Below are 144,179 nucleotides of genomic sequence, written 5' to 3'. Positions count from 1 at the left end.
GATAGGGCAGTGCATCATCTCCATTTTACTGATAGGGAAACTGAGGCACAGAGGGATCATGACTTGCCCGTGGTCACCCAGCGGCTCATCAGCAGAAATAGGAATCCAACCCAGGCCTCATGACTTCCAGTTATATGGCTTAAAGAAAAGGCCATCCTTCTACCCCCTTTCTTGGAGCCCTCCGGCCCCTTATTTAAAAACATGCTGATTTGAAGTAGGACGCTCATTGCTCTGACCAAGGTGCTGAAACCAGAAGCTGGCTTGATCATTAAACACTCCTGCACATTGGAAACTTTGATGTCAGGAGGAGCCTCGCTACAGCTATTAGGAATCACAGTTTCAAATGCACTTTAAAACATCACAGCACTTCATCATTTTGCTTCGGCTGGTTAGCATATTGCCAGGAAACAGACAGGGATTCAGCGAGACAAGCAAATAAGCACCGGTCAATTCCAAGAAGACTAGAAGTTTTCTCTGAAAATTTCCTACGGCTGCTGCCACAAATGCAGCACGATCAGTGGGAGCAAAGATGGGAGCCCTAGATCAGCGACTGGCGGCCAGCAGTGCTTTAACCACCCTGTCATCTGGAGCTTCTCTGAGCACCGTTACATGCCAGGGAGAGAGCGCCCTGTCTACAATAGCACTCCCAGAGCTGCACTAGTGGGGCTTCATTGTGTCTCTCTAAGGAAAAGAATGTCTAGTGTTGGTACAATCAATATGCCTTAGCCCGGCTGTAGTTAATTCCCACTAGTGTGTCTTAAGCCTGGCCCCCCGGGAACAGAGGGTCAGTCTCCGGACCGAGGGCACATCGTTTGTGAGAAGGTTCGTTGTCCTGTCCCAGAGCCTGACCCAAAGTGCACTGAAGTCAATGCAAAGGCTCCCCCAAGCTCCAGTGCTCTGGCTCAGACCCTTCTAACCAGCCCCTGCCACACATGGCCAAACCTCTGTGACTGATGTGGCAGTGGGCATTATCCCTGCTAAACCCGGAGCGTCACTCCGCAGGCAATGGCAGTATTTACCGGAAAGCTGCTCTCCTCAGTGCTACCATCTCCTAGTTTATCCTGTGAGCAAAGAGCTAGTCTCTATTTCCTGCCTGCCAGGAGAGGCCAGCCTGGGAAATCCCTGTGATCTGTGAAGCATTTTAGACCTTTGATTTCACAGCCCCCGTTTATTTTATGAGGCCTGGACTCCACAGGACACACTCATGTCATTGATACCAGTGACTTACTGTCATTGTTATTCAGTATTTGTCTGAGGGCAGCACCTGGAACGTCCAGCCAGGGCCCCATTGTACTAGGCCTGGTACACACATAATGAAAGTATCCGAGGGGTAGCCGTGTTAGTCTGACGCTTAGGCATGCATCTGACGAAGTGGGTATTCACCCACGAAAGCTTATGCTCCAATACATCTGTTAGTCTTTAAGGTGCCACAGGACTCTTTGTTGCTTTTTACATAATGAAAGAGGATCCCTGCCCCCAAAGAGCTTACAATCTACTAAGGACTGGCAAACCCTCGAAAGGTTTGGCTGGCTCATGGTCAGATTCTGTTCACAGTTGCACCAGTAAGAATCTGGAGAAACCCAGTTGGCTACAGCAGAGTCCCTCCAGCGTGACAGTGGTGGAAATGAGATCAGAATCTTGAGCTCAGTTTGAATGATGCTTTGAGGTGTCACTGTGCAATATCCGATTCCCTGGGCTTGGAATCACAGGAGAACCAGCCTAGTTGTGAGATTTCCAGCAGTACTAACAGGATTGAAATGCGGTGAGAATAGCCTTTCTGCTGGTATTTTAGCCTTCTTCCTCTCATCCCACTTGATACCCAGCAGGGCAAGGATACCTGAAAATTAAGCCTAACTTTTGTGAACCTTCCAAAAGTTCCTCTCCATGTTCATTCTGCATTTCAAGCAAAGGCTCCTGTTGCTTCTTTTCCCATCCACACTGACCCGCTTTATCATGGGATGTGCATAATCCCAACTGAGGTGTAACTCTGCACACAGATATCCACATACACAGCCAACCATCCCTGGGTCAGATTCTGAGCCAACTGACCCTGGTGCAAATCCAGAGCCGCTCCCCTTCGTTGTAGCCAGTGATGTTACTCTGGACTAACACCACTGTCAGTCCGATCAGAATTTGGCCCAAAGAGACTTGTGCATGTGTACTTGTGTGTAGGGTTACGCCTCGCTGTGATGGGGTGTATACCCCACTCCAGGTCTGAAAGGGTGAAAGGGAGCTGGAGGTAGGGTGGCCAGATGTCCCGATTTTATAGGGACAGTCCCAATATTTGGGGGTTTTTCTTATATAGGCTCCTATTACCCCCCACCCCCTGTCCCGATTTTTCACACTTGCTATCTGGTCAGCCTAGCTGGAGGGCTTAATTGTGTACCTCGTTGCATCTGGAGGGTGGGCCTGGCCCTGTTAGAGATGGGTGCTTACTATATAGAGAGGAACCCCAGACTAGAAGGAGGGCTTCAGGGAGAGGGTGAAAGAACTCTGCATGTAGCAAGGCCAGTAGGCAGACTCCTGCAGGGCCAAGGAAGGGCTTCAGGGCACTGGAGGGGCAGGAAGCCCGGGGGAGAGTTGGCCTTGAGATCTCCCCTGAGTAGAGAACTCTGGCCAGGGACCAGGAGAGACAGGGAGAAGCCACTGGAATGGAGCAGTCCCTGGTGCAGGATCTGGCCTGCCAGGGAGAGAGCCCTGGGAACAGGGCCATCGTTAGGCATACGCAGCATACACGGCTGCGTAGGGCACTCAAAAATGTGGGGCACCACCGGGACAGCAGGTAAGAGTGGGTTGGCTCCCGCACACCCAGCGTGCGCTGCAGTCTCCTTAGGCAGGGGCCGTATTCACAGAGCCAAATGTAGCAGCGCCGCGCATTCTGCATGAGGGAGAGGTATGGGGGTCTTTGCGGGGAACTGTGACTCTCCGCCGCCATGAGGCGGGCCGGGCGGCTCGTTATCCTTTGCTGCCTCGTCTCTCCCCCACCCCGGGCTGCGAGCCTGGACTGCCGCAGCGTCTGCTGCGTACGAAGCTTGGTGTGTGTCAGCATGGGGGGGTGGGGTGACTGTGCCCCAAGTCGGGCATAGGGGCACCAATTTAATAATACTGTGTAGGGCCCCATAAATCCTAAGGACGGCTCTGCCTGGGAAGTGTTCAGCTGAGGAACAGAGCAGGGGGAAAGTAAGTGGGACCAAAGGTCAAGCTGAGGAGGGTCGAAGTGGGTTTAAGTTTATATTTTCACTGGGGGTTTGTTGGGGGACTCAAAGGGGAGCCCCGTGAATGCCTGGCCTGAAAGGAGGGTGAAATCTGGGGAGAATGCAGACCCCAAAGGGCTCAGGAAAGGGCTGTGGAGAAATCTGCTGACAGGCTGAGGTAGGAGGAAGCAGGCGGGCTGCTCACTCCAGGATCCCTGGGCTGGAGCCCCGAGCAGAGAGGAGTGCCTGGATCTCCCTGCTGGCCCCCAGAAGATCTAGTGTGCAGGTCCCGGAGAGCAGGGGACTGTTGTTTGTTGAACTTCTGTTTCCCCTGGCACAGAATGGGGGCACTACATGGGACCTGGCCAGAGGGCTGAGTCACGTAAAGAGGCAGATCTCCCAGGGCCACAGCTGCTGTCGCAAGGGGCTCCAGATGTGGGACAGCCAGCCATGCCCTGCTTTGCCATGACGGGGCGCCAGCGGTGAGCCCACCCGTCTACACTCACTTATTCAGAATTAGAATTAACTCTGGTCGAGCAAGTCAGAGTGAAGTGGTCCCTCCATGCGCCAAAGAGGAGCGTGAATCATGAAGCTTTCCCATGGTCATTAAATATCCCCGTTAATCCACAGGTCCTGGCCTAATTCTATTATGGATAATTCCGTTCTGCCTCCCTAAATGCCCCTGGACACTTCACACTGATATTCTGCATTACACAGCACTTTACTCAACAGATGCCTTACTCTTCCGTGGAACAGTTGCAATGTTCCTCCTCAGAGACGGTTGCATTTCTGTGGTAGTGAATTAATGCATTTAAAGGGACAGATTTTGCTCTCAGTTACCCTGGCACAAGCCCACTGAGCTCAATGGGATTTAGCACTACAACTGAGAGCAGAATTGCGCACAAATTGCTTTGGGATCCTTTTGAGGGATATGAAATCCTTTTTATTACCTTTGTGGCCCATTATAGTCACTTCAGAGGAGCGTGAGCATTTGCTGGCTATCTGTTAGCCATTTAGTTACATAGCTCTTGCTATTATGTAAATATTTAACTACAACGGAGGAGAGTAAATCAGTGTAAAGTGATCCTGTTCCGTTCCACTGGGAACAGTAAATCACACGCTGTCCAGACTGCTGGACTACCCTGGCAGAGCCGATAGAGGGGAAACCAGTGGTGGCAAACCTCTCGTGTTAGGATCTGGGCTGATCCCCTGCTAACTGCATTGCCTGGTCGGTACCATTAGGCAAGATGTTTAGCTGGAAAGCTCCTGCCAGGGTATCTCAGACATCCGCGGAGGGTGGGTAGCAGTGATGGGGTCTACCACCGATCCATGACCCCTCCCAGACAGCTCGGCCAGGCAGGCAAAAGCTTTTTGGGCTAGATCTACAGGGTACCTGGCCAGAGCAGGTACACGCCCCAGAGAACAGAAGCCGTTTGGGTCTCAGTAAATTACAACACCCAGCTGCCATCTAGGCAAAGGAGGAAGAGGAAAGGAGTGGCTAGTGGTGGGTGGACTCTGTTCTCATTCATTTGCTGGTATGGGCAAGTCGTTACGAATAATAATGCCTATTGCTTACATAGCATGTCTCCTCGGTAGATCTCAAGGTGTTTCACACTCTTCGTTTAACCCTGTGAGGTAGGGAAGTGTTATTATTTCATTTCTACAGATGGGGAACTGAGGCACAGAGAAGCTAAGTGACTTCCAAAGGTCACACAGGGCATCCGTGGCAGAGCAGGGAATCCAACCCAGGTCCCCACCTCCTAGGCCAGTTCCCTAACCGTGGATAATCGTTCCCCTCTGGGGCAGCATATGCCAATATATTGTGAGGCAGTACCACTGTGGGGCCCATGGTTATGGTTATGTGGAAGGTGGGTAGCAGTGGTGGGGTCTACCACAGATCCAGGAACCCTCTGAGACAGCTCAGTTTACATGGTTGTGTAAATGTCATGGGTCTGTTTACTGCACCTTTCATTTTCTAGGAATCTTGCCATTTTGTGCTGCATGTTACAGAGAGAGGCACATGCTATGCTCTCTTTCTCATGGGGACTTGACATTTGTTCTGTCTTCTTTTGATATGTCCCTTAACCTACAGTAAATTGACAGTCTGTCCAACTGAAGGTAAATGACTGCTCTTTGGTTATCGAAAACAACAATAATAAATCCATGGGTCATATGTATCCTGAAACCAGAGCCACATGCAGTGGGTGAATAGAAATCAGGGACTTCAGCTCCAAAAACTCAGGTCTCTGTGAGCTGAGTGAAGGGGACTCTCCATATGGTGGCCTTGTCAGTAGTATTAGGGCTTCCAGTGCATCCTCTTTGGAGACCTCCAGACAATAGATGGTGAGATAATCAAAACCACTTCAGCAGGCGTGGCTCCTTCCCCGAGGGGGCACATAGCACCAGACGGTGTGTTTCAGGAGAAAACTCCCATTTTCCAGGAGCTCTCAGATGATCGGCTAGAGCTGCCTCAACAGGTGTTCTCAGGAATTCTCTGTCCTCCTCAGATCCACTCCAGAACCCCTTGCGTTGATATCCCTGGCATCGCCTCATCTCAAAGCACTTCAGAAGGAGGACCACGAGAATCAGTGCAATGGTTTGTAGGGCTTGGCTGGCGTCAGAGAGACACAGGGGCTAGAGAGGAGTGCGCTTTAGCAGAACTCCAGAGACTGGGAACCAAAGCAGGCTTGCCACTCCTCTCGTACTCCAGACAATAGCATGCCACTCCCTTTGCTGGTCACTATTTCCAGGCCCTGAGGGGTTCACACAATGCCACCAGGCCTGGAACCTTGTCTCTGTTCCCCACAGGCTCAGGGATACATCCTTAGGAGCAGAGGGAAAAGCAGAAGATGCCCTGAAGGATGAGATGGGCCTGTCTAGCATGCTGTTCTCCTTATTTTGCGGGCCAAATTATCTTGGGAGAGCCACTTGGAGAGCCCATGTGCTTGCTTAGCTTCTAAGACGACTGCCATTGGACAGGGTTGGAGGGCGAAGCCTAGATGCCTTTAAACACGTAGCTTCACTGCAAGGAAATACAAATGCAGAATGGCTCTATTAATAGAAGGGCATCAACTCCCTCCTTTGCTCTGATTGATCTGTTCCTTGTAATTAACGTCAGCCTGTACAGCCTCACCTGGTGCTGCCCACAGCTGATGTTAATCTTGCCTTCGCCAGGGTTGATTGCTCTCTCCCTCCACTCCTCCATTCATTTTCCACTTGGCCCATGTGCCGGTACTAGTTGAGTGAGTGACTGCAAGCCCCAGTGGATACAAACAAGCCCATGTAGCATCAAGTTTCAATCTCTTCTGCCTCCCACATGGCCTCCCCTGGCTAAAGTCAAAGAAATGCTGAAGAATCCAAGTAAATGAGCCTATCAATGTTTCTGACCAACTTTAAAGTGTGCTCACTGGTGCCAAAAAAAAAAAAATGTTTCTCTGCAGAATCAACCCTACAGGGTGAGTTTTATTGAAGGCCATTTCTTTGTAACTTGCTGCTCCTCAAGATCCTTGTTTTCAGGGGCCACACTGAGCCAGATTCTCCAAAATAGCTGCCTACGGTGCACACACAAAATATATGCCTGTACGTCAACAGCATGTGTAACCATGTGTGCAAACGGGTGTCTGTGCCTGCCAGCCTCCATCACAACACAGCCCAGTTGTAGACTGCTGCACAAGGCAACCGCCATCGCCCCGTCTCCTGTAGAGACCCAACCCCCTTCTCCAGTGATGCCACAACTTCCTGGAGTTCTTCCTTGTTGAGGGGAATCTAAGCCAGGTGGCCAGGATCAGCTGCCGAACGCTGTGATCCCATGACTCACCGACGGATGAGTTGTGCCACAATTGTTTGCTAGTAGCGGTGCCCAGGCAATTGATTCAAGGGCCAAACTTGCCTGTGCGCTGACCACCATCTTGGCCAAGGCCAGAGATTGAACTGGGGATGTCTAGAGCTATAGCTTGAGCTAAAGAGCCAGGCTGAGAGTTGTAACAGACCCACCTCCTCTGTGGTTCGGGCACACACGGATCCCGTGCAATGGAAAACCAGGCAACTGCTTCCCAGCTGGAATTCTAAATATCTGGGACTGCAATATAGCCCCTTGTCCAACAAATAATCCCATGCATACCGAACAGGAAACTGATACACCCTGCCCCCAATAGCCCAGGAGAAGAGGGAGGGAGGGAGGGTGGGATTTTGCAGTGATGTGGAGGACCAGAGTGGGAAGAGGCCAACATTAACGTTGAACATTGTTTGCAGAAATGATTTGACCAGGTCTCTTCTCCCTGGTGAAGACCATGGGAGCTGAGGGAGCCCATCCTGCTAGGGGAAGGATTCAGCACCTGGCTTAGGACAGTATCAGACCCCAGCTCTTTCCAGGAGCGTGTAGTCTAAACAAGATGAAACCAGCCTTGCCTTGGCCAGTGCTTGGGTCCAGCTGCAACGGCTGACCTGTTTGCAAAGAGGTGGTGCAGAGGGACAGTGCCCCCGTGCCCCCGGGAGCGATATTTATTTATTCACCTCCTATTTATTTTATCTCTAAGCTGCCACGGATCCCTTTGGAAACGGCTGTTCATTTCAGCCCAGCCGCACTCCGCAGCTTGTGGCAGGCTGGGCTGCTTTGCTCCGCTGGCTGCGTTGTGCTTGCCAGCTCGCGTTGAGCAATAACAGGAGGTCACACATGGTGTCAGAACACAAATAAATAAATAAATGCCCCTGGCACGGTGGATAGAAAAAGGCATTGTGTTCATGGCGATGAATTCAGACCAACTGAGGGTAGGATTAATGAAATCCGTGGCTGGCACTCTCTGCAGCCTGGCGGAGGCTACAATGAACAAAGCAAATGGACTGGCCACTGGCCCGCCGGATCGGCAAACCCTGCTTGTCCAAGGCAGCTGGAAGCCCATTGCCTTGCCCTGCGGGCTCCTCTGTGGGGAGGGGAATTACAGTGCCTACTTGAGCTCTTTCCTCCAAGGGATACCAGGGAACGAACAACCGAGGCAACCAATGCCAGTCCGCGGAGGTAGCGATGGAAGGGCCAGGAGCGGTGAGGGGAGTTTCCTAATTATTTTCCTTTCACTCTGTTGATTGCTTTGCCCCTCTTGTGATCCACCTCCAATCCAACAGTTCCCTCTCACTCCTGCAGCCGAGTCCCCCGCCGTCACCGAAGCCAACTCATCTCCTGAGTAACAGCATCCTCTCAATCCGCTGTGGGCTCCTGCCTCTGTTCTCTCAGCCCTCACCTCATGGCCACTGTTCCCCATGCTTTCGCCTTGGGAGCTTTCCTTGTCAGTGCTGAGCAAAGGAAACCGTCACGTGACCCTCTTGGTACGCCTCGCTGTCTAGTGCCCAATCTCTCTTGTCTTTCCAAGACCCTGAACACCAGAGCCTCTCTCTGATCTACCCAGAGTCTTCAGCAGCGGCTTCTTAGGCATTGTTGGCTTTTGGCTCCCCTGCAGTACAGATGACCATCTCCAGGTGTTTCCTGGCCTGCTCCTCACATCTGACAATGGTAGAACTGGCTGGAAACTGGTTTCTTTTGCAGTGGAAAATATTGGCTTTTTGTTGAAAAACCAAATTCCTTTCAGTTTTTGAGCCCTGAAAATCAAACCTTTTCACCTGAAAACTGCTGAAAACAAACCAAAAAAAAAAATGTTTATCCGTTTTCTGATGCAAAAATCAAAAAATGTCAAGTATACCAGACCCTGTCCGCAAATTTTCGTTTAATTGAAAATTCAATTTTCTGTCAAAAATAGTTGCAACAGAACATTGTCGACCAACACCATCTTTTCTCATCCTATGGTTTCTCAGAGCAGCTTTCAATACTGTTGATTCCTCACCTTCTGAGCACCTCAGGTAGAAGTTGGTCCTTTCCTGGCATGATCCTACCTCTCTAATCCCACTTTTATTTCCACTGAAGGCTTCGCATATTTTCCTTTAATCCTTTCTGATATGCAATGCCTCCAGCCCCTAACCTTGGTCCTTTATTAGCCTTTCTCTGCTTTCTATTTTCCAACCAGCTCTCCTCTCTGAGACATCTCATTGCTTCCGCCTTGGACATCTTTTCTATATATAACACAGTCAAGCCACATTTACCCAACCCTCTGTCTGGTTCCTCTATGTACTATCTACTTGTCTACCATGACACATCCACCTCTAGTCTATGCCAAATTTCTTGCTATCAAATGCACCATAAAATAAAGCCCAACTTCTTGGAAAGTCCTTCCTGTCTCCCGTATGTAACCCTACATTATCCTTCTTAATGCCAACTAGATCCAGCAATGGAACCCAGAAATTCCAGCTCGCTAGCTTCCTGCTCGAACCATTTCAAAACACTCCATAACGTGCCATTCATTTCTGGTGGTTTCTGTATTAACCCCGGCTGCGTGTTCCTTCCCTTTCAAAAGGATGATTTGATCCCTACTGTTGTTTAAAATATAACTACGTGCACCAAGCCAGTCACAAGCTGGGGGGTTTAATCCTGCAATATAAACAACTGAGATCAAAAAACCCTAATGAATTCCTCTCCTCTAAGATGTTTAAATGGGGATTCTTTCATGTTTAATGTTTAATATGACTGGATAGAATTGGTTATCTCCTGTTACAGTGTATTAACACCGATGATAGAAGCTAACTGCTCAGATGTATCCTAATTGGCCCCATGATGGTAAATGTTCCCAGCCAGTAGTCCCACTGCTGGAAAGAAGCCACTCTTCTTGAACTGATTTTAAGAGGGCCATTAGCTAAACATTAAGTTAAAGTTTGAAATGAGGCTTTGGCCAAGTGCTGATCTCTTACTGAAACAGTAACCCCTTGGTTGACTGGCATCCCAGTGGTAGGGTCTGGTCCTTTTATTTCTATGGACATATGAACATGAGAAAGATTGCAGGATCAGATTCTGAGTGACAGGACTGGAAAAAATGTCTTCATAACAGACGATAGCCTTTACAGCTAGACCTTTTAATCCGGCCCTTGAGCTCCCGCCGGGGCGCAGAGTCAGGAGCTTGCCCCGCTCCAGCACTCCAGCCGAGGAGTGAGGTCGGGGGCTTGCCCCACTCCGCATGTGCCATGGCTCTATGCGGCTACCGGAAGCAGTGGCGTGTCCTCCCTCTGGGTCCTACACGTAGGGGCAGCCAGGGGACTTGGCACACTGACCCCACCCCAAGCACCAGCTCTGAAGCTCCCATTGGCTGGGAACTGTGGCCAATGGGAGCTGCAGAGGCGGTGACTGCAGATGAGGCAGCGCGCAGAGCCAACTGTCGGGCGCCGCACCTCCCTGTAGGAGCCAGAGGGTGGATATGCCGCTGCTTCCGGGGGCTGTGGGGACAGCACCTGTGTATGGGGCAGCACGCAGAGCCGTCTGGCTGCACCTCTGCGTAGGAGCCGGAGGGGGGACATGGAACTGCTTGAGGTAAGCACCACCCGGAACCTGCATCCCTGACTGCCTCCCATGCCCCAACCCCCCCCAGCCCTGATCCCTCTCCTGCCCTCTGAACCTCTTGATCCCAGCCCAGAGCCCCCTCCTGCACCCCAAATCCCTCACCCTCAGCCCCACCCCAGAGCCTGCACCCCCAGCTGGAGCCCTCACCCCCTCCTGCACCCCAAACCTCAATTCCGTGAGCATTCATGGCCTGCCACACAATTTCCATACCCAGATGTGGCTCTCAGGCCAAAAGGTTTGTCCACCCCTGCTTTACACCCTTTTTATTGTACCTTTATCAATCATAGTGTTATAGAAACATTGGGCTGGAAGGGGCCTCGAAAGTAAATCTAGTCCAGCCCCCTGCCCTGCAGCAGGACCAAGTACGTCTATCCCCATCCTGACAGGTTTGTCTAACCTGTTCTTAAAAACCTCCAATGACGGGGATTCCACAACCTCCCTGGGGAGCCTTTCCAGAGCTTAACTGCCCTGAGAGTTAGAAAGTTCTTCCTAATGTCTAACCTACATCTCCCTTGCTGCAGATTAAATCCATTACTTCTATTCCAACCTTCAGTGGACACGGAGACCAATTAATCAGAGTCGTCTTTAGAACAGCCCTCAACATATTTGAAGACGGTTATCAGGCCCCCCCTCAATCTTGCCTTCTCAAAACTAAACATGCTCAGTCTTTTTAACCTTTTCTCGTAGGTCTGGGTTTCTAAACCACTTATCGTTTTTGTTGCTCTCCTCTGGATTCTCTCCAGTTCGTCTCTTAAAGTGTGGTGCCCAGAACTGGACATAGTACTCCAACGGAGGCCTCACCAGTGATGAGTACACGGAACAATGACTTCCTGTGTCTTAGATGTGACACTCTTCTCAATGCACCCCAGAATGATATTAGTCTTTTAACACATTGTTGGTTCATATTCAATTTGTGATCCACTATATCCCCTAGATCATTTTCTGCAGTACTACTGCCTAGCTAGTAATTCCGCATTTTGGTTTGTGCACTTGATTTTTCCTTCCTAAGTGTAGTACTTTGCACTTGTATTTAATGAATTTCATCTTGTTGAATTTAGGCCAGTTCTCCAATTATGCCAGGTCATTTTGAATTCTAATCTTGTTGAACCCCTCCCACTTTGGCATCCTATGGAAATTGGTTCTATCAAAAAAATTTCAACCAACTGTTCTCAGCCTTTAATGGATAGAGAGGGGTAATGTGTTCCCAAGGGAGATACCCTTCCACTGAGAATGCCCTGCCTCCTACCCCAAAGAGACATGATCCACCTGCCTGTAAGTGAAAGTGACACAGATGTCTTAGTGAAGCTTATCACTCAGGATGGGACACAGAGAAGGGGAATGTCTGTTAAATAACCAGTTTTCAAGCGATGTGGGGCTTTTGCCTACACTACATTGAAGGATGTAGACAGGGTGTTGATGCTGACTAATTATTTGTTGGTGTTCCGTTGTTCCTCCGTAACCATCCCCTGTCCATGAGAAACACTGATCATCAGCTCCAGAGGATCCATCTGTCTTGTGCAAATACACTAACCAAGATAGAACAAATGCTCTGGCCATGGGGTCGCCACACCCTTTTGAAGAAGAAGGAGGAGGCTGTGATAGGTGCAGATAAGACCAGCAAACTCAGGGCCAGGGGCTTTTGTTTTCTTTGCTGTGATCCTGAAGAGAGGCGTATGCCCGAGGCTGCACAGAACGTTCCCACTGAACAATGTCAGCCACACGCCAAACTGGAGGAGGGCCAGCCCGCTGCCACCTCACTGCATTCAGACTTGGAAGGCAGCAGGAATGCACAAAGACCGGACCTAGGTTATCGCAGTCTTCCCAGTGAAGGCCAAAGCAGCTATTTGTCATCATTAAGTTAATGCACTATTCTTATTTCTGTGCACCCTTGAAAGTCAAGAAACTCTTACTGAGGAATTAAAATGAGGGAAAGAACAACCTGAATCCCTGAGGCCAGCTAACTTGATGGACGGCCGTCATCCGTGACATGTCTCCAGTGTGCCCTTCATGAACACAGCACTGTCCGCTGCCTGAACTGCAGTAAAGGTTCCATTTGCAAACTACCGTGGAGACAAATGGTTTGGATCACATGGTGTTTGTCAATTGCCTTCTGCTAAAAAACAAAGCCAGCGTAAATTCATCACGTAGCTGTAAGGTGCATAGTAACCTTCCAAATGCTACACCCAGCTTCTGAGCACGCTCACGCCCTGACCCAGTAAAGCACGCTAGCAGATGCTTAACTTTACGCACGAGAGTTGTCCCAGTGGGTGCCTATCGTTATTTCTTTCTTAGTGGGTTGATTTTTCAGGCCCCGCTCCTGCATTCTTAACACCCCCTCAACTCCCATCAGAGTCACTGCAGGGAGTGCCCAAGAAAAGCAGGATTGAATCTGGAGTGAAGCTCTCCCCAGGCTGCTGTCCCCAAGTTTTCCTACAAGAGGTTTAATTTCTGCAAACTTTCCATAAAGGAAACTGACTGGACTTGACGAGATCAAGTGCTGGAGATAATGACGTGCTAGGACCTCTCCATTCCGGCAGACCCTAAAACAACACAGACTTGGGACTAGGGTGACCAGATGTCCTGATTTTATAGGGACAGTCCCGATTTTATAGGGACAGTCCCGATTTTTGGGTCTTTTTCTTATATAGGCTCCTATTACCCCCCACCCCCGTCCCGATTTTTCACACTTGCTGTCTGGTCACCCTACTTGGGACCTCCAGCCTCAGCGTGCCGAAGCCATGCCACTGCACAAGGTGACGAGAAATGAAAATACCAGGGTTAATGGGAAACCAAGAGAAAGTCAAACAGAACAGGTGAGGGGCACTTGTGGAGACTCACTCATTAACTTTGCCATCTCAGATTTGATCATTTACAGTAATAGGCTTTGATTAGCTGCTTCCATGTTGACATTAGGCCGGGGTGAATGGTTCAGAGAATATCAGAGACCTTTGAATTGTCTTCATTCAGACCAGCTGAGCTGAACTCAATCAGGGCGGCTAGGGATGGGTGAGCTGATTCAGAAAAGAAATCAGAGTTATTCTCTGTCGGGGACCAGGGTGTGGGTGGTCAGGCCTAGTGATCGGAGCTGGAGTCAGCAGCCAGGACCAGCGCTGGGGGTCAGAGCTGGAGTGAAGAACCAGGAGTCAGAGCCAAGAGTCGTGGCAGGAGTCAGGAACCGAGCAGGGGATCAGGACTGGAGCAGGGCAGGAGGAAGGCCGGGAACAGGGCAGACACAATCACAGCTGCAGGTGTACGCGTTGAGCGGCCGCTTGCCTGGTGTTGCTGCTGGGCTTAAGAGCAGGCAGGGGGTCTGGTCCATCTGGTTGTTCAGTTGTAGGTCGACGTGCTGGTCCCAGGCTCGTCTGCAAGCCCTGAGTCCTGCCAGTCTCACACACCACTGCCCCAACCCATGCTTTAGGTGTTCAGTCAACATCCATGTTTCATTAGCTTCACTTCCTCGCTCAGCGGCACGCCCTCGTGGAAACCCAGCAAGTTCCATTACGATCCATCACCTGCTTTCTAAGGTTTCTAGAGCCCTCTGCTGGTTTCATTTGAAGAACCAGTGGCTCCCAAGACCAGTCTTGCCAGGGAGAGAGCGACCAATAGAACCGCTGCTCCACTGGGGTGAGTAGGAAGCAGTGACCATTATCAACAGGAAGTTCCAGGAGGGCTCCTAGGTTCCATGAACAGGGGCACCTGAATATCTGCTATTATGGAGTCTCTGGATTGACAAGAGGCAGGAAGTCCAAGAGTTCTTACAAAGAACCCTGTCTCGGGTTGTTCCGCAGTCCAGATTTTTGGCTCCAAGGGGTTTGGATAGGTCGGAGGAGAATCCAGACCTTTGCATGCTTATCCTGCCTGAATATGAGGCTTGGCTCAGCTAAAGGTCTGAACCCCAGCTGGTGTAAATCCTTTGAAGTCTAGGGAGTTGACTTATGGGGAGGGGGGAATTCCAACACAGGCAGGGGCATGCAAGAAGGCTGCAGAGGGTATGTTTGCATGATGATGGTGGCCCAGCAAAACCTTTCTCCTTGGGAGTCTGTCTGTCCCCAGAAGGGCCAGCCCTTTCCTTCCACCCTTACTCCAGGGATCGTCACCGCACCACATGAGCATGGCACAACATGAACACCTTCAGGTTTGTGTTGCATTCACCTCGCTTTGAGCAGGGCAGCTGGACTCCCCATCAATGGGACATCACGTGATGCTCCTCCTTTTCTGACATCTCCCAGTGTGACGGCGGTAAGCAAAGAAAAGCACAGGAAATGCACTCGCCCCATGTCAAAAAAGAGGATAAGGGAGCTGTTCAGGTTAGCCAAAATAAAAGAAAAGATTTAATTATTTGGTGAACTGCTAACTCATGGAACTCACAGCCAAAAGAAACCATCAGCAATTTAGAGGAGACAGTGTGGTCAGGAGATAGGGCATTGGCTCAGAGCCAGGAAAGGTGTGTTCAATTCCAAGCTCTGCCACTAAATTTCCATTTGCCCTTGGGCAAGTCATTTCTCCCCTGTTGCCCCTTCCACTGGCAGTTTGGACTGTAAGCTCTTTGGGGCTGTCTCCTCCTATGCGTTTGTGCAGCACCTGGCACCGTGGCACCCAGTCCTGGTTGCAGTTTCTAGGCACTGCTCTAATATGCACAATAAAGGTGACTTTTTCTGAGATCTAAAAAATAGAGTTAATGCCCCTCCCCCCATCTTTCAGGACCCCTTCACTTCCCAATTCCGCTGGGATTGGACGAGTCAGAAAGAACCATGGGGCAGGGTTGAAATTTCAGGAGGAAGTTTGCAGATCAAAGAAGTTCAGATAATTTGGATAGGAGTCAGCTAAAAAGATTCATGGCCTAATTTTCACCTGGTCCCCATTATTGCAATCTGTGATGTGCACAGAGACCCCACTTCCATGTCAGCGTGCAGACGAGAAATAGGATGAATAATTCTGCTCTTATGCCAGTTTTACACTGGTGTAGCACCACTGAATTCAGCGAAGTTACCCCCGAAATACCCTGATGTTATGTGGGAGAAAGACTGTGCGAGAGTTATAAAAAAGGAAGTGCCAGAAGTGATAGTACTGCAAGTACCAGAACAATGTCCTGGCTTCTCAAAACACACCGGAACAGCAGCCTGGCACCACTCGAGCCATGGAGGAAACTCAGACCCAGAGACCTGGGGCACTAGACGTGGGTAACTGCAAGGGTACTAATGGCAGTTGGGTGGAAGTTTGGCTCCCAAATTTTGGGGGAGCTTATTCAAACCAAATTGCCAAAACTTGGGCGGGGCGGGTTGCCTGTCACTAAACTGCTGACCTGGCCATTGTAATTGGGCGGAAATGGATTATACTGCATCTCTTTGGAACAAAAGTACAACCCAGCCGTGAAAGGATCTTTACAGGAAAATTGGTCTTACACCGTCTCCTGGCTTTACTTCTGCATGCTGCGCCCATATGCCACTAGCACCCCTCGAGATATGTGGCTCTGCTTTTTCTTCTTTGAAACAAGAAGCTCTGGCGCTAAAGCTGTGACAAAACCAAACACCCTAAGGCCAGGTCTACACTACCGCGGTAGTTCGACGGCTGGCAATCGAACTTCCGGGTTCGATTTATCGCGTCTGGTCTGGACGCGATAATTCGAACCAGGAAGTGCTCGCTGTCGACTGCGGTACTCCACCTCAGCGAGAGGAGTACCGCGGAGTCGACGGGGGAGCCTGCCTGCCGCGTGTGGACCGCGTCTGAACCGCGGTAAATTCGAACTAAGGTATGTCGACTTCAGCTACGTTATTCACGTAGCTGAAGTTGCGTACCTTAGATCGAATTGGGGTGTTAGTGTAGACCAGGCCTAAGGTACGTGCTTTCAAAATACACCGAGCTGAGAGCTTGGTTTGGAAAACCTCATTTCTCATTGCCATCTTCTGGCCAAAAGCATGAACTGAATATCCTCCCTCATCCAAGGGACAATGTAGGAGCAGAGAGAGGAGAGAGATACTGGAGCAGAAGCGTGACATCTGATTGGCTGGAGTCCTCCTCTGGTGATGATGGCAGGAGACTGGGGGTCAGGAGCTCTAAGTTCTCTGTCTATTAGAGTCAGTCAAAAACTTCCAAAAGGGGGGGGGGCTTGAGAAATTTTACATTTGTTTTTCTTCTGGCGTGTTTGAAACAGAACCAATTTTGCTTATTCAACATTTTTTGCATTTCCCGTTTCCCCGCCCCCCACATTTGTATCAGAAACATGATTAAAATGGTTATCAAAGCTTTTTTCATTTACCACCCCCCCCTAAAAATAAACCCCCCCCCCCCCCCCAAAAAAGCACCACTTGGTGTCTGTCTCATACCGCAACAGCATCTTCATGCAAACCTCAAGGGAGATAAAGGGATACAGCTGAGCTAAGACCATATTCCATGCACGACCCTTGTGTCCAGGCATCATGAACTCCTGAGCCTTACCCAAAGCAGGAGGCTAGGGATGTATGGAGTGCACTTGCTGAGACATGAGAGGGAGCAGCCACCCCCGTTTTTTAAATGCCCGTTTGTGACGGTAGCAGTGTAGGAAGGTGTGGCCCGACAAGCACTGCCATGCCACGTGCCTCAACTCTGACCTCTAGGAGCCAGAGGGTAATTCAATCTCCACGGCCCCATTCCATCTTTGGCCTCGTCCGGGCAAAGTTTGGTCTTCTGTGCTCCAGGTAAAAGAGACTGCCATTGCGTCTTTCTCCTCTGCAGTGGATTCCTGGCCATGTACAGAAAGAACATCGGCCCAGAGTTGGCTTTCTTGACTTCCCAGGATTTTTTTTTGTACATGATTGTAGCAACTAAATCACTGAAACCTTCCCGTCGACTTGGATCAGGCCTTAAAGGTTTCTCCTGGCTCTCCCTCCAGGTTCAATGAAGTATTTAAAGTATCACATTCTGTTGGGGGGAGACTTTGTGTAATATTTGCCTAGGTCTTACTCAGATGCACCTGCTCAGCCACTGTGATTCACATGTACAATGGAGGAACCTGTTTAGTATTTACATATTTCACACCTATTTAAATCCTTCTTAATTTGGGCAATTTTTGGCCAGTTCCCAAGCTCTGCTCCCTTTATCCTTTAGTTAAACAAGCTGGCGGGTTTAGTTAGGAAAGTTAAAACAAGTACTGAATGCTATTAGAGGTCTAAGTGAAGAGGAATAAAAGGGAATCGAATTAAAGGAGGAAAAAGATAAGTATCATCTTGATAATAAAGGCCATTTTAGCTACCCAGGAGTTAGCATGCAAGGTGGCCCCCACGCTGCAGGCCTGGTGCAAGAGCTGGGGACAATTCCAGTATCTGAGCCCCTGGGAGTGCAGCGGCTGTTCCTCTCAGGCTGCCCCTAGTGGAACACATCACCGAAATCGGGTAGGGAGGAGGTAGCGTCACGTCTTCCTATCCCTGCACCCTGCTCTGCACAGCTGGGTAACTGCAAATGGGGTGCACACTGCACCAACCGAAGAGATGAAGCACCTAATCCATTTCCTCAGGCTCTGGGGAGCTCAGACCGGGGTTCAACAGACAGAGCACGCCCTTCTAAACAGCACAGACCATATGCATACAGGGTTATACTCATTCAGACAGAGCCTCAGCCCCTCATCAGGAACTTCCCTGCCAAGCAAAGCAAAGCACATTCTGCTTCACTAAAGCAGAAGCCAGCTCCATTGCAGTGCGTGGACTCTTCTTCACCTGTTACCCAGAGGGAATGGTGCTTTTTGCCATTTTCACCAGGTGGGCTGTTCATTTCCTGGTTCTTTCAGTGAATCGTGAGAATCAAATTGGGGTTCTTTCTCCCTCTGGTTTGAAATAGTTTCAACCCTTAAGTTTGTTTAAAACCAGGGTTACAAAGACTTTTACCCTGAAGGGTTTTTTCTGAGACTTGGGGCCTAGTTGAGTGATCTCCAGTTGTTCCTGCCTGTTCTATAAACAGCCAAGTTACAGAGTCAATCCATGCTGGGCTCTTTTCTTTTTAGTTTCGATACAGCGGTGACTCTAAGCACCTTTGTATTCACACCCTCCACACTAGTGTAATACTCTCGGTACAAAATATGCCTTGTGAGGTATCATTTAAAAACGAAGAACTCGTTGATCATTAATATTCTTGTGCGATGTACGTGCAGGGCGGGTATGAAGAGTTAGGATTATGTGCTGGGATTACAGCTGAAATGTGTGAACCAGGTTTGTCAGGAGGAGTTATTAAGGTCTATCATAAACAGAGGAATGGGTGTTGACCCCAATTTACATATAAGCAGTAAACGGGACCATTAAGACACCAGGGGAGGAGATGGGGGATCCCCAGTCAGTGTTTTTCACCCCACTCCCTGCCCTGCCCCAGCAGCAGCCTCCCTCATCTTGATCCAAGGCAGAATGGCTCTCCCCTCTGTGAGTCCCTTTACAGACTCCTGCTGGGGTCACCTGCTTCTTTTGTTGGTAATTTTCTGCTGCTCTCACTCCCACCTCCCTTCAGACAAGATGAGGAAATTTTGTCTCCCAGCTAGAGCAAACCCATTGTCCCAAGGTGTTCTACTTCGATCCTTGAGTGCTGATTACTCGCCGTTGTCTCTGGCCCGGCAGAGACACGGCAAAGCCCTGCTAGCTCATGGGGGATCCACACACATATAAGCTTTCCATGACACAGTAATTTCATAAAACCATCCGCAAGTCAGGAGTGGTACAGACAGAACCAATTCATCACACCAAAATCCAAGCCATCTTTGGGCTCTCCCAGGCCTGCCCAAAAGACCTGGTTTTGCACTGGAATTGGAGTTGAATAATTTGCCCCAAATGGAGATATCCTATCTCCTAGAACTGGAAGGGACCTTGGAAGGTCATCGAGTCCAGCCCCCTGCCTTCACTAGCAGGACCAAGTACTGATTTTGCCCCAGATCCCTAAGTGGCTCCCTCAAGGATTGAACTCACAACCCTGGGTTTAGTAGGCCAATACTCAAACCACTGAGCTATCCCTCCCCCCACAGTAGAACCTCAGAGTTACGAACACCTTGGGAATGAAGGTTGTTCGGAACTCTGAAATGTTCGTCACTCGGAACAAAACATTATGGTTGTTCTTTCCAAAGTTTTCTGCTGAACATTGACTTAAATAATACAAGTTTGAAACTTTACTATGCAGAAGAAAAATGCTGCTTTTAACTGTCTTAAATGAAACAAGCACAGAAACAGTTTCCTTAGCTTGTCAAATCTTTATTTTTTAAACTTTCCCTTTATTTTTTAGTAGTTTACATTTAACACAGGACTGTACTAGATGTGGGGTGTGTGTGTGTGTGTGTGTGTGTGTGTGTGTGTGTGTGTGTGTGTGTGTGTGTGTGTGTGTTCTGCTTCTGCTGCAGCTGCCTGACTGTGTACTTCTGGTTCCAAATGGGGTGTCTGGCTGACCGGTCAGTTCGTAAGTCTGAGGTTCTACTGTACGTGAAAACTTTGCAGAGCAAATCCTGTGACTGCCTTGTGCCTCCTCGGCCTCTAGCAGCAGAACAACTGCTGTTACACTGTGCAAGGCGGGGGAAGGATTTGGGGAGATCACAAAGGGCGTCTACAACTCCAAGAGCGGCCCAGAGCCTGCCTCCATTGGTGTAACCCACTGGTGAGTGTATTACAGGACACCCTCCGGGCCGCTCTACAGAGGATAGGCGCTGTTTCAGCCTGCAGCGGCAGAGTCTCGGTACAGCTACAGAGCCTTGCTCAAGCTGTAGCAGGGCAGCTCCCACTTTTAGCTCTGGACAGCCCCAGCTGACTCTGCAGCCAAGAGGGCGGCATCATCTTGGGGTTTCCTGAGAGTTGTTGGCTTGGGATGGTTTGGAGGTGGAGCCGACAGGGCTACACAGCAGGGTCTAGTGCTGTGTGAATCCTCCAGACCCAGCTCCAAAGAGGGTAAGGAATAAGGAACCCAGCCAGCCAGCTGGAATAGGTCACCTTGGGACAGCCCACCTCTACTCTCCATACACCCTAGGTTGCATGTTCCCTCTGTTCTGGCACCTGAGTTATTTAGAGTGGGCACTGGTAGGATTTTTATATTTTATATAATAGCTGATCCTGCAAACACTCAGGTGCACAGTGCCACTGGCTGCAATAGGACAACTCGTGTGAATGAGGGTTTGCAGAGTAATTTACTGTGGTTTTATAAACAACTTCTATTCTATTGCAAAGTCAAACAGAGATCTGATGGCACGTATGTAAATATACCAGGGAGTCCCTTTCATATCCTGCTAGCTAGATCACTATGTAAATAGCACAGGGTGCTGTCCAGCACTGCATCACTCCAAAAGCCAATCATTAACACTCCTTTCCACCTGTGTTCAATTCAGATGAGGTCAGGACACTTTTCATGTACTGGGACTCAAGGTACAATTCACCCGTTCTGAGCCCGGATGCCAGGGTCACACAGAGATCGGTACATTTTCAGTGAGACCGGTCATGTTATCAAAGCTAAAGAAGCCTCCCAAAAGCCTGCCTGCCAATTTGAAAGTTTAGAGAGAAATTGTGTAAAAAGTAGGTGGAAAGTGAAAACAGAAATTATTTCTTCTAAAGGCAATAAACAGGTGTCGTCAGGTTAGGTCTGAGCTGAAAATAAAAGCAAGTCAGAAACTGGCAGAGTACTTTGGGCAGGAATTAATTTCCTGCCCTAAAGGGTTGTGCTCTGTTCAACAGCTGCTGTCTTCCAGCTCAGGGGTGGCTGCATTTTAGTGCTAGGTGAAGCGATCTCTCTCACGCGTGTAATAATAATGGATAATAATAGCAGAATATTAGTTGCATTCTGGTCAGACCTGTAGGATCAGGACCTCTTCGTGCTAAGTACAGTACTGTACAAACACTGCCCAAAAACTGGGTCCTGCCCCAAGGAACTTAGAATCAGCTGTTTGTTTGTAAAGCATTTGGGGCTCCTTTAGGGGTGAAGCAGAGAAGAAACCAGTTGACTTAGGCTGGCTACTGTTTTGTGGCTTGGGATACGTTTCCCCTCAGAATAAGCCCCAGCACAGAACGGTGGCAATCTTGAGAGTCCCTGACATAGCCCAGGCTCTGGGTGTTGCCTCAGTCCAGGGCCACCTCTCTACCTACCTCCAAGAGGGGCGCAGGTGGGGTCCATTTGATCTAGTTTCTCAAGTGCTTTGCAAACATAAAGTGCTCTGTTCGTCCTATGTGCCATCATCAGCATTAATCCTTGCTGATGGATTTTCCCCTGATTTTCCTGCTGGGGATTTCTTCAGTCTCACCAACATGCTCCCATAGCACCGGAGTGAAACACGTAGATTCCAAAAACCTATCAAGCAGTGTGACCTGTAACCATTATTAATGATCTCTGCCTATCCAGGGACAAAGAGCTAGATTTAAAAATAATAATAAAGGGGGGGGAGGGAAACAGGTTCCTCCAGACTTTCTGAACTAATGAATAGATCTAAATATTTTCAATAAGCAGGTTGTGTACTTACTGTGTGTTAAACAACTCTCAGGGCATTCAGGGAAGCAATTAAAGGTATTTATTCCCAGGGCAGCCGTGCCTTTTCGCTGCCAAAGTACCTCACCCACCTTTATACACTATAACTGTAGAATTCTCTCTCTCTCTCTCTGCTTCAGACTCTCTGAAGTTAGCACTGCTTTTAGACTACTGTGGGCTGTTAATTCTGATTCCCATTCCTTTCCCCCTCGCGAAATGTATTGCACTGACAGATCAGGGGCCTGATTATTCTTATTCGTTATATTGCGGTAGCACCGAGGAGTCGGACCAGGACCCTGTTGCAATAGATGTGGCACAGGCCCAGAACAAAAAGACGGTCCCTGCCCCAAAGGCTTATAGTCTTGTAACATCGCATAAGCAGGGTAACTGCCATCAGCCGACTGGAGGACTTCTCCAGGGTGTACAGTCAGACCACTTTCCCTGCCAAAAGGGACCTCCCTTTGCAGGAAGTGATGTCCAATGACATTAGAGGTGTGTCTTTGATACCCAGGCCTATGCCCAGGTTCAGACCCCATGTTCAGCTAACTAGATGACTCAGAAGACAATGCAGGACGATTCCGTGATTGCCATGGTAGATGAAAGCTCCCCAGCTCATGTACTGGAGCCATCTTCTGTCTGGGAGTTCAGCACTCTTCGGAGAATGGATCTTGAGACTCGAGTGCCATGCTTTGCATCAGCTCCATTAGCTCCAGGAAGGAACCTTGGGGTGATCAGGAGACCTGAGAATTCCCATGTCCTCATACAACACGTAGATGCATTCACCCGACAGGGTGGGGCCTCTTCTGCGTGTCTGGCTGCAGCAAATAAAAAGCTCCTATTTCTTCTGTGAGCCTACCCCAACGCTCAGTGAAGCCAATCGAAAGTCCTCCCCTCCCCACGTAGACATTAAAGATGCAATAGCATGTTCCATAAAAGTAAGAGTTTGTCCCAGTGTCCTTGACCAAACATTTCCACTTGCTCATGTGCATACGGTGTTGCCTTCTTGCTGGGTTTCAGTGTCGCTGCATGCATACCGTTTGTGAAGAACTGTGATTCTTTGGAAGGAAAGGCACTATTACTTTATTAAATATTAATTATTATTATGATTACTACTAATAATAGCATGGAGCTCTCTGATCCCTCTGTTGACAAGAAGAGGAAAAGACAGCTGTGCTCAGTTTTGTTTCCATGGTATTTACCCATAATTCCAGCTGTCATGTTAGTTGGTTTGGGTTGGATTTTGTTTATGTTTTAAGTGTAAAATGTAATAATAAATAATTATCCAGACGGTGCTCAAGAAAGGGCATCGAAATTGTGTCAAATATAGTCTGGGCGAGAGGTCACCCTGAGTGAGCAAGAACTGGACTTTGGTTGGGTGGGGAAGCTGGGGCTCTGAGAAAGAAGAGAAGGGGGAACTGGTTTCCTCGGGGAGGGTGTTGATTCCAAACAAGGACTGTGTTCAATGGTTCTTCGTGGTGTTCAGCTCCCGAGCTGAAGCTTCTGCAGCTTGAGGAAGGAATCTACATGAATGGACCAGTGGCATGCAGGAGATTTCACTGAGAGCCGCCCAGTAGAGGTGAGTGATCCCATAATGCCCTTGGCTATCACTGACTACCTGGACAGGTGAGTGGGGTTTATGGTGAGACAGATTCTGGATCTCCAGCAGCTCGACACTTACCGAGACTTGTGTGCATGTGTGTGGATGTGGATGACCAAACTCCTGGTATGTTGAAAAATCATCTGGGCAGGTGACCCAGGGAAGTTTTAGTTTATTTCCCAGAGCCTGACTTAGGAGTATGGGTCCAGGAGGGGGCGTGAGCCAGTGTTTGGTTTATGTTTTTCAAGGACTCCTAGACATTTTGAACCTGCCCTCGGTGCTGCCGCTGACACCTGGCAGAAGAGTTATTCTTGTATGTTTATGGGACGAGGATGATTCATCGGCTTTTTGAAAGCCACAGGGGACCATTATGATCAGCTAGCCTGACCGCCTTTAATCATGTCAGGACCCCGTTGTGCTAGGGTGACAGCCCCTGCTCTGGGGCACTTAGTTTAAAAGACATCATAAGTGAATAAGACAAAGAAATGACCCAGGGGAGGAGAGGCAAGAGGACAGGAGTGACAAAGGAGATGTCTTTGTGTCTTTCATTTATGTATAGTAGTGTCCAGACCCAGAAGCCCCAATCAGGACCAAAGCCCCATTGTGCCAGGTACTGTACATGCACAAAGCAAAGGACCCTCCCGCCCCAGAGTTTACAATCTAGTTTGAGACACGGTGCGGCTCATGATGGTGGTGGGACTGCGGTGGAGAGGGGAAGTGATGCTGTCAGTAAGAGGGGCCCATGAGGCATAGAATAACCTTTCAGAAACGACTCTATTTTTATTCATTGCCTTACATTTAGGCCAGGCTATTTTTATCTCCAGCTTCGTGGGTGTCTGTCTCAGTGCACGGCAGCCCACTTGGTAATTTTTAACTTCTGGCTCTAATTGAGCTCTTATGGAAGCTGATAAATTAGGACTGGAATCAGCCCGAGACAATGCAATTGTCATGTACTCTCTGCCCTCTCCAATGAGTCACAACTCTCCAACTGCTTACAAAATCTGCCGCTGAATGGGCTCTCCCACTGCTGGCCAGTTCCCAGTTACCTGAGTCCATTGGAATGTGCCGCCCCTCGGCTTTATACACATATCCCATCCCCTAGTATAGGAACTGCCAGATTGGATCAGAGGTCCATCTAGCCAAATGTCCTGCCTCTGACAGTGGCCAGCACTAGATACTTCAGAGAAAGGTGAAAAAAGCCCACAATAGCAGTTGTGGGGCAATCTGACCCCCACATTAGGTCTGCCCTCTGCTCTCTAATATTTAGAGATCGGCTTAAGCTATAAAGCATGAGCTTTAGTATCCCTGATTTTTTTGTTATCATTAGTTATGGGCTCAAGGGCTTCCTGTGGCAGTGAGTTCCACAGTCTAATCACTCATTGTGTGGAAAAGTGTTTCCTTGTATTGCTTTTGAATTTGCAACCTTTTAATGTCATTGAATGCCCTTTGTTCTTGTGGTGTTATCCTCTGCTTCCTTCCCCTGAGGAAGTGGACAATGTGCAGAAAGAATAGCAAATATGGCAGGCGACCAGCTTGGCTTAACAGTGAAGTCTTCGGTGAGCTTAAACTCAAAAAGGAAGCTTACAAGAAGTGGAAATTTGGACAGATGACTAGGGAGGAGTATAAAAATGTTGCTCGAGCATGCAGGGGTGTAATCAGGAAGGCCAAGGCACAATTGGAGTTGCAGCTAGCAAGGGATGTGAAGGGTAACAAGAAGGGTTTCTACAGGTATGTTAGCAACAAGAAGGTCAGGGAAAGTGTGGGACCCTTACTGAATGGGGGAGGCAACCTAGTGACAGAGGATGTGGAAAAAGCTGAAGTACTCAATGCTTTTTTTGCCTCAGTCTTCACAGACAAGGTCAGCTCCCAGACTGCTCAGGGCCGGCTCCAGGCACCAGCTTACCAAGCAGGTGCTTGGGGCGGCCCCTTCGGAGAGGGGCGGCACGTCCAGCTGTTCGGCGGCAATTCGGCGGACGGTCCTTCACTCCCGCTCAGAGCGAAGGACCTTCTGCCAAATTGCCACCGCAGATCGCGATCGCGGCTTTTTTTGTTTTGTTTTGTTTTTTGTTTGGCTGCTTCGGGCGGCCAAAACCCTGGAGCTGGCCCTGAGACTGCTGCACTGGCAGCACAGTATGGGCAGGAGGTGAGCAACCCTCAGTGGTAAAAGAACAGGTTAAGGACTATTTAGAAAAGCTGGACATGCACAAGTCCATGGGTCCAGATCTAATGCATCCAAGGGTGCTGAGGGAGTTGGCTGATGTGATTGCAGAGCCACTGGCCATTATCTTTGAAAACTCGTGGTGATCGGGGGAGATCCCGGACGATTGGAAAAAGGCAAATATAGTGCCCATCTTTAAAAAAGGGAAGAAAGAGAACCTGGGGAACTACAGACTGGTCAGCCTCACTTCAATCCCCTGCAAAATCATGGAGCAGGTCCTCAAGGAAACCATTTTGAAGCACTTGGAGGAGAGGAAGGTGATCAGGAACAGTCAACATGGAGTCACCAAGGGCAAGTCATGCCTGACCAACCTGATTGCCTTCGATGATGAGATAACTGGCTCTGTGGATATGGGGAAAGCAGTGGATGTGATATATCTTGACTTTAGTAAAGCTTTTGATATGGTCTCCCACAGTATTCTTGACACCAAGTTAAAGAAGTATGGATTGGACTATAAGGTGGATAGAAAGCTGGCTAGATTGTCGGCCTCAATGGGTAGTGATCAATGGCTCCATGTCTAGTTGGCAGCCAGTATCAAGCAGAGTGCCCCAGGGGTCAGTCCTGGGGCTGGTTTTGTTCAACATCTTTATTAATGATCTGGATGATGGGATGAATTGCTCCCTCAGCAAGTTTGCAGATGACACTAAGCTGGGGAGAGAGGTAGATATGCTGGAGGGTAGGGATAGGGTCCAAAGTGACCTAGACAAATTGGAGGATTGGGCCAAAAGAAATCTGATGAGGTTCAACAAGGACAAGTGCAGAGTCCTGCACTTAGGACGGAAGAATCCCATGTACCGCTAAGGCCCAGATCAGTCATAAATGTAAGGCTCTGACACTGTTCTGGGTTAAAAGACACTTGAGTAGCTCGGATGTAGCTACAGAAATGCTCTCTGCAACTTTCAAGAAAGCCACATCTCCTCCATGCTCAAAGCAGGGCTTCAGTGGGACTTGAGGGGTGCTTAGCCCTTGTGTAGGCTCTCCACACGGGGTGAATTTCCCCCCGTCTGAAGAAGGCTGGCAGAATTGGGCCCTCTTCAATCCTCACACAAGCTAAACTCCATTTGTTCAGGTTATCATGATTTTGCCCGGGGGAGGAGGGGGTCCGCCTAAGCTTTAGTCACTGTGCTCCGCAGAGGTGGGGGCGTTCTCCAATTCCTGAAGATTTAGAAGTGGGCCAGCAAAAACCAGCAAAAATGAACTTAGCTTAGCACAAGGTTGAACACTCTGGGTCTGTCTACACAGCATTTTGGAGTGAGTCTCCCAGCGTGGGTTGGCAGACTTGGGTTAGAGGAGCTCATGCTAGAGAGCTAAAGTCTGTTGCGTGGGTGGTGTGGCTTGGGCTGTGAAGCCTAGGGAGGGGATGGACTTCGGCGTCCAAACCCGCGACTTTAAAGCTCTGTCTACACAGCTGGTGCAAGCCCCACTCACCCAAGTCTGTCAAGCCAAGCTGGGAGGCTCACTCCAAAATGCTGTGTAGACAGACCCCAAGCGTCCAAACCTTCTGATCAATTCCTTTATTTCAGGTACCTCTGAGAACCTGAATGAGCAGGGCACAGACCCAACGAGCATCTCTGTGGCCGGACTGAAGCCGTTCGCTTAGCGATAGAGAGCTGGTGATTCGCAACTGCAAAGCTTTGGACAAATACATGACTGAAGTTACTTCAGCCTTTAACTGTGCAAATGCTGCTGAATTGTCTCCAATGAGTGGGGCCCCAGGCTGGCATTTGCTCAGCTTCTGCATTATTTTCAAACGTAGGCATAAAGCACTTAACGAATCGGAGCGAAACACAAGCAGGAGTGGGTCGATAGCTATTGACAATAGACTTAGTGTTCTCTTGTATATGATAGCTCTGTTTATCCAAAAGAATACATGTATTACAATGGCAATTCACCTATCCGTAGGCAGATTCATCAGCACGGTAACGAGTTTGACAGGCATAGGCACCTGCGACTGAACAAAGAGAAACGAGAAAAACAAAATTACCAAGGAAGTTCAGTCCTGCCCATTTATTTGAGCTGCTCCACCTCCTCGCTGCGCTGCAGACTTCCTCAGCAAACAAGAGACACAAAAGCCACGCTGGGTCAGCCATCCTCCCTTGAGGCAGTAAGACTAGTCTCAGTTGCACAGGTCAGAGACTGAGGCTTGGGCTACACTACCCACGGCTGTCGGTGTAACTACATCACTCGGGTGTGGAGAATCCACATGCCTGAGCCCCGCAGTTATCCTGGCCTAGCTCCCGATGGAGACAGCGCTATGGGATGGAAGGGCTTCTCCCGTTGCTGCCTCTCGGGGAAGCAGAGTATCTATGCCGATAGGAGAAGCCCTCCCGTCAGCGTAGGAAGCAGCTTCGCTAAGCACCGCTGCAGCACTTGACGTGTACACAAGCCCTCAGCCTGCTGGCCTGCCTTTGCCCGGGCCGCGAGGGGGTTATTCCTGCTTTGGCAACAGGGCTGGAATCCAGAGAAGTAAAACTCAGCGGACTGACCGCTGAACTGCAAGGCTGAGGGACATTTTTTAAGTGACCCTGATTCTTCTGACTGACACCAGTGTAACTGCCGTGGAGAGATTCCGGCTGGCACTGGAGCAAGATGGAGCAAACTCACGCCACAAACTGGCAACAGCACCTCTCTCGCTCCCTCTCACCTGGCCCCCCTCAGTAGTACGTGAGAGTCTCACAAGCATTGATGTATTTATCCTCCCACGCCCCAGGGCAGTAAGGCCTTAGTGGGAATCCTGGGAGGTGGGCGAGCGCAAGCCCACCCATGTCTAAAGGCCCCTCCTCCAGCCTTGCGGGAGGGACCACTGGACCCAAGAACCAACCGAATATGGGGGACAACTAATGAATAACAGGGTCAGGAGTGAAGGCCACAGGTTCAAAACTAGGGATCCAGCGGGGGACACTGAGCAGAGAACCCCGGACAGCCAAGTTGTGTGGCCAAGTAACAGTTGTTTCAACTAGAAGTGCAACATTGTTAAAAATTGATTTGTTCCATAAACTGCTTTCTCCTGATCATTGGAATAAATATTAATCGGATCAATTTTTAAATCCTCGAAGCAGCCTAGGGAGCCAGCGCACGCCGCCCAGAGGAACTCTGCCTGGAGCCGTGAGACCAGGGTGGAGTGGAGATAGGCCCCAGAGTCACAGAGCACCCCCTTGTCCAGCATCCTCCTCCTGGCGTTGAAGATGGCCACTTTGGCCAGGGCCAGGAGGAGGTTGACGAGGAGGTGTCGCGACTTCATGGGGCCCCAGGGCAGAAAGGCAGCGCTGTTATCCCCAGCTCACAGACACCACTCTGAGGAATGGAGAGACTAAGGGTGCGACTCCCGCCTTGCTCTCTGATGGAGCACCCCACACGCAGCCAGAAAGGGCCATTAGCCCCGTGGCCGGCTGCACCTGGAAGAGTCAGGGCTGATGACTTCTAACTAATGATGAAGCTCAGCCGGGCAGGGGCAGGCTGAGCTGAGACAAAACCAGGAAGGGGTGAGCAAGAAGGGGCTGCTGGAAGGAACACCGCAGTCACTCCCTAGAGAGGAGGGGAACGGGTGAGAGGCAAGGAGGCAGGAGTATACCCTGGGATCCTGCCTGGGAATAGGGACTCTAGCAAGAATCCAAGAGGGTGAAGTAGCCACAGGGAACAGAGGAGGTTCCGGTGGTCACTCGCCCAGGGATGGGCCAGAAGGCAGAGAAAGTGAAGTAGGAAAGAGCCCAGGGAAACAGCGACTGGGCATTGCTTAGATTGTAGTGGCTGGACGTAGGGTCCCTGGGCTGGAACCTGGAGTGGATGGCAGGCCCAGGTTGCCCTATTAGCCACTGGGGAAGTGGCGGAATCTGGGCAGAGCCTGAGAGACGTCATCCCGTGGGACTTTAATACCCCAGATGGGGAAAACTACAGTGACCTGGCAGAGGCCCAAGCCATGAAGGGGGAGCACCCTGAGTTATGAAGAGGGGACAACCTGACTCCAACGCGAGAGAAAGACCAAGCAACTGAAGGAGCAGGCATCAGACTGGTCAGGAACTGGCCCAGGCACGGCCACAAGGAGGTGCCCCACCGGTGAGTAGAATACCCTGTGACAGGGCACTACAGAAAACTTGAAAATAGCTGGAGCCTGGAGCAGATTTCAAATGGTAACATGGTAGGGTCAGGAAGGGCTGGATCCTGGCCGCACTGAAGTCAGTAGATGCTTTGCCTTTGGCATTTTTAGGACCAATGTGTGAGCCACATTCAAGTCAGTGACCTGGAGATCACTCACTGAGGATCCACATTGCAACTATACTGGGGCTGCTGCTTTCATGCTAAACTCTCTTTGGTTCATTGCACCTTCCAAAGCCTTACCTCCTTTGGTCAGTTTTGTCCAGCTTCTGCAACCTGGCTGATGTGTAGATGTGAGCGCGCTGGGGCAGGGACGGTCTTCATAACTAGATTGTACAGCGCCTAGCACAGTGGGGCACTGATCTTTGATTGGGATTACTGGGTGCTACCATTCATCAGCAGCATCGGGCAAGATGAACATGACTGACCAGTCCTTATTTTTCCTATGCTTAGCCACGTGGTGGTGATTAACATTCTTTTGTAAGAAGGTAACTCAGACTGTGCCATATGTCCTTTTGATCCAGCCATGTGTGTTATACCCGCAGTGTGACATTGCACTCCATAATGTTTTATGGAAATATGCTTATAAGTGTAAATATGATATAACTGGAATATGCTTTATGCAAAAGGTCTCTTGTAAGGTATCATTACAAAGCTTATGATCTACTGAGTGTGTTCATCCCATTTGTTTGCATGTATTATTTCTATGTCTGGATTTAGGAGAATAAGATATAAACTTGTATTACTGATGTAAACATATTAAATGGAAGCCATTAAGAGTGCTTCAGAATCAATGAACTGCGAATGGGTTTGTTTACTTGCAAGCCCTCCTGTGTGCGTGTAGACCAGCCCGTGGGTAATGAAGAATGGAGACAGGACATGTGAACATGTCACCTGATACTGGAATCCATCTTAAATCTGGTACTTTTCCATTTAGAAGGAGGGGTGGGGACCCAGAGAAACAAAGGATTCCCGCCTTGTACCAAAGCTATAAAAGGGGGTGGAGCAGGACAAAGAGGGTTCCCGTCATGAGAAAGCCCCTGCTTTTCACCTAAGATGCTTGCTGGAACTAACAAAGACTGTACCAGGGAAAAGGATGGGGCCCAGACTAGGAAGGAGTCTAGTCTGTGAAAGAAGCTTATTGGAACATCTCTGAGGGTGAGATTTACCTGTATTCAGTTTCTTAATGTATTAGGCTTAGACTTGCGTGTTGTTGTTTTTTATTTTGCTTGGTAACTTACTTTGTTCTGTCCGTTATTTCTTGGAACCACTTAAATCCTACTTTTTATACTTAATAAAATCACTTTTGTTTATTGATAAACCCAGAGTAAGTGATTAATACCTGGGGGAGCAAACAGCTGTGCATATCTATCAGTGTTATAGAGGGCGGACAAATTACGAGTTTACCCTATATAAGCTTTATACAGAGTAAAATGGATTTATTTGGGGTTTGGATTCCATTGGGAACTGGGTGTCTGGGTGCTGGAGATAGGTGACCCGCTGAGCAGTTTTTGGTTAAAGTCTGCAGCTTTGGGGGCATGGACCAGACTTGGGTCTGTGTTGCAGCAGGCTAACGTGTCTGGCTCAACAAGGCAGGGTTCTGGAGTCCCAAGCTGGCAAGGAAAACGGGCTCAGGGGTAATCTCGGCACATCAGGTGACAGTCCCAAGGGGGTCTCTGTGACCAAACCCATCACACGGGGTTCTCAACCTTTTTCTCTCTGAGGCCCCCCCCAACATGCTATAAAAACACCACAGCCCACCTGTGCCACAACAACTGTTTATCTGCATATCAAAGCCAGGGCCGGCATTAGGAAGTAGCAAGCAGGTAAATTGCTCTGGACCCCACCCCACAGGGGCCCCCGTGAAGCTAAATTGCTCAGGCTTTGGCTTCAGCCCCATATGATGGGGCTTCTGCTTTCTGCCCTGGGCCCCAGTGAGTCTAATGCCAGCCCTGCATGGTGGGCCCCTTGAAATCTGCTTGCGGCCCCCTAGGGGGCCTCAGACCCCTGGTTAAGAACCGCCGTTTTATACCATATAAAGCTGGTTTCTACACAACGCTGCTCCGGGGAAGAGGGGACGACAACTTACTTTAAAAATATTTTGGAACTGGAAAAAAATAATTGCCACGGTTGGGTAACGGAGCATGAATTTTCCGATGTTTGCTTTTTCTGTGCTAGAAATCATTCCAACAGAGTGAAGGGTTTGTTTGCAAGTTCATCCCACCTGTTGTGATAATGCTGTTTCGCTCTCATGCTGCTTTATGAACTGGCTTGTTTGCCAAGTATAGAATTTATCAGGTCCCATTATTTCCTCTTAGATGTAGCAGGATATGGATGGACAGGGGCAGGAGCTCTGGAACAGTGGGGGCCATGGCCCCACCACTTTTAAAAGTGAGAGAGCTCTGCCCTCCCACTTTTTACTAGCCATAAGGGCAAGTGATGGGGGAGGAGGCAGAGAAGAGTGAGTGGGGGCAGGGCCTGGGGGGAAGAGGTGGCGCAAGGGCGGAGCCTCAGGGGAATGGGCGGGGCAGGGCCTCGGAGAGAGGGGCATCGCGGGGAGGGCAGGGCCACAGTTCGGGCACCAGTGGCCCCTCCATTTTTAGGAAGCTTCCACCACTCCTGCCCACGCGACTCTTAGACCAACCCAGCTCCGGCTCCTGGCCTGGCCGGGGCGCAGGGCCTCGGAGCCGCAGCCTGGCCATGGTCAGAGCCACCCGGGCAGCTGTTGGGAGCCATGGACCCTCCACCTGGCCTGAGTGGGGGACCTGGGGACACAGGCTGGGGGCTGCTCTCAGGCCCCCGTACCCCAGGCAGGTGGAGGGTCCATGGCTTCCCACAGCTGCCCGGGCTCCCTGGCTGGGCTCCAGCTGTCGACCTGGCTGGGAGGCAGGGCCTTGGGTTGAAGAGGAGGGGCAGGGGGCTGGACCTGTGGTGAAAATTGGACGGACCAGACCTGGCTACTTTCAAAAAGTGGGAGGGCCATGCCCCGTGGCTCCCCTGTTCCGGGCACCCCTGCACACAGGCAGCTATAGGGAGCTGCAGAACCTCTACCTGACCTGGGCAGGGGGCCCCGGGGGCAGGGACATGGGCTGAGAGCAGATCCTGGCCCCCTCCCATCCCGGGCAGGTGGAGGGGCCTGGGCTCCCCAACCCAGTTCCAGTTTCTGGCTTGGCTGGGGGGGGTGGGGGGCTTCGGGGGGGAAGAGGAGGGGCAGAGCCATCGGGCGGGGCAGGGCCCCCTAGTCCCTCACTTTTGGGAAGGCTTCATTGCCCCAGCAATGCATCTAACCCTGCTCAGAGCATGATGCCGCAGTTGAAATACCCAAGGCCTGTCTACGCGCTCAGCTTCCCCGAGTTTGCTGGTGGGCACTGGCGTTTGTGAGTCCCAAATTTAACTCTGCATTTGCAGCCAAGATGGGAACTCCGTACAGATTGCACAGACACAAGTGAGCTCCCTGCTGGGAGCCAAAAGAACACTATCATCTAAGTCTTCTGTGTGCTTTGCTGTGTCTTAAAATAACACACTGAAGGGTTTAGGACTTACTCATGATTTGGATAAGAAAAGAACCCATTAAAAGGTATCAGTGCGCCTTTGTCTGCCTGATCTGGGCTGTCATCAGAACAGCTGATGGTTATCTGCTCTCAAATGCATCCACACCTTTGAAGCGATAATAAAGCTTTGTTTCCTGCCAGACACTCTGGAATGCCTCTACCAGCTGGGGCAGAGAGGGGAATTTATGCCTGGGGTGTCCCAGTTCTTCCCTTTGCAGTGAGCTGTGGTAGCTCTACTGCCCCGAGGCTGAGATTTGGGAAGCCTAGGACTTGTCTACACTTACATTTTATAGCACTCAACCTTGCTGCGCTCAGGGGGGTGACGCTCGGAGCCTGTCCACACTAGCGCTTTAAAGCGCTCAAACTTGCTGCGCTCGGGGGGTGATTTTTCACCCCCCTGAGCCAGCAAGGTAGAGCGCTATAAAATGTAAGTGTAGACCAGGGGTAGGCAACCTATGGCACGCGTGCCGAATGCGACACACAAGTGGATTTTCAGTGGCACTCACAGTGCCCGGGTCCTGGCCACCGGTCCGGAGGGCTCTGCATTTTAATTTAATTTTAAATGAAGCTTCTTAAACATTTTAAAAACCTTATTTATTTTACATACAACAGTAGTTTAGTTCTATATTATAGACTTATAAAAAGAGACCTTCTAAAAACGTTAAAATGTATGACTGGCACGTGAAACCTTACATTAGAGTGAATAAATGAAGACTCGGCACACCACTTCTGAAAGGTTGCCGACCCCTGGTGTAGACAAACCCCTACTCTTGCATCTCTACTATTATTATTTATAATTAGGGGGCCCAGCTGAGACTGGGGCTCTGTCTACATAATATCAAACAGTCCCTGCCCCCAAAGAGCTTGAAATCGAAATTGGCATGAAAGACAGGGTGGAAGGATGGAAGGATTAGTAATAGCCACTGTGCCACAGATGGCAATTTCCTGCAATATCTTTGGAAAGTCGTATTGAATTAAGTTTAAGTAACTCTGGAGCCCATTGTCTTAAATACATAAGAACATAAGAACGGCCATACTGGGTCAGACCAAAGGTCCATCAAGCCCAGTATCCTGTCCTCCAACAGTGGCCAATGCCAGGTGCCCCAGAGGGAATGAACAGACAGGTTATCATCAAGTGATCCCTCCCCTGTCACCCAGTCCCAGCTTCTGGCAAACAGAGGCTAGGGACACCATTCCTGCCCATCCCGGCTAATAGCCATTGATGGACCTATCCTCCGTGAATTTATCTAGCTCCCTTTTGAACCCCGTTATAGTATTGGCCTTCACAACACCCTCTGGCAAGGAGTTCCACAGGTTGATAGTGCGTTGCGTGAAAAAATACTTTCTTGTGTTTGTTTTTAACCTGCTACCTATTAATTTCATTTGGTGGCCCCTTGTTCTTGTATTATGAGAAGGAGGAAACAACACTTCCTTATTTACTTTCTCTATACCACTCATGATTTTATAGACCTTTATCATATCCCCCCTTAGTCGCCTCTTTTCCAAGCTGAAAAGTCCCAGTCTTATTAATCTCTCCTCACATTGAAGCCGTTCTGCACGCAGTATTCAAGATGTGGGCGTACCATGGATTTATATAAAGGCAATATGATATTTTCTGTCTTCTTATCTATCCCTTTCTTAATGATTCACAACATTCTGTTCGCTTTTTTGACTGCCGCTGCACATTGAATGGATGTTTTCAGAGAACTTTCCACAATGACTCCAAGATCTCTTTCTTGAATGGTAACAGCTAATTTAGACCCCCATCATTTTATATGTATAGTTGGGATTATGTTTTCCAATGTGCATTACTTGACATTTATCAACATTGAATTTCATCTGCCATTTTGTTGCCCAGTCACCCAGTTTTGAGAGATCCCTTTGTAGCTCTTCGCAGTCTGCCTGGGGCTTAACTATCTTAAGTAGTTTTGTATCATCTGCAAATTTTGCCACCTCACTGTTTACCCCTTTTTCCAGATCATTTATGAATATGTTAAATAGGACTGGGCCCAGTACAGACCCCTGGGGGACACCACTATTTACCTCTCTCCATTCTGAAAACTGACCATTTATTCCTACCCTTTGTTTCCTATCTTTTAACCAGTTACCAATCCATGAGAGAACCTTCCCTCTTATCCCATGACAGCTTACTTTACTTAAAAGCCTTTGGTGAGGGACCTTGTCAATGACTTTCTGAAAATCTAAGTACACTATATCCACTGGATCCCCTTATCCACATGCTTGTTGACCCCCTCAAAGAATTCTAGTAGATTGGTGAGGCATGATTTCCTTTTACAAAAACCATGTTGACACTTCCCCAACAAATTATGTTAATCTATGTGTCTGACAATTTTGTTCTTTACTATAGTTTCAATCAGTTTGCCCTGCACTGAAATCAAGCTTACCGGCCTGTAATTGCTGGGATCACCTGTGGAGCCCTTTTTAAAAATTGGCATTACATTAGCTATCCTCCAGTCATTTGGTACAGAAGCTGATTTAAATGATCGGTTACAGAGTACAGTTAGTATTTCTGCAATTTCACATTTGAGTTCCTTCAGAACTCTTGGGTGAATACCATCTGGTCCTGGTGACTTACTACTGTTTAGTTTATCAATTTGTTCCAAAGCCTCCTCTAATGACACCTCAATCTGGGACAGTTCCTCAGATTTGTCACCTAAAAAGAATGGCTCAGGTTTGGGAATCTCCCTCACATCCTTAACCGTGAAGACTGATGCAAAGAATTAATTTAGTGTCTCCGCAATGGCCTTATCGTCCTTGAGTGCTCCTTTAGCATCTCGATTGTCCAGTGGCCCCACTGGTTGTTTAGCAGGCTTCCTGCTTCCAATGTACTTAAAACAATTTTTTGCTATTACTTTTTTGAGTCTTTGGCTAGCTGTTCTTCAAATTCTTTTTTGGCCTTCCTAATTATAGTTTTACACTTCATTTGCTAGCGTTTATGCACCTTTCTTTTTTCCTCACTAGTATTTAACTTCCACTTTTTAAAGGATGCCTTTTTGTCTCTCCCTGCTTCTTGTGGAACTGTGTCAAAAGCCTTGCTGAAGTCCAGGTATATTATGTCCATCGCATTCCCCTATCCACCAAATCAGTTACCCTGTCAAAGAAGGAGATCAAGCTGGTTTGGCAGGATTTGTTCTTAGTAAATCCATGCTGGCTGCTAGTGATCACCCCTTCATCCTCCAGGTATTTGCAAACTGAATGTTTCATACATTGCTCTTGCAGCTTCCCAGGTACTGAGCTCAGGCTGACTGGTCTATAGGTCCACGATTCCTCCTTTTTCCCCTTTTTACAGATGGGCACTAAGTTAGCCCTTCTCTAGTCTTCCCAAGCAAGAATAAATGTGTTTACTTGGAAAGGGCTGTGCACAGAGGCGGATTATGGTTTTGTGGGGCCCTGGGCCAGAGCAAACGGGGCCCCCTTCCCAGCCCTAACACCTGCAGCCCCCCCCCACACACACACACACTCCTGCCAGGGAAATGGGATTGGGGCGCGGGGGCTTGCCCCGCTCCGCCCCCCATGGCGCTCCTACTGGAGAGCAGGTTTGGGGTACAGGGGCTTGCCCTGCTCCACTGCTGGGCGGATGGAGCAGGGCAAGGCCCCAAACCCCAACCCCACTCCCCAGCAGGAGCTCCTGGTGGGCGGAGCGGGATGGGGCATGGGGCGCCCATTTTTATGAGACCCCCCCAATTGGCAAGGGCCCCTGGGCACGGGCCCAGGGGCTAATCCGCCACTGGCTGTGCAGTAACTTATAACTGCTGGCAATGACACTGTTCCTAACTTTTGAAGAGAAAGCAAAGCACAGACCTGTTTAGGTTGTCTGCCTTGCTGGAAAAACGCTGGTGGTGAAGGCCACTCTTGCTGAGTGATTATATGAACATAACAGCCATACTGGGAAAGATCAATGGACCATCTAGCCCAGTATTCTGTCTTTCAACAGTGGCCGGTGCCAGATGTTTCAGAGAATATGAACAGAACATGGCATTTTTGAGTGATCCATCCCCTGTAAGCCAGTCCCAGCCTTTGGCAGTAAGAGGTTTAGGGACACCCAGAACATGAAGTTGCGCCCCTGACCATCTTGGCTAATAGCCATTGATGGACCTATCCTCCATGAACGTATTTCATTCTTTTTTGAACCCTGTTATAGTCTTGGCCTTCACAACATCCCCTGGCAAGGAGTTCCACAGGTTGACTCTGCATTATGTGAAGTAGTACTTCCTTATGTTTGTTTTAAACTGGCTGCCTATTAATTTCATTGGGTGACTCCCAAGTTTTTGTGTTATGTGAAGGGGTAAATAACACTTCCTCGTTCACTTTCTCAACCCCATTCCGGATTTTCTAGACCTCTGTCATATCCCCCATCTCAGCCATCTCTTTTCTAAGCTGGAAGTCTTTCCATTAGCTGCAGTATGTATCAGACCCTAAACGCCACAGTCTGGTCCAACAACCCTATGTAGATTGTGGGGAAATAATACCCCCATGTAACCACACCAATGGAAAAGATCAGAACTGGACATGGCATGAATCAAAAATCCTGCAGAGAAGATCACTGGAACCTTGCAGCCAGATTGACACGATTCTTCCCACTGACTATGTTTCTTTTACTCAAACGAAATGGCCCATTGCAGTTACCACCCCAAGGGGGCCTTGTTCATCCCACATGTGGACACTGTTCCTCCTACATCACCTGCGCCCCATGTCTCCTCTCACGGTCTTCTTTTCTTTCCCACCCTAAGGAAACAGTCTCAGTTGATTTTACTTGATTAATTTGTCACCAGCGCTAGTAACTTAAAGCAAAGCGATGTAGATTTAGGCTAAGGTTTGGGGTCACTGCACACAGATTTGGCTTCCCCGGTGTAATGGTAAAGAACACTTAATCCTCCTTTTGACATTTCAGGCTCAGTCATCTTGCACCTTGTGTGTCGCCGTAAAGCTATAATTACTGTACCTGAGGCAGATCTGACAAGTGAAGGAGAGGATTTAATTACAGTAACCTGGCATGGCTGTGGGAGGCGAGGGGCGTAGGCGGTGCTGAACAGACATGCGGGTCTGCATTCGCGTGTTGTTCAGCTGGTCGCCAGGCCACAGGTTAAATGAAGACGAAAGCTCCCCTGTCATGGGAAGTCATGGAATGCCTTGTGCTGAATTACAGCTCTGAGGGGACGCTGGGTCACCAACTCCATGTGCTGTCACGGCAAGGGGCTCAGAGGGTATACTGTCCACTGGAAAAGGTGACATTGGAAAGAAGAGAAATACAGCGTGGCTGGAACACAGCGACAATGGCCTGGTTTGGTAACTCTGCAGTTTACTGACAGCAGAGAAGAGAAAACAGGCCTTGTGCTTTTAGAAGCCTTTGTGGCGCTCTGCAAACAAATGCGGGGACAAAAATCTCCAATGACCAAGAGCTGGAACAGATCCTTGTATTTAACACAAAAGGCTTCATGTGACTGTGCTATAGTGTGGCCTAGTGGCTCGTATGATGGATTAGGACTCAGAAAACCTCAATTTAATTCCCGACTCTGCTGCTGGGTGACCTTAGGCAGGTCCTGTCACTGCTCTGTGCCTCAATTTTCCCCCTCTGTAAAATGGGGCTGATGATACTGACCTCCTTTGTAAAGTATTTTGAGATTAACTCATGAAAAGAGCTAGGCATTATTCTAATGTCATCCAGGGCAATTAGAGCCTGATCCTACTGTTAGTGAAATGACTTGTTTGATTGCAATGTGAGCTTCAAAGGAAGGTCTGAAAGCTAGAAGCCTCTGGTAATTGGCTGAGCCTTAATCAGTGGGCGGGGCATTCACCCAGGCCAGGGCTTTATAAAGCAGCGCACAAGCGACCAGGGAGCTTTTGCGACCAGGGGCTGCTAACAGGGAGTTTCGCAAGGGAGTTTGGAAGGGGAGTGGGAAGGGAGTGGGGGTCCCTTTATTCCCCTTAAAACCTATAAACCAAACTACATTCAAAACCTCTTGCTTAAACAACCCTTTCATTAACTAGGAGACAATGCAGGCAGAAGCCCAGCTGCAGAGTGGGGGTTATCCAGTTTATTGCACTGAGTGTAGCATGTATGATTACCTGCCCTGTGGGCGGGTGGCTTATGTGTGCATTCGGTGCAAGGAGCTCCTGGCCCTCAGAGACCATGTACGGACTTTGGAGGCCAGGGTGGTGGAACTGGAGGAGCTAAGGGAGGCAGAGAGGTATGTTGATGAGGCTTTCCGGGACACTGTAGAACTGTTCCACCTCCGGTCAGACAGCCCCTGCGCTGTTGAGGAGGATGAAAGGCCCAGAGAAGCAGAGCAGTCAACGGGAGCAGAGAGAAACCTTCCCATAGTTGGGACCCTCCTTCCAGACGGTGCTGAGGTTGCCTCTCGCACTGAGGTTACCTCTCCGGGGGAGGGAGCTCCAGTCACTAGGAAAAGGCAGGTGTTAGTAATGGGTGATTCGATCATTAGAAACGTAGATAGCTGGGTTTGTGATGACCGGGAGAACCGTATGGTGACTTGCCTGCCTGGTGCGAAGGTTGCGGATCTCTCGAGGCATCTAGACAGACTTATGTGTAGTGCTGGGGAGGAGCCGGTGGTCATGGTACATGTAGGTACCAATGACATAGGGAAGGGTAGGAGAGACGTCCTGGAGGCCAAATTTAGGCTGCTAGGGAAGAGACTGAAATCCAGGACCTCTATGGTGGCATTCTCAGAAATGCTCCCAGTTCCACGCGCAGGGCCAGGTAGGCAGGCAGAGCTTCAGAGTCGCAATGCGTGGATGAGACGATGGTGTAGAGAGGAGGGGTTTACATTCATTAGGAACTGGGGAAACTTTTGGGGTGCGGGGAGCCTATACAGGAGAGATGGGCTCCACCTAAACCAAAGTGGAACCAGACTGCTGGCACTAAACATTAAAAAGGTTGCAGAGCAGTTTTTAAACTAGGAGATGGGGGAAAGCCGACTGCTGCAGAGGAGCATGTGGATCAGACAGAGACTTCTCTTAGAGGACAGTCTAATGATAGAGAATCTCCAGGTTATAGTCAGGAGCAGAGGATGGAAGAGGATAAAGTAGGGGCCAGATCAGATGATAAACATTCACATAAAAAAGAATCTGACACATCAGAAATGGGCAGACAAATAAACAGTGACAAGTTTTTAAAGTGCTTGTACACAAATGCTAGAAGTCTAAATAATAAGATGGGTGAACTAGAGTGCTTTGTGTTAAAGGAGGATATTGATATAATAGGCATCACAGAAACCTGGTGGACTGAGAGCAATCAATGGGACACAATCATTCCGGGGTACAAAATATATCGGAAGGACAGAACAGATCGTGCAGGGGAGGGAGTGGCACTATATGTGAAAGAAAACGTAGAATCAAATGAAGTAAAAATCTTAAGTGAATCCACATGTTCCATTGAATCTCTATGGATAGAAATTTCATGCTCTAATAAGGATATAACATTAGGAATCTATTATAGACCACCTGACCAGGACAGTGATAGTGATGATGAAATGCTAAGGGAAATTAGAGAGGCTATCAAAATTAAGAACCCAATAATAGTGGGGGATTTCAATTATCCCCATATTGACTGGGAACATTTCACTTCAGGATGAAATGCAGAGATAAAATTTCTCGATACTTTAAATGACTGTTCCATGGAGCAGCTGGTACGGGAACCCACAAGGGGAGAGGCAACTCTAGATTTAGTCCTGACTGGAGCGCAGGAGCTGGTCCAAGAGGTAACTATAACAAGACCGCTTGGAAATAGTGACCATAATACAATAGCATTCAACATCCCTGTGGTGGGAAGAACATCTCAACAGCCCAACACTGTGGCATTTAATTTCAAAAGGGGGAACTATGCAAACATGAGGGGGTTAGTTAAACAGAAGTTAAAAAGTACAGTGACTAAAGTGAAATCCCTGCAAGCTGCATGGGCGCTTTTTAAAGACACCATAATAGAGGCCCAACTTCAATGTATACCCCAAATTAAGAAACACAGTAAAAGAACTAAAAAAGAGCCACCGTGGCTTAACAACCATGTAAAAGAAGCAGTGAGAGATAAAAAGATTTCCTTTAAAAAGTGGAAGTCAAATCCTAGTGAGGCAAATAGAAAGGAGCATAAACGCTGCCAAATTAAGTGCAAGAATGTAATAAGAAAAGCCAAAGAGGAGTTTGAAGAACAGCTAGCCAAAAACTCCAAAGGTAATAACAAAATGTTTTTTAAGTACATCAGAAGCAGGAAGCCTGCTAAACAACCAGTGGGGCCCCTTGATGATTGAGATACAAAAGGAGCGCTTAAAGACGATAAAGTCATTGCGGAGAAACTAAATGGATTCTTTGCTTCAGTCTTCACGGCTGAGGATGTTAGGGAGATTCCCAAACCTGAGCCGGCTTTTGTAGGTGACAAATCTGAGGAACTGTCACAGATTGAAGTGTCACGAGAGGAGGTTTTGGAATTAATTGATAAACTTAACATTAACAAGTCACCGGGACCAGATGGCATTCACCCAAGAGTTCTGAAAGAACTCAAATGTGAAGTTGCGGAACTATTAACTAAGGTTTGTAACCTGTCCTTTAAATCAGCTTCTGTACCCAATGACTGGAAGTTAGCTAATGTAACGCCAATATTTAAAAAGGGCTCTAGAGGTGATCCCGGCAATTACAGACCGGTAAGTCTAACGTAGGTACCAGGCAAATTAGTCGAAACAATAGTTAAGAATAAAATTGTCAGACACATAGAAAAACATAAACTGTTGAGCAATAGTCAACATGGTTTCTGTAAAGGGAAATCGTGTCTTACTAATCTATTAGAGTTCTTTGAAAGGGTCAACAAACATTTGACAAGGGGGATCCAGTGGACATAGTGTACTTAGATTTCCAGAAAGCCTTTGACAAGGTCCCTCACCAAAGGCTCTTACGTAAATTAAGCTGTCATGGGATAAGAGGGAAGGTCCTTTCATGGATTGAGAACTGGTTAAAAGACCGGGAACAAAGGGTAGGAATTAATGGTAAATTCTCAGAATGGAGAGGGGTAACTAGTGGTGTTCCACAAGGGTCAGTCCTCGGACCAATCCTATTCAACTTATTTATAAATGATCTGGAGAAAGGGGTAAACAGTGAGGTGGCAAAGTTTGCAGATGATACTAAACTGCTCAAGATAGTTAAGACCAAAGCAGACTGTGACGAACTTCAAAAAGATCTCACAAAACTAAGTGATTGGGCAACAAAATGGCAAATGAAATTTAATGTGGATAAATGTAAAGTAATGCACATTGGAAAAAATAACCCCAACTATACATACAATATGATGGGGGCTAATTTAGCTACAACAAGTCAGGAAAAAGATCTTGGAGTCATCGTGGATAGTTCTCTGAAGATGTCCACGCAGTGTGCAGAGGCGGTCAAAAAAGCAAACAGGATGTTAGGGATCATTAAAAAGGGGATAGAGAATAAGACTGAGAATATATTATTGCCCTTATATAAATCGATGGTACGCCCACATCTCGAATACTGCGTTCAGATGTGGTCTCCTCGTCTCAAAAAAGATATACTGGCACTAGAAAAGGTTCAGAAAAGGGCAACTAAAATGATTAGAAAAACAACAAGGAGTCTGGTGGCACCTTAAAGACTAAAAAATTTATTTGGTCTTATTTATTTAGTCTTTAAGGTGCCACCAGACTCCTTGTTGTTTTTGTAGATACAGACTAACACGGCTACCCCCTGATAAAATGATTAGGGGTTTGGAACGGGTCCCATATGAGGAGAGATTAAAGAGGCTAGGACTCTTCAGCTTGGAAAAGAGGAGACTAAGGGGGGATATGATAGAGGTATATAAAATCATGAGTGATGTGGAGAAAGTGGATAAGGAAAAGTTATTTACTTAGTCCCATAATACAAGAACTAGGGGTCACCAAATGAAATTAATGGGCAGCAGGTTTAAAACAAATAAAAGGAAGTTCTTCTTCACACAGCGCACAGTCAACCTGTGGAACTCCTTACCTGAGGAGGTTGTGAAGGCTAGGACTATAACAGCGTTTAAAAGAGAACTGGATAAATTCATGGTGGTTAAGTCCATTAATGGCTATTAGCCAGGATGGGTAAGGAATGGTGTCCCTAGCCTCTGTTTGTCAGAGGGTGGAGATGGATGGCAGGAGAGAGATCACTTGATCATTACCTGTTAGGTCCACTCCCTCTGGGGCACCTGGCATTGGCCAATGTCGGCAGACAGGATACTGGGCTAGATGGACCTTTGGTCTGACCCAGTACAGCCGTTCTTATGTTCTGATTATGTAATGCAAATGGCATGGTTCCACTGGGATGTAGGGTGGCTGGATATCAGGAACTGGTGGCAATGGGTGGGGAGGAGGGCCCCTGAATGTCTGGTTTTAGGTACAATGGCCATTTATTCCTTGAAAGCCTGCAAAGCCATGAATGCTAACAGGCTGCTGCAGCAAAGCAAGCTTTGCTCAAAAGTTGGTCATAGAATCAGGAAAACGAATCTTTTTTCACTCAACCCCCCAACACCCCCCCGGAAAAATTGGCATTTTGTGGCTGTTATTGCACAAATAGGATTTTTTGTTTCATTTATATTATAACAAAATAAGGAAAAACAACAAATTATAAGGATTTCCAGGCTGGTGTGAACGATTCCCACATCACCAACTAGAAAAGTCAAACCAGTGACCTCCAGCTTAAGGGGTCTATGCCATCACCATTCCTCTGAGCCACTCCTTCACCCTTCTCACATTACTTTATGATTCGTAACGAATACTATACGGCAATTCTTTGTATTTCCATATTTCAGTCAGGATTCTGCCCTCGGGAGTATCACGAAAACATGATGCTCAAAGGCAAAAGACTTTTTGCAGGACCTGAAATGTTTATCAGTCATCAGTTACCCACCTGGCCTACAAAGGAACTGTCCAGGAGCTCTGGGCTTTCTCAGAGACTTCACACCACTTGCAATTAACCAGGCATGGTCATCTCAGTCTAGTTTCTAATAGGCCACTATCCACAGCTCCATAACCAACACCACAATCCCAACATGTTGTGGCATTGCTAGGAGAGAGCCCAGGGACTGAATGGTCCATGAAGACTGACTTCCCAGGGGATCATGCCAGGCCAAGGTTAATTAAGACATACTAGACTGGCTTTGGGGGCAGGGACTGTCTTTTTGCTCTGTTTGTACAGCACCTAACACAATGGGGGCCATGGCTGGGGCTCCTAGGCATGACTAATACAAAATAATAATAATAATAATAATAATAATTAATAAAGCTGGCACTGCTGTTGCTGTAACTATTCTCTGAGAACCCCAGTATCTGAGGGCATGTCGACACTCCACACTAAGCCCAGGCTCTGACTCAGGTTGGAGACCAAGTCCCCCTTCTGTCCACACATAATAATAATATATGGAGATATACGTATCTCATAGAACTGGAAGGGACCCTGAAAGGTCATTCAGTCCAGCCCCCTGCCTTCACTAGCAGGACCAGGTACTGATTTTGCCCCAGATCCCTAAGTGGCCCCCTCAAGGATTGAGCTCACAACCCTGGGTTTAGCAGGCGAATGCTCAAACCATTGAGCGATCCCTCCCCCCCCCCTAAATCAGTCTTGCTCAGATCTGCAAGTTCTCAGGAACCTGGGTCCAAGGACCCTGCGAGTGGGGTGGGTCAGAGCCCAAGTCGCACCGAGACTGAGGTCCAAGCCCTGTCATTTTGCAGTGCGGACACAGGTTAAGCAGCAGAGCTGAGTCAGAAAGTCTGTGTAGTGCAGTATGGATGCGTTAGCACAGCTGTGAGACATGCAATGGTAAACCTAGGTTTACAAAGCAGTGTGGACCAACCCAATGGCTGTTGGGACCGCAACTTTCATCAGCCCTAACTCCACTTAAGAAGTTTATTTAAGAAACTTTCCCCCTATTTAATCAGGGGAAGGAACTCTGGCTCCTTTTGCTAATCTCACTTGACCTTAGAAAAGACGTTTTTTGAAACCAGTAATTAAGTGGATGGTAAGATCAGTTCCTGCATGCATTTCTCCTAAGTGTACAAGACACCGTGAAGAATAGAGATCTGTGTCTTGGCAAAGCGTGCCATCCAGCACCTTCCTTCCCCCTCAGCTGAAGTAGGAAATACTTAGCTCATGCCCAACGAGAACAATCTCCCTCGGCAATAAATCACGGAAGCTGGTTTGTCCACATTTCTTTCTTTTCTTTTGACTGCTTGGCTAAATCTCCCACGGAGAAAGTTACGCCATGCAGGGGATTCAGCAAAATGAATGAAAATGTACACAGGTCACCCACAAACTCCTCACCTCTGGCCCCGTTCCAGTTGTGGCTCTAATGCAAGACAATGCCTTTTCACTTTCCCTCCCTGAACCTTATAATTGCAGCTGTTTAAACATCTATCATTGAATGTTTCAAAAAGAGGGAGTTCATTGTATGATGCTATCTGATCCTTCAGACCTGCCGAGGGTTTGTTCCTGGGACCAATGGAACCTGTGCAGGGTCAGGTGGCGTCAGTTCATGCTGCCCACCATGGGCTTAATTTCCGGACATTAAAAAGCTCTCTAAGATTCTCCTGATTCGCTACAAATGGGTTCAGTGAACTCAGTGTTGGAGAAAGGATTCAGCATGATGGGGAAAGAACTCTGCAGCTTGTGCACAGAACAGGTGGAGCATGAACAGGGATGGTACAAGCTGGTTCTCCCAGGCCACGCAGCTACCGTGCTTCAACTCTGTTCTGGAAGTTGAGCTGTTATGTCCATTTGGTCCTTAGTGTATCTCATGAGACTGGTAGCAAAGGGGACAGTTAGTGTCCTCTGTGATGTGGATAGCTGGCCACTAGGAAGTGGCTCTTGAGATCATAGCAGGCCACTGAACACATGATCACAACTGTCTGTCAACTAACGTCTCAAGCTAGATCTAGAAGTGAGAGTCTCTGCATACAATTTACCAATAGCCAAAGGAGTCCAGACCTCTGGGGCTGCTTCATTACCTTGTAAACTTATCCATGTTTGGAAAGCAAGGCTTAAAAAAAAGGTTACTTGTCATCTCCTGACATTCCCATTAGGCTTAATGGCTGCTCAGTGCTTCTGAAAATCAGCATATGGATTGTGGTGCTTAATTTTAAACAAACAAACTTAAACATTGCAGCCAGAGTTCCTTATCCTGTTCCCAATTAAATCCAAGGCAAATGCGGTAAGTTCTCCCGTTGCCGTTAATGGGGGCAGGATAATTCCCGTTGAAATGCACAAGAAGAGGATCAGTCCCCAAGTTCTCCACAACTTTGCTTATTGACCGCTTGTTTCCCTCAGCTCCGGCCGTCCGTGCATTTCCAAGGCGATTTAACGAGGTGGGGGCTGTGACCGAGCAGGAGGGAGACTAAGACATTGGCGAGTTGCCAGTGCCGAGCAGCAGCCGTTTGTAAAGACCTGCCAGTCACAACCCATTCACCTCGTTCTCCTGAAGCCTTGCAAAGCCACCCTCCCTTCCACTCTCAGTCACCAGGCGATTTGCTGGCCTGTTTCTGTAGGTCAGTGACGGGGAAGCTCACGTAAAGTTGTATCATTTTTCAGTTCATTGCTCCCCAGACGTCCTGTGGGACGAGTCACGTAGGCCCCGATCCTTCAAGGCCTTTCAGTGCCTGACGTCCATTGATTTCCTGCCCGGATCAGGGCCTTAGCCTCTTTGAGGTGCTGGCCCTCAGTAGCCCCTCAGTCTAATGCCCCGCCTCACAGGGGGGCTGTGAGGATAAATACACTCACGGGTGTGAGGGGTTCAGGGTGTGGGGCTGGGGGCCAGATAAATACCGAAGGTGGAGAGAAACTGGCTGAAGTCTTAACTATGAGGCGCCCCCTGCCTCTCCGTAATACAGTAATTGTGGGGGGGGAGCCTCAGCTGGTGTCAGTCAGCGTAGCGTAACCCAGGCCTGTGTGGTGTGGCGCTGGGCCCCCCTCTAGTGGCACCTAGCCCTGCTAGAGATCGATGAGACTACTACAGCCGTGGCTAAGCGCCAGGTGGCTTTTAGCTCATGCAGTAGAGGCTCCTGCACTAAACTTCAGAGGTCCCAGGTTCAATCCTGGCCACTGACAATTGGGGGGGCTGTGGGTGTTGTTATAGCTCCACTGATTTCAGCATCCTGGCCCTTCTGCTATGCCAATTAACACCAGCTGAGGATCTGACCCTGCCTGTTGTCTGCACCACATTCGTTACGAGGTCCGGTGTGGCCGTAAGCAGGATAACGAATGTCTTCGCTAGATGGATTTGTACAGAGCAGTTACACAAACCCAGGAACCATTACAGTTCTTGGGAGCAGGGCCATGCATGGGCAGTATTGACTTGGGCTCCGGCTCACCTGTGCAAGGGACTGACCTTCGGAGGGTGCCATTTCTGGGCTGACTGTCCGTTTCAGGGATAGAGCCCTTGTGTCTGCAGGGTCCTTGCTGGGCAGAAGAATACCTGCTGACGCTCCTGAAAGGCAGATGCTGCGAGCCCCCCTCTCCTCCTTGGCTCGGCTGCTCTTGGCACCCAGGTGTTCCAGCCAACTCTCTGTTTGCACTTCTCCTGCCACAGGCTGACACCAGGTGATTTCCACTCCAAGTGTTTGCAAGCTGAAGGGAGCTGAGTGTGGAGTGCTAGGAACTGTGTCAACCCCTGGTACTTAATACGCAGTAGGAGAGCTGGCTGCGAGACAGACCTCCAAGTCCACGGAAGAATGTTGAGTTTGGGGACATTAAGCATTGGTGCTGGTGCCGGGGGTGTTGCCGTACTCCCTGGCTTAATAACCCACATACATGGTTTCTGCCTTCAGCACCCCCACTATAAAAATTGTTCCCGCACCACTGAAATTAAATCCCCAAATTCAGCATTTTTCGTGGACCTGGAAATCGGCCATATTTTGTTTTGGAAACCCCCGCGGCAAGAATGTTTCCAAACCAAAATAAGCTTCCTGGGCTGTCAAGTTCCCCTGGGAGCCTGAACGCCCTGAACGCCCTGGCTGTATGGCAGCGCACCTAGCAAGCTGCCTGGGAGCTTGGGATCTGGGGCTCCCAGGGTTGAGGAGTCAGGAGCCAGAAAGCTCTGGGAGCCGGGGCTTGCACACCAGGCCATATTGTAGTGCTCACTGAAGTGAGAAGCAGCTTAATTCTTACTAAAGAAGTGTCTTGTGGTGCAGATTCACAAGGGGGCAGAGTTAAGGTTGCAAGGGCACCCTTTACTTGGCCATTTTCTGGCTTCTCAGTGCTTAGCTGTGGTTTCTTGTACGGCACTGATATTTTGTAGGAACAGCATGTACAGAAAGGAGCTTCTTTTCACTCCCAGGGACACCGTGCGTCTGCGATTCACTCCTCCAGGGCACGTAAAGTTTAACACCGCCTTGGCCTCGTTGGCTTCAGTGGAGCTACTCCTGACTTACGCTGTAAGAGGAGAAACAGGACTCAAGACTGCATGGTGACACTGTGCCCCAGAAACAGGAAACATTGGACAATGGCTGCCTCTGGGTGAAATTCAAACTCCTCCAGAAAAAGTAAACCTAGGTAATCCTCTGGGTGCTATTGTGCATCTGCCAACCGCGCTATTATCCAGCAAGCCCCACTCAGCAGCCAGACCTGCTTCATCCTGCAGGATACTGCAGAAAAGCCTCCAGCTAAGAGCCTTGTGACCCAAGGACAGCAGGCCTCTCGGGTGAGCTACCTCCTGGCTATACAATCATCATACAGCGGCCTGCTTTGCCCTCTTGTGGTCATTAAACAGAAGACAGGGAAATACTGAGCAATCTGCTCTGGTCAATAATAAAAAAAAATCAGCTATTTGCTATATCAGGCTGAAAGTCCTGAAGCGGCCAGTCTGTTCTGATCTTTTTTTGGCCCATCTCTGGATAAGTGTCTCCCTATGCACATAGGTCATTAGTTCTGCGCAGGAGGGATGTGGTAGTTAGTGCGGGAGAGCGATGCTCTTCTGAAAAGTTTAGAACAGACACCCTTAATGGGGAAAGGCATCTCTGGGTGCACTGGAAAGGAAAATTCCCTCTATTTCTAGCCTGCACGTGGGCCGGAACTGTGCCGGGACTATTTTGAGGGCAAGGAATGGATGAAAAATGGATGCAAAAATAGCCTCACCACATTCCTTTCCAAAAACATGTTGCCCTGGAACCTTCTTGAATCAATTGTCAATTCATCAGACTATGAGCTCAATGGATGGTCTGTCGGAAACCATCGGAGGAGCCTTTGGCAGGAAAAAATAACAGTGCTGAGCAAAGAGCCGTGGCAGAGAAGGAGGGGGGATTAGCGTCAATTCGATAGTGGTAAAAACCGGGACGTATTTTCCATGAAACATTTCTAAAGAAAAGGATAGTTTGTTTTTATTTTAAAAAAAATTGTGCACACATTTATTTCAGCTTTTGTTACACTTGCAGGAAAACTTTCTGGGTTTTGATAGATGTTGGTTTTAATTGAAAAAAACAGAAAATGTCAATAGAAACACACCTTTTCTCAGACCCTCCCAACTCGCCGGTTTTCAGAGCAGCCTTAGGCCTGGTCCACACTAACCCCCCACTTCGAACTAAGATACGCAACTTCAGCTACGTTAACGTAGCTGAAGTCGAAGTACCTTAGTTCGAACTTACTGCGGGTCCAGACGCGGCAGGCAGGCTCCCCCGTCGACTCCGCGTACTCCTCTCGCGGAGCAGGAGTACCGGCGTCGACGGCGAGCACTTCCGGGATCGATCCGGGACCGATTTATCGCATCTAGACAAGATGCGATAAATCGATCCCAGAAGATCGATTCCTTACCGCCGGACCCGGAGGTAAGTATAGACGTACCCCAAGTGGGAATATCTACACTGCTATTTGGAGCCTCGGAGCTCACGCCTGTGTCAGTTGACCCAGGATCTGAGACTCACTGGCACTGGAGTTTTGTTTGGGGTTTTTTGGGGGGTAGATGTACCCTTAGCCTCCTCTAATTTGCTTCCTGCAAATATTCCTTTTGCCAGAAGCTGGGAATGGGCGACGGGATGGATCACTTGATGATTCCCTGTTCTGTTCATTCCCTCTGGGGCACCTGGCATTGGCCACTGTCAGCAGACAGGATACTGAGCTAGATGGACCTTTGGTCTGACACAGTATGTCCATTCTTATGTAAAGACAGTGTCTTGAATAGGAGCTGGTCAGAAAACAGGGGCTTTCTCCATGGAAAAAATCAACAAAAATGGGGAGAAAAAATTTTTTTGTAGAAAAGTTCAATGGAAAATTTCTGGGGTTTTTCCCCCCCTCAGAAAACCAAAAACCTCAAAACCAAAATATTTTAGACAAAAATTATCTAAGACCAGAAGGGGAAATGGTTTTTGTCTGAAAATTTTTGGTTTTCTGACAAAATATTTTTGACACTTTCAGTGCAAAGTTTGGTTCAGTTGAAAACCTAATTATGTGTTGAAAATAAGTGTTAATGGAATTTTTTTTGACCAGCCCTACTCTTGAATATGTGTGTGAATACATATGTGCCCATGTTATGTCTCCCTTCAGCAGCTGCTGTCAGTGCTGAAGACTGAACCTTAATGCAGTCCCTTAATGCTCAATATTCCTGGAAGCCGTCTGGTTTCTTCGGGAGAAAAGCCCCCTTAACGGAAGAGACTAGTGTAGTGTAGTGATGGGTCTAACCCAAAAGCCTGGATCTCAACAGCTCTGAACTTTGAGGGAGGTTGGTGCTTGAAATCCAAACCTAGATACAGAGAAGGAATTTGGAAATAGTTGTAGTATGAGCTGAATCCCCCTGGACTGAACTCCTGAATCTACACCTCCTGGCATCAGGGTGTTTGTGACCCCATCTCAGTTCTGGGGCTAGCAAGGAGAGTGGGTGCTCACACTAAGCCATGAGGTTACCACCATACTGTAGGACAGCCCTGAGTTTTCAGAGGTTCTCACACATGACTTGGAAGATAAATCTGAGGGACATTAGACAAATGAATCCTGAACTGAATTTGTGTTGGGGAGACCTGCCTTGCCTATATTCTGACTCAATGATAGGACAATGTCATGTCATGGAGTTATGGGTCAGTATTTTCTACGCCTGTCTGACAACACTTTGAGGAGACAGAACCCAACCCTTAACTCTGTCACTCCTGTTTGATGGCCTCTAATGGTCAAAGGGTCCAGGCTACAGATTGCTGGCCATTTGGGTCCACGGTCACCGAGGTCACTGAGGAAGTGAATGGTCATGCCGAAGCTCATTGGTTACTTCTTCGGACAAGGACGTCTTTGTGCAGTGTGGAGTGGTGGCTTCCCTACAGCTGATTAGGAACAAGCTATAAATAATTTCTGGGCAAATATATTTAACAAATAGTTTCCACTCTCTTGAGATACACTGGTCAGGTTTGAAGTGTGTGTGCGGGGAATGAGCAGGGGGGCTTGGACAGCATGCCTGCCCTACGTGTAGAGGGAATATCATGAGACTCCCAGCATGAATGTTAAGGTAACGGAAAGGGGCCACGGCCCAGAAAACGTGTCCAAAACAAATGAATCCTTTAAGAAGTGGGGCTTTAGCAGGATAACAAGGTGTGTTGTTTTCTTTTAGAAATTGAGCATGAGTCTGGTGCTGCTGAATGGGTGGGGCAAGGAGAAATGGTCGGCAAGGAGATATTGCATAGCGGGACCTGTGAAAGCCTCTGCCCTTATGACTGAGCTCTGCCAATGCCCCCATGGTGTCCCCTGCTGGCCAGGCATGGACACCTCTTCGGGGGAAACTGCTACATGTTTGATGAGAAACAAGACTTTCACCACTAGTGGCATTTTCACTGAGGGTGACCTCTTCTTGCTGGTTAATACGGGGACACTGTCTAATCTCAGGCCATGTGTACACTACAGAGCCTATCCCAGCATAACCCCCTCGTGTAGATACAGCATACGCAGACAGAAGGAGTTCTTCAGCCGAGATGGTAACACCACCAACCTGAACGTTTGCTACGCCAACGAAAGCCCTCTTCTCTGGATATAGCTGTGTCTATGCTGGGAGTTCTGCTGGCTATGTCGCCGGGCGGGGGGGGGGGGATTTTTTCACACTCGTACCAGACACAACTGTGCTGGCTGAACTTTGTAGTGTCGAACTGGCCTCATATTAGTAGATATCTGCAGCATTCAACACCGTGGATCACAGTCAATTATTGTCCCACTTGGAAGACTCAGCGATTCCCAGGCCAGAAGGGATCACTGTGATCATCTAGTCTGATCTCCTGCATAGACCTTCTGCAAAATAATTCCTAGAGCAGGTTTTTTCGAAAAATATCCCATCCTGATTTTAAAACTGTCGGCGATGGAGAATCCACCACAACCCTGGGTAAGTTGTTCCAATGGTTACCTTCACGGTTAAAAATGTACAGCTTGTTTCCAGTCTGAATTTGTCTAGCTTCTAAATGTAGCAAAGGTTAATGGGAAAGCAGAGGTTTGGCCGAAATCCTTCCTTTTGGGCTGCATTGAGAGTGAGCAGGGACATGCAACTTCGCCTCTGCCACTAGCCTTCTCACCTGTGGAGTCCCACGGCTCTAGTCCAGGGGTCGGCAACCTTTCAGAAGTGGTGTGCCGAGTCTTCATTTATTCACTCTGATTTAAGGTTTTGCATGCCAGTCATACATTTTAACCTTTTTAGAAGGGCTCTTTCTATAAGTCTATAATATATAACTAAACTATTGTTGTCTGTAAAGTAAATAAGGTTTTTAAAATGTTTAAGAAGCTTCATTTAAAATTAAATTAAAATGCAGAGCCCGCCCAGACCGGTGGCCAGGACCCAGGCAGTGTGAGTGCCACTGAAAATCAGCTAGCGTGCCGCCTTCGGCACGTGTGCCATAGGTTGCCTACCCCTGCTCTAGTCTATCACCCATCTGGATGAAGCTAGTGGAGGACACCATGAGACGTCACTAACTGGAATGCTAACAATACATGGATGACACCCCGCTTTATACCACATGCAGCACCATCACCCACTGATCTCAGAGCCTGGCCACGGTCAGCAACTGGATGAAAGGCAGCTGCTGGAAACCAAACTTGAGCAAGACGGAGGGGTGGTTGTTGGGAAGAGGACACCATTCTGGAGAGCTAGCCACCACCTTAGCATCACCCAGCACTGAGGGGTGTCTGACTCCAAACAGTAAGTCTGGGAGTTTTAGAGTCTGGTCTTAAGACACCTGAGTAGCTACAGCTGCCAGAAACGCTGTCTGCCATCTGCATCTGGCAAGAAGGATGCAGCACTTACTGCCAGACCATGAGCTCACAACGATCCTGGCCTTTGTGCTTCTGGGCATGACTTCGGCAGGTCCCTGGACGAGGGGATGGGTGTGCCAACTGGTCCCACAACATCCTGCCTTCCAATCACCACCACCAAGAGCAGCCTCAGAAAGCCCCTGAGTTGTAGATGTCACAGATCTCAGGGACACAACTTGGGCCTCTGTGTCCAGTGGGCCTGAAATCGAGACTTGTATCCCGGCTCCCTCGCCCACCACTGAAGTTCAGATCTGGCGGTGAACTCCCCAGCTCCGGCCTCTCTCTGTAATGGGCGAACCTAGAAAAACCCAGCTTGAGCCACTCTGTGCTTTGCAGAAGTGTTGCTGCAGAGCTCATTGTGGAGACGAACTCTGTGAATCAGCCCCATCTCCAGATAAATCTAGGAATGTACATACCAGAAACATCTGGCTCTTTGTACAGATGGGAAGAATGTTCAATCAGTTGAAAGGAATGGAAAGCAGGAATATCCGTGCTGGCACATAATGGGTACAGCCGATGGAATAGCAGGAAAAAGGTATTAGTGGACAATCTTATATGACAAATTTCACTGGTATTCAAACAATATAGATTCACTGAATAATATTGTGCCAGCTCTGATAAGACACTTGATGCCAGATAATGAGTCATTTCCCTGCTTTGCTACAGACTTCCTGGGTAACCCTGGGCATGTCACTTAGGGCCAAATTTTTAAAGTGACTTAGGCACCTATCTCTCAATGGGAATTAAGTGCCTAAATACCTTTACAAATGTGGCCCTTAGTATCTCCCCAGGCCCCAGTTTGCCATCTGTAAAATGGAGAGACCAGCACTGCCTTACCTCACAGGGGTATTGGGAGGGTACATACACTTAAGATCATGAGGCCCTCAGATACTACAGTAATGTGGAATAAAGAGTCCACCAGCAGGGTAACTGCTGCATATCCTTGTAAAAGCACATATTACTCCGCATGTGCCACGACGTTCTCTCCAGACCTGTTCTGTGGTTACAATTTGATCCACTTCCCAGGGGAAAACCATCTTCAATTACCTTCATTTTCTCCTTCCACTTCCCAAGGGAAGAATGCATTTTGTAGTGTAACCAGCTCATTAGGACTGGGTTGTGGTAGATGGGTACCTAATCCCCTAAAGCATTTGTGAGCCCGTTTGGCTTGAGGATGTTTGGTTATTTTTCAGATGGGCTGCACCGGAGGGTTGCAGCTGATTTGATTAGTGTAAATTGACTGATGAGCTAACTAATTGGGTAGCGTATAAAGAGACTCACCTGAGGCTGTGAGGTCAGAAGTGGGGGAAGGGTTTATGCTGGTTTCTCAAGCATTTGCTTTTTACTTTAGTAGTAAGGTCACTTCATGGGCTTGTCTCACTTACTCATAGGTCACTGGGAAGTCAGTGGGGCTCTCTGGGGGTGGGTCTAATTACAGGGCTGGGGTCTAAAGCAGGGGTAACTGAGAAAGGACAATATAGGGAGGAATATGATAGACCAGGGGAAAGGAGAAGTGCCTGGGGGAGGCCTGGTTTACTAATAGCTTATAATGGAGCATAAGCCTTTCTCTCTGACACTGTTTATCTCTGGAAAGGAAGAAAAATGTTCATTTAACTCCATTTGGAAATACTAATTCCTGCCAATGCTATTTTTAAAGCTAGTTATTAAAAGCTTCAAAATGCTGATTCACTCCTTGAAACGCTAGTCCCTCAACGTTCAGAGGTATCTGATCTGGGAGTTAGCTAGACCCATTATAAGTGGGGCCACTCCCAAATCCAGATCCTGTTTTGGATTCCAACACTCTCACACTGTTTGAGTTTAGGGGTATTACAATCTGTGGTATTGGTTTGGATTGTTCTTTATTGGTTTTACTTCACAAAATTGCTTCTAGTCAAAGGTGCATCCTTACTGTTTCCCTTCAGCAGTGGTTCTCAGCCTTTCCAGAGAACTGTACCCCTTTCAGGAGTCCGATTTGTCTTGCGTGCCCCCACGTTTCACCTCTCTTAAAAACCGCTTGCTTACAAAATCAGACATAAAAATACAAAAGGGTCCCAGCACGCTATTACTGACAAATTGCTGACTTTCTCATTTTTACCATATAATTATAAAATAAATTAATTGGAATATCAATATTGTCCTTACATGTCAGTGTCTCTAGAGCCATACAAACAAGTCGTTGTATGGAACTTTAGTTTTTACTGACGTCGCTATTGCTTTGTCTGTAGCCTGTTGTAGAACTAGGCAAATGTCTCGATGAGTTGATGCACCCCCTGGAAGAGCTCTGTGAGAAATGAGAACCACTGCGCTACAGCTCCCAGGTTTCCATCTACAGCGGGAGTGATCTGCACATAGCTGCTGCAATATGAAATCTACCACCAAGCTGGGGCAGTCAATGGGATTGGTTTGAAGGCAGTATCCCACTGGCACATGCTTGTGCTGCAGGACTTGGCAATGCATTGCCACAAGGCCTTTAAAACCTCGATCCTCACGTCTATTGAATTGCTCTCATAGAAGTGATGACTGCTCACCAGCCCTGCTGCAGGTAGCTCACACATCCGGGGTTTAGTGGTTTCAGGACGGGGCAGCCCCCACGTCGTTGTCATTTGAGTACGCTCCCTGCACAAAGCTCTCCTCCTTGCCCAGTGTGTTAAAGTCAGCACGCCAGGCTTTTTCCTCTCCAAACGTCCCTAGGATATCGGTCAAATACTGGAACGTTTGACGAGCTGAAACCCCAGATGCTGCTTTGTTACCAGTGCATTGTCAGAGTCTATTTAAAGAGGAAGCCCAAACACCAGACTCAGAGGAGGAGAATTGAAAGGGATCAATGATGTTATTACCAGCAAGGTTAGATACAGAGGCAGTTGTATCCCTGGGACACCAAGGCAGGCTGCATTAGCAGTATATTCGAGTAGCTACAGCAACTACTCTAGGAAACAGAAATTCCAGGTGCTAGTCCCAGCTCTGCCCCTGACCTGCCATGTGTCCTTGGGTGAGTCACTGCTACTCTTTGTGCCTCAGTTTCCCCATCCATGAAATGGGGATAATGACATTTGCCTTCCTTTGTAAAGTGTGGGGATCTGTAGATGACAAAGCATATAGAGGTGCCAAGGGTGATTTATTGTCCATGCCAGTCGTAAGCTGACAGGAAGGATGGCCTTGTGGTTCAAGCTCAGGAATGGAAGTCAGGAGGCGTGGGGTCTGGTCCTGGCTCTGCTGTGACCTTGGACAATTCACTGCCATTCTCTGTGCCTCATGTAAAATGGAGATATCGGTGCTTTCCTACACCACAAGGATGTTGTGGGGCTGAAGGCATTAACCCCTATAAAATGTTCGGAGGTCCTTGCATAAAAACTGCTACAGAAGGGGCAAATGCTGCTTAGAAAACACCGTCAATGTCCAAGCACTATACAAAGGGTTGGCCCCAAAGAGTTTACAGCCAACGAGACCTGGATCAGTAATTCAGGAAAGGGGCAGTATAGAGAGACTGCTGGGGAGGATCAGGAGGGAGGCAGTGTTCCTGGAAGGTTTGGGTTTGAAGGAAGAGGGAGCCAAACTGGACCCTGTGCCGCATTAGTATTCAAACCTGGCACAGAGAGTCACGTCTCCATCCCAGAATGGACCAGGGCTGTCTGCCTGCCAGCTGCTGTACTCCAGAAACGTGGCTACCCAGAGCCATGAAAATAACAGGGACTTTCCAAAGCGAGTCCATTTATTAACTGATGAAATGTGAAATGAGCTGTCAGCAGAGCAACGCTCCCATTCAGGCTTCGGCTAAATGATGAGGCTGCTGCTGAAGAGTGTCTGTTGTGTTGACCCCTCCAGGGACCGCGAAGGAAAGGCAGGGAGAAAACAGAGCTATGTTAGCCCAGCACACCATCAGCATGGCATCCACAGCCAACCACTGAATGTCCCGGTGGCTGGGATCTCACTAAGCATGGAGATTCTTACAGCAGGGACTGTCTCTCACCATGTGTTTGTACGGTGCCTGGCACATGCTTCCCTACCTCCTAGGGGTGTTGAGAGGACAAACACATTAAAGGCTGTGAGATGCTCAGATACTATGCGAGTGGGAGCCAAAGAAGTACCATAGATAAGAGCCGGCATTTCACTGACGGGTAAATGCGAGATATAAGAAGTGATGGGGCCAAAGCAAATCTCCAGATTTTTTGTGTCTGTCTCGGTCACATCCCAAATCTGTCTCCAGTCTATACGTACAGCGTTTTACCACCAGTGTGTAGAGTGCTTGGGGATATTTGCACACAGGAGATGGTCATGATAGCCCCCTCTGGCCTGACAGTGTATGAATGGGTGCCAGGGATGCTCAAGACCTCTGAAAGTCAGTCCCTGGAGTCCCTTCTCAATTTGCCCCCAAGTTCATTAAGAGAAATCCCCTGTCTTTGTGATGACAGCATCTTAGTTGATACTGGGATTGAACAGGTGACCTCCAGAGCTAAAAGTGTGAGTCACTAGAGCTTGAATTTAGGGGACAGGCTCTACAGGTGGAACGGTAACAGACACTCGCTCCACAGACACAAAAGTGGAGGATGCCTAACACACATGTCCCAGGGGGTTTTATAGATTTTAAGGCTAGATCATCTAGTCTGACCTCTGGTATAATACAGGCCAGAGGGACTTCCCTGAATTCATTCCTGCTTCAAGTCCAGGATCTTTTCAAAAATCCTCCACAATCCTTAGTAAACGGATCCAATAGCTAATTATCCTCACTGTTTAAAATGTGCATCTTATTTATAGAATCATAGAACTGGAAGGGACCTCGAGGGGTCGTCGAGTCCAGTCCCCGGCCCTCATGGCAGGACTAAGCATCATCTAGCCCATCCCTGACAGGTGTTTGTCCAACCTGCTCTTAAAAGTCTCCAATGATGGAGATTCCACAACCTCCCTCGGCAATTTATTCCAGTGCTCAACCACGCTGACAGTTAGGAAGTTTTTCCTGATGTCCAACCTAAACCTCCTTTGCTGCAATTTAAGCCCATTGCTTCTTGTCCTGTCCTCAGTGGTTAAGAAGAACAATTCTTCTCCTTCCTCCTTGTATCAACCTTTTAGGTACTTGAAAACTGTTATCATGTCCCCTCTCAGTCTTCTCTTTTCCAGACTAAACAAACCCAATTTTTTTAATCTTGCCTCATAGGTCATGTTTTCTAGACCGTTTTTGTTGCTCTTTTCTGGACTTTCTCCAATTTGCCCACACCCTTCCTGAAATGTGGCGCCCAGAACTGGATACAAGACTCCAGTTGAGGCCGTATCAATGTGGAGTAGAGCAGAAGAATTATTTCGTGTCTTGCTTACAATACTTCTAGTGTGTATTTGTCTCACTTCAGCTTCCAGCCATTAACTCTTATTATAACTTTGTCTGCTAGATTGAAGAACCCTCTGTTATCAAATTTCTGTTCCCCATGCAGGTATTTATAGCCGGTAATCCAGTGTAATCCAGCCTTAATCTCCTCTTTGATAACCTAACTGGAGTATCCTCCTTGAGGCTTTCCCTATAAAAGGCCTTGGGGCTTTTCCCTATTGTGAGATTTGTGAACTAGAGGATTAAAATGGCTGAAGTGTAGTTTAGGCGTTGACAACACCCAGCATGTGTTCCAGACAGGAACAAGGGCCCCAAAGTCTTTGCCTTGGCCCGCCGATGGTCTCTGCATCCTGCTGCACATGAGAAGTCTCTTCCCCCTCTGCAGTTGGAGGAGCAGAGTGAAACTGAAAGGAGACTGCGGCGCTTCACAGAGCTTCAATTAGTTCAGCAGATCTCTAGGGAGGAAGAGAATAAAAAAGCAGGGGTGGGCCAACCTCCACCTTCACTGACCCACCTAGAAACATGCTCTGTTTGGAATCCTCATGCTTCAATACATCATCTGACCAGCAGCTGGGGCTGGAGCGGTCTGTATAAATATTGTACTAAAGGCTCTGTGCATTATGACTTTAAGTTTTCCTCTGGAGCATGAGCAGCTGCTCCTTGCCAGAGGCAGGAGATATTTCTAGATGAAACTAACAATCTATTCCAGTATAGTAAACACTTATTAGCATTTCAATCCAGCAATCTCAGTACAGGGGAAAACTCCATAGAGTCTGAATGTTTTACTGTACCAGGAGATTCTGTACACAGATCCCAAGTTGAGGAGGGAGATCTACTCACTTTGACTGATCGTGGTAACTGGACAGGTGTGTGTGTGTGTGTGTGTGTGTGTGTGTGTGTGTGTGATACCACATACTACAGTAGGCCCAAGGTGACAACAACATTGTGCTGAGACTGAAGCGTTTCTATAAAATGTCAGTTTTAATGTTAATACCAGAAATGTGTCAAAAAAGGATGGATCTGAAAGTGCCTTTTCTACCCCCATCACCACGCTAAAGGTCTATGCATATCTCTACATCTTTACCAAGAGGAGAGCAATGACTGTATTGTTAGGTCTGCACCTGCCAATAGCAGATGGAGTGTGAAATGGTTTAACTGTTATTCTCATGGGGTAGAATCCACCCCTGTGCAAAGGGCCCACCCAAGTCCTTATGCAATTCATAGCCCTGGTGCAGACCCTTAAAATTCATGTGATTTTTAAAAAGAAATGTGGGGCTCATTTAGTTGCCTTCTGCTTTTGGAGCTGTTAGGCATTACGTTTTTACATTTTTCTACACAAGCATGAGGGCTAGAGACCTAATTTTCTTTAAAATGAAAGCCGAGATTCCCACAGAAATCACAGGACTCCAGGAGCTGGGATCCCTCTGTGCTGAAGTGATTTCCCCCCAAAAGGATTAAGATGAGGGACACACAGTCGGGAATGAACCTAACTGTATTCTAAGGTTCAGTGACTGGAGCTCTGCAGCTACACTGGAGAGAGGAAACTATCCCAGTCATATTAGCACGAGCTGCCACAGAGCGTTACCAATTTTCAACAAATGAACGTCCACATTCTTGTGACATATCAAAACTCGGCTTCTCCTCCCAATCGTTATAATAGCAAATAATCAAAGATTAGGCCAGCTCTTTGGCTGGAATAAACTGGCACACTTCTGCTGAAATCAGTGGAGCTACACGCCCATTTCCACCATCTGAGGCTTTGGCCCTTAGCATTTTACCTCCTCCCTGCCTGGCGGGATGGGAGTTTGTCCCAGCAAGGGCTGAATTTGCCATTTTTACAGCCCTTCACAATTTTACCACCCTCTCCAACACATTTGACCGGCAGCTCTGTCCTTAACATAACTCACCACTTTACAACATGGTCACCCAAGGACAGAGCTCTCTGGTAAAACCTGATCTGTGCCTCCAATTAATAACCCAACCGGCTCCTGGCGATGACTGATTACAAAATATTTGGATTTCTTCGCTTGTATTTTCAGGTCTGTGAGACTCCCCCACAGTGAGGTGACATATCCAGCTGTTCATGACGGGGGAGGCTAGTGTGTTTTCTTCCCTTTTAACGAAGCTCTATGCCGTTTACTAGCTCTCCTGCCACACACAACCTGACTCCTCCTCCTCTACTTAATCACTCAAGGTTGATGTGACTTTATATGAACCTGGCTTGAGTCATGTAAAACTTGGCGTCATGCAGTACTGGAGAAAGACGGACAGAAACAGTTCTGCTGTGGGTGGAATGATGGGCGAGACCTTGAGGATATTCGAATTTTCACACTAGACAGGGCTGCTCATTTCAGACTCAAGTTTCATTTGGAATTCCTCCACAACCATGTTTTTCTTTCTCCATTTCCTCCTAACGTTTGCCTCAGCTGCGCGCTACGTTTTTTAGTTCCTCATGAATCGTAATGGGAAAGCCCCGGGGGTTATGTTCAATGACAGAGAAAAGGGTAGAAGATTTGGCACAGGAGAGAGGCTGTGAAATGAATGCCACCTGTCTGACTTTCAGAGATGACGGGAGGGTCGGCAGTATTAATCGGAGGCAGATGTAGGCCAGACCCTCTGCACTGACTCAATGATGTCAATGCAGCTGCGTCCATTGACCCCAACCGAGCCTCTGGGCTGGTAGCCACACGCTTCCTACCGTGGATTCCCAACGCATACCCCCACACAGAAGAAAAATTAATAACAGCCACACTTAACTTAGAGACAAGCAATCAGACCGATTAAAGAGCTGGGGGAGGGATTCATTCCCAGGGAAAGGCCTCCAGAACTCAATGTGTGACACCAAATGACAGCTGAGGGGGTGAAGGTGGTAGTATTTGCAAACCCCCTGGGGGGAGGGGAATGGGTGTCGAGATGAAACCAAGCACAGGAAAAGGGAATTCAGGATGCACAGCAGGAAACACTGCTGCCGGACCCGAGGGAGGTGGTCAAGGGCCCTTTTTGTGAATCACTTAATGAGACACAGTCCATTTGAAATCTAGGACGTTTCAACAGTGGGGTTTTTAAGTGTGTTTCAGGCCTTATCTCGCCTCTTTTGGGGCTGGCCATCCCATGTCTCTAAATGTTAGTGGCTGTGTGAAAGGCCCATCCCAACCAACGGGGGAACTGGCCTGACAGGGCCACCACTGAAACGGCCTGTGCACAAAGGGGAAGACTCTCGAAAGCGCAATGAGCGGTGGGCACCTCACACCCTCTGTGCCTCTGAAAATCTACCCCCAGAGCGTTGTCTGGAGAACACTATTTTTCACTCTTTCAGCTCCAATGACCTTAACGGTGACTTCGACCAGTGGCACGCTAAAAGGCCTACAGAGAGTCGGGGGTTATTTTTTAAAGCGGTGACCATGTCCCTTTAAACCAGGATATGACAAAGCACCACAGGAAACACTGAAAAGGACCAATCCGGCCTCGGCAGGAGTTGGGGTTGGATCCTGCCCACAAGGAAATCAGTAATGAAGCTTTAATTGACTCAAAGGTGGAGGGTCAAGCCTGAGGTCACATCACACTTTTGTACCTCTTCATAAGGAGATTGTTTAGTCAACACCTCCCCTCCGATTCACCTCACAGGGACTCTTCCCTCTCCCATCTCCCTGGGCCGACTACAGCAACTGCTGATGGGGGAAAGCAACATACGGGAAAGATTGAATGTCTTTTTATATCTATTTAGCAACCCAACCACGAATGCCCTGTGAGGCCCCAGAGGTCCCTAGATCAGTTTGGGACTAGATGGTCTTTCCCATCTCAAATGCCAATGAGTGGAACATTTGGTAACATCACTCCGGCCCTCCTGCATGGCCGTCGTTTGGCTGGAAAAGAATGAGGACATGTGGAAGGAAGTGGAGCCAGTCCGGGAAATCCCGAAAACCCTCGTCATTGCTCCATTCGCTTCGCATCCCCAGCGGCTCTGCTGTGGTCTGGGAACTCGGCTACAGAATGCAGACGTCGTTGCTGTTGGACACATCGGTGTACTGGCAGAGCTGTGCGGCCGGGGGCTCCAGTCTGTTTCTGCCCGAGACTGGCTTGCAGAGGTGAGTCTCCCATTTGGACTTGGGCAGGGGTGGGCTCTTCTGCCTGAGTTTATCGCCACGGTCACAGTACGTCACGCAACACTGACATGGCATGAACCGCTTGGCTCGGTGCTTGGTCTTTGGCCTGGGTTCTGGGGCCGCCCCGCTCTGAGCAGCAGCGCCCGTTCTGGAGCTCTGCGATTCCCTCTGGCCTTTCAACCTGCTCCTCCTCCTCTGGACAGGATCCAGGCTGATGTCTGACTGTGAGGAGCAGCTCTCGTTCCAACCCGAGCCAGAGCTCAGGCTCCTCAGGGGCAGGGCGAGGCGTAAGGCCTTCCAGAACTTGGAGCCAGATGGCTTGGATTTATCCCCGTCCCATGTCACAAAGGAGACGGACTCCTTCAGCTGGAGAATGCCAGGATGGGTGATCTGCAGCGGCCTGTACTCCACCACAATGAGCTTGGTGGAGATGGCGTTCTGGCACACGATGCCCAGCTTCAACTCCAACAAGCTGATGCTCTTCTCCGTCAGGTAATCGGGGCTCAGCACCACGATCATCCTCCGGCTTCGCTGAATGAAGTCGAAAACTGCCTCAGTGGTATCTAGAGAGGCAAGGGCGGGAGAGGAGAACAAAGCCAAATGAGGCTATTTCACTGGACACATGCATTGCCCTTCCCAGCTGGAGAAGAGAGAAATTGGTTAGTGCAGCCCAGCAAACTTTTACTTGCCCATGGTCCTGGCACACAACAAATCTCAACAGCTGATTTTTCAGCATCCCCATCATGGTGAGGGTTGGCAGGCAGATTCTGTGTCTGTCTGGTACGTTTTCTTTACACGGCTGCTAGTGAATTTAGGAGCAAACCATACTAAGTCAGACCAGTGTTTGATCTGGTCCAGCATTCTGTCCCCAGCACTGCCAGGAGCACCTACTTCACAGGAAGGAGCAAGAGTCTCCCCAAGGGATAGGTAGGGAATGACCCGCCTATAGGGTTTACAGCTGTTTTGCATCACTAGAGCAATGCAAATGTCTTTTAGAAGATATCTCAGAATTAGTGTGGGGCAGGTCTCTGGCCTGTGCTCTGCAGGAGGTCAGACTAGATGATCAAAAATGGTCCCTTCTGGCTTGGAATCTAGGAAAGCAAACAGTTCATCTGGCTCCGAGAGCCTGTTTTTCAGAAGGCTACACCTGTAATGGACATCACTGGGGGCTTCTTGCCAACTCCAGAAAGCCACCTCTTCTTGTCTCACATTGGACATCCAAACATGGAAGCATCCCAAATTAGAGACCTTTGAAAATGTTGGCCCTTGACTCCTCTATATCTCAGTTCACCCTTCTCTAAAATGGGGATAATAAAAGTCCTGCCTTGCAGAGGGCTTCATTAAAGTTTGTACAGTAAGGCGAGCTCCTGAGATGGAAAGGTGGAAGACAAGCCCCGTGTATTTACTATTATTAATAGTACTGAAATGGAACTGAACCAAGGAACAGCCTTAGCCTTTCGGGCTATAGCTCAGATGATGCAGGTTATACAAAGTGTATTAGTGGCTGATAAATGCAACAGTTGTGACTAATGGCTGCAAGTGAACAGGATGGGGATTAATAGGGCTGTGCCACTTAGCAAATTCACTCACCCTAATTGACATCATTGGGTTTTCATGGTAATAAACACAGAAGGGTTGGCCACATACTGTGAGTGATGGCATCTGGCACAGGGTAGCTGGGACTTGGTAGTGTTTGACCGAGGCAGAGGGTGCTGGAGGGAAAACTTTAATAAACACAAGAAGAAAAATCCCCTATAAAGAGCTTCCTTTGCACAGGAGAACAAACCCAGCAACTTCCGTCGCCCTTGTTCAGATCCCTGACGTCTAGGAGCTGCCACACGGGAACGTTACGTTGCTGCATCATTCAGCAGTTTTAACAAGTTTGTCTGGTCTCAGCTGTGCAATGCAGAACCAGACCAGGGGGAGGACAGAGATTAGCTTTTCTGGCAGGAAATGTTACTCGCTAGTGATTTCATTGTGAAGGTCTCTGGTCTGGTGCCTGCACATTTAGGTAGCATCTGTGTGCACCGCAGAGCACCCCAAAGTTATGTGCAAAAGGAATCTAAAAGTGACGCATTTCTATTAGCCCTTTAAAGGCTGTAAAGTTAGAGTATGTCTAGTGACCTAAGCATTCATTTGGCTAGCAGTCTGGAAAGGCTAGTTTGTGCATCAACAACCTGCTAGTATGTAGATAGGAAAGAGGTAAGCCTGAGCAGAATGAGAAGCCTTCCCAGACAAACGGATGATGGGAGAATAAGCGCCTAAGGGAGAGGTTGACTTTGATTAAGGATGAATTCCTAGCTCTGACACAGACTTCCTGTGTGACCTTGGGCATGTCACTTACTCTGTGCCTCGGTTTCCCCATCTGTAAAATGGGGTAATAGCCATGCCATCTCCCTTTTGTCTTTTTAGACTGAAAGCTCTTCAGGGCAGGGACTTTGTGTGTGTGTGTGTGTGTGTTTGTGTGCATGCGCGCAGCCCCTACGACAAGGGGGCCCCTGATTGGGGCCTTTGGGTGCTATTTATAACATGAATAGGTACCACTATTTGTATGGCATACATGTGACTGAGGTGGTACCTAGGCCTCATGATGCTGGGTCTCTGCACAAGGGTGACTTCCACCCGCTAGGGTTCTATTTACAGTAGATGTTGCCACCGGGACAGAACATTTCGCCTTGGCTACACATATTTGCTGAGGAAGAAATGGAGTAAAATGAAACTCAGGAGAACTGTGCAAAGACTGAAATACAAAAGTGAAAATAAACATTTTATTTAAAAGTAAAATATATATATATATATATATATATATATATATATAACCGAACAACACTGATACGTCACACAAGTGAGAAAACGTAGAATGGAAAAAGGCCTTAAAACAGCAAATGAAATGGAAAGCAAAGTCCATTCCAATGTGTGCAAAGCCAGTTGAAGGGTTAAAATCCATGTGCATGTTATGTAACAACCTGGTATATGGATTGTGCCAGCTCTTTTTCAGACCCAAAGTCCAGAGTTTGGTCTGGAGACCAGAGGCCTAGCTAATAGTGATCAGCTAAGAGAAAGCTGGGGTAAACAAGACAACATTGCCTTTGCTAAGATATGCTTGGTCAGTAGAAATGCCAGATGTTGAAGCAATAACTGAATAATTATGTTTCATCCAATGTTTCAAATTAAACAAAGGATCCCTGTTCCTATTGTGTTTCTCCTGTAGGAAAACAGTCTTCCCACAGATCCAACCTTGAGTTTATGAAAAGTTGGCACATGTGAGTATAAAGATATGGCATCCTTCCACCTCCCTTCCAAGGGACCAATGCCCTGCCTTAAGACATAAAGGAGACAATCTATACTGTCATGTACGTTCACTGTTTCTTTGCTTTAACCCCTAGGAATGTACCTGTTGGACAATCAAAGGAGTTGCTCCATTCCTATGGACCCCAAATCAGAATTCAACATATATATTTTATACTAATAACATTTTATCAAAATACTAATTAAATGTTAACTTGCTAACTTGAGACCATGGGCGGAGACATTATGTAACCTTTTAACCATTGGCTAATGTGCTATCTTGTCTTGCTGCAAAACCTATCCCGGGGTGTGGAACTGCCTACCCCGTCACTTTCCCCCGCCCATGGAAAATCTATATATTCCATTGTAATCAATTGATTGATAGTGTCTCTGAGCCTAATAAGCCAGGTGACCCTCCGCCAGCGCTGTGTGTAATAAACTCCTATGCTTGACCTCTACACGGTGTGGATTTATGTCCTTCACCGGTCCTCCTCCGCAGTGAGATAAAATGAAGGACTTTACATTTAGCTATCTATTGACTAATGTAACGTTACAGCACGGAGTCAGATGAACGCACCAAATTAAAGGTACGAGCTGTGCTAAAATCCTGCACTGGGAACCAAATGCCATTCATAAATAAGTGGATAGGCTTATTTGGGACGGGCCCCAGCATCTGCCCTACGCATGAGACATTCAAAAAGCCAAACGCTGGCCTAACAGCTCTCATTGCAGTCAATGGTAACTTGCATGCTTTTATTCTTCATTGAATTGATGGAGATTGCCTGCCTCTTGGTAATCCTGTCGGGGAATGGGCACAAGCATCTTGAATCATTGATGTTGATGGAGTTACGCTGACTTACACCAGAGGAGGATCTGGTCCATTATTTTTGTTTTAAACTTTTTAAATCAGACAAGTAAAATTAAACACAGGGATTTCTTTCCTAAGATAAATCTCTCCCACCCTATTAACAAAGGATCTCCTGGTACCTAAGCCAGCGGTGAGATGCAAGATGCTAATGTCTGGGAGATATGGGGACATTCAGATTTCATGCATGCAGGCTGTTTTTTAAATCAACTTAGAATACAACAAAAAGTGTTTGGAGTGTGATGTGGGGCCTCCCATCCTGCATGCAGATGTCAGAGGTGCTTGAAGATAACTCTGCCTACGTTTATAGCAAGGAGATGCATAATGTTTCCAAAGCCCCAGCAGGAAAAAATGGGACAAAACGATGCACGTTACAGGCAGGACCGGCTCCAGGGTTTTTGCCGCCCCAAGCGGCGGGGAAAAAAAAAAGCCGCAGTTGCGATCGGTGGCACTCCGGCGGCAGCTCCACCGCGCCGCTTTCTTCTTCGGCAGTAATTCGGTGGCAGGTGCTTCCCTCCGAGAGGGACCCGCCTCCGAATTGCCGCCGAACAGCCCGACGTGCCGCCCCAAGCACCTGCTTGCTGGGCTGGTGCCTGGAGCCGGCCCTGATTACAGGTTAATCCTGGCTTTACAAAGTTTTATAAACTGTGAGGTGCTGGTTATATCACAAGTGAAAACATGGAGACGGAGTTTACGACAGCAGGAAACCACACTGCCTCCTGCAGAGCCAGCGGTGGATGACGGCCCCAGCACAGCAAAATACCTGCTTTATCCTAAGCAAATGAGCAGTTCTGTTGACTTCCAGGAAGCCACTTGGGACTTGGAGTCACCAGGACTATTCATTTGCTTAAAACTAAGTATGTGCGTAAAGGCTTTGCGGGAATGGGACCTTGGCTGTATCTCCAGCACAGCACAACTATTCCTGTCCAGTTGGATGGACAGTGCACAGATTCCAGCTGTTTCTTTTTAACAATGGCTCCACAATGTGCATCCCGGTCTCACCAATGGGCATCACAGGGCTGTGATGCTGGCAGACCAGGTGCCAGCTCATGCCAAGGCCCCTAGGTCCCAACTGAACGCTGATGAATGCAGAGCTGGAAACCTGTCTGGCTCAGCTGTGGGGTAGGATTATTAAAATAGGTATTAAACTTATAAAAATGTGTTAACACTTTATGAAATATTTGTAGAATGCTGCATGTATTAATCTCGCTTAACATCTGTAGCCCATGTTATAAGGTCACATTAAGTGTTGGCGTTGTAAACCTCTAGCTGTGTAAGTCATCAAACAGGAAAGGAGCTTTAACTCATGTAAAATGCTGGCTTCCTGCAGAAAGGGTTAGGCCCTGCCCCGCTCTGCAAGAAGGCCCATTGAAACCAAATGAGCCATTGTGAAACATCAAAGAACAAAGCCATTAATTGCATTCGCCCCTTTTCCCCGCCCTCCCAGCAGAGGAGACCTGCGTGTAAACTCATCCCATCAATTTGAACTCGGGGAGGAAGGGAATAAAAATCCCCAGCTCTGTGCGGCTTGAACTCTTAGGGGCAAAGATTTCTAAGCCTAATCAAGAGTTCCCCAGGGGTTGGCCGGGGTTAGTCCTAAAGGACATAGAACTTGCATATTACAGCAACTTCTATTACCCCTTCGGAACCTAAGACGGAACCCATTTGTGTGTGTATGTTACCTGCTTTAACCTTTCATTTCTTTCCTTACTTAATACATCTTGTTTGTTTATTATAGGATTGGCTACAAGTGTTGGCTTTGGTGAGCTATAGGGTGCAACTGACCTGGGATCAGTGACTGGACATTTGGGACTGGGAGTAACCTGAATATTGTTGTGATTTTGGGGGGTAAGGGACCATGTATCACAAGGACAAGCTTACCTAGGTGGCACGATAGATCGGATTGCCCACGGGGACTGTCTGTGACTGCATGTTAAGGCTGTCACAGTGCTTGAGTTCACACTAGATAGATGGTTAGGTATAGCACTCACAACCAGTTTGGGGTTTGTGCCATTTCTTCACAATCTGCCCTGAGGCTGGTACTCAAGCTTGTGAGCAGCTCCGGATAGCCTGACGCTACTCGGGTGACAGGGCGAGTTACAGGTCAACCAAGAGTTACAATCTTAGCCACAAACAATGTACATGCATTTGCCAGGAGTAACGCTCAATTCCAGAATAAAGCAAAAATGCCCCCATGTACCAGGACATCTAGGTGCCTCAAGGGAGGCAGAGAATTTTAGGACACTAGTAAATGATTAACAAATCTACAGACACATGGAAAAACCAATCCTCCTTCCCTAGGAAAGCAGGGCAGAGCTGACCTGCCCTGAGAACTGATTTGTCCTCTAATATTAAACATTTCGATCACAGCAGAGTCTCAAAGCGCCAGCCAGAGCCAGGCCCAATGATGCTGGGCTCTGTAATAAGACAGACGCTTGCCCCAGCGAGCTGACAATGGGAAAGGCTTACACTCCAGCACAGTGGCTTAGCACGCCAAGCCCTTGCCTATTCCAGCCAGTGCCGCTGCCTCCTGTCTAATCCAGGGTAAAGCAGCCCAGAGTGGAATTTTCAAAAGCTCCTGGCTTAACCCTGCTGCCACTGATGACAGGGGGGCTTTACCACTGACGTCACCGGGGGGAGCAGGGTGAGAGCATGAAGGAACAGCTGGAAGGCAGGCAGGACTGGTGCACTGGGGCCCAGCACCGACGGGCACTATTAAGACCATGAAAGACACTTATCAGGACCGGTCAGACATGTGCCCGTGGCCCAGACCCGCTCCCCTTGTGCGTCGCACTGCTTCTTGCACATCCAGCCCTGCTAGTGTCCTTGGTGCTTCTCACTTCAGAGCGTGGGAATTCAGAAACAAAACATAGGTTGGCAAATACACTTCCATAACGGTTGTTTTAAAAAGGGTGGATCTACAAAACCAAAAATCAGGACAAGAGAATAAATAAAAATGCTTTATTGCTTCATACTCCTTAAAAATCTGTGCAGGGGGCGTTCAGCCTTCCCTGAAAATCTGGAAAGTATGTGCAGACTAGGGTGACCAGACAGCAAGTGTGAATAATGGGGACGGGGGTGGAGGGTAATAGTCTTCTATATAAGAAAACCCCCCAAATATCGGGACTGTCCCTATAAAATCGGGACATCTGGTCACCCTAGTGCAGAGTCAGTCCCTGGTGTCTCAACAAGAACTGCTGAGGTCTGCCTGTTATATACGGTGAAATACAAGCAATGTTGTCGCTGCTGCACTTCTGGGCCGGGAGAGCAGTAAGTGCAGACATCCCAGTGGAATGTGAGCTCTCCGAAGTGCCACCCCAAGCGTGCCTGGCAGCAACAGATGTGCTGGTTGACTCACGCACCAAGGGCATGTAGATGTGGGCAGAACTTGGAGAGAGGTGGTTTGGGTTTGGGTTTTGAAACAAAATGTCTCCTTTAACTCCTTCCACAGTGTTTTCCAATGCCCAGCAGCATAGGTTGAACAGGGACGCTGCTCTTCAGCAGTAAAGCGGAGCCGTCTGCAACCCTTGTGAAGTCCCTGAGCTTGTTCTACGAATAAGGGTCACGTGCATGTGAAGGCAGGATCTGTGGCACTGTATTAACGGAGAAACTCCCCTCGATTCCGAGGATTGGGCACCACAGGGGCTTGGAAACTCAGAAGACTGCCATGAGTTTCTGAGCTGGGCCAGCTTTTGCCAGAAGGGCTGTAAAACAAATACCACAAGAGTACCTTCAAAACAAAACATAAGTACATTTCTGTGACGATCGCTTCACATTTGTAAAGTCCCTGAAGGGAGTCGTTCCCATGGGAACACGTCCGGGAACGGTACGGGCCAGCCGAGTGCTAGGTGTGAACATGTATTGTAGTGTACGTCCCATCCTGAAGCAGAAATCATGAGTGTCTGAATGAGCAACGTGGACACTCCCGTCTCCAAGGATCCTTACTGAAAGCATAACAGCCAGTCTGGTGACTTTGTTCAAACTGGCCCGGTGCTTCTATGAGGAGTGGCTACCGCCACGAGCCACTAATCAGAAGGGATGAAAGGTCATAAGGAGAGAAAGGGGGGATCAAGGTCCCAGAATACAGGGGCAGGGCTCAGGTCAGATCCCGAGAGTGAGAACACTGACCCATGCAAACGCCTCCCTTCCCCCAAAGGTGCTTGCACCCCTCCTGGATGGCAAATATTTAGCCCCTGAGAGTTGATGTAATGCTGATCAGTCTTATCCAGCTAAATAAAAGGGGGCACGTTTGAAACAGTGGCCAGTGAGCTCTTCTCTGACCAGGGCAGTTTGAAACGCCGTAGGGAGGTGCCGTTCTGAAATGCTCACGACGGAATCCTTCATTGTAAACCCTCAGAGGACACGTTCTTGTCCCCTCCCCAGCCTCGCTACCCCCTCCTCTATCAAACATCTCGCAGGGAGGAATTGGAAAGCTCCTGCTCACTGATGGTAGCGCGCCTGGTCTTCTTCTTCAGTGGCATCTCCACCTGCAGCTGCTTCCAGAACCTGCCCCGTGGGTACTTGGACTTCTCGCCTTTCCACTTAATGACAGTGAGCGCAGTCTTGGCCCGCTTCAGCTCCTTCACCTTGCTCTTCTTGATGGCTTTGTACTGGACCAGGATGACCCGGATGCTGCCCTGGGAGACCATGTTCTCCAGCCCGGCTTTGAGCTCCAAAAGGGCTTGTGTGCCCTGAAGGACGTAGTTGGGGCTCAGCACGACGAGCAGGCGGCGGCTTTTCTGGATGAAGCTCAGAGTTTCGTCGGTGACAACTGGGAGAGAAAGACACCGAGCTGGTTAGTGACGGCGGCAAATACGCCGCTGAGCGACTGCGGCAAAGCAGATCCTCCTGAGAGGTCGAGCTCCCCTGTGAGACTGCATGGGGATATCCCAACCACTTCAGGCAGGCCTCCGCTCCAGCAGCCAGCACCCCCCTCCTGCCCAGCAGCTGGGCCTTCTCTGACCCACAAAGGAACCGCTACCCACTCCCAACCCCTTCTCTCCAAGCCACATGGCCCGGCTCCCCACGGGCAGAGCGTAGCTGCAGTCGCTCAGAGCCAGTGCCACGTAAACACCATTGCGCCACGTTACAGTGATAGTCTCGATCGCTGGGGGACAGCCGCGTGTGGACAGCGAGGCTGCTTTGGGACGGCCTGGATTTATCCCAGTTATAAATGGGACACAAAAGGAGACCACGCAATCTAATGGAGCAAAGCATGGCTGTCACGGGGTGTCATCCACCTGGTCAATGCTGTCACCTCTGCTAGAGGGAGATGCGATCTAAGAGAAGCCGGGACCATCTGCGTTTTAATCCTGCTGTCACACAGACAGGCCTGTGGGTAAATCATTTCACTCCCCTGCCTCAGTTTCCCCCTCTGTGAGACGGGGATAGTAATTATCCACCCACAGGGGTGTTCTGAGGGTTAATTTAATTTTGAATTGCTGAGTTCTAACTACTCTCCTGGACCGATTATTAAGCTACTGCGCCTGGCTCCCACATCACCGCACCGAGGGCACCACCACGGTGTTCCCAGATGCAGGGACCTCAGCCGCACCAGGCTTTTTAATGTGGGGTCTCTAAAGCGACACCGTGAGAGTCAGTGACACGGTAGCGGATGCCTTTGATTTCCAGCAGCAGCGAGCAGATTTGCCTTAGCCACCTTCACAAAACTAATGCAAAGTCCTTCTGAAAGCGCATCTCCCAGCGGCTGCTTCTGTAGTTCACGGGCAGAAAATAGAATGGAAAAGAAAGTAACGGCACTGAGCCGCCAAGGGTGTCTGATTCGCTCCTGCCAGCAGAACTGGAGGGATAATCCATCTCCCTCTGCTTCGTCATCAAGGACAGCATCATCCTCTCCCTATCACACAGGTGCACGCTCTGGGGCAGGTACCAGTTGCCCAAAGCTATCTCAGGGCCCGTCACGTTTCCCTAAGAAGTAGATGAGTTGAAGCCCAGCGGTGTGTGATGGGGGAGCAGCAGCAATGCCGTATGTGGCACGGCAACTGAACATGACCTCGCCGCTGTCCAGGTGGGCCGGGACGGGCACTTGGGGGACCTAACCAGAAGGCGGCAGCTGCTGTGAGCCTGCGTCACACAGATGGGTATGGAAGCGCCCCTGGTTGGGCTTGAAGGCGAGGGGTCCCTAGATCGGGTTGGAAGGGAGCGACAGCACAGGGATATGGGCAGGCAGGAGAGAAGCAGAGACGTGAGCTTGCAGAGCAAGAGAAAGAGAGGTACGCTTGCAGGCACAGCATGGCAGGCAGATTCCGGTGACCCACTTCCTTTAGGAATTCGCTGGGGCCTGTCAGGAGTTAGTGGATTCTCATTCTAGGAAGTCATGTTTAGCAAATCTGGCTCCCCTGGTCACCCCAAGAGACGGGCTGCGCCCATGCCAGCCACTCCACTGCCCATGCCGGAGGCAGCGAGAGGCAGATGTGTGGTGGGGACTAGAGCTCACACATGGAGCGTCACTACCTCTCGGGCACATTCTCTTGCTTTGGCACAGGAGGTGGCCGGTGCGTTTTGCAAGGGAGCATGAGGGTGAGGAGAGCCCTTTTCTGCACTCCTTGTTCCACACGTCCCCATGGCACTCTCATGGTCTTTGCTTCCGGAGCGCGGCACGGGAGGTTGGAGCCATATCGTAGAGGCCGGTGTAGCTCGGGGCCACGCTTGTTTGACCCGAGCACCAGATTCGTTTCTTCCAACAGGGCAGAGGCGTGGCCAGAGTCGCCTGGCGATGGGTGTGGTCAGATGCGCGGTGGCTGACATCACCATGCCCCATGGGGGATGTAAACAAGGAGCTTTTCTTTTGGGGCAAGGACACGCAGCAGAAGAGCCCAGCCGCTCAGACACAAAGCGACGGCTACTCTGCCAATTACCCACATTACGGCGGAGCTCGACTGAAAGCTCTGCCCCCCCCGGAGTTCTTAGCACAGTGCCCAGCTGAGCGGTACTGCTGGACTTGGCAGATTTATTTCCTTTAGCTCTTTATCTTTTTTAATCAGATCCCTGCTGCTTCTCTCTCTCTGTAGAGAATTTAGGAAGAGGATCAGGCTTGCCCTGAGGGCAGGACACCGCTGTCTGCCTGCAGACCTGCCACCTTCAGATATGATCCTGCCAGATCTTACAAGGCAACGAGAGGAAGGCTGTCTCAACTCTTCGCTGGAAGAGTGCCACGGATTGGCTAGGGGCTGCAGGGAGTGGTGCTGGCCAGTCAGCAGATGCTGGTTAGAGCTGGCTGAATAACAGTAAAAAACATTCACCAAATAATTTGAATCATGTACCGAAATGTGTGAATAACTTTTGGCCAGCTCAAGAGATGACTGTCCCACTGAGTCACGCTGAACTGAAGTTCTGGTACGGCGCGAGGGCACCATGCTGCTGGAAATGCCACCTTCACACACTCACCACCAGCGGCCTTTGAAATTCCCATGGCCCTTTTCACTGTAGGCAATTTATATGGACAAGATATTCCTCATGTCCTGTGCTAAACAACCCCTGGGTTCCACACACAAGGCGGATGAAGCAATCCCTGTGCACGCTGGTTGGAAAGCGCTTTGGGACCCTTTGAGAGGAAAGATGCTCTGTTGTTTTGAACTGGACCAGTCCCCGAGGAAGCAGAGTGGGTGATATCGCACATGGAGAGAAAGCAGGGTGAGAACACCAGAGTGAAAGGCAGAGAACGATTTATAGTTAGTTCCCAAGGAAAATGTGCATTTGCTGGGTTATGAGAGAATCACAGCAGCCAGCACCCTTTGAGAGCCAGGCAAGAACAGAACAGAACAGTGGAGCTGTAGGTCAGACGCAGAGCTGTCCTTCCTGCTGATATAAAATAGCTGTGGAACATAACGAGCAGAGACGTGAACCATAACGAGGCAGGGAAGAGAGCAGTCAATTAATGGGCATCTGGGACCAACACCAGAAGGAAAGGAAACAGTTAAGCACTTCCTAAAGCAACCAGCCAATCTGCTCTTGAAACATTCTGCCCCATGCGTGCTTGGCTTCATTATAGTAATGTAGGACTGGACAGGACTTCGAGAGGTCGTCTAGTCCAGCTCTGTGCACTGAGGCAGGGCTAAGTATTATCTAGATCATCCCTGACAAGGGTTTGTCTAATCTTAAGAACCCCCAATGACAGAGATTCCACAACCTCCCTAGACAATTTATTCCAGGGCTTAACCACCCTGACAGGAAGTTTTTTCCTAATTTCTAACCTAAACCTCCCTTGCTGCAATTTAAGCCAATTGCTTCCTGTCCTATCCTCAGCGGTTAAGGAGAACAATTTATCACCCTCCTCTTTATAACAATCTTTTATGTATTTGTTGAAGTCTGTTATCATGTCCCCCCTCAGTCTTTTCTTCTCCAGGCTAAACAAACCCAATTTTTTCAGTCCTCCCTCAGAGGTCAGGTTTTCTAGACCTTTAATCATTTTTGTTACTCTCCTCTGGATGTTCTCCAATTTGTCCACATCTTTCCTGAAGTGTGGTGCCCAGAACTGGATACAATACTCCAGTTGAGGTCTTATCAGCGCCAAATAGAGCAGAAGAATTACTTCTCGTGTTTTGCTTGCAACACTCCTGCTAATACATCCCAGAATGATGTTCAACTTTTTGGCAACAGTGTTACATGGTTAACTCATATTTAGTCAGTGATCCTCTATAACCCCCAGATTCTTTTCTGCAATACTCCTTCCTAGGCAGTCGTTTCCCATTTGGTATTTATGCAGTTGATTATTCCTTCCTAAGTGAAGTACTTTCGTTTTTTGTTACCATCTTTCCTTCCTTCCTCATTGAGTGAGGATCCTCCCATTCATCTTCCATCAACACAGGCCTACCCTGTTTCTGCCATCATTGTTCCTACTCTGGGGCCATGGGACCTTAGTTCTGGCTTTGTGCCACATCTCACCCTTAATGACCTGCTCTACCTGGAGCTTACTGCAAAAATGACATTGGGGGTTCCAAGTGTATCGCCTCTCAGGGACTCCAACTTACCTGCCCGCAAATACGTTTTATGTCTAACTGCCAGCCCTGCAAACCCTACCTGGGATCTGAGAGCCAAGCTGGATTCTTTCCTTCTTGTACATCACCACCAGCAATAAAGAGACGGTAGGCTAAACTATGCCTTCCAGTGACACCTGTGCCAACACACGACTGGAACTTCATGAATCAATCCTGCTGATGCACAAGAAGGGACAGAACCTCTCTCTCCCAGAGCAGCATCAGCTCTGCAAGGTGAACTGGAGCAGAAAACCATAAAAATATCAACTTGCTGATCTGACTGCTAACAGGCACCGGGAGCAGATCTGCTGCGGAAGGAGAGGCCAAGTTTACAGAGTCTCTTCGCAGCACAGAACTGCACTTTTTAGCCCACAGCTGCCTCAAAATTGTGTTAAGAAGTAGAATAAACCCTGAAGATTTAGCCTAGAAAAAAACAAAACAACTTAAATCATCAGTGTTCACCAAACCCTCCCTCTGCTGTCTGGTGCTTGGCAGGGGCGGAACTAACCTGCTATTTTCACTTTGAGTCGGTACCCAAAGCCCCCAGTCAGGATTGGAGCCTGCTGTAAATCTCTAAGTTTTTGTAAAGGGCCAGATGATGCTGTCAAGTGACACCCATGCAAACACCTGGTGGGAACTGCTCTGTGGCTCCATGGTTTGGTGACATAAAAATGGTTCTTCTGAGTGGGGGGAGGGATAGCTCAGTGGTTTGAGCATTGGCCTGCTAAACCCAGGGTTGTGAGTTCAATCCTTGAGGGGGCCACTTAGGGATCTGGGGCAAAAATCTGTCTGGGAATTGGTCCTGCTTTGAGCAGGGGGTTGGACTAGATGACCTCCTGAGGTCCCTTCCAACCTTGATATTCTATGATCTATGATCTATGAGCCTCCTCCCACCTGGGATTGTCAGTGGGCGGAAGGAAGGAGGAGCCACGCTCCTTCCCCTTTCTCTCAGCATTCACACCCTGTGGGATGCAAGGCCTCCGTCTACTGACCACTGGCCTTAGCTAGGCAGACGGGAACGACGGAGAGTGAACAGCTGCTGGACTGAACTATCCAGGGCTGGCTGCAGGAGCCTGGTCCTTCCGAGCATCTGCCAGAGCCTGACCATTGGCGAAAACAAACAAGCTGGCGTACGGCTCACCTCTTCGTGCAGCCTTTGCATTGACCAACCACCCAGTGGCTTTGGCTGGTCACCCACTTGGTGATTCATCTTTGCTTACTTATCTGTCAAAGGGGTGGCGCCCAAGCACCTTGTCAACGGACTCTGCATGGGACTAGGAGAGCAAAAGGACCCAGGGTCTGATTCTGATCTCTTGCAGCTGCTCAGACTGGTGTATGACTCCAGCGGAGTCACTCCTGGTTTGGGGTAACTGAGTGCACAAGCCTCTACTTTGGAGCACCCTAGCTAGTGATTTTTACCAGCACACGTTCTGACACAACCAGGCCCTCACCCAAAGTCCCCTGAAGTCAAGAGCAGTCTTTCCATTGACTTCAGTGGCGGTGGCCCTTATCTAGCCTCCTACTGAGGTCCTGGCACCTCTGTGCCCTGTAGCCATGTGGGGTTCCCCAGGAGATGGGGCATTTGGAGCACGGGCTGATCTTGCATCTTTGCTTCTGCAACCCCAGGTTTGTACAACTGATCCAAGGAGGGTCCTGGATTTGGCCACTCCCGGGTGTGGAGCCCATTGGCCCTGTCCATCAGTAATGGGTGGGCCCCCCAAAAATACAAATGTAGTATTTGCTATTCAGGGTTATGAATATGCTGATATTTACTAAGGATAGACATGCTCCAGGGTATGAGCTACTCTCTAATTAATGGGGATTAGTAGGAAACTTTCCCTGAGGACTGGTCATCCCATCACTGCTATAGCAGGGTTTACTGCACCTTCCTCTGATGCAGCGGGTGCTAGCCAGGGTCAGTGACGTGGTAATGCACTGGATGGATTACGGATCTGGGCTAGTACAATAAATCCCCTATTCCTCAGTCCACCCCCCCCCAACTTTATCCTCTCCTCCTCAGGCCAGTTCAGAAGTTTTATTTAAGGATAGGGGTCTGGTTGCCTTGTGGTGCTTTTAGAGCGCAGTTCAGCACTCCTCCTGGAAAGAGCATTGAAAAATACCCACTGTCATTTGACCACGGCAGCGCCCCGCACGCTGGCTCCAAGTGTTTGCAACACCCCGTGAAGCAAGATGCCGGAATCTGCTCCGAGGGATGTTTAAGGGCGTGGGGGACGTTGCTTTGAAATAAAGTGTAACATGAAAGGCCAGGTTGTTCTCACCCTCCTCTCAATCACCATGGCCTCCCACCTACTAAAGGGGAAGGGCATGAACGGCGGGCATCCCCCGGGACATACTCACTTCCCCCGGGGAGGCTGTCTCTGTCGAAGATACACAGCTTGTATCCAAACTCATTCTCCAGGACTCCACGCAGGGTCAGCAGCACGAACTCCTCCTCCTCGGCATTCCGGGCATAGGACACGTAAATGTCATACTCCTTCCCGTCTGAGAGAGACACTTCGGTTACTGGCTACGGCCTGTGCCTTCCTCCGCCATTCAGCCCCCGCCTCCCCTGCTGCCTCTCGAGTCTTACAGACGCCGGGGACCTGTACCTACGAGCCATCTCGCCAGACAAGGCTCTGTGCTTCTCCAGCCTCGGCCGGACTCAAAGCACCTGGCACACATTCACGGGATCAGCAGCAAACCCGCCATTCCAGCCAGGGACCTACTATCATCCCAGTTCTCCATAGGAAGAAATAGCGGTGCGGCGTGCCTGGGGGATGAGCTCAGAGTGACATAAGAAGCCTGATTCTGTGCTCGAGACAGAAGACCATTCTTTCCGCACCCTTAGCAGAGAGGCCAGAGACCGGACAACATAGCCCTGTCCCTCGAGACGGTCCCATGAAGCAATGTGTGGAGAGCTTACACTACCATGGCCATGCCGCACCTACTGCAAGGATACCCTCCTAGACCCTGCCTCTGGCTCTTCTCGCAAGCACTCCGTTCACCCCGAAAAGGGAAAACAGTTAAGGATATTTAGGGTCAGTGATACCCTGCTTCTGGAGGGGTAGAAATGGCCTGACACAAAGTTATCTCCAGAACCAAAGGGACTGGCAGCAAGAAGCAGGCCCTGTAACTCTGTGAAACCCTTACCTAGAATGGCTTCGTCCGTTCCAAAGTGAGCCCGGTAGAAGAGAACCATTTCGAGCCAATAAACGTGGTAGACGACGATCAGGATCACCACCAGCAAGACGGTGGATCCTAGTCCGCAGGCCAGTTCCACGGTGTACCTTGGAGCTAGAACTGGGGTTAAAAACAGACAGGTCTTTTTTCATGGAATACGCTGGTCTTCCATTTTAATGGGCACATGGCTGGATCACAGGCAGCCCAAGGGCATAATACAATGTGAGCCCATCTGTAAATGGAGGTTTCTGCAGGACATCAAAGGCTAATGCCTAAATAAACACACACACACACACACACGAGCCCTGGGCAGTTTTAGGAGGCTGGGCGGTTGCAACATGAAAGAGGTAATTGAAAGGGAGACAAAATGACTGAAGGGCCAGTTCTGCTCCCCATACAGACACTGAAGATGGGTCACTCCCCGCATCTTCCCGGAGCAAGACAGAGGCCAGGGAGGAATCTCTGAGTTACAATTCCCTTCTGCCGCAGGATGGCCCTCACTCTGGGCTGGGCCCAAAGGCTCAAGCTGGCCCTAGAGGGTACGATTGTGAAAGCCGCCTTTTCAGGAACAATCATAGCCTTGGAAACAGCATGTAGCAAGTGCAGTGGGTGTGATCGGCGCATGGATACGGGGAAAGCCAGGCCGTAACCAACAGCTCCAGCCTGGAGCGGAATAACTCATGGCCACCATCTTATGCTCCTCTCGTGCCTTGTCCCAAAGAGATAACAAGTATGTCAGTAGCATCCCCCGACTGTTTCTAGTCACGAACCAGAAGGAAGGCTCTGAGAAAACACTGGAAAGACTGAAATGTTTGCAAAGAGGTAAGATGACTTGTCCTAAGCAAGACAGACTCTCTCATGAAGCCAGCATTTGCTAACAGTAGTATCTGAGATGCCCCTGTTTTTCCCTCATACTTAGAACAGGAATTAACATGGTAACTGTGTGGCATCACTAGGCAAATACTGCTCTTTTAATGGGCACAGCCGAACTAAGTGACGTGTGCAGCGGCAGTTTGGATAGAGAGCCATCAGCAGGAAGTAGAAGCATCACAAAACTCGTGAATATAAATGAGCTTTATTAGCGAACAAACCAAACCACCAGAAAGAGAATATACAAACTGAACGAATCCACCAAGTCTCCATGGGTAGCAAACAGTACAAGAGATACACGGAACCGTGAAAGAGACAATCCCAAGAAGAATAAAACCAGGAGCCAGAAATGAATATAAACCAGTGGCAGGGAGAGGGGGAAATTTTTTCATAGCCAACATAAAAGAAATACAAGCCCACTTGTTAACATTTATAAGGCAAATGGTACTGAGAGGTTAGGTCCTGGCCAGCTTGAGCCGCGAGTGACATGATGTGATGGTCTGCAGCTAGTCGACTTTAGCCTGCAGTGGTCCAGGCTGGTTCTTGCACTCTGCTGTGGAATGGAGCAGAAAGCAAAAAAGAGGACATAAGTAACTTGTCTACAGAAAGAGAAGCTTCCAGTCAACTCTCCTGGGGTCTGACAAAGTGGACAGGAGGGAAAGAGAGACAGTTGCAGACAGTCAAGCATCAGTCAGCCAAGAAACAGTGTTCTGTGAGGTCCTGGATGGCTGTGTTTTCTAATCAAAGGGTCAGCTTGCCAGGCATCTCCATTTTCCTATCCAGAGACAAGAAGTAAGTGCATAGACACTACAGGGATGACTGCTAGAGAAAAGCCTAAGGTGGGCAGATAGATAGATGGCTCTAACCAAACTCTGGCCTTGATGAATTGCATGCTCTGTCTGGGGCGCCTGTCTGAAGAGACACACAAAGATTGTCGCGAGTGGACAATTCTATAAAGAAAAGGGGGTGAGAATAGCTGCGAAGTGGTCGTTAGTGAGGAAAGCCTTCCTTCGAGTCAATCATGTCTAAACTCCCAGCAACCCTGGCGGCAGCAGAGTAGAACATGAGGAGCCAAAAGGCTATTTTTTGGCATCTTGCATTTGAAATAAGTTAAACTGGGCAGACTCCGGTCTGGAGCTTCTTAGAAACAGCAGTCTTTCCTGAGGTGCCGCCGGGCAGTCTCTGTACAGTGCTGTCACCCACTTGAGGTGAGTGAGGTAACAGAAATGTCTGCCTGGCTAAGGAAACCTGGTGCGGACATGCCTGAAGAAAGGGTTTTGGCTGCTGTGACACGGGTGTGTGAAACAGGAAAAATACCTCTCAGGTTAAGAGAGAAACAGCTCTAGAAAAAGTCGGCTTGCGAAGTCAATGTCTCCGAATTACACTTTTTATCTGGAATTTGCCCACAGTCCTGGCAGTCCTAGATCACCCTCCCACAGTGACCGAGGCAGGAACCAAAACCAGAGCACGGTGCGGAGTGTTTCATGCTCTGAGGTCTGTTTAGTCTCCCTCTGGGCATCTCAAAGGAACGTGACCTTGAAGGGTTTCAAGCACCAGCAACGTCCAAAAGGCATTTCCTGTCTGTCCGGTCACACTGGCGGGGAAGCAGTAAGGTGGTGACCTGCCTCAGGGACACTCTGCCAGGAAACCCATAATGAGAGACCACAAACGTCTTTTCTCTTCAAAGAGGCCCCAGGGTCAGAGAGGATGCTCAGATTAGCATTTCCCAGTGAAGGGCAGTTATCTGACATTGGCTAAAGTTGTTTCTTTAAGTGAAATCCAGACTCACGGGCCTGTTCTACTGATGCACAGGGCCTGGGTCACCCCACACTAAAAATACTGTGTTTAACAGGGGTGAACAGCTTCGGTTGGAAGAACCTGTGTGCTCATGCCATGGTGAGTTTCCACTGACCCTCTTGCAAAGCGGTGGCATGTTTAAAGCAGGGAAAAGAGCCTGAACAGCACCTGGGACAGTGACCATTGCTAGACTCCAAAGGGAGGTCAGCGCATAGCTCTACCGGCAAGTCTAATCAGCCCATGTTTTTTTTGATTTCCTGGTGCACAGTCCAGAAATGCCACGCCTCAGCAAAAGCTCCCCCATCCTGTGCTGACAGCACCCACTGCATGTACCGCTTGGCACGGGGTTGGAGGAAAATATTCTTCCATCATTTAGGGCAGAATGGTTTATGTAGTTCAGTGACCGGGATCTTGAGCTTTAAAAGAAGAGACAGAGTACAAAAAAGGCCGCAGCTTCCCACACGACCCAGCTTGGTCAGCAGAAATGAACATAGAAAAGCCATCAGATCTGGCGGCTGCAGGATGTATCTTCTCCTCCCGCGATACAGAGATAAATGGGAACCGTGTCCATGCACCACGGAGATAACAGATGTCTAAAGAACAACTGGATGGCACCTCCGAGAGGGGTCTGACCGCTGACATAGTGTAACAACCTGGTGCCGGCCCCTGAACTGGAAAACACCTCGGGGCAGAACACCATGAGCCCCTGCTCCCCGAGGGCTAGATCGAGCCTTTAGGCTCAGCCCGTGGAAGGGCGACAAGTCGCTGCGCCACCCCAGAAGCGGCACCAACAAGGAACCGTGACTCAGACAGAATTCTCCCTTGCTTTGAGGGAGAGTTCGTCCCTTCCTTCCTTTCAGGGTGCAACTTACTAGCCTCTTTGGCCCTGCTCCACTTGGTGCCTAGAGGGATTGGAACCATGGTTTCACACCCCATCTTTCTCCACACCCACCTGAGCGCAGTGGGGAATATCAGGCATGCAGCCTCCACTCTCATCCCTATAGCCGGAAGTGCAATCTGGGTAGCAGTAAGAAGGCTACACAGGAGCAGAGGGAGCAGGAAATATTTACTCCCTCTATTCCCTTGTATGACCGCGTTCAGCCAAGGCCCATCTTGCCCCAAGAAATTTCTTCCACATTCGACCATGCGTCTAAGATTTTTGCCTTGCTGCATCCGTTAAGCCGGGGTTGAGCAAAACCATTACCTTTCATTCTCACCAGGGCCGTGTGGTGAACCTCCCCTCTGGTGTTTCTGGCATGACAGGTGTAGTTACGCTTCAAGTCCTTGGCTGTGACCTTGGGAATGGTCAGAGTCTTTGTGACCTGCTTGTGTCCAAGGTCGTCAGTAACGACGCTGGAACAGAAAAGTTAAAGGGTTGCACATGCTAACGCTGGCTGCACTGTTTGTGATTTTTATATATATACACACATACACACACAATTCAGCCTTTTCTTTTTTGCAAAATCACACCCATATTTAGGAATTGCTTCATTTTTCACAGGAACGTTTACAGCAGAACGGTTTGACCTTTTGGTTGCTCTGTGAACTGGTTTCGTTTAATTTTCTTGGCATTACTTTTGCTTATTGCCAGCGTGCGAAATATGATTGTTTACCTGGTGTCCTGGGGCATTTTAGAGGGGAAGGGTGGGCTTCCCATAAGGCACTGGACAAACACTCATGAGATCTGGGTTCAGTATCCACCTTCATCACAAACTCTCTGTGGGACCCTGGGCAAGTCATTTAGTCTCTCTGTGCCTCAATTAGCCATCTCTAAAATGGGGATAATAAGATTTCCTTTCTTCTCCACTTGGTTTTGTCTGACTAGTCTGTAAACTCTTTTTGAAACAGGGACTGTCCTTCAATATGTGTCTGTACAACACTGGACCCCCAATCTTGGTTGAAACCCCTATGTGCTACTGTAATACCTAGTCATAGATTCACAAATTCCAGAGCCAGGAGGGAGAGTTGTGGTCACTGAGTCTGACCTCTTGTATAGTGCAGGTCAGACAACTTGCCCCAAATCATTTATAGAGCAGATCTTCTAGACTAACACCCCATCTTGATTTTAAAATTGTCATTGACGGAGAATTCACCACAGCCCTGTTCCAATGGTTAATAACTCTTGCTGTTAAAACATTATGCCTTATTTCCAGTCTGAATTTGTCTAGCTTCAACTTCCAACCACTGGATCGTGTTCTACCTTTTTCTGCTAGATTGAAGAGCCCATTGTTAAATATTTGTCTCCCATGTAGGTACTGACAGACTGTCATCAAGTCACCCCTTAACCTTCTCTTTGTTAAACTCAATAGATGGAGCTCTTTGAGTCTACCACTGTAAGGCAGGTTTTCTAATCCTTTAATCATTCTCCTGGCTCTTCTCTGAACCCTCTGCAATTTATCAACATCCTTCTTGAATTGTGGGCACCAGAACTGGACACACGATTCCAGCAGTGGCTGCACATTACTGCAACAAATAGATGTAAAATAATCGCTTTGCTACTTTATATCCCCCTGCCCTCCATCCCAGGATCACATTAGCTCTTTTGGCCACAGCATCCCACTGGGAGCTCAAGTTCAGCTGATTATCCACCATGACCCCCAAATCTTTTTCAGAGTCACTGCTTCCCAGGATAGAGTGCCCCATCCTGTAAGTAAAGCCTGCAGTCTTATGTACATGGCATTCTAATGATGATAATGCTCATCTTCAAATTAATTCTGTTTCATCCCCAAGCTAATTATGGATTGGTTCTACTACCCATCATATTTATTAATAGTCTTATGAACAAAATGATGACTGTCTGACCCAGTACGGCCGTTCTCATGTTCTTATGTTCCTTAGAGGGCAGTGGCACACACTAGCCAATTTGTGATGCTATTCCCAATGATGAGCTCTCGTTAGCTTATGGAGTCTCTTAACGACGTCTCTTTTGAAAGAAAACTTGGTGACAAACAATGAGCAGATCGTGGTTAAGTATCATAACTACGCACGGGTGCCGCACTGCACCCTGAAGGGATTTGATCTGACTAACACTAAGAAACGAGTGACCCTTGGCTCCTAAACTTTGAGACTTGCCCATAACCTGAACAGGCTTTTTCCATTGGGAGCTCCAGGTGTTGCCAAAAGGGGCAGTGCTGTTGAATACCCCAGGCCTCTCTCTGTGGGATCCCGTGTGCGGCTAGCGGAGAGGGCTGAAAAAGCTATGCAATGAACGTTACGAAACGTTACCTTTCGGAGACTTTTATTTTCAGGTCTGTGATATCGTCTGTATTTTTTCCATCAACCGTCCACCAAAGCTCCGTTCGGGAGTCCTTCAGAAAGGTGAAGTAAACTTCGCAGGGCAGAACCAGCTCGGCACCTGGGAGCAGAGGATTAGGGTGAAGTGGACGCAGCAGCAGCAGCAGCAGCCTTGCATCGCTTCTACTGCCCAAGGCCTTTCATAGCCCGAGTGTAAATAGAAATGAAAAGGAACTGTCACAAGAGTGAAATGCCCGCAAGCTGCATGGAAGCTTTTTCAAAACACCATAACAGAGGCTCAAACTAAATGTATACTGCAAATAAAACATACAGGAAGAGGACCAAAAAAATGCCACCACGGCTAAACAACAGAGTGAAAGAGACGGGTAGAGATAAAAAGACATCCTTGAAAAACTGGACGGCAAATCCTACGGAGGGAAATAGAAAGGAGCATAAACTCAGACACGTCAAGTGTAAAAGTATAATCAGGCAGGTCAAAAAAAGATTCTGAAGAGCAACTAGCAAAAGACACAAACACTACCAGGAATGTGGCCAAAATACATTTTCAAATGTCTGATAACCATGCAATAGTGGGAATATTTCACTTTTGTTTTACAAATAAACAGTAAACAAACAAACAAACAACTCTCTCCCTAACCAGGTACTTAAGTGGTTCCTACCACCACATTGTGAGCGCCTGTGGTGGGGTGTTCACCCCATACTTGCCCTGAAGGGGTTAATGTAGGCTAAGGAGGAGGCCAATCAATAATCCCCTGGCTGACTGAGGAAGCCCAGAGAAGGAATGGGCTGGGGTTATAAAGGCAGGAAGCTGATAACAGAGGGGGCCGCGGGAAACAGCCTGCAGTTACTGCCAGGGAAAAGGGAGGTGCGTCTGGGGCTACCGAGGCAAGTAGCCTACGGTTACTCCCTGGGAGCAGGGAGCTGTGGGGCTGGCAAACCCAGAGAAGTGGGGAGAGCCGGAAGGTAAGGAAGGGCTCAGGGAAAAGGCAGCAAGGTCCAGGGTGGAACAGCCTGTGGCTGCTGAGTGGAGGGTCCCTGAGCCGGAACCCGGAGTAGAGGGTGGGCCCGGGTTCCCCTACCTGCCACTGGGGAAGTGGCACCAGTTAGGCACTGACTGGGAAGATGGCTTTGAAGAGACTGTGATACCCCCTAAGGGGGAAGCGCGCACAGCGACCTGGCCGGAGGGCCAAGTGTCACAGAGAGTGCAGCAGTAGGATGTGCAGCAAGCAGCAGAAGGGGGGCCCTGGCCCTGGACGGTGCTGGTCCCCAGAGCGGCCAGGAGGAGGCACCCCCAGCTGTCAGTGAACCCCATGACAGTGGGGTCCGCCCACACACACAATAATTGGTTTATTCTCAACACCCCTGGGAGGTCAGACGGGGCTATTGTCTCCATTTTACAGATGGGGAACTGAGGCAGAGAGAGAGTAAATGACTTGCCCAAGGTCCCACAGGAAGTCTGTGGCAGAGCAGGGACTGAACCCAGATCTCCTGAGCCCAAATCCAGTGCCTTCAGGACAAGATCTTCCTCCTTGTTATGAATCATGTTTATTATTTATTTATTATTTGTAATACTGCAGCTCCTGGAAGCTGTCCATGCCTAACGATCAACGAAGAATGTGCTAGGAGCTGTGCAAACCCAGAGTATCAGACGGGCCCTGCCCCGAAGAGCTAACAATTTAAAGAGACCAGACAGGCAGAGGGCCGGGGAAGCGGGAAAACACACCAGCAGAGTGAACTATGTGAGGGTGGGCATAATTTTAGGAGGAGATCGGCTAAATGGAAAGAAAGGGGTGGGGGAGAGGGCAGGAGAGAAGACAGGCAGGTGTGGAGTGAAGATAAGCTAAGGAGACTGTGGGAGGGGAGGGTTAGCACAACCGGACAATCAGCATGGGGCAGAGAAAGTCCAGTTAAACCTGTAGAAAGTTCTCTGAATGTCTGCAGATCCCTGTCTTGGCCACTTCTGAGGAACGGACGCCCCCAGCTGCGCCCCATTTTACCCCCTTCTCTCCAGTGCTTTCTCTGCTTCTGAAGCTGCTCCTACCAGCTGGAGCCTGATTTCCATGTTTATTATTTCAGTAAGTCTGTCTGCTCAAAGAACAGTCTTAAGCTGTGTTCTCGTGTCCCATAATTGGGCTTCGGCAATTTGGAAGCTACAGAAAAGAGAGAGGATCCCATGCTGCTTGCAAAGCAATCCTGGCCCCCATATGCTTCAAGTAAAGACGTGAAGGAGAGCCGTGGGAAAGCAGGCAACCGAAATGAACCCCTGTGTTTGTTAATGACATGGCTTAAGATAATCACTGTGGGCAGCTACCGCTGTGATTTACCTGCTTCGAGTTCGTAGATTATTTTCTCATTTGGAGAGAGAAACTGCGGTGGCATTGCCGTGTTTGGAGACCCTGCAGAACAGAAAACAGAATCCCACCCCCGGAGTCCCAGTTGAAAACACAATCAGTCTTCGTTAGGATATTGAATGATTTCAGACTATTTTATAGTAACTAGCCATTTGCATATACCCTACCCTCTGTGACCGCACACTAGGGTCACTCACCCCCTGCTTCCCTGTGCCCCCAGATGTGTGTACCCATCTCCCGCTGGAGTTGCTAAGAATTGTGCATATGTCCCAAAGAGCAGAAGCTGATCTAAGTAGAGAGTGGTCCCAGTCACAAAACTTGGTGCCCAATCCAGATTTTGAAAACCCCCAAGTATAGGGCTGTCTGGATAGATGATCTGGGCCCAGTTGCAGTCCGGAGGACTCACACCTCCAACTAGGCACTTCGGCCTTTACCTACAGTTCAGCCTATCCCACAGATTTTTCTACTGCTGCTCTTTAAAAACAACAAAAACTGGTTTTTCCTGCCAGCAGTATTCTCTCCTCCTACCATGCATTCCGTGAGCAGCTGTTACCACGTGACACAAGCACGTTCTAGTGTCTACCAGGTCTTTACGCTCTGCATTGCGTTTGCTGCCACTTAGACTGAGCGTTCTTTGTTACTTGCATAGCACCACATGTGTGTGCTACGCACACAGTAGGCAGCTCTGAAGAGACAGCCTCTGCCCTGAAGATCCTACAATCTGAACAGATGAGCCTGCTAGTTTTAAAATACAGCCTGAGAGATGGTAGGAAACATACAGCAGCCACTGGAGCAATGAGACCCTGTTTCTAATAGTGAGTTGAGATCACCATAGACCGACCGTGACGAGGCGATGCCAGCAGAGGCCAGCCCAGATCATCTCATCCTCACTCGCACTACTCACCCAGCCGGAGATGTGTCCTGGGCATTCACCCGCCGGGGGAGGCTGACCCCAGCAAACCGAAATACACACCTGGTGGTGGCAGATTAATTAATTCATTTACGCCAAGGAGTCAGAGATGGGACCAGTAGTCACTGATTGAGCCCGCAAGAGCCTTCTCCAGATCTTTTCATCTCTGCCGCTACAATTCTGCATGGTTTTTTTATCCTCCTTACCTACTACCTTCATCCTTATGCTTCTGGTGAGGTTGAAGGTCCTTCTGTTCTCGGTGTAGCTCACAATGCAGGTGTAGTTGCCTTCGTACACAGCGCGGACAATGCCAATGATGAGTGTTGGGCCACTGGGGAACCGTTCGTGGAAGCCTTTCACCAACACACAGTTCTAGAAGCAGACAGCAAAACACTTACATTTTTGGAACAAAAATTCAGAAACTTGTTTTCAATCCCTCTATAAAAATCTAAAGCTCTGCTTGGAATAAGCCTAGCAGGCAGTATTTGGATTTTGATTCAATTCAGGCTAAGGTCTAAGTTCTACAGCATCAAAATCTCATGAGTCCAATAAGGTGAGGGGGACATTTGTCCACCCTTTGCCTTGGTTTCCCCAGATGGAGCAAGTTACTTTTCAGGAAAGATTAAGGCTGGGATAGGAACTGGAAGGAATCAGGCACCCAGCTCCCATTGAACTGTATGTCTAATTCCTCTTCGCCTCTCTTCTAAGCGGTATGAGTTGCTGGGGCTCTTCAGGTCAGTTTCCTATTGATGGAGAGATTACTGATGTGGAGTTTGGGTACTGTCTTTGTTTAAGTTCTTTTTTCACACTATAGGCACCTGTGCTGGAACAGAGGATGCGACAAACAGCCTGCAGGCAAATCCCCTCTTTCAGAAATATCAGCCAATGCCTGGTTCCCAGGGAGCAACTCTGCCTCAAGAATTAGAGAGATTGAGACAGACAGCAAACTCCCTTACTGTTTATAACAGCTCCCCCAAAGATTCCACATCACAAAACTAACCATACAGCATGTCTTCGGACTGTACGCTGCTCGCGCTGTAAGAAAGCGAACAGGTGAGACTGTAACAGCACCTGCTAGTGTCTCCTGCCATAACATCCCTTAAACTCCTGGGCCATTAGGCTCTTTTAGGCTGTGATTTTCAAAGCACCCACGAAAGCCAACTGGATCTGCGGGTCTCAGCACCTCTGGAAACCAGCCCATAAATGCACACAGTTTAGCTAAGCAGTGAACAAAGGGGAGACGTAACTACCTACAGGTTATTTAGAGGGTACAAACACCAAGAAAGGAGAAGAATTATTTAGCTCAGTACCAAGGGGTATAATGGGATAAAATTAAAAAGGAAAACCTCTGGCTGGAGATTAGGGGAAAAGTCCCAGAACAAGAGCTATGGGGCTGTGGAAAGGTTTACAAGAGAAGTGATGGAACACGCTGGCAAGTAAAACCTTAACCACCTTTGCACTTCCAATGCTTTTAATTAGGACTATAACAGCGTTTAAAAGACTAAAACAACGTTTAAAAGAGAACTGGATAAATTCATGGTGGTTAAGTCCATTAATGGCTATTAGCCAGGATGGGTAAGGAATGGTGTCCCTAGCCTCTGTTTGTCAGAGGGTGGAGATGGATGGCAGGAGAGAGATCACTTGATCATTACCTGTTAGGTTCACTCCCTCTGGGGCACCTGGCATTGGCCACTGTCGGTAGACAGGATATTGGGCTAGATGGACCTTTGGTCTAACCCAGTACGGCCGTTCTTATGTTCTTAATCACTGGAGTATCTGGGCACCAACAAAACTGCCTCAATAAAATTTTGTCTCCATTGCTCCCCTTCATGTGTTGGGTTTTTCTTCTTTCTCTCTATGACAGCGAGCGCAGGTACTGCAAGGAATAATCTTGAATAGACAAGGCGAAGGAGTAGATGACCCTAGTAGGTTTATTCCATCTCTGACTTATCAGGTTCTATAAGAGAAAGAGCTCTTAGCGATGCTGAGATGCTGGAAGGGTGAGGGTCCCAGAAGAAAGAAAGATACGGAAGTAAAAAAAAAGGACAAGAACTAAACTTAACTCTATTCACAAACTGACACCAAGTTGCACGGACACGTCTGCAGCTGGCATAGCACTTTTGCTCTCAACGAGACTACGCTGATTGATGTCAGCTGAGGATTTGACCCAAAATGAGCAACTGACCAAAAGAAATCCACAGGACAGGAACCTTAATAAGCCTTCCTCTTTGTCAGAAAAAGCAGGGAACCTGTCCCAAGTGCCAAGTTACAGGCCCCTTTTCAGAAAGGTTTATATCCTCTAAATATGCTGATGATAACTTGACTGTCATAAAAGATAAAGATTTGTACGTTTTCCAAGTGATTATTTCTGAATGGTGCCTTTCCAACTCAGATTTATCTTAATGTGACAGTTGAAGACAGAGGTAATATACCATTGTTAATGGCTTTTACTAGGCAAAATGACTTTTACGGCTTGCTGTCTGCAAAATGATTTAAGTGGGGCTCTTTGTTTCATTCTGCTAATTGATTGTCAATATTTGAACATCAATAGATGATACAAATTAGTCATGTAAACCACCAGAATGAAGCTATTCCTCTTGGCCCAAAAGGAAGTTAGACCAGATACACTAATTCCCAAATGTCGTTAGTGAGCAGCTAGAATCTCTAGGAATCCATCTAGGAATCTCAACCCGCTGTACAAAACATCAGCGATTTTAGTCTCCCAGCCCTGTGTGGCTGCATCTCCACTGAGACTACCTAGGGGATTCTCTCCCCGCAGGCTTGGCATGCAGCCTCTAACATTCTGACCCCTGTGTCCTCTAGCCCTGCCAGACACGGAGCTGGACACTGCCATGCCTGTCACTAGCCACGGCAAGCGGAATCTCGAAAACCTCAAAGGAGACATCAAGATTTTAAAAAGTGAGGAGCACCCAACTGCAGACACCAGATAGGGGCCTAATTTTCAGGCGGTGCCTCCAGTCGGGCCCCCCAAAATCACTCGTCACTTTCCAACCTCTTCACCTAATATAGTAATAATTGGGACGTAGATGTCCAGGCGCTTTACCAAGGAGGTCAGTATGGCTAGCCCTGTTTTATAGATGGGGAAACCTTGAGGCACAGAATGGGCATGTGACCTGCCCAAGGTCATTCAACAGCCCAGGAACTGAACCAAGATTTCCTGAGTCCCGGTCTACTGCCCTCTCCAGAAGGCCACCCTGCGGCTAAACTCTTCCTTGTTAGAACATAAGAACGGCCATACTGGGTCAGACTAAAAGTCCATCTAGCCCAAGTGTCCTGTCTTCTGACAGTGGCCAATGCCGGCTGCCCCAGAGGGAATGAACAGAACAGGTAATCATCAAGTGATCCATCCCCTGTTGCCCATTTCCAAACAGAGGCTAGGGACACCATCCTTGCCCATCCTGGCTAATAGCCATTGATGGACCTGTCCTCTATGAATTTATCTAGTTCTTTCTTGAACTGTGTTATAGTCTTGGCTTTCACAACATGCCCTGGCAAGGAATTCCACAGGTTGACTGTCCATTGTGTGAAGAAATACTTCCTTCTGTTTGTTTTAAACCTGCTGCCTGTTAATTTAATTTGGTGACTACTAGTTCTTGTGTTATGAGAAGGAGTAAATAACACTTCCTTATTTACTTTCTCCACACCAGTCATGATTTTATAGACCTCTATCATATCCCCCCTTAGTCATCTCTTTTCCAAGCTGAAAAGTCCCAGTCTGATTAATCTAGGCCCCAATCCTGCGTCAGTGCCAGCAAGGGACGTTTTACTGCTGACTTCAAAGGGAGCGAGATTGTGGCAGCAGCTCTAGTAATGTCAACGGAGCTGCATCAGGGAGTTTGGGGGTAGAATTTGGCCTCCTGGTTCTTCTATGGCAAGGATTGCACAGCTGGCTCTTTCAGATGAGAAGCCCTGCACCCCGCTGCCTGGCCCAGGCTACAGTCCCACTACTCCCTTTCTTACCCTGTACCAGTTGACAGTTGGTTTTACGCTGGGAGGATAAAAGCCATCAATATCCGGACAAATGATCTTCTCGTTAGTATGCTCCAAATAGAACAGCTCTTCGGTGGGTTTTATTGATTGGCTGACGCAAGAAGCTTGGTCTTTCTGAACAACCTCCAGGGGAAACGCGACCTTGCTGCAATAGGTTGTGTTTCTAAGCACAGAGGAGGGAAACGCGATTAGCGTGGTCTAGTTTAGACATGTGGCATTATGAATGAAATAAAATTAAAAGTCACAGTTTGGGTCAGAGAAATGACGACTCTGATGAGATAGATAGAGCTTGAATTGTCGTATTTGCATGTAGGAAAACTCCAGACAGACACACTGAGACAGACACAGCAGCCGCACAGTGCATTAGAAAAACCTGAAGACTGTTTTCCCCATGCAAATACAACTCATGTACTGCACCATCCTTTACCAACGTCATGAAAACAACGGGGCTAAGACGTGAAAAAGGAAGACAGACTGAGATCTCCTCTGTTGCTTTGGGGATGCTACATTCATTTTCTCCTGCACCCGGAGCTGTTTTTAATTCCCTGGAACTCTTTTGGGGTGTCAGGAAACTTTGGCAAATTAGCATCCAGTTGACATATTACCCTGCCTCTGAAGCTATCTCCACTTCTATATAGAGATTGCGCCTTACTGGAGAGGGCGTGTGGATTTTGCCAATATTCTCTCCATGGACACTCTCAGTTAGCACGGAGAGGTATGTGCATTAATGTCTGCAAGGTGCTAAGCATTATTATAATATAAATTGGCTTGGCACTGAGAATTCTTGTAACTGTCACATTCTTTCACCATTAATTCTTATGTAAGTGGCCATCACCCGACAGTAAGATATTAAGCTGGCAACACAATTTTCTTGTTATATAAAAGGCATTTGCGTGCCCTAAAGTCTGATGCCTACTGCGCTGCTTACCTGAGCAGGCAGGTATAATTCCCAGTGTCATTGAGAAGGGCAGGCCGGAACCAAAGGGTGTCTTTTTCCTTACTGATCCGATTGTCTGGGAGATGGAAGTTGATTGGCTCCTCCACGACCTGGGCTTGGTCCTGCCCAATCCAGTACCAGATCAGGGTTAAGCCAGCCGAATGGGCTGTACTGTAGTTGTATTTTAAGAAGGTCTCGAAGAGCGGGCATTTGATCCTAGCTGGTTCCCCGTCGTAGACCTGGATTTGTTTCATGGTGTCCACTCCCCAGTCATCACAGCGTTCTAGGGCCAGAAGGAAGAGATGCCTTAGATTTCATGTGGGCAGAAAAGAACTGCTGCGCGTGCTCCTGCTCCCACTGAAATCAACATGTCTAGTGGCGTCATTGGAGACAGAGCTGGGGATGCTACCTTCCGAATACTGGGCACCTGGAACCTGGCTTCTTCTTGGTGTTCTTCCTACAATTCCCCAAGATATACGTCCCTGCCAGGGCAACCTCACAGGACTCGCGTGGGTAGAGCCAGGCTTCCCGGACAGCATGGAGAGAAATCTTACCTGAAAATGCCTCCTTGATGAACTGTATGCCACAGCGGTGTGTGCGTTTGTGTGGGGCAGCAGGGGCCAGGACCGTAGGGTATTTCCTGGTGGCAGAATCGGTTAACGTTGCCGCAGGACTTTAGGGGCTGTTGCTGAAGAATTCAGTGGCACTGTGCCACCAACTACACAGGGACCTGTTTCTATTATAGTGTAGGCAAGGAAACATGGGGGCTGGGCAAGGTTGCTGGTGGTACAGCGGGAGGACCTGGCATGGGAGGAGGCGCAGCGTACTTCTTTGGGGAGGGTGCTCCAGACCTAAGCAGCAGCATGGGAAAAGGCACAGAGCCCTGAGATGCATTCCCATGGCCACACACGTCATAAAGCAGGATCAAGGGGGGCTCACTGCAGGGTCTGACAGAGGGCAGACGCTGGGCTGGGAGGAGGAAAGCTGCAGAGCAAACCCATATTCATCTTCGTCAATAACAAAGGAATAAAGACAAAGCACAGGCAAAAGGTCAATTGTTCTTTAACAGGCATCTCTTTTCCCCGTGTTTGCCTCCGCATGGAAGCTCCTTAATAAAATGGACACGGAATGCAAGTGAATCCCAAAGCCACCGCGCTGGCTAACCGCTGTGTTTCCTAATTCTCCTCTGCGAGCCGAGAGAGGCTAGTGGTGTGACAACACATCCTGCCTCAGCGGGCAGGCCCTGCACACACACGGGAAACAGGGCTGTCTGGTGGGAGTGCAAGGCCTCCTACTTGTGCTAACCCAGAAAACCAGAGTGAGTAACACAGAAAACTGAGTCAGAAGCAGCAGTGCCGTCAGATACCGTGACAGTGCACATGGAAGGGGATTTACCACAGCCTTTCATGTGTGCAGAGATCGGAGGAGCTTTGCTAGACAGAAAACCAGAGTCCTCAGACCTATTTTCTTTGGGCCAATCCTGCTGTCTCCCATTGCCTGCCAGGGATCAGGCCCTTTTGGCACATCCTCCTCCTCCTCAAAGGGACAGTGGAAAGTATTTTGGCCCCAAATTGACATTTAAAAACAAACAAGGTGAAGAGCGGGGCTAACACAACCTAACGGGACAGACTTCGCTACCCTTGCACTGAGCAACACTAGCCTGCATAACGAAGTGCTACTTAAATGTAAGAATTGAAGAATCTGGCCCAATCTGAATAGAAATGTTTTTCCTGTGATTCTAAAAATGTCAATGAAAACTGAACGTGTATTCCCTGGGAACGTGAGAAACCCAAACTAGCAGGAGAAACCTAGTGAAATGGACTGTCAACAGGAAGCCAAGCTGAGCGGTGTCATGTCATTCTTCAGAGAGCAGATAGCAAACGGCATAAAGAGTGAAAAGTGAAACTAGATTTTTAAAAATTATTTCCCTTTAAACTCTCTGGCTGGTGTTTTCAGCATTGGCCTAACTCTGCTCCTAGTGAAGCCAGTGGTAAAACCCCTATGGGACTTCTCTGGAAACAGAGTCAGGCCAATGCTGAGTTCTACTGAAAACCTCATCCTGTAAGTCCAAAACATTGGCTAACCAGCATCACGCTCAAAGCCGAATGGGACACATACATCATGGACAAGGCCAACTGTGACCAATACATTGCTAAGCTATTTAGAAGCATGAGGTCCAAGCAACTTGATTTAGACAAGGTCAGGACTTCAGAGTTGTTAACAAAGCAGACTGCTCAGTCAGTGACTGCCTGCTAAATGCATGATGAAGCTTTACTGCTATTTGCTTTAGGGGTATTTATTTTCACAAAGAAAGCCTACAGCCTCATCCCTTCCTCTGCTTCCCATTAAGGGAAGGGAGTGCTGTCCTTCCTCTGTGAACAGGGAGTGATGTCTTGGGATTAGATCAGGGGACTGTACATGAGGGCTCCCTGGGGTTCGTTCTCACCTGCGCTCCATGTGCCACTGACTTCACTATGTCCCCTTGGGCTGGGTAAGTGTCAGTTGGCTTTATTTCTTCAAATGGCAGGGCCAGAGGGGAAAAGAAACCTACGTAAAAATGGCAATACTGAAGTTCTGGGCTCAAGGCCAATGAACTCCGCAGTCCTGAACAATCCTTTGTACTTTGGAAGAGCTCCCAAGTCAGCACTGCCCATGGTGTGGTGGGGGGTTGGTGTTGGTCGATGGCCACGTAAAAGAGAATTGTGGTTTTCCGTGATTGTCAATCACTCTGGTAACCGGTGGGCAAGGAAAGGTGTTACCTGGGCTGGGTAAATTTTCCTGACCGTTTAGTAAGGCTGTCACGAAAGGACTGGCCAGCAACTGCTGAGTCCATTGCACGGATTCAGGCGTCAAGACGTGCTGAGGAATCCCAACTTGGAGAAGGTGGCGGGCTGCAAACCTCAGTGAACGAACTCAAAATGCAGCAGGCGGCCATGCTGATAAAGAACGGCTACACCGTTCACCACAAAGCAGGGGTCTGGCTTTAGAGAGGCTGCCTGCTCCCCAGCCCTCTTGGCTCCATAAATCTTGATAAACGCCCCAAGAGCGCAGGAAGGAAAGCCAAGGACCGTCAATCTCAACTTGGACAGCAGAAACAAGTGTTGCATCTGACATATAAACCTTTCAGGGCATGAGACGGGCTCCCCTCTACCCCCTCCTACCTGGCTGAGGCTGCTGTGAAAGGATGCAGCCAGGCGGCCATACCCACAGGCTGATTTAGATTTACCATAGTGGGTGCCTTGTGCCTGAGAGGTTGGGTTTTGTCTAGGAGGACAAGTGACGTGATCTCTCACACACACAAAAGCCATTTCTTCCTCTTCAGCTGTTCAGTGGCTCTTTTCTCAACGCTGATAATGCCCTTTGCTGCTGTGACTAGCCCGCTGCTGTCGCAGAACAATGCAGAACCTGCTGGGTTTGTCAGGCTTGGAGAGAGCTGGTTGTATCATTTGCCCAGGATGTGGGGGATTTAATCTGTGCTGGATACTGATCTTGATGTGTTTGCATCCAGCAGTGTTTTGTGTGCCAGCTCCCTGCTGCACCCCTCCCCCTCCCCAATCCGTTAAGCTTCATTAGAAGTTCAGAAACGTATTTACTGCCGATGCCAGCAAGCCCATAACACTTCAGTTGGCGATGTCCGTCTCAACAGGTGACAAGGGCATTTCGTCCTTCCTTGGACATTTCAAGCCCCGCGAATATCCTTCCACAACACAAAAGATTTCATTCTAAATACTGACGGGATAGCTCCACTCCCGCCATACTACAAAGTAGAACAACGACACCAAGGAGGGCTTCGGGGATCAGTGCAAGAGAACCGTCCAGAACTCAGGGTGCAATCCTCAGCTGGCATAGCTCCACTGAAGCCACGTGGGCTTACACTACCTTGGGCTCTGGCTTTCACAATCCAGGCACAGGCAGTTTCCTGTCTCTGAAACGTTCCCTGCACAAATTAGACCTGTCAGAGGTAAGCTAGGTGGAATTAGCATTCGCTCTGTGGCTTGAGGGACTTGTGTAGACTTCTGGGCTTGGGCTGGAGGCCGGGCTGCAGGACCCTTCAACTCAGGGAGTCTACACAGCTATGAAACAGCCCTGCAACCCGAGCCCAAGTGGGCTGGCACGGGCCAGCCGCGAGTTTTTCTTTGCTGTGTAGACAGACCCTCAGATACTGTAGCAAAGGGCACATTAAAGATGCCTAACAGAGAGAGCTGATGAAACTCTATTACAATCCATGGATACTCACCCTGGAGATGCCAATACAATTTAATTTTAAAATTATGCATGCAAGTGTCACTATTATTAGCATTAATTTGTACTGCTGCAGTCTCGAGACTGAAGCCCCATTGAGCCTGGTGCTGTACAAACACACAGGAAGAGACAGTCCCGGTCCTGAAGAGTTAAAATCTGAATTGACAAAGGGTTGATGAGCTACGTGTTGTTATACCCATTATACAGCTGGTGGAACCCAGGTCCCGAGAGACTGCGCGACTTGCCAAAGGTCACGCAGTGCGTTCATGATAGAGACTGGAATTAGACCCAGCTCTCCTGAGTCCCAGTCCAACACCCTACACCACCAGCCTATCTCAATGTGTCAGCAAGAGGAACAATGCCTGCCGAAGGGGAAAGGAGAAGTGGGATGGGACAGGTCGTGGAAAGCCAGCATCAGTAAACACCAGTGTGTTCAGCGGCTGCAGGCCCCAGGGGAGAGGCTGGTTTACAACCCTGCCTGGGAAAGGGACGGGGAGCAAGCGAGGTGCAGGGAGGTGGGCAAACGTGTTCCAGCCGGTGTGTCAGGAGCCAACGATCCACCACCAACCCAGGAGGCCGGAGAGAAGAGACAAAGGTCATTCTAAGGCCACTGCACGTGTTCAATGTTCCTTGAGAAAAGGATGAGAAGGGAGGACTCCCTCTTTCTACAGTTCTTCTCTGATGCACGGGGAAAAGCAGCTCAGGTGGGGGAGGGGAGTTAACTTTGAATGGCCCGGGCTGTGGGTGTTACAACACCAACCTCGCACGCAGACAGATTTCTTTATTATCATCTTTGCTCTCTTGCTTTAAAAACCTGCCCCCTTGCTCAGCCTGGCTGTATGACGGGTGAGGAGGCTTAGCAGGGAGCCGGGACCCTGCTCAGAAGCTGAGCAAAGCTGGGGGGTTCCTCTCTGCACAAAGGAAAGTGTTGGGGAAGGAGGGAAAATAACGGTGTCGCTCGACCTCTGGAAAGTAGAAAATAAACATTCTGGAACATTGCAGCTTTGTTCACAATGCTCCCCACTCCCCCATTAGGAACGCCCCCTATGGACACACAGACCATCTCCTCCACACACACGTGCACAACACACCAACAGAAGCGCCCATGCACACACAGATATACACACACACGATACGAGCTAGGGCACTGAGACTCTGGGGACCTGGGTTCTAGTCATGGCTCTGCAACTGGCCGGCTGGGTGACCCTGGGCAAATCACTTCCTCAATCAGTGCCTCAGTTTCCCCATTTGTAAAATGGGGATAATAATGCTGACCTCCTTTATAAAGCGCTCAGAGCTATAATCGATGTGATTATTAAGTGGGTACATTCTTTTGTAAATTGCTGTAAGGGGAAGGACTTTAAAGCAGGTTAAGTTACAGATATGCCAAATCCAGAACCCTCTATCCCAACTTCCACAAACTTTCGTGGTTCAAAAGAAGTAGGACCCAGCTCTAAGCCCTTGCCAGTTCCTTTCAGTTTTTTGTTTTTCAAAACTCCTGACCAATGAAATTCTGCCAAACCAACCCCACCTCCAGTTTTGTCCATCACTAGTTAAAATCTTGAGATGGCATTACAAAGCGCTGCTTATGCGACAAGCCATCTACCCTGCTGGCATCTGCTACTACGCCATTGCCAAATAGAAGCATCCCTTTTAATTGTCTTGACTCCTTGGAAAGCTGCCCTCCCTGCAAAGTGTTTGATTGCGCGATAACAGCAGGCGGCGAGCCAGCGATGTGGGTTGTTTCTTAGTGGATACGGAGACAAGCGCCTGATGCTTTGCTCTAGCAGACACCAGAGCGAGCTTCATCCGATCTTATCTGCGCTTTCCTCCAGCACACCCATCTCAGAAGCAACAGCCAGCAATACTCTATTACAGTGGTTTTCAATCTGTGGTCCACAGACTATGGCTAAGATTTCCAAAGGGGTCTGCACCTTCATTTGGTAGGGGTCTGCAAATGAAAAGAGGTTGAAAACCACTGGTCTACTATCATCTTAGCAGCTTCCTGCCATCTTTAGGTGCCGCTGCCTTACCATCTTAAGCAGAGCCGATTTAACTCAGCAATACACTGAGCTGGGAGGAGACAGCCAGGCTCACATTCAGCTCGCTAAAGAATCAGCATCAATGAGACAAGAAAAGTTGGTCATGAAAGGCAATTAAGTAGAACGTAGTAATGACCGAAAAATCCCCCACCTTCCGCTCCAAGGCAAGATTGCAGGGGCTGGGGTCACAATTCCAGAGGAAGAGAAGAAGGCAGACTGAATACAGTAGTGCGCGCCAGCAGCCAAAGGTGGGTACGTTCACACAGACAGCAGGAGCTGGGCAATTACCTGTTCCCCTCATACCGACTGTGTCTTATGATTCTAACTTCGTACACACGTTCCAGCCCAAGACCGTTCCACCGCCGTGCCTGCTACATACTGGTAAATGGCACAGGGGAGATGCTCCCCAGCAAACCTCCACACCACACCCTCACGTGGTCTCTCTATTTGTGCAGCTGCACAACAGAAGAGTAATTGGGGGAGGGGGAAGAGCAGAGCAAACGTGATTACAATCCAGGATACCCTTTCCCTGCGCAGGACGAGCAATGGGTTGATCCAAAGCCCAGGGGGCTCTTTCCATTGACCTGGTATGTGGTGATCTCAGGATCCTCATTTTCCCACAGCTTCTCTGTAAGCTCCCGTCTCACACAGCCCAGTGCCCGTGACACCAGGCAGGAGCATTGGCTGCTCCTTGCAGCATAGATTCATAGATTCATAGATTCATAGATTCTAGGACTGGAAGGGACCTCGAGAGGTCATCGAGTCCAGTCCCCTGCCCGCATGGCAGGACCAAATACTGTCTAGACCATCCCTGATAGACATTTATCTAACCTACTCTTAAATATCTCCAGAGATGGAGATTCCACAACCTCCCTAGGCAATTTATTCCAGTGTTTAACCACCCTGACAGTTAGGAACTTTTTCTGGGGTTTCCATGGACATCTCATGCAAGCGCAGCCCTGCTTAGCTTATACCTTTTGACAAGGCTACTGCAACTACTGCCCCGGCCGCCAAAACCCAGTTACACCTCGATGGGACCTCAAACTGCGTCTAACAGGTTTTTAATCAACGGCTGAGTCGAACAGAACCAAAACACCCAAAAGAGACGGGAGACATGGACGTTGCTGGCTGGTCTCAAAGCGTAACCCCAGCCACTCTGGCTTATAACTTTGGTTTATTACACAAAACTAAACCAATCCAGCAACACCTGCAGAGGCAACAGGCCAGGAGCTACAAACCACGGCACTGCGGGGAACTGGATTTTGCTCACTGGCTTGGGCTTCCCAGATTTGTCACCGCAGCGAGCGGCGGCGTGAAACGCTCCGGTAACGCTTTCTGGAGCACTGCCAGGGAGCAGCACCCTACCCGAAATGGAAGGGGAGATTGTCTACATTGTAGACAGGGCAGTTTTGATTCCACGGGAGAAATGCACGGAAGGGTGAATCCGACCCGCTTTCCCACCCACCGGGGGCTTGGGGCTCTCGGGACCCAGCAGAGCCGGGACAGCTCCAATGGGCAAGGGATGGGGTCCCACTTAGGGATTCCGGGGGGGGGTTATCCAAGCGCAGGCTCGGTAAATGGTGCAACAAGGCCGATGCCCACGAGGGACATACCGAACCTCCACTGGCCGCCTGGAATGTTCATTCTTTAATGGGTTTTCCCTAATAAAGCTAGAGCTTGTTCCCCCCCCCCCCCCGCCCCTTTCCGTTTTCCTTCTGTAAATCACGACATCTCTCCTTCGCCCCAGATAGGAAGCCTGGGGCCGATACAGATACAATCCCCCTCTTCATGAGCAGCCCAGCTGAATGCGAGCCAGACGGCCCTTGAGGATTACAACATATTTCCTGCTAGGAACGTGACTCAATGAGGCTGGCATGCGAACTTGGCCCATTCAAGAAGTTCCATTCTCAGCAGCCATGACTGAGACGTGAGTCAGACTTCAAGGGCCAGAATCTCATGTTCCGGATCCAAACAGGAAGGAAAGATTCTCAGGTTCAATTCCCGGCCCTGCCTGACTCACTAAGTGACCTCGGGCAAGTCATTCTCCTTCCCCCCCATACTGAGTCTCTGTTTTACCAGCTGTAAAATGGGATAATGTTAGTGACCAGAGTGTTGTGAAGCTTGTGTTTGCAAAACTCTTTCAGATGCCCAGATGGCCACTGCATCCAGGAATATAAAAACAACAACAATTTTAAAGCAATAAATCCATCCCTGCTGAGTTCAAAGGCCCAGAGATGAGTCTGTGCTTCCTGTCCTGAGTTGGAAGAGTGGAACCTAAGACACTGCCTGCCATTTCCTAAAACAAAATCTGACCGCTCACTTACCTGAGCTGCTGCTGAGGGTGGCCATGCACAGCCATAAAGTCACCAGCAGGAGGCAGCACAGCTTCATCCTGTCAATACAAACACACACAAAGACGTTCCAGTTATTTCAAAACCCTTTTCTCACCGACGGGAAGTTTTGTCCTTGGCAGTTTTGTTCTAGCACCTTCCAGCACCTCTGCATTTGATTTTAAGGCTTTTTAAAAAGTTTGCATAGAGACACCATGGGAGCATGAGGCGCCTAAGCCCAAAAGCATAGTTAGAAAGTGGAAGTCGGGTCTCAAGTTCAACCATTTCAGCTCAGTGTAACATTCAGAGGCTGCGTCTACGCACAGATACCATGGGCATCTGCCAACTGCAAGCATACAGCATGGGAAGCAAGAGATCTCTTGAGCTTTGGCTCCAAAGCCACAGTGCTGGACCCCTGCAGCCTGCCAGTAGGTGACCAATCACTCGGCAATTGTCACAGTGAGCACCCTGCAGCCTAACCACTGATGCAATACGTCTGCATAAAGCATTAATCTAATGATTCTGAGTAATGAACGCATTTTACAATCTGACCATTGCAAAGTCTGTTTGCCGATAATTTGCAAAGGAAGAAAGGCTACATTTGACAAACAAATTGTTGAATGCAAATAATTCACCCAGATCTAGTGGGCAGGTTGCCTAGGAATGAGGCTTAGGCTGCGATTGCAACAGTTTTCAGTCAACTCCAGATTTGAACCGGTGACCCATAACTAGTTAAAGGCTCCAGATCCCAGTACCGAACCCCTCAGTCCAGTCACTCCAGGAGATGTTTTAAAATCAGCCCATCTCCACAACTAGGTCTAGAACCTGGGTTTCTTGATTCCCAGTCCTGGGCTCTATCTGGTGCAATTCATTACAGCTTCAGGGCCCAGGAATGTGAGCTAACACATACGTCTGACAGTTGGCATTCTGCTCTCACAAATCCTCTTGGTCATTGAAAAGCAAAGTTCCCTGCAGCTCCAGGCCTTCCCAGCATGCCGAAGGTTATGAAAGCTGACATTTAGTAGATGCTCTAATCAGTGGGACTGAAGCCTTCATTCGACGTTCCCAGGTGCCAGGAGATCGGGAAGGCAGGCAGACAATTGAAGTGGTGAAGGCAAAGCTGATTAGCTGTGTGTGTCAGTGGGGGCGATCTCTAGGAGCACAGAGCCCCGAGGGCAGCAAAAGTTCAGTCACCAGTGGGAGCTGTGTGCGCTTAACAACTCTGCAAACCAGGTCATGGGTTTAAGGCAGGGGTCCCCAACACGGTGCCCCTGGGCACCATGTCGCCCGCCAGGTGTCTAAGTGCGCCCGCGTACTGGCCGGCGGACGAGCATCCGCCGAAATGCCGCTGAGAAGCAGCATCGTCCAGAGTCGTCACCGCCGAAATGCTGCCGATTCGCCTATTGACGTTGCCGCTTCTCGGCGGACTCTCGTCCACCACCACGGTCCTCCGTGGCTCGTCTGGCACCCGCCAGATGAAAAAGGTTGGGGACCACTGGTTTAAGGGCCCAACTTCCGGCACCTGCACTTGAGATTATTTGTCATGATGCTTCCCCCTGCTGGGCCAGCCTCTCCTAGCAGCAGAGGGAAATAGGCAAGAATCCTGCGCTTCTCTGCCGTCCCAAGCAAAGGGCAGCATTCAGCTGCCGGGCTGCGAATGCAAAGCTGCCTAGCCAGGATGGTACTGGCAAAGAGCACTGCTCCACTGGCTAGTAACGGAGACCAAAGCGATGCAATCGCACAGCCTTTCGCTGCCTTCTATACAGCGCTTAACGAACAACCGCAGGAGCCTACGGGGACCCTCATCTAAACAATGAGCCCTGATGCAGCCACTTTCATGTGTGTTAAGGTCGGGGCTCCTGGAGGGATGACTCCCTGCCCACCCCTTCTCCCACCAAGCGCCCTCATCTGCCCCAGGAATGCTCCCTCCTTCTTCCCAGCAAGCTTCCCCAAAGCACCCTGCTTCCCAGCCTGCTGCTTCTCCCCAAACCTCGCCTGACTTTGGATTAAGTGGAGGGAGGTTGGTGGGCGCCAGTCACACCAGGAAGCGGGCTAGCAAAGAATAGGCAGGATGATGGGGCAAGGAGTGTAAGGTTGTTGCCCCCCTGGGAGAGGGGCCATCTTCCGGGTCTCAGGAGGTGGAGTTGGGAAGGTAGGATCGGATGCATTTTGCCCACAGAAGGGATGAGGAGGGAGATGAGGAAGAAAGGTTATCCATCTCCGGCCCCTCAGAAAAAACAGCAAAGATCCATAGATTGCAAGGCCAGAAAGGCCCATTGTGATCATCTAGCTGACCTCCTGTAGAACACAAGCCAGAGAATTTCACCCAGTAATTTCTGCATCTAGCCCATATCTTGATGGTTGAGCTAGAGCATGTTTATTTTAGAAAAAAACATTCCATCTTCAGTTAAAGACTCCAAGTGATGGAGACTCCACCACATCCCTAAGTAGATTGTCCCAAGAGTTAATTACCCTCACTGTTAAAAAAACATGCATCTTATCTCGAGCCTGAAATTATCTAGCTCCAACTTCCAGCCATTGAATTTTGTTCTGCCTTCATCCGCTAGAGAGCCTTCTACTCTCATAAAAACTCCCCATGTAACACTAAGATCAATCACCTCTTCACCTTCTCTTATTTAACAGACTGAGCTTCTCAAACCTTTCACTATAAGGCAGGTTTGCGTTGAATGTGCTTGGCTCTAGAGATACAGAGCACGAGGGTCCCACTGATGGTCCCTAGCCAGTCCGGGGAGGCATTGTGAGGACTCATGACAAATGAGGTCCTACTCTCATCTCTCGTTGGCTGTCTCTAAACATGCAGGGAGCCAATTCCTGCTGGTAGGTACCAGGATTGTCCCCCGAGTCTGAGCACTAGAGATCAGTAGAGACCTGACAATCCAGGCATTTGTGTTTGTTTTTCATGAGCTGTTTTCTTCCTCTGGGAGCCAATTACCAGGCCTCAATAAAAATGAAGAGACCTGGTCTTCTCGTGGCATTTCTGTCATCCAAAGTGAAATGCCATCAGATAGCCTAATCCTGCATTACTGCTGCCCCGTAAATATCTGAGTCATTCAGAACAGTTCCAGGGCTACCTGCCAGCCTCCCTCACGGACAATAAAACAACTCTTTATTTGTCTTCTTTTAGGCCGGTCAGACGGAGGAAAGAAAGAGGTCGCGACTGCTCAGTGGGGAACAGAGAGCTGACAGCACAGAGGGCTGGAGCTGGGAAGGGCGATACATTTAATCAGAAATGGGGGCAAAGTTCTCGCACCGCCCGGCGGTTGTCAGATCTGACGATGACAAACATCACAGCGTCTTGTGTGTTCTCTTGCGTGTGCAGAGTCCACTCTGTGAGCAGCAAAGTCTTCCCTGTTTCCTCATCAAAATAAGTCCACAAATGAGCCCTCTTCCCTACTTTTCATGGAACCCACTCCCTCCCCATTTACACAAAACAGGACAAAGTCAGCCTTGGTGGAAGCAGGCGCAATCAGTGGCTTTAGGGGAGCTTCTCCTGCTTACCCCAGGGCTGAGTTTGGCCCACTGCCATCAGCTGGGCTGCTACACCCTCGCCCATCGTGACATGAATTCAGCCATAATCTCAATGGGCTCTTTTTTGCATCCTTTAGCTGTGCATATGAGGACTTGCTCCCCCAAACAATCCCATTAAAGCCAATGGGTCTCTACTCCCAAGAGCAAGGTCATCCCCTAAGGGCTCCACAAACTGGCCCCAATGTTTTTTTTTTTTAGTATGAAATCCAGTGTTTCTGCAACTTCCTCCCAGTTGCATTATCCGGAGCAGCGCAACAGTTTGATTAATGTTTGGTTCATTCCAGGCTCTCCGGAGATCTTATCATTGGAGACAGACACAGAGCGTGTCAGATTACAGCAACTTCTCCATTCCTGGACTGGGACTCATCTGCTGCTCTGCCATTGAACAAGTACAATGGCACGCACAGGGTGACGGAGGGGAGCCTTTCTTTGCAGGACACACTCACAATTAAGAGCCGGACCCCTAGGAACAATGGCACAGGCCCCTAATGCCCAGTCTAAGCCGACACTGCCGGAGCTTGCCCCACTAAAGGTAATAGGAGTTCTGCAAATTCGGGAGGATGCTACTCCGCTCTCTGTACACGCATTGTTACCTGGAAAATAACAGCCTCCAAATGGCAGGAGCGGGGTCTGCCCGTTGCTTTCTCCCTGCAGTTCTCTCCAGGATCAATCCTGCAAGGCGCTGAGTAGCTCTGAGCACTCTCAGCTCCCACTGCCTTTGCAGGAGGGCTGCAGATGTGGGAAAGCTAGCAAGCTGGATTGAGCCGGTGTGCCAAGTTTGGTGAGCAATTGGTTCCATCCCTTTATCGGCTTTCATTTCTCCCCTTTGAATTCGGTCCTTGGGGAAAGCAGCCCTGGAGGAAGACAATGGGCAGCACGGCACAAGCTTCTGGGATGCACCTATCTCGCTATGGTACTTATCCGCCCCCCGTCACCGTGGGATCTGAGAACCTCATACGTTCATCCTCGTGGCACCCCTGGGAGGTGGAGCAAATGAGGCACAGAAAGACAAGGCACACAGGGAGGCGAGGGCAGAGCAGGGAACTAAACCCGGGTCTCCCACGCCCTCGGCTATCTGTCCCCACCAGTGCACCTCAAGCCAGGCCAGCAAGGAGCTGACCTCTTGGGGTGAGAGGCTGGTTCAGTCTCTGGCCTCCCTGCTGAGACTGACAACCAGGAGGACAACTCGCTCTGTCCTGTACTGCCTGGATGTACCTGGAGGATCCAGCTAAACGGGTGATAGATGCAGGCTAGGTGCGCTCACGGCTCCACCCTGTGCTCCATTCGTTTGCCCATAGGACAAAACGACCCTTTCTCCCTTGGGTTCTCAGGTCTCCCATAGAAATTGGCTTACTGCAGAGGGACCAGAATTCTGGAGGGGTGCACACAGGGGTGTATGCCCTGTGCTTGCCGGGGCTCCCTGCAATGGGGCAGCAGGGCCAGAGACCCATCACTTCATAGATTCCTTCCCCGATGGATGGCTTCTAGTGCCCGGCACAGCCTCTGCACAGTGCTGTGCGGGAGGAGGAAAGGATTCCTTTCTTCACCTCATCAGAGGAGGTTTCTCGGATCATTCACAGATAACACACCCAGTCAGAGCTCAGCTCCTCTGGAGAACCTGGCCCACACCTTGCACAGGACAAGGGTTGAAGACTGACAAGAAGCAATGGGCCTAGATGGCAAGGATGGCCTAGATTGGACACTAGGAAAAACTTCCTAACTGTCAGGGTGGTGAAGCTCTGGAATAAATTGTCTAGGGAGGTTGTGGAATCTCCATCATTGGGGATTTTTAAGAGCAGGTTAGACAAACACCTGTCAGGGATGGTCTAGATAATACTTAGTCCTGCCATGAGTGCAGGGGACTGGACTAGACGACCTCTCGAGGTCCCTTCCAGTCCTACGATTCTATGGCTGGTTGCTTAGTTAGGATTTTTTTTATCCTGGCATTCAAGGGATACAAGAAAAAATATAATTAAAGCAAAGAAACTAAGAGAACCAAAGAGGGGGGGGGAAGGGAGAGTCAACAAAAACAGCTGCAAAGAAAAAGATAAATGCACTAATGGAAGCTGGGAAAAGGCCCTTCAGCCCTTAAGGACACATTCTTGCTTTTCAATATGGGCAGGAGTAGATCGAACAATGAAGAGAATAACTGTAGCATAAACCATCTGGGCTCCATTTAGCTGGGACTTACTGTGGTTTTTTTCGGACCAGATCACTCTTCCGGAGGCGATTTTGGCATTGAATGACACTGCCGTTTGTTCGAGTTTCTCAGGGTTTCCGCACACATCTCCCAGGAAGCAAACCATTAGTGTGGTGAGTTTGCACGTTCCACGGAGAGCTCTTCCGAGCAGCCTAACGTCACACGGGACTGTGCCGAGAGCATGAGCAATAGCAGGCGCTGTGGGTTTTCAGACCCCAACGTTCCCTCTCTGGGAAGCTGTATGCTCATTAAAGTCTCCCTTTGCACGAAGCTTTTAAGAATGCAATAGGGGGAATTGCCACAACAATCCAATACTGAATACACTGGCCAGTCCACTACACCCAGAGTACCCTAATCTCAGAGGCAGTCATGCCGGCCAACGAGGTAGGCTGAATTCTGCCCTTAGAAAAACACATGCATCTCGCTTGAAGGTCAAATCCACCCCGGCTGTGACTATACTACAGCCAGTGGAGTTACATCCGGCACGAATTAAGCCCAGAATCTGGCCCCGTGTCACCAGTGACACAGAAGAAGCAGCGAGACAGAGTGATCTAGCGACACGTTAAGAATAAAAGGCCCTGATGAAGGTCCAAAATAATTGCCTATCACCACTGAAAGGATGGTACAGTGCTTAGGGAACTAGTGTAGGATTTGGAAGACATGAGTTCATTTCCCTGCTTTGCCACAGACTTCCTGTGTGACCCCAGGTGAGTCACTTAACCTCTGTGCCTCAGTTTCCCTCTGTACAATGGGGATAATAGCACTGCTACACAGGGCCGATGGGAGGATAAATACTAGACGTGGCCAGGAATTTTTGTCTCGAAAATTCTTTCATTTTACATTCTATTTTATTTTAAAATGTCAAAATCAGAGTGAAACATTTCGATTGCATTGAACATGGGGGGATTTCATTTCATGGGCAAGTTTGAAATTTTTGCTTTTGTTTCAGAACAGAAAAATATTTTGAACTTGTCCTATTTCCCATCAAACGGAAAATCCAGCTCCTGCCTAGCTATAAGAAATACATCACAGATTGTGAGGCACTCAGATTCTATTGAAATAGGACCATAGAAGTACCTAAAATAGGCAGAGAAATTGACTCCCTTTTCCCCACCCAAGAAATTAAAATTCGGATCCCACATATGCCAGCGAGAGTCAGGAATAACTCCACTGATGTCACTGGAGCTACACCGGTAGGAAACCGGCACAAGACAGAGTAGATACAAACCCTCCTCTTAAGCCAATCGCTAACTACTGGGAGTTAGAAAGAAATCTGCCTTGGGCCAGGTAATATCATCGCTGCTTCTGCAGGGGACACTGTGTCAGACACTACTTTCATTTATACCAGGCCTTTCAGCTCTTTCCAGTAGGCCAGTAGCTTTAGTCCTCTGGCTAGTAGGTGCTTGGTAAATGTTTTCCAAACCCTGTATTATATATTCATTATAAACCCTATAAAAATAAGATACACGTTGCATTGGCTCAAGAGGGTCCCATAAGCCTTCCAGAAGTACTCTACTTTGGCCCGGGTGATTGGCAGCAGACAGGAAGGCAAGTTGGAGCTCCGCATTCTTGCACGCTGCCTGCATCAGGGATGTCAGAGCAGGAGGGTTGTTTCTTCTTCTTCCCATAACCTTAAAGCCCTGCAGTTTTGAAAAGTGTTAATCCTTCGCTATGAACCCCGATGTGAATAGCAGGTAGGGAAACAATGTTTTGCTGTTCTTTGGGGAAGGGAACCCATCCTGACACCAGGAGCAGCATTCAAAGCAATCCAACACTTTGGGAGAAGTGGGAGGTGGGGGGAGTGAAGGAGGGCACGTGTCACAAAACTTGGGGGAGCGGTACATAATGCAGAGGACAGGTCACTGATTCGGAGGGATGTGGATTGCTTAGTAAGCAGGACACAAGCAAAGTGCATGTGTTTTCATGCAGCTAAATGTATACATCTAGGAACAAAGAATACATTCTTTGTCATGCTTGCAGGATGGGGGACTCTACCCAGGGAACTCTGAAAAAGATTTGGAGGTTGTGGTGGATAATCAGCTAAATATGAGCTCCCGGTGTGACAGTGGCCAAAATAGTGAATGTGATCCTGGGATGTCTAGGGGACTCGTGAGTAGGAGTAGAGAAGTTATTTTAACTGGAGTACTGTGTCCAGTTCTGGCACATCACCGGCTCATTCACCTGCACGTCCACCAAAGTTATATATGCCATCATGTGCCAGCAATGCCCCTCTGCTATGTACATTGGCCAAACTGGACAGTCACTACGCAAGAGGATAAATGGACACAAGTCAGATATCAGGAATGGCAATATACAAAAACCTGTAGGAGAACACTTCAACCTCCCTGGCCACACAATAGCAGATGTTAAGGTAGCCATCTTATAGCAAAAAAACTTCAAGACCAGACTCCAAAGAGAAACTGCTGAGCTCCAGTTCATTTGCAAATTTGACACCATCAGATCAGGATTAAACAAAGACTGTGAATGGCTATCCAACTACAGAAGCAGTTTCTCCTCCCTCACACCTCAACTGCTAGCAGAGCACCTCACCCTCCCTGATTGAACTAACCTCGTTATCTCCATACTGATTTATACCTGCCTCTGGAGATTTCCATTACTTGCATCTGAAGAAGTGAGGTTCTTACCCACGAAAGCTTATGCTCCCAATACTTCTGTTAGTCTTAAAGGTGCCACAGGACCCTCTGTTGCTTTTAACTCAAGAAGGATGTTGATAAATTGGAGAGGGTTTAGAGAAGAGCCCAAAGACTGATTAAAAGATTAGAAAACCTGCCTTACGGTGATAGACTCAGGAACTCAATCAATTTCACTTAAAGAAATGGTTAAGGGATGATTTGATCACAGTCTACAAGTATCTACATAGAATCATAGGGTTGGAAGGGACCCCAGGAGGTTATCTAGTCCAACCCCCTGCTCAAAGTAGGACCAATCACCAGATGGATTTTTACCCCAGTTCCCTAAATGGCCCCCTTAAGGATTGAACTCACAACCCTGGGTTTAGCAGGCCAATACTCAAACCACTGAGCTATCCCCCCCCATACATGGGGAACAAATATTTAATAATGGGCTCTTCAATCTAGCAGAGAACAGTATAAAATGAACCAATGGTTGGAAGTTGAAGCTAAACAAATTCAAACTGCAAATAAGGCGTACATTTTTAACGGTGATAGTAATTAACCATTGAAACCATTTGCCAAGGGTCGTGGTGGATTCTCTATCCCAGCTCAATTTCAAGATTGGATGTTTTTCTAAAAGCTCTGCCCTAGGAATTATGTTGGGAACATTCTCCGGACTGTGTTCTACAGGAAGTCAGACTAAATGATCACAACGGTCCCTCCTGGCCTTGGAATCTGTGAAAAAAGGAGGATTTCCAGCTGCATGGGCTTTGACTGGCCCGGGCATACAAACAGAAACAGATCACGCAGGGGATCACAACAGCAACCCACATCTTCGAAGCGACAAGGCAGCACTCCAATGGACAGAGTGCTTGTATCTGGAGCTCGGCTGGTGTGCGGGAGATGTTCGCTGAAGAAAGCTCCTGGCTAGATCCCGTGACTAGTGGTTTACAGCATGAGGAAAATTGCCATGGCTGGGTGATGACATTTAAATCCCACCTGCTGGAGATCTCTGCAATCAGCAGATTTGAAATCGGAAGTGGCTTTTTTCAGACAAAAGGGCACCATCAGCAGGACCAATCTGTGCCCTGTCCAGTGGAGGGGAGGGAATGGGAGGAGCCTACTGGGGGGCTGAAGATGTCTGAAAAATGTCACTGTCTAGGCTCCCCTTTCAACAAAACTTTTTTCTCCCCACCAAAAATACCGATTTATCAAAACCAGAACTGTCTGTAGGAAAGAGCTAATTTTGAGGAATTTGCCAACTCAATACAGTTGAAAAAAAAGTGTTTTAGAATTGTCGTAACAGAACATTTTGATATTTTTCCAAATGAAAAGTTTTGGTTTTCTGGTTCAAAATGACTTTTCGTAGCAAAATTTCACTTAATATTAAAAACAGAAAAAAAACAGATCAAAATCCATGGACATGGAGGACAGGTCCATCAATGGCTATTAGCCAAGGTGGTCAGGGATGAACCCCATGCTCTGTGTCCCTAAGCCTCTGACTGCCAGATACTGGAACTGGATGACAGGGGATGGATCACTCGATAATTGCCCTGTTCTGTTCGCTCCTTCGGAAGCACCTGGCACCAGCCACTGTCGGATGACAGGACACTGGGCTAGATGGACCATTGATCCGACCCAGTATGGCCATTCTTATGTTCTTATAAATTGAAATGAAACCTTTTGGAATTATCAGACCAAAACATTTTGATTGACCTGAACTGAAATTTTTTTCAGTTTGTCAGTTCATGAAAATTTAGCATAAAAATCAATAATTCATTTTTTCTTCCTGATTTGGGAGAGGAATTCTTTTTTAAAATCTCAAACATTCTGGTGGGACAGAAACCTGACTCCTGCCTACCCCCTACGTTGACACTTCACAAATCTCTCCAATTCTCTGCCCGTCCTTTGACCCAGCAAGTCACTCATCCAGACATCGGCAAAGAAAAGTTCCCCAGTGTCACAATGTCCCATTTCAAGAACCATGAAGTGTCATTTTTTCCCCATCCTCTGCTGTGCAATCACCACCAAACCCCACACATGTTGCTACATCTCCAGCTCCGCAACCAGGCCTACACCGACCGTTTTCAATAGCTCAGGCGTCTTCTCCACTGGGATGGGAGCCAACAGTGGAGCTACACCAGTATCAACCCCTAGCAAAGACACAGTTTACACTCATGCAGCATGATTTCCATTACTTCAGCGCACCCTGATGAAAGCTGCACTGGTATAAACCATCCAGGCATTTGCAGCACCAGCAGCATAGCTGCCTCACTGGCTAAAATCCCTGTGTAGACAAAACCCAAGTGTTTGAGACCTTAGCTGAGAAGCAAGGCTGACTTTTTCTTTTTTTAAACCATGTATCCATCTTTCTTTGGAGTGTGTCTATAATTTCCTTATTTTATAGCAGACACAAGACAGCAATGGCTATTGTTAAAGCTGCATCTGTTATAATCCTTTGTTTCACACATTCCTCCTTTTAGGACTGAGCTTTTGCAAACTTGGGGTCTGTTCCAACTCCCACTGAAGATTCCCGTTGGCTCGGGTGGGTTTTGGATCGGGCCCTATGTCTCTGCTAGAAGGCAGATTTGATGTCATTTATAGATTGATTTTTCTTAAAATCCCTATAGCCATTTGCAATTCAGCCAGAATGAAAATAAATAGCTAAAAAAGACCCATTCACCTCTTGGGAGCCAATTCAAATCCAGCCTAGGTCAGGGCTGAGGAGCACTGGTGAGGCAGTTGGGACAGTGACATGCTGGTAATATTTTAACAAGGGGTCCCTGCAAAGCAGGGTCCCCCTTAGCCTCTGTCGAAGCCCATGCAAGGGGGCAAGGCCAAGCAAATTGCTGAGGGGCCCAAGTATGGGACAGGACAATCTTTTCATTCCCCTCCCTCCCCCCATTTAAACAAAACCACCTGCTCATAATCGTAACAAGGGAAAGAGGAGACACCAGTGGGGAAACAAACTCATCGGAGGGTGGGATTTTTGCTGACCAAGTTTATACTTTATTCCTGAAAAAACACACTGAGTGCACTGAGCAATGTTAATGGGAAGCGGTGAGTGAAGGAGAGACCTGATACGTGATGCAATCTAATGCACTAAGGAGGGCCGAATGGTTAGGACGCTGATCTGCGTTCGATTTTCACCAGCACAGACTTCCTGTGGGACCTTGAGTAAGTCACTTAGCCTCTCGGGGCGCCCGTTCCCCATCTGCAGAATGGGGATAATAGCACTGTGCTACCTTAGACAGGTGTTGGGAGGTCAAACACCACACAGATTGTGAGGCTCTCAGATACCAAGGGGGATTCCAGATGGCCCCGAGGTATCCCCAGCACACCACTAAGCATGGGAAACTTGTCCTGGCCGTGCCTGTGCTTACCTGCCCAGAGGACACAACTAGGCACCCTTCACCAGCAGTATTAAATGTACCTTGAAACAAAGGGACCCTAAAATACCACGGAAAGCATCTAGGGAGCAGCCTTCTAGGAGAACCTGTGCCTCATGATATATTGCACCTACAAGCAGGGAGGGCTGGAACGGAACTCAAAGTAGCCGCGGAATGCTGTGATGATCATCAATATTTATTATTCAGGGAGAATATGATTGATTTCAGGAGGTCAATGAATTTATCCCCCAAGCCGAAGGACAAACAAAAGGTAATGTATGCATTGCTGACATTTCCAGAGGCTGCGAGGCACAGGGACAAGGCAGACAAACTACTTCAGGCTAAAACCTCCACAGTTCCAAGTGTCTCATTTCTGGGGTTTTCAAGTCCCAGCTGCCAGGAAGTGGGTGCTTTATTACTGTAAAATCTGCACCGCCCACAACCAAACCCCGCAGCCTCCTCACTGCTCAGCCACTGCATTCCTTTAGAAAGATCTATGCACACACACAAAAAAGACAGTCGGAATTTCCCCTTTTGCCCCTTGACACTGCTTATCAGCAAATACCCGTTTGGTGCACCCAGTGGATACGGAAGGGGCTCCTTTGAATTTCACTGCCTTATGTTGTTATGGCCCTGAGCTAAGCGGCGGGGCTGGAAAACCACGGCCCGTTGCACAGCATGATTCGCTTGGTGCTGAGCTGTATCCATCTCAGTACGGAGCGAGAGAGGAGGAGGACGGCGGCCCTGGAGCGACAGGCTCACCCCCTTTGGCAACCACCACTTAGGACTCTCTGTAACGTAGGGAGCCCGGTAGGGACGGACGCACTCTGTTTGCCACGTGGCAGGAACGCTGCATTCGGTGAGCCAGGAATTCCCAGCCCCTCTGGGTGGATTCCGTCTCCCGTCCCACACTCTTACTCTGTCCTGGGTGCTGCACACTCCCACAAAAAGCCAGTCCCTGCCCCAGACACTGACAGTCCCATAGCCTGGCCCAGTCAGCGCTCCCAGCCCAGGTCTGCCTGGCCCTGTCGGCAGCGTGTGGTTACTGAATTCCACAGGGACTCAGGCTCCAGCTGACGCGGGAGGAGAGCTGCAGGCTGCTCCTCTGACACAGAGCTTCAGGAAGAGGGAGAGGTTCTCACTGGGGGACAGGGAAAGATGAATATGGCTGGGCTGAGCTCCTACCCTCCCCAGAACAGGCCTCAGGGTCCCCACTCACACTGAGCCATGATCTCGAAGGGCTGCCCATTGGCGCTCTTCTCCCCACACCCACACCTTGGCTACCCCTCCCAGCCACCCGGACTAGCTGCCCACACCCTGGCCTCTCTCACTAAGGCGGTGCTCACCCCCGCCCGGCATGCTCTGCGGCTTCTCAGACACAGCGTAGAGGACTCCAGCAGTGTCGCTGCGGCTGGCGGGGTGGGTGAGGAGGCAGGCTGCACACCTCTCTGAAGACACCCGCCCAGAATCGGGTGGGGGGCGCAGCGAGTCTGCTTTGCCAGCCCACCCCCAACAATGCGGGTGGGTGGGCAGGAAAGGGCTAGGTGGGCATTTTCTGGGAACCAGCAAGGGAGAAAGGTCCCGGGCTCAGCGCAGCCCATGATTCTGGCAGGAGGACGTTATTTGTCTGAAGGCGTCCGAGTGTCAGACAGACCCCCAAGGTATTCCCCACACCCCTGTTCCGCCCCACCTGCCGGCGCCTGCCTCTAGCTGAACTTTAACAAGCAAGGGTGGCTAAAGTCAAGTGTTTCGAGAGCCAAGAGACAGTCCTTGTGCAAGAGCGTGTGCTTATTCAGCGTGCACCAACCTCCACATCTTTGCCAGCCTGACCGAGTTATGCAACAGTGTAGAGATTTTCCTGCCTTATCGCAATCATTTGTAAATAAGGGCGGGATCATTCGGAAGAAAATAAATCATTTATCTGTATTTACAATTTGCTTGCAAAGCCCTAGACTTAGGGGTAAAGGATTTCTATGCAGCTCAGGGCTTTTTATCCGCAACCACTGACAAATCTAAGTGGGCCGAGGCGGGATTCTTTTTGTTTGGTTGGGGTTTCGTTTGGTTTTGCACTGTGCCTACCTTTTGCAGTGTGGTACTAATCAGAGCAAGGGACTAGGAGTTAGGGTTCTGCTCCCAGCTCTGCACATGATTTGCTTTGCCCTTGACTATGTCCCTTAGGAAAAGTTTTCTAAAGTGACCCTTAACTTAGGGTTCCTCCAGTTTTGGTTGACCACCGTGAGACATCTAAGCCCTGACTTTCAGAGGTACAGAGCACCCACGGTAGTCAGCCCTTCTGACAATCAGGACCTTGGTGACTCAAACTGGGCAATGGGAGTCAGGTGTCTTTGAGGATCTGGGCCCCCAAAACTGAGATGCCCTAAATCAGTGGAAGCTCATGAGAATTTGGGCCATAAGCTTTCCATGCTACACTTTCTCCACCTACCTAAGGAGTACAATACCTTCCTACCTCACAGGGGAAGTGTGAATCTTAATCAATGTTTTTAATGTGCTTAGAGATGTGAGGCTATCAAATACCATGCAGGTGCAAAATATTCAATTAATTCCCTTAGTTCTGTAGGCCGTGGTGGGGTCATGGATGAATGCACCGGTTACCCGCCACTGAAAACACGGGTTTAAATCCTGATTAAATAACAACAATTATTTAGCAACTCTCCTTAGAACAAACTGTCTCTGGCTGGTTTGCTGGGCACATGGGAAGCCCCAGCAGATGGGCGCAATAGAAACGCAATTTATTGCTGTGAAAAAATAGACGTCTTTCAGTAAAACCTTTGCCGGAATAAGGGCTCGTTCCTGTTCTCATAGAAGTCAGTAGCTAAACAACGACTGACTTCAGCCTGAGCAAGATTGAGCTGCTAGGTTTTATTAAAAAGGATGTTGAGCATATGCCCAAATGCATTTTGTAAATCTAACTACATTCCTCTTGGTTTCTTAAATGATTAAAAAAGCCAGATTAAATATCACCATGAGAATCTTAAATCAAGCAACAGAACATTTGGCCTTGTTCCAAGTCACAATGTAACACCTTAAACCACTAGTGTTAACCTAACAGATAGAAATGATTTCTACCCGTTCAAAAATCTGATTCCCCTATGGTGGAATTAACAGCAATTAGGTCATTATTTAGACCTAGGACCAAAGGTAAAACAATCAAGAAGAAAGAAAGAACTACAAGTGTAAACAAAAAGAAAAAGGCAAAACAAATGTAAAATCTCTCTGAGGAAAAATGTAGCGTGCTTCTTACTAACCCTGATATAAATATATAGCTAGATAAGGTTATGTGCATCATGCTGACCAATACTGTCTCATTGTTTCCTGGTACTCTCGCCTCCGTCTATATCCATCTCATAGACTCATAGACTCATAGACTTTAAGGTCAGAAGGGACCAATATGGTCATCTAGTCTGACCCCCCGCATGATGCAGGCCACAAAAGCTGACCCCCCCACTTTCCCTTAACTCTGCTGTTGAAGTCTCCAGATCGTGATCTAAAGACTTCAAGTCGCAGAGAATCTTCCAGCTTGCGACCCCTGCCCCATCTGTTGTCTCTTGTCTTAGACAGTAAACTGTTTGGGGCAAGTAGTGTCTTTTTGTTCTGGGTTTGTATAGCACCTAGCACAATGGGCCATGTCTAGGGCCCCTGGGCACTATGGTAAAACAAATAAAAAATAATAATAATAATATTAGGGCTGTTGATTAGTTGCAGTTAACTCACGTGATTAACTCAAACAAATTAATCGCGATTAATCGCACTGCTAAACAATAGAATACTAATTGAAATTTATTAAATATTTTTGGATGTTTTTCTACATTTTCAAATATATTGATTTCTATTACACCACAGAATACAAAGTGTACAGTGCTCACTTTATATTATTATTTTTATTACAAATATTTGCACGGTAAAAATAATAAAAGAAATAGTAGTTCACCTCATATAAGTACTGTAGTGCAATCGCTTTATTGTGAAAGTGTACCTTACAAATGTAGATTTTTTTTGTTACATAACAGCACTCAAAAACAAAACAATGTAAAACTTTAGCGCCTACAAGTCCACTCAGTCCTACTGCTTGTTCAGCCAATCGCTAAGACAAACAAGTTTGTTTACATTTACAGGAGATAATGCTGCCCACTTCTTATTTACAATGTCACCTGAAAGTGAGAACAGGTGTTCGCATGGCAACTTTTGTAGCCGGCGTTGCAAGGTATTTACGTGCCAGAGATACTAAACATTTGTATGCCCCTTCATGCTTCGGCCACCATTCCAGAGGAAATGCTTCCATGCTAATGATGCTCGTTAAAAAAATAGTGCGTTCATTAAATTTGTGACTGAACTCCTTGGGAGAGAATTGTATGTGTCCTGTTCTGTTTTACCCACATTCTGCCAGTCTCGGATGATGACCCAGCACACGTTTTTTTAAGAACACTTTCACAGCAGATTTGACAAAACGCAAAGAAGGTACCAATGTGAGATTTCTAAGGATAGCTACAGCACTCAACCCCAGGTTTAAGAATCTGAAGTGCCTTCCAAAATCTGAGAGGGACAAGGTGTGGAGCATGCTTTTAGAAGTCTTAAAAGAGCAACACTCCAATGCAGAAACTACAGAACCCAAACCACCAAAAAAAAAAGAAAATCAACCTTTGCTGGTGGCATCTGACTCAGATGATGAAAATGAACATACGTTGGTCTGCTTTGGATTGTATCGAGCAAAACCCATCATCAGAATGGACGTATGTCCTCTGGAATGGTGGTTGAAGCATGAAGGGACATATGAATATTTAGCGCATCTGGCACGTAAATATCTTGTGACGCTGGCTACAACAGTGTCATGCAAATGCCTGTTCTCACTTTCAGGTGACATTGTAAACAAGAAGCGGGCAGCATTATCTCCTGCAAATTGTAACCAAACTTGTCTGAGTGATTGGCTGAAGTAGGACTGAGTGGACTTGTAGGCTTCTAAAGTTTTACATCGTTTTATTTTTTGAATGCAGTTTTTTGTGTAAATAATTCTACATTTGTATGTTCAACTTTCATGATAAAGAGATTGCACGACAGTACTTGTATTAGATAAATTGACAAATACTATTTATTTTGTTTTTTACTGGGAAAATATTTGTAATCAACAATAAATATAAAGTGAGCACCGTACACTTTGTATTCTGTGTTGTAATCGAAATCAATACATTTGAAAAAATAGAAAACATCCAAAAATATTTAAATAAATGGTATTCTATTATTGTTTAAGAGTGCAATTAATCACATGATTAATCACGATTAATTTTTTTAATCGCTTGACAGCCCTAATAATAATAATTAATAATAATGTGACATTCAGTTAGCTCTAAGCATGAAGGCCAGTGTCGTGCCGTCACTCATGCACATGAGTAAATTATAAACAAGAATGGTCCCATTGAACTATTCACATGCATAAAGTTACTCACGTGCATAAATGCCGGCAGAATGAAGGACTACGACAAAAATTGTCTGTCTTGCTTTTTGATTTGTCTAATACAAGGAATCTAGAAAGTTTAAGAAAACACTGTGCATCTAAATTAAAGAGACGGTAGCAGATTAAACATTCCTTTTTTAACAAACTGTCCTTGCAGTCCTGACAACTCCTTAGATTACTACAACTGAAGACTCTTCGAAAAGCCAATTTGCTTTTTCATTATTTTTCCTGTACTTCTGCCTTTCTCGGTCACACAACAAAAACTGACACTTCAATTTCGTGTCTCTCCAGTTTCAAGTTTTGTCCCTCCTGTGAATGCTGCAATGTTATGGGCTTTTTTCAGAGAAACATTAAATTAGCCTTATGTTTTGGGGGAAAAAATCCTAAATTCAGGCCCAAATTAAGAGGATATTTGGTGTCAATCTAGCAGAAGCCTAATTTCAGGACGCTACATTCAGCTGATGGCAGCTTGTAGAGAAGTTAGGGTGACCAGATGTCCCGATTTTATAGGGACAGTCCCGATTTTGGGGTCTTTTTCTTATATAGGTTCCTATTAGCCCTCCCACCCCTGTCCCGATTTTTCACATTTGCTGTCTGGTCACCCTAAGAGAAGTGGGCTGGGGTTACAGGCCAGGCAGCTCCACAGTTGGAAAAGGATTCGCGTGAGCTCTGCCTCCAAGTAATTTCCAGATTCCCAGGTGGCCTGGAACTGGCAGGGACAGAGAAGTCAGTTTACGCGTGGCAAACATGACAACTCTCTATTCTTTCCTTCTGCCACTGCATCTGGTCTACCTTGCTGAGACAGCACAGCTGGAAGGAACACCGGCTGTGAGCCACAGGGTGCTACCAACTCAGCGAAATAAGCAGGACTGTCCAAGGATGCAGTTCTCCGCTCTGCTTTCAGTGTCGGTGAAAACCACCAGCTGTGCTGGGAGAAAGCCACCCCGAGTAGGTCTTGAACTCAGAGCTTCAACACTGCAAGTGTCTCAGCTCACTGTTAACATGGAGCCATTTGTATTTTTAGGCGAATATATTTTTATTTTCTAAACCACTTCACTTCACCTTGACTGTACGAGCCAATGAAAGACCAGCACAGCATGGCTGAAGCCGTTGGCTGGCATATTTTACACACATCCACACACAGGTTGCACCTTCTCTAACTACCAGCCCTGAAAACTCAGCTTGGGCTCTACGAGACAAGCTGGGGTCTTTCCTTCTCACACGTCATCAGCTGTAATAAGCGTTCTGCAGGGCAAATTCTGCCGGTGCCACCCCAGAATCCTGTTAAAAGGAGAGAGGGTTTGACAGCCAGCAGCGTCCTCTGCTTGTCAAGGACTGAAATAAAATTCAAGGGGATGATAAGAGATGGGAGGGAATAGGAGGCAGCGCTGGGGCCTCCCATGGACTTCAGCAGAAGCTGACTGCATGGCTCCGAGTTGGAGGCCCACAGCGCCTCGCAAGGTCAGCCCTGAGGAGTGCAGTTCAGACAAAATCTCTCTCTCTTCTCCACCTTCTAGGGTGTGCGCTTCAGAAAGGGACAATCCCCTCCCCTGGTCCTACAGCTCACCTGGGCACTCCTTGGCCTCAGTGTCTCTCCCAGCCCCCTAGGTTCCTCTTTATCCCCGGGCCCCCGCTAGGCCTCTAAGTGTCCTATCACCTCCTTGCCTCCCCTCTTGGCCCTTAGTCAAGCCCCCAGAGTCCCCTCACTTCTATGCTCTCCATTCACCCTCATGCATCCAGTCCTACCTACCTCCTCACCTCATGCACCTTCCAGCCTGGAGCCCACCCACCCTCTCACCCTTATGCACCCCAGCTACCCGTCACTGCCCGCTCCTCCAATTCAAACCTTTACCCCAATGTTCCCCAAATCCCTAGGCTGCCCCTCAGTTTGTCCTAGTCACCAAGGTCTATCCTTCCCCCCCCCCCCACGCTCCCCCAGCCCTTGTTTCTGCCTCAACACCATGTTCTCCACATCCCACCCAGCCTCCTACGTCCGATTCTCACTCCTCCCCATCTCTACCTACTGCTCCCCAATGCCCCGTGCCCAGCCCCTCTCCCATGTTATGCCAGAGCAAAATCACTTACCCAAGTGGGGCATAGAAAACAGACAAATCCGGCAGATAAGTCCATATCAGAGGGGAACTCTGTGGGTATTTCCACATGAGCAGCCTACAGAACACTCAGCCAGCTGTATCGTTCACTGCTCACCAGAGCTACATACGCTGTGGGGAACAGGAAAGCAGGGTGCCTGTGACAGCACCCTACAACATAATCACGAAGCTGCTTGGACAAGGTGATGCCCTGGCTCCCAGCTCCATCCATACACATGCTAGATATGTTTTCTGCCAGGTGCATGACAATAAAATACGCAAATACTCTGGGGCTGCCAAGAGCAACCTGTTATAAATAGCTCTTTATACTGTTTATAGTACAGTTAATAAATGATATTGGACCTCAGGTTGCAAGCCTTCTCTGGGCGTAAATCTAAGTTCAGGGACTTCTGCTCAGGGACCAGCCGGGGACCACAAAGAAGGCAGCAGAGTTAAAAACAGACTGTCGGGAAAATTAACGGCTTTAATTACATCTGATCAGGTGCGTGCTGGGATCTCAGAAATAAAAGAAGCAGTTGGTGCAATGACAAAATAAATGAAAATAAAGCCAATTATTTAAAATAGGAAAGGACGTTTAAAACATTTTGCCAGCGCATCGTCACTAGCTGAACCACGAAAGAGTGGCCGGCAGGAAGACCACAGAGGTGTGTATGTGTGTGTTTTGTATTACAATAGCACCTACAACTCTCAAAATCAGGGACCCATTCTTCCAGACACTGTACAAACACATAGTGAGAGACAGTCCCTGGCGGTGTTTATTAATCAACTCATGTGAAACCCACATAGGTCACAGAACTGCGGGGCTTACAAGACGTAGTCCCCATGCTCTGCCTTTCTCCCTGCTCCAACAAAACAAGCCAGACTTCATCATTTTCTCTGTAAATACTGCTATAGAATGCTTTGTATTTGCAAGCAGCTGCCCTCCACAAGCACACATGGCGAAAAGGATCCGGCTGCTGCCAGCGTCTAATCAGGTTCAGATTGTTCTCTGTATTGCCAAACAGGAGGGAACGCTGCATGCTCGGATAGGTCCTTTTCATTCTATTTTCATGTTGTATCTTCAGTATGACCCACCCTCACCCCCTTCTTCTCCCCACGGACAGCAGAAGAGTGCCATTGTTGAAGGCTCTTCTGCTTGAAGTGCAGATGAAAATTAAAGTTACACCCCGTGCCACTGGACGCGTGGCAAGGAATCAACATGTCCAATTTCCCTGCACACACCCCAGTCCAAAGGAGAGAATTAAAGCAAATCGGTTTGCATTTCTGAGAATACAGAGAATACTGGAGGTGCTGCGGAAGCAGTTGAGGTGTGCATTTGTGGCCCTTCTCGCTATGATCATTTTAATACTGGGTGCGTCCTCTATCAAATCTATCTTGCACAGTTTAGTGCATCTTTCCTTTCCACCTAATCTCTACTATTCTAAGTGACCTTGGGGATCTGAAAAGCTGGTGTATTTAAATTTATTGAGCCAAAACAATTACATTAAATTAAATTACAATGCTTATTATTTACCTGGCTCTCCATTTCATGATAACAGTGATGACTTACAATGCCTTTCATCTAAGGATCTCAAAACACATTATAAACATAAATGAATTAAGCCTTTTAACCTTTCTGCTCCCTCCTCCTGCTCACATATTAGAGTTGGTTGAAAATTTTCAGATAAAGGGACTTTCTGTGTGTGCGAATTTGCCCGTGTTTGTGATTTACTTTGTCCCTTTTTTCACCAGGTCGAATTAATTTCCCCATGTTATGGACGGGGAAACTGAGGCACGAGGCGCGGGGGTTGGGCGGAGGGATTAAGTGATTTACCTAGGGCTACATCTGTGGCAGAGCTAGTACACAAAGAAAAAGAAACTGTGCAGGATTTTTAAAAAATAAAAATAAAAAACTGTTAAGGTTTAACCAACAACAACAAAAACCCAACCCCCACACATTTCGTGTTTGCAAAGTTTTCTGCAGAGGGCTGAAAGTTCGCGAAATCGCGTGGGACACAGGCCTGCCATCCCTTAGCGCAGCGGAGCGACTGCCCATGGCCGGGCAGCAGCGCTCAGGAGCGGTTTACACGCCAGGGACCAGCCCAGGGCGAGAAGGAACCCAGCCCGCCTTCCCCGGGGCTCGCAGCCGAGGTGTCACGGGCGGGGGCTCCCCGACACCAGCCCCGGAGAGGATCGGGAGGGGAAACGATGCCCCGCTGAGCAAGGGGGAGTCGATCCGGAGCCCGGGCCCAGGCCCGGACCCACAGCTGCTGCGCTTCCACATCTGGCGCTACAGGACCCCACATCTGGCTTTGCACCACATCTGGCGCTGCGGGACCCCACATCTGGCTCTGCACCACATCTGGCGCTGCGGAACCTCAAATCTGGGACCCCATATCTGCCCCAGCGCCAGCCCGCCCCCAGCCCCCGGCCCGGCTCGGCTCACTCACCTGCCCCGGGGCGCCAGGGGCCACGCAGCCGGAGGGTTCCGCACGCAGCGCAGCCCGAGTGCCGCGACTTCTTCCCCTTTCCTTACGGCGCCTTCCCCATCGCCCAGCGCCCCGCCCACCGCGGGGCTGATTGGCCCGGCCTCCCCCAGTGACGTCTTATTATGCAAACGAAGGAGGGTTTCCTTCCCCTCGGCGGGGTGGGCGGAGCTTTCCCGGCAGCAGGGACGAGCCGTCCAGCTGTGCGCGGGGAGGGAGGGGCGGGAATCTGCCCTGCCAGATGTGCGGGAAAGGGGAGGAGGGGTGCAGGGAATGGTTCCCTTCTGGAACAGCCCGAGAAGGGAAATTCTGCCCTGTGCAAAGGGGAGAGGGGGCAGGGGGGGTCATTCCCTTCCAGATGTGCAGCGCCAGAGGCGTCGTTCTGCCCTTCCAGATGTGCAGCAGAAGAAGGGAGATTCTGTCCTTACAGATGGGCCAGCGTGGGGGAGGCGAGGGGATTCTTTCTTTCCCGATGTTCCAAAAAATAATAAAAGAGGGAGACTTTTTCCTCTTCCAGATGCTCCAGCTGTTCCGCAGCAGGGAGGGGATTCTGCCCCTCCCGATGGTCTTGCATTCACACAGCTGGAGAATGGGAAGAACACTGCTGAGGCATCAAGGATGGGGGGGGGCGGAAGAGGGGGGACTGCTGTGTTCTCTGGCCCTTCATCCCTAGCCCCCTGCCTGTCTCATACACACCCCTTCAACCATCTGGCGTGACAGAGCTGGAGAAGTCGGGCTGGAACTATGTGTAAGTATCTTGTTGAAAACACCCTGCAAAAAATCCGTCCCCACAATTCTTTTAAACTGCCTTCAAATGAATGCAAATAAGGAAGGCTTCACAGCTCTGCCAGGCATCTCAAGCTGGTTCCCCGGGCCCGGGTGGGTTGAGGGACAGACGTGCCTGCTGGAGGCACAAGAGCACCTTGAGGGGACAAAGGACAGACACGCTGCTAGGAGGCTGTAGAGCCGTGCTAGGGGGACTCAGTCTCTCACTGCAGCAACAGAGCCGGAGGGGGAAGGGAAGCCAGGATCATGGTGACTTCTCCCAGAGCTGACGCTTGAAGAAAAGGTCAGGATTATAATAAAGACCTAGGCAAGTTAGTTACTTGCTTTTGCCATTTCATGGATTCCAAGGCCAGGAGGGCCCATTGTGATCATCTAGTCTGACCTCCAGTAGAACACAGACCAGAGAACTTCCCCAACATAATTCCTCCAGAGTGCATGTTGTCCTCTGCAGCCCTGCCAGCAGTAGATGAACAGAAATATTAACATGTGGGCAGTGGAGGTCACTGCTTCATCCATCACTGTGCCACCCATCCCATAAAAACAGAGTCATCCCTAACCACCCCATCTCGTCCTCAGCTTCACTCACAGCAGCCCATGGATTAATAAATGGCAAGTAATGCAAATACCTGAGCAATATGAGCACACCTGGCCTTTTACACATGGTTCACGGGCACGCTCAGAAGTCATGCACCCTTTTATAATTACTAGATTTTTGCCGACTCCCATTGCAAACTGCTGGGCCCATGTAACTAAACACAAGGGGAACACTAATTCCCAAAAGTTGGGAAAATCTTGCAGTATTGCCCCAATGGGGGTTGAGGGGTGTCATGCCTTCAGGCGGTGTGCTCACATTCCTTACATTAGGGTGGATGCATCCCCCTAGGAGAAAAGGAGAAGTGGGGGTTAGCTTCTGGGATGAATTCACCCACCATGCTCTGCGAGAGGCTTCTTTATGCAGCAAAGAAGTATCACATGCACACTGCAGACTACAGTAGTCCCAATGGCCCTGCTGGGGTAGATGGCCTCTTTGTTGAGACTCTGTGATTCAGAGATCTCCATCGCAGGTCTCTCAGCTGTGGGTGGAAGCAGTTCTTCAAAGGGAACATGCCGCAGACAGACATAAAGGACAGGCTTTCTTCCTACTCCTGAATTGAGAGGACCCTCTGGTTTGAGGGCCCTGTGTAGAAGATGATGGGTTTGCACATGACATCAGGACCAGGGCGCCCTCTATTGTCTGAATTTATTTTCCTAACTGTAACTGTTGCAGTGAACCAAGTATCAGAGGGGTAGCCCTGTATCAACAAAAACAAGGAGGAGTCCAGTGGCACTTTAAAGATTTATTTATATAAGCTTATGCCCAAATAAATCTGTTAGTCTTTAAGGGGCCACTGGACTCCTCGTTGTTTTTGTTGCAGTGAAGTGACCCTACAGTAGAAAGCGGGTCTAAAATCCGAGCCAGGAAAAACTCCGGGCTTCCACTTGACAGGCATTCATGTGAACAGTTTCTTTGGGATCTGATTCATGCACATATAAAGAATGTATATAAATAACATACATAGTTTGAGGTTATCCCTCTCTCTCCTCCATTGTCTCTGTGTCATCTGTCCTGAGGTCATGGGGGGAAATGGAACTAAAAAGCCAAGGTCCAATTATCACCCTGAACACTTTGTTTTTATGTTGTATCCCACTCGTCTTCCCATTGTCTGCTTCGATTGCAAGGATCTCGAGGCAGGCACTGTCTTTTACTTCGGTTTGTACAGGGCCTAGTCATTCATCTGCAGTAATAATAACATTTGTGTGCTCTCTCTCTCTCTCTCCCTCACACTCACACACACACACCCCCCTGAGGTTCAAACAACTCCGAAATCTTAAAGCTAGAACTCCATCAAAACTACTTGGGTCTTAGCAGCAGCATGAAGAATTTCCCCCTGATCTTGATGCAATTCAGCATCAGGCTCACTTGAAAGGCTCATGAACATTAGCAAACCTTTCCGGGAATATGATCCAAAGTTAAAGCCAGTTCGGACTGAAATCCAAAACCCGGCCAGTCTGTTGTGGTTTCACAGCAAACATTTCATACGGCTGCTGTCTGTAGATTAAAAATGCTAACAACTAATGACATGGGGCTAATATTGCTCACCTAGACTCAGGGATGTTGTGAGGATTAATTAATATTGCCGTTCATCTTCACTCCCTGCCCTATGCTATTGGGTAGTGTTGCGCTATTTGGAGTGGGGTTACACTCCAAAGGTGACTGCACTTCAGTATGAAGAGCAGTTCATTGCATATGTAGTTTGAAATGATTGGGAAGAAAGGAACTGTATAAAAGATGTTCATTACTATTAATTATTATTATTATTATTATTATTCACTCAGGCTGAAGTGCAGCAGCTGCTTAGCAGCAAACAGCAAGAACACTGTGCAACAGTGAGGAATGATGGGGTGAAGAATATCATAGCCAAATGAAACCACAGAGGGAATTTAAATAGGCAGAAAAAAGGCACTGGAATTAATCCAAGACACTGTGGTTAGTACTGCAACTGTTGGGAGAAGTTCCATGAATCTTTAAGGATCCAGACCTTGGTTTTGTGGGTCCTGTCCTGTTCTGTGGCTATCCTTTAAGATTCCTGCACATGGTTTTCCCATTCTTTTTGTATCCAATCATTCTGACACAGTGAGTCCAAGGCTGTTTTATAATCCTCAGAAGACATGTTCTTGCTTGTTACTGTCTTCGTACCCACCTAATCCATTATTCCTCCCTCCTGATCCAGGAAGCAAATGCTAGCTATATGAAATTATAGTCTATGGAATTATAAATGAAGGTGTTGGATACATTATTGCCCAAGGTGTTGTAACTAGGGGCAGGCAGATGAGGCCATGTTCCAGTTAGGGTCAGTCTGAGGCTGGGGCTCAGATTATCAGAAGACTCAGGGCTCAGATTCATGTTACGATGTGCCATAGAGTTGTTAGATTTTCCCCTGCCCCAAAGTCAGCTGATTTTGGACAACTTCTGCCATCATGGGCCACATTCAAACCAGATCTGGAATCAGGCCACTTCTGGGTTTAACTCTGACTCCAGCTCGAGACATAACATGAGACACTAGAAAATTGAGAGTGAGAAGGATCAGATCTGTGGTTCCATTTGGGTCCATATTTGTCCTCAAGGAGCAAGAGGAGAGTTGCTGTAAATCTCCATGGTCTAAGTAGTCACTGGCTCTCCGCTTCCTGTCCAGTTGTGAATGGTAGATTTGATTATGTGGATACCTCCCAAGAAGGAATTGGACTCCACCCTCCAGGCTGCTCTGTCATATCACCTAACTGCCCACATATTATACAAATCCATTCATACCAATCTGGATCACATTCAAATTTGAGATCTAAAGGATCAAATCTTCACAGTCCACCAATAATTTTGACCACCCATACTCACATTTTCAATGAAATCCATCAATATAAGCATTTTTAATTCCATTTTTCTGCCAAAATAACACATGGAAAACTGATCCCCACTCTGTTTCCAGCCAGACCAGAAATTAAAATGTACCAGATGTTGTAAATGTTGTCTGATCTGGACTTTTCAATTAAACCCATCTTAAGAACATAAGAACAGCAATATTGGGTCAGACCCAAGGTCCATCTAGCCCAGTGTCCTATCTTCCAACAGTGGCCAATGCCAGGTGCCCCAGAGGGAATGAACAGAATAGGGAATCATCAAGTGATCCATCCCCTGTCGCCCATTCCCAGCTTCTGGTAAACAGAGGCTAGGGACACTTCAGAGCATGGTTTTCCATCCCTGCCCATCCTGGCTAATAGCCATTGGTGGACCTATCCCCCAGGACCTATCCCCCATTAGTCGTCTCTTTTCCAAGATGAAAACTACCAATCTTCTTAATGTATCATCATATGGAAGCCATTCCATACCCCTAATCATTTTGATGCCATTTTCTGAACCTTTTCCAATTCCAATATATATATTTTTGAGACGGGGCAACCAGATCTGCATGCAGTATTTAAGATGTGAGCATATCATGGATTTATCTAGAGGCAATATGATATTTTCTGTCTTATTTATCGCTTTCCTAATGATTCCCAACATTCTCTTAGCTTTTTTGTCTGCCACTGCACATTGAGTGGTTGTTATCAGAGAACTATCCATAATGACACCAAGCTCTCTTTCCTGAATGGAAACAGCTAATTTAGACCCCCATCAAATTGGGATTATGTTTTCCAATGTGCATCACTTTGCATTTATCAACATTGAATTTCATCTGCCATTTTGTTGCCCAGTCACCCAGCTTTGTGAGATCCCTTTGTAACTCTTTGCAGTCTGCTTTGGACTTAACTATCTTGAGTAGTTTTGTATCATCTGCAAATTTTGCCACCTCACTGTTTACGCCTTTTTCCAGATTATTTATGAATATGTTTAACAGCACTGGTCCCAGTACAGATCCCTGGGGGACACCACTATTTACTTCTCTCCATTCTGAAAAGTGACCATTTATTCCTACCCTTTGTTTCCTGTCTTTTAACCAGTTACTGATCCATGAGAGGACCAGTCTTCCTCAGTCTTATCCTATGACAGCTTATTTTGCTTAAGAGTCTTTGGTGAGAGACTTTGTCAAAGACTTTCTGAAAATTTAAGTACACTATATCCACTGGAGCCCTCTTGTCTACATGCTTGTTGATCCCCCTCAAAGAATTCTAGTAGATTGGTGAGGCATGATTTCCTTTTACAAAAGCCATTTGGACTCTTCCCCAACCAATCGTGTTCATCTATGTGTCTGATAATTCTGTTCTTTACTATAATTTCAACCAATTTGCCTAGTATTGAAGTTAGACTTGTCAGCCTGTAATTGCTGGGATCGCCTCTGGAGCCTTTTTAAAAAATTGGCATCACTTTAGCTATCCTTCGGTCAGCTGCGCCGATGTCGCACCAGAGTGTAGACCTGCCCAAAGTTAGAACATGTAAAAGCCTCCTCCGTGATGTTGGTAGGTCTCCTACTGTGAGATTCTATTCCATAGGGTGGCAACCTGGGATTGTTGCTTGAAGGCCTCCACAAATCACCTTGCTGTGACTAGGCCACAGTTTTTAGCTACCCATTATAGGGAGGAAAAGCAGTTAGCAATGCTGACAGCCTACACCACCTAAATAGGATGGCACCATTTAAAGGACACTGACATAGCTAGTAGACACAAAACATAACATACCACTTCTTTTCTCTTATTTGATTGTAAAGCTCATGCATTTCTTTGTGTATTTTTTTTTTTAGAATAAGTGTTTTGATACTCTTTTTTTCTAAAAAACAAAACTACTGGGGGCCCAGATCTTAGAAGCAACCGTCCTGCACAATAACAATACAGAAACAACAACAAATAACAAATGAGTGTGGTCATGCAATGGAGGAAACAGATATACTGTACATTTAATAGAGGAACAAATTTCTATTTGCAGATCGCAGAGGTTTATTATAATCAATAGCAGTTCATTGTTTTCCCTAAAAAAATGAAAGAAAAATCCTTTTGACAATGGACTTTTAAGTCTTTGATTTCCCTTCAGCAGTAATAAGGAATTGTTAACCTTTAGACGCACAGTTTGTGTGTAAGTGAGTTAAGGATTGCTTTCGGAAAACCCTTAAAAGGTTACACAGCTAAAGAAACAAACTCACAGGCTGCAGAAAACCTTACCCACTATTTGTGTAAGGCAGCCTGGGTTTAGCAGGGCTCTGATATTAATATCACAGTTTTATTACAACTGAAAATCTAGAACCTTGTGGTTATATGTCAGCACATTTTCAATAAGCAACTAGATCCACCACTGGGGTAAATGAGTAGCTCCACTGAAGTCAATAGGCCAGATCTTCAGCGAGTGTAAACCAGTGTAACGCCATTGGAGCTACCCCAGTAGTTCACACTAGCATTAAATGTTTGGCTGGGCAGAACTCCTCTCTCCACAAAGGCACAGCTGTCATACATTTCAGAGAGCAGTGTATTTCCAGACAGAGTATTGTTATTTACTTGGAGTACAGGCCCATAGTAAGAGGCAGTCCCAGCCCTGAACAGCTTACAGCCTAAATAGATAAGACAGGCCGAAGATGAGGGAAAGTACTGGCATTCTACAGAAGGAGAACTGAAGCACAAAGAGATTTAATTTATTTTCCCACGGTCACACAGGGAGCCTGTGGCAGAGTCAGAAACTGAAGCCAGCTCTCTTGAGGCCTAGTCTAGAGCTTTAACCACAAGACCAGCCTTTCTCTCAGGAATGGCCGACCATCACCACAAAAAAGGGCCCATCAGACAAAGGCGACTAGCCAGCTTCATTCTGCTATAACACCACTGACCTCAGCCGATTTACATTAGGAAAGACTTCGGTCTAACAAGTCACCCGTGCCAAGTTAGCCCCAGTATTCCCTAACCTAAACACCCAGGCTTCCCAAGGACTTTAATGGTGGTTGGATCAAGCCCCAAATTTGTTGACCCCTCGTTACCATCCTGATAATGAAGAGGCAAAAAAAACAAAGACTATTTGCTTTGCCTGTTAAGGAAAAAAAGAGGAAGCAAATGTTTGCAAAGCTGCACTAACATCATCAGCCTCTCAGGGACAAAAGCCTTTGAAACTTTGGGAGAAAATTGAAAAAACTTGGACTAATTGAGGTGGGATTCAGCAAAGAGCAGTAAAAGTCACTGGAGGAGGTATTGAATTTATATGAAGAACAATCAAAGAACTCTCCACGCATGGCTAGATAAAACAATCACTTTCTCCAAGTACTGCAAGGGAGGGCCTTTGAGGGAAGTTTGCTCAGGATGGTGGCCCAAGGGGGTATAACTTGATGTACTAGACCAATATTAAGTGGAGGGAAATTGGCTGGAATTGCTGGCAGCCTCACTGCTCAGAACCCTCTATAGGAAACTCTCCTGTACTTGCAAGTGGATCTCCAGATGCAGGGGAACTGGAACAATTTTTATAGTGGGGGTGCTAAGGGACTTCTATAGTTTTTGCAGTTAACTTAATTTAATTTCTCTGGCTCTGGTGCTGTTGAAAGATCCTGAATTAACAGCCCTAAAAGCCAAAGTCCTCTGCTTATCCACAGACCAGATGCAGCACAGGGGGCGTCAGGGAAAGATTCCTCAACACCGCCCTGCTAACATGGCTTTAACCGTGATCTTGAGGAGCCATCCCCAGAGGCATGAGGAAGTGCTCATTCTCCATGGACCAGAAAAATCGCTGGTCTCTCTCCGTGATGAGGGTGCATGCAAGGCTGCTAGCTAGCACCAGGGGCGATGGTGGGTTTTGTGATGTGGACACTTGGGCTGACACTGCTGGCTGCAGTTTTCATTTCAGCTTTCAGAGTGGGATGCATGGTCCATAAGAACTGTCAGTGGTACAAGCTGAAGACTAATCAGATCCCTTGCGCTATATGTAGCTGTAGGCCATACCTCATTTCTTTAGCACTGGCATTGATGGATACCTTCCCTTCCCTTCCTGTCCTAACCTCTAGTTCTGTATTGCTGTGTGCTGTTGAACTGGTTACTGTGTTTCACTCAGAGATGGTTGCATTTCAGTGGTGAGCAAATTAATGTGCTTATGTGCAGTGAACTTTTTACAGACGCCCACTCTGACTAGGCAACCTCCTGTCTTAAAAGACCACCCCAAAGTATAATAAAAAAACATTGCCTATTCCCCTTTTCTTAGAAGACTACTTCCCGCAAGCGACGACCATTTGCTGGTCCACTGGATGGCCACGTAAGATAGATTTCACTACACGTTGTTTGTACCATCAATTAATATGTTATTTTGTGATGGAAGACACCATATACAGCACATTGAAAGATTGCGCTCACGTAGCCCTATGATCCTGGCATGTTCGCTCTGTGCTGAGCCCAAGTAGAGCAAAGTCTCCATTCTCATAGAACGGCTCTTGTCCACAGAGCAGCAGAAACCTGAATACCCAGATCAGCTCCCGACCCTGCGGATGAGTGGGTTGTGCTAGTCCCTGTTGTTTCATGTACCGTGTTCTGGGCAATAGCATGAAAGGACTCCGTGTTTCTAAAACTAAACCCACTCTTTATTTACAACTATTTACAGAGGTGCTGCAACCGCAGCTAGCATTCTAGCCACGTACATCCAGATTGCCTTTCTGGGCTTGCTTCCAAACTCTTCTGTCCTGCAACCTGTGTTTCTCCCTCCAGGTTCCATGCAGGTTGCTACATCTGTGAGGGAACCGCAGAAATATTTTGCTTGCATTTAAGTGAGTTTAAAAATATTAAACTTAGCAACAGAAATGTCTATATACAAGTTCTGCTCTGCATTGTGCAAGTGACAGTAAATCAGGGTGAGATAAAATTAACGTCATCTGGTAACCTTTAAGTCTATTAAACAGTTAGATGTCTGTGTTTGGGAGTGGGGGAAATCTGCAAATATTCACCTCATAAATGACAAGAACCCCCTGTGCTATTGAAGAAGAGAGCCTCTTTCTGGAGCTTTTTACTCTGTTAAACTACCTAGTCCATTATTTTCAGCCGCGGGATTTTTCCACTAACACATCTTCGTTAATGGCACTACGGGGTTATTTCTCATACAAACCAAGATAGTCTCTGATTAAAAATGTTCCTCCACCTGACTCCTAGCCTAGTAAATGGCATAATGGATTCACATTCGCTAGCATGAGAAACAAACTCCAAAATAGAACTAGACAATTACCAAACAAATGTTCTGTAATTATCTTTTCTTTCCTGGCCAGCTGACTGATGAAGACAGCAGGCAACGTGTGCAGCTTATGATTAGAGCTGGTCGAATAGGCAAAAAGCCTAATTCAAGAATATTTTCACGAATCAAAAGTACCATGAGGGGTGGGCTGAAATTTGTGGAACTGAGACTGTGAGGGGCACTTAATTCTGAAAAGCACGTAAGTCCAATAGGACTTAAAGTTAAACGCATGCTTTAGTGCTTTCCTTAATATGGATGGTCTTAAACACGTTTAAGTACTTAACTGAATTAAAAGTGTTCAGTAAAGCCCCACGTATTTATGAAAATATTTTTGCATCATGGAGTGTAGCACGAATTACAACTCTGGGCAGATCTTGCTGTTCTCTGCAATCTATGTGCTGTGCTTATGGTCTACAGTGCTTGTCACTGTAGAAATGTTGATAGAGAGAGGTATAGCCGTGTGGTACTTATTATTCATTATTATTTATTATTCATTCGAAGATTTCAGTTGTCCAGTTAAGGAGCAGAAACAATACCATGTGTTTTGATACGAAACACAGAACACCAGTTGAAGTGAACAACCTGTAGTCTGAAAATGGTTCGTCCAAAATATTTAGTGGCTACTTCTAAATGGTGAGGATTTTCAAAGAAACTGGGAATCATCCTGAATTTCTCTTTCATTCCTTTGGTCCTAGTTACAATCTCTTGGGGTCCTACTTGCTCTTATCACTGAGAAGAACCTACATTTCCAAATCGGTGTGTGTGGGGGGGGGAACAGCTGCATGACACCCCATTGGGAATTATGCAGCTCAAACTCTAGTTGTGCTTTTAAAATACTACCTCTCAGGAGTTTTAGTCCACCAGTCTGAAAAAAGGGCCATGCTTTTAGCATCAAATTAATATACGGAGCCAAATTCATCCATTGATTTTAATGGGATGAATCAGTTTTTAGCCCATAATTTGTGTTCTCAGATGGTTCTATATATTTTAAGATAATTGTGCAGAAATATTCCTGAGTCTCCCGTGTATCCATGAATATAACAGATTTTTTCATCCTGGACTAAAGTAGGGTTTTCTCTCACTGTTAATTTCAGCACCAGTGAATTATGTTGATAGTGTATCATATATATCCCAGTGTCCCCTTTCTTCTTGCTCTTCTCATGCCTGTAGATCAGAAAGAATAACACTATCGGGGCTTGATATGATGCTGTATCGTACTCTCTTCCTCTCTTCCAAACAGATCAGTTTCCAAGCAAATGTATGCTTTGGGTATTTCCAGATTTGTGGAACCAAGCCTTTTACCCCCACGAGGCACCACATGCTGCATTTTATACAGAAAGCAATTTTCCCCAGCAGATGAAATCTTATGGCAATGTCTGCTCTATTATCTAGCTTCCTTGGCTTTTTCTCTATGTGGGGATTAATAGGGATGGTGTAATTTAGACTCTGTAACAAGCTACTTATCGTATACAGATGGATTTACTGAGTTATCAGTCTAGCCACACACCTGCAACTTCACTTTAATTCAATGTAGTGCTGGTGACTGGGGAAAGTTGGGAAACTGAAGAGTTGTCTTTCGCTGTCTACCCAAAGAACAGGCACAATGTCCAATGCAAGAGCGCCCCAAGCAAGACCTCAAAGGACCAACCTCTGGGTAGGTCAGTCTCCATGATCATTTGGGCCCAGATCCTCAATAAGGGAAGTTAGGAGCCTAAATACCTTTGAGGCTCTGGGCCTCACCCTTGCTTGCTATCATAGAATCATAGAATCATAGAATATCAGGGTTGGGAGGGACCTCAGGAGGTCATCTAGTCCAACCCCCTGCTCAAAGCAGGACCAATCCCCAACTAAATCATCCCAGCCAGGGCTTTGTCAAGCCGGGCCTTAAAAACCTCCAAGGAATGAGATTCCACCACCTCCCTAGGTAACCCATTCCAGTGCTTCACCACCCTCCTAGTGAAAAAGTTTTTCCTAATATCCAACCTAAACCTCCCCCACTGCAACTTGAGACCATTGCTCTTTGTTCTGTCATCTGGTACCACTGAGAACATTCCAGATCCATCCTCTTTGGAACCCCCTTTCAAGTAGTTGAAAGCAGCTATCAAATCCCCCCTCATTCTTCTCTTCTGCAGACTAAACAATCCCAGTTCCCTCAGCCTCTCCTCATAAATCATGTGCTCCAACCCCCTAATAATTTTTGTTGCCCTCCCCTGGACTCTTTCTAATTTTTCCATATCCTTCTTGTAGTGTGGGGCCCAAAACTGGACACAGTACTCCAGATGAGGCCTCACCAATGTCGAATAGAGGGGAATGATCACGTCCTTCAATCTGCTGGCAATGCCCCTACTTATCCTAATGGTCCCAGGGTGGTCTTGTAACACGGAGAGCCATCTTCCAGGAAATGACCTGTGTCCACTAAGTCACTTCACACGGGGCCCCAAAGAGGTGTCAGATGGTACCAACCTATGGTCACTGCAACCCCGGGTGGCCGGGAAGTGATGACCTAGGGTCTGAAAGGTTCATCCTCCCATAGGTCAGACATCTGAACCTCGCACGGGTGTAGCAGGAGCACCAATGACTTAACTGCATTATTCAAAGCCTAGTTATGCTCTCCAGATTTCCCCATACGTTAGCTGAAGATTTGTGACTATTACCATGTGCCATTTCAAGCTTCATTTGAATAAGTGTTGCATGTAATAGACTTTTATGGCTTAATTTCTGTGAATTCTAAATTAGCACAACTAATTAAAATGCTCCAAAGTTTTATGTAAATAACTAATTACCAGTGGAGACAGAATAGTAAATTCGAAGATGCTCACACTCCGTTCCAGTAGGGGACTGGGGCCCGAGCCTGTTCGTGGTGTTGTCAGTGACAGAAGTCCCGTTGACTTCAGTGGGTGCCAGATCAGGCTCTGACCTCCTGCCCTGGTGTGCGCCCAGGCCAGAACAAAATAATTGGGCCCTGACTCTGAAAAATACCGAGTGCCCTCTGTTCTTCTTCTCTTCAATGGGAACTCAGCATTGCAGGATTGGGCCCCAGTACAGTAGCTATGTTTGACACCAGGGCTTACTTGAATAAGGAACAAATTAGAACTCGGATGGGAGCCTTTAGAAATACCAAGTGGTGTGTGTGTGTGTGTAGGTGTGCGTGTGGGTGTGTGTGGAGGGGGGATGTGGGGGGGGTTGGGGGGGTTGGGGGTGTGGGTGTATGTGGGTATGTGTGGGGGGGTGCATGGGTGTGTGTGGGTGTGGGTGTGTATGAGCTAAGCTTTCCAGCAGTTACAGTTTTGAATGACTCTGTCATTTCCAGGCCCCAGAGATTCTCGTCTATGAAGTTTTCCTTCACAAGGCAGCATGTGCTAGTGGTTAGGGTAGAGACTGGGCATCAGGACTCCTGGGCTTTAATTCCATCTCTGCCACCGAGGGTACGTCTACACTGCAATAAAAAACCACACACAGCAACGAGTCTCAGAACCGGGGTCAACTGGTTTGGGCTCATAAGAACAGCCATACGGGTCAGACCAAAGGTCCATCTAGCCCAGTATCCTGTCTTCCGACAGTGGCCAATGCCAGGTGCCCTAGAGGGAATGAACAGAACAGGTAATCACCAAGTGATCCATCCCCTGTGGCCCATTCCCAGCTTCTGGCAAACACTACGGGGTTACAAATAGCAGTGTGGACATTCAGGTTTGGGCTGGAGCCTGGGCTCTGGGACCCCCCACCCTTGGCTGGTTTCAGAGCCCAAGCTCCAGCTCCAAGCTCCAATGTCTAGACTGCTGTTTTTAGCCCTGTAGCACAAGCCAGAGTCAGTTGACCCGGGCTCTGAGACTCGCTGCTGTGGGTTTTTCATTGCAGTGTAGACATACGCGGAGCTACTTCAGACAAGTCACTTAACCTCTGTGTTTCAGTTTCCCACCTCATACAGTGACCACACTAATACTTACCCACCTCAGAGGCCCGGGGGTGGGGAGGAGAAGAGGGGTGCCTGTAACACACTTTGGGAGCCTCAAAGGAAGGTGTTACAAGATAGCAAAGGAGTCTCACAGGAATAAGGTGAGTTAGGATCTGGGAGGTGGATGAATGACTAGTGTGGGGGATAGAAAGGGAGACATGCTGCTCTCAGTAACAAGGATGCATGGCAGTACATGTGTGCATCACAGCTGAGTACATAGCGGGGCGATAAAGAGCCACCGCTCATAAATTCCAATGGGCTGAAAAATGAATTGTTCTTCCCTGGAAGCAGCTTTTCCTACCTCATCTGCGAGCCAGATGTGCGCTGTAACAGACTTGGACTCCTTGTGGGTCCGGCCCAGAGCGGGACGGAGAACACATCCTGGCCAGTGAGTTACGTGCGCTCCCTCACATTGATTCTGTTTACCCTTCATGCCCCTCCAGTAGACTTCAAAATATGTTTTTTTCTTTCTCTTCCCCTAGCTCTCTATCTACAGGCCTCTCCCCATGGTTGTAGTGTATAGGAACGGGGTACTATCCCTTTAAATAGTTTGTGGCCTTCTACTGGTGCTTATTGTGTTCCATGTTTTAGAAGCCACCAGTACCCACCCAGAGCAGCAGTGCATATGTAACATTGACAGACCCTGGTCGTTGGTGGGCAGGATTGAACCTGGGACCTCTATGCATGAGCTAAAAGCCATATGGCTGTAGAGCAAACTCATTAATCTCTCGCTAAGTGGTCTCGGTGCCACTTGATGGGACAGACACCACACCCAGGACGTGTGTGGGTTACATATATATGTTGTGTATGTCCCATCAACACAGTTATCTGGACCGCACGGTGCCCCCGTGATTTCTTCATCTCGCCAGTGTTGAGCGAAGAGACACAGGCACAGCGGTGTTTTGTTCATTCCTTCTGGGGCACCTGGCATTGGCCACTGTTGGAAGACAGGATACTCGGCTGGATGGACCTGTGGTCTGACCTAGTATGGCCGTTCTTGTGTTCTTATGAAATCTTTTATTTTAAAAAATATGTTTCATTTTGTTTTCAGAAGCCATAAACTTGGAGGCTCGACTCCCAGCTTGTGCTGGGCTGCCCGGCCAGTTAGACCACATTCAGGGCTGAGGCAGCTGCAAGTTGCGTCAGCAATGGGCGGTTTTTCTAGCAGAAGCCAGGTGTCTGGAAGCAAAGCTCCCTTTCTTTTAAGGTGTCGGTCCTAAATGCTCTCAACTGCTCCTAGAGAGCTCCCAGATACGGCTGCCTCTGCATCCTGGCTGGGAAATTAACCTCTGAAAAGCCCAGGCCTAATTTAGTACGGCTTCCTCCTAATTTCAGGATGCAGGGAAGGTGCAGCAGGGTTTAGTTTTTGGTTCCTACAGGGGGCGCCAAAAGACTGGCAGCTCCATTGCAGTGCGGTTGTGGGACTTCGGATACACTGTGCCTGTGTCAGCTGACAATGGGCCCTCCGACGGGAGATGTTGCAGCATTCCGCCCAAGAAATTGACTTGACAATGCATTTCAGGCTGTGCCATTTCACTCTAATGCCTCAGTCCAAAACTCCCGTGCGGTGTCCAATATGTTACCAGTAACTCAAAACCGGGGGGGTGGGGGGGGAATGCAAGTGATTTATTCTCCTCTTGTCTTTTTTCCATCCAGCAGCTCTGGGAATTACAGAGGATTAAAATACAAAAGTGATTTAAGTTTTTAACTGGAAATCTCAGCTCTTTGCAACACAGTAAAAGAAGGGCAATCAGGGAAAAGATACAAATACCACTGCAACTTAAAATGATTAAAAATAAAAGACCCTGTTTGAGCAGAAATAGATGGTTTTAGGCTTCAGACCTTTAGCACCTGTTAGCTGCAATGTCACTTTAAAAACCTCAAGGGGACAAATTCTCTCCGTTGATTAATGGATTGGATTTCTGGCCCACTCCTCAGTTTTTCACCTTCATTCAATCTGCCTTTATTTCCATGAGCTTTAGGTCTAATTCTTTGCATTACTGTAATGCCAAGAGGTCCAGTATTGGGCTAAATCCTCTGGAGACACATACTGAGAGACAGTCCCTGCCTTGAGAATGTCTCTTTTAAACAGAGTGGGAGAAAGGAAGGGTTCTTATTCCCACTTTACCGCTGGGGAGGTGCGCCACAGAGAGACCAGCTGATTTGTCCAAGATCAGATAGGAAGTCACTGGCATAGCTGAGAACTGAACTCAGCTCTCCTGAGTTTCCATCCAATACCCTAGCCAGAAATAAGCTGCAAGTTTACTGTTGCATGCCTCAGTTACTAGCCATTGGTGGGCCTATCCTCCTGATGCTTGACCAAAAAAAACCCCATCGTTTCCCCTCCTTTAGTCTCTTAGCATCACCCTGTCACAACCCAGCTCACATGCAAAACTGTAAAGCCAAATTTCAGAGTAGCAGCCGTGTTAGTCTGTATCCGCAAAAAGAACAGGAGTACTTGTGGCACCTTAGAGACTAACAAATTTATTAGAGCATAAGCTTTCGTGGGCATTGGCACCCTAACATCAGGCTTGTCTGGTTATGTGGACTCTCTCCTCAGACCCTACGCTACCAGCACTCCCAGCTATCTTCGAGATACTACTGACTTCCTGAGGAAACTACAATCCATCGGTGATCTTCCAGAAAACACCATCCTGGCCACTATGGACGTAGAAGCCCTCTACACCAATATTCCACACAAAGATGGACTACAAGCTATCAGGAACAGTATCCCCGATAATGTCACAGCTAACCTGGTGGCTGAACTCTGTGACTTTGTCCTCACCCACAACTATTTCACATTTGGGGACAATATATACCTTCAAGTCAGCGGCACTGCTATGGGTACCCGCATGGCCCCACAGTATGCCAACATTTTTATGGCGGACTTAGAACAACGCTTCCTTAGCTCTCGTCCCCTAACGCCCCTACTCTACTTGCGCTACATTGATGACATCTTCATCATCTGGACCCATGGAAAAGAAGCCCTTGAGGAATTCCACCATGATTTCAATAATTTCCATCCTACCATCAACCTCAGCCTAGATCAATCCACACAAGCGGTCCATTTCCTGGACACTACTGTGCTAATAAGCGATGGTCACATAAATACCACCCTGTACCGGAAACCTACTGACCGCTACACTTACCTACATGCCTCCAGCTTCCATCCAGGACACACCACACGATCCATTGTCTACAGCCAAGCTCTAAGATATAACCGCATTTGCTCCAATCCCTCAGATAGAGACAAGCACCTACAAGATCTCTATCAAGCATTCTTAAAACTACAATACCCACCTGCTGAAGTGAAAAAACAGATTGACAGAGCCAGACGAGTACCCAGAAGTCACCTCCTACAAGACAGGGCCAACAAAGAAAATAACAGAACACCACTAGCTGTCACCTTCAGCCCCCAACTAAAACCTCTCCAGCGCATCATTAGAGATCTACAACCTATCCTGAAAGATGATCCTTTACTCTCACAGATCTTGGGAGACAGACCTGTCCTTGCTTACAGACAACCCCCCAACCTAAAGCAAATACTCACCAGCAACCACACATCACTGAACAAAAACACTGACCCAGGAACCTATCCTTGTAACAAAGCCCGATGCCAACTCTGTCCACATATCTATTCAAGTGACACCATCATAGGGCCTAATCACATCAGCCATACCATCAGGGGCTCGTTCACCTGCACATCTACCAATGTGATATATGCCATCATGTGCCAGCAATGCCCCTCTGCCATGTACATTGGCCAAACCGGACAGTCTCTACGCAAAAGAATTAATGGACACAAATCTGACATCAGGAATCATAATACTCAAAAACCAGTGGGAGAACACTTTAACCTGTCTGGCCATTCTATGACAGACCTGCGGGTGGCTATCTTAAAACAGAAAAACTTCAAAAACAGACTCCAACGAGAGACTGCTGAGCTGGAATTGATATGCAAACTAGACACAATCAACTCAGGGCTAAACAGGGATTGGGAATGGCTGAGCCATTACAAACATTGAATCTATCTCCCCTTGTAAGTATTCTCACACTTGCTTCTTATCAAACTGTCTGTACTTGGTTACCTTGATTATCACTTCAAAAGTTTTTTTTCTCTTACTTAATTGGCCTCTCAGAGTTGGTAAGACAACTCCCACCTGTTCATGCTCTCTGTATGTGTGTATATATATCTCCTCGATATGTTTCACTCAATATGCATCCGAAGAAGTGGGTTGTAGCCCACGAAAGCTTATGCTCTAATAAATTTGTTAGTCTCTAAGGTGCCACAAGTACTCCTGTTCTTTTTGTAAAGCCAAAGAGTCTCTATCTCCTGCAAAAGTGGAGTGCAGAGTCTATACCAAACTCACAAACACATGCCATAGACTGTTACTGGAAAGATGCTTTTGTAAAAGCTGTATTCCCCTATGAACTATTCAGAAAGAAGGATCTCATGCCAATCGATCTATGTTTAGGGCCTCCGTCACTGTAGCATCTGTTTGCCAGATGTTTCTCTGCAAACTGGTATTTTGGACACTTCATTACAAACTCTCATGGGAGACTTTTGGAGGTACTAAAATGTTACACATCCCGTTAGCGTGCCATTACAGATTCCAGCTTTCCATAGCTGGCTATTTGTTGAAAGTAGCTGTCTTGTTAGTTCTAAGCACTTGTGGGGTATAAAAAAAAGTGTACAAGGGAGAAATCCACCTTACACATAGCTAATGTTGCCTGATGTACAGAATTCCTTGGGTTTTCCTCTGAACCAGACATAAGGCTTGAATGATTCACCCCTGCTTTCTGCCAGTTTTACCGCCACTGGCGTGGAGCGCGAGCAAACAAATGGGGCTGCCCAGGGGACATGGAGGGCAAAATCGGAGAACAATGGAATTGTCCGAGTGTAATATAGGGCCTCATGTGACCTCAAAATCTTCATAATGGTGATGATGCATGAGAACCTCCTTAGTGCTTTCTTCACTATATGGAAGAATTGTTTACCCTCCTCTAGGTGGGTGATGCACTGGAATCTTTGACTTCCTGGTCACCTACTGGCAGCCACTGATGAGGATCCTTAGCAAAGTGAACGGACTGTAATGAATGCAGTGCTAGGAGGTTGCATGCACACTTCATTGCTCATGTAGGCCCAGGGCTGTGTTATCCAATTTTGTAACCGTAAATGGTTTAGGGACCATCTGAGATGGTGTCCAGGAGGCAGATGCTTGGCTTGGCTACCCCAGGCACTGAGAATGGAGCTGTGGAAGCTGAGGCTGGAAGAGAGGTAACAGAGAAATCAGGGTGGGAGGGGAAAACTCCAGGGAGATGTGGATGGGAGTAAAACTGACTGTGATGCTGCTCTGAAAATGTTCAGATAGAAGAACACACACACTTCATAACTCCGGTAGGCTCCGCACATTGGAGGCACTGGGGGCTCCCTATACTCTTCTAACCCCCCCACTAGCTCCTGTGTCCCAGCCTCCCATGCCCCTCTATGTCAGGGACTCGCTGCACCCCCACAACTCCTCCATCAACCCAGGAGCTCTGTGTTCCCCCTTCCCCCCTTTCCCATGCCAGAATCCCCCATTCTCCCCCCGGCCTGTGGTTCAGTGTGCCCCCTCATTCCCCTTTCCCCCATGCACCCCACGTCAGGGTCCCCCAGTTCCCCACCCCCACTAGAGGCTCTGCGTGTGCCCCCATTCCACACTTCCCCCCATTGCTCTGTTCTGTTCTTTCTGGCTGGCAGAGAAGTGTTTCAAGGGGTCACAATCTTAAATTGCTTTGGGAGATGGGGCAGAGCTTCCATGTGGGGCTGTTGTTACCCTGGAAGGGGTTAATGGCTGCCATCAACAATTACAGAGGTAGTTGAAGCTGCTGGGTCTGCTATCCAGATACCCGGGGCTCCGGGTGTCCCTCATTTGCCTCGTTTGGTTTTTCCAATTTTCACCAAAATCAGGGGGTTATAGAATCAGAGGCGTGTAGGACTGGAAGGGACCTCGAGAGGTCATCTAGTCCAGTCCTCTGCACTCAAGGCAGGACTATGTATTATCTAGACCAGCCCTGACAGGTGTTTGTCCAACCTGCTCTTAAAAATCTCCCTGGGCGATTTATTCCAGTGTTTAACCATCCTGACAGTTGAGAAGTTTTTCCTAATGTCCAACCTAAACCTCCCTTGCTGCAATTTAAGCCCCTTGCTTCTTGTCCTATCCTCAGATTTAAGGAGAACAATTTTTCTCCCTTCTCCTTGTAACAACCTTTTATGCCTAGAAACGTTGGGATTGACCAGATGCAGTGCTGAGAAGTTATTACATTACACCCAGAGCGAGAAATGCCATCCAGTTGAATGTACGGCCTCACTTTGCTCAACCAATAAATGGCTTTGCCTGAAGATATTGGCTATGCCCAAAGTTCAGAGGACTAGCTGGACTCTGGTCTGTCTTAACATGAGGCCAGGTCTACATCAGGAGCACTTTACCAGTACACCAATGGTCTCTACCATCAAAGCACCCTTACGGTGAGCACAGCGATAGTATGTTGGTCACAAATCACAGCTCATCACACTGACTGACCTAGCTCTGCTGGCAGAAGTCCATAGCGTAGCCCTGGCCTGAACTGCAGCAATAGGCACACCCCTTGGCAAGTAGCTGCCAACCAACAAGAGCAAG

At 48.2% G+C, this 144,179-nt stretch overlaps 1 protein-coding gene across 4 annotated transcripts; it reads right to left on the bottom strand.

Moving 5' to 3' along the window:
• Window positions 1-62,881: 62,881 nt before the first annotated feature.
• On the bottom strand, window positions 62,882-124,111 carry IL1RAP (interleukin 1 receptor accessory protein). 4 transcript variants are annotated; one of them, XM_024198642.2, is made up of 11 exons: window positions 124,043-124,111; window positions 102,259-102,326; window positions 93,642-93,933; window positions 92,684-92,876; window positions 88,909-89,074; window positions 87,766-87,837; window positions 85,412-85,541; window positions 83,391-83,539; window positions 79,490-79,639; window positions 78,698-78,841; window positions 62,882-63,753 (listed from the first exon to the last, which is right to left on the bottom strand). In XM_024198642.2, exons 2-11 carry the CDS (start codon window positions 102,323-102,325, stop codon window positions 63,071-63,073), a joined length of 2,046 nt encoding a protein of 681 aa, XP_024054410.1. In that variant the 5' UTR covers window position 102,326; window positions 124,043-124,111; the 3' UTR covers window positions 62,882-63,070. The 4 variants fall into 4 exon arrangements, with proteins under 4 accessions (XP_024054410.1, XP_024054411.1, XP_024054412.1 ...); XM_024198643.2 differs by lacking the exon at window positions 62,882-63,753 and adding an exon at window positions 70,285-72,114; XM_024198644.1 differs by lacking the exons at window positions 62,882-63,753; window positions 78,698-78,841; window positions 79,490-79,639 and adding an exon at window positions 80,579-80,942.
• Between the last annotated feature and the right edge of the window lie 20,068 nt (window positions 124,112-144,179).

This window comes from Terrapene carolina, unplaced genomic scaffold (genome assembly GCF_002925995.2).
Source record: "Terrapene carolina triunguis isolate 2854851 unplaced genomic scaffold, T_m_triunguis-2.0 Scaffold88, whole genome shotgun sequence".
Taxonomy (NCBI): domain Eukaryota; kingdom Metazoa; phylum Chordata; order Testudines; family Emydidae; genus Terrapene; species Terrapene triunguis.
This window is presented reverse-complemented; position numbering and strand designations above follow the sequence as displayed.

Excerpts from the sequence above, each read along its gene's own strand:
- IL1RAP (XM_024198642.2), bottom strand. The coding sequence starts at position 102,325 with ATGAAGCTGTGCTGCCTCCTGCTGGTGACTTTATGGCTGTGCATGGCC. Across the intron at positions 92,877-93,641 it reads AATTATACCTGCCTGCTCAG|AAACACAACCTATTGCAGCA; the intron begins GTAAGCAGCGCA and ends CTCTGTGCTTAG. Across the intron at positions 89,075-92,683 it reads CAACTGTCAACTGGTACAGG|AACTGTGTGTTGGTGAAAGG; the intron begins GTAAGAAAGGGA and ends GTCTGCTTCTAG.